Below are 143472 nucleotides of genomic sequence, written 5' to 3'. Positions count from 1 at the left end.
CACATGATGTTGAGTATCTTTTCATATACTTACTTGCAATCCATATATCTTCTTCTGTGGGGTGTCTGTTTAGATCTTTTGCCCACTTTTATTTTTATTTTTTTATTTAAATTTTTTTTAATGTTTATTTATTTTGAGAGAGAGTGAGCGAGTGAACAGGGGAGGGGCAGAGAGAGAGGGAGACACAGAATCTGAAACAGCCTCCAGGCTCTGAGCTGTCAGCACAGAGACAGACAGGACCCGAGATATCGACCTGAGCCGAAGTGGGACGCTTACCAGACTGAGCCACCCAGGCGCCCCTACCTTTTCTTTTAAAAAAAGAAATTATAAACATTTTAAATGTTTACACCCTTTTTTACATTTTATTTTTTAGTTTAATTAAAAAAATTTTTTGAGAGACAGTGTGAGCATAGGAGGGGCAGAGGGAGAGGCAGAGGGAGAGATTCTTAAGCAGGCTCCACGGCCAAGGTGGAGCCCAATACAGGGCTGGGTCTCATGACTATGAGACCATGACCTGAGCGGAAATCAAGAGTCCAAGGCTTAACTGACTGAACTATCCAGGCACCCCCAGATAATTCTTCTTTACCAGATGTGTCTTTTGCAATTTTTTTTCTTCCAGTCTACAGCTTGTCTTCTCATCCTCTTGAGTGACATGGTTTTGTTAAAAAAAAAAAAAAAAACAACTATTTTAAGTTTTAAAAGTGAATCCATTCAAAGAAAAATATTGGTAGGGATATAGCAAAAAATAAAGGTACATCCAAGGGACCCAGGTTTGGACAATCCTGACGACACTCCTAAAGTACGTAACACAGCCTGGCTCCCAGGCTCCTTTCCTGGCCATTACTATGCCTACGATTATGATTAGTGGCTATTACCGTTATCACTATAACAATACACAGCACTATCGTCATCTCTTACAACACTGCTTTGACGAGCCTCTACTCCCTCTATCTCCCTGGAAACTGGGGGCCGTGGGGCCCCCTTGCGAAGTTGTTGAGGTTATTACCTTTATCTTGGTTCCACTAGCTGTGCAAAGTTTGGATCGGACCAATGGGCGACGGGCATCAGCTCCTTGACAGGTGGGAGGTGGGTCTGGGGACGGGTCGGGCCCGTAGCCTCCGCCCCAAGACGGGGCGGGCCAGGTGGGGTCGGTCCCCGCCGGCGTCCGTGTTCGGTCCCCAGCCTGAGCCCGGCCCTGGCCTTGCGCAGCGCGACGCGGGTCCTGCCCCTGGCGCTCGCCCTGACGGTGGTGGCCCGGGTGTCCTGGGCCCGGGGGCCGTCGGGCGCGCTCTGGCCCGGGCAGGGCCGCGCCGCGCTGGGCCGCTGCTGTCCCGGCCGCGATCCGACCTGCGTCGCCCGCGGGCCCCCGCGCTGCTTCTGCGACCAGGCGTGCGGTGCGGTGCGGGACTGCCGCGCGGACTGCGCGCGGGTCCGCCCAGGTGCGCCAGGAGGGGCCCGCGGGGCCATGGGCGCGGAGGGGAGCAGGATTAAGGGGTGCGACGGCGGCAGGAAGGAGGCCGCCCACGGAGGGGCCCTGGGCACAGAGAAGCGCGCGAGCAAGGCGCGAGGGGGGCTCCCGCGCGCAGGACGCAGCAGGGAAGAGCGGGCTGTGCGGCTGCGGGCGGACCGAGATGCGTGCGGCGTGGACAGGGTTGCGCGAGTCTCGGGGGCCGAATGCAGAAGGACGCGTGGAGAGTTAAGGGCTGTTTGGGAGGTGGGGGCGCAAGGACCGCGCGCGGGTCCAGGGGGGCGGCACGAGGGTGGGGTGCCTCGTGGAAGAGGGGCGCTCGCCAGGCACGGGTGGGGGCGTAGAGCACCGAACGGAAATGGGCGGGTCGGGGCACACAGGGCTGCGAGAGAGGAGGGGGCGCGTGAGGTCAGACGGGCTCGAAAAGCATCGAGGGGTGCGAGGGGTGCGAGGGAGGGAAGGGCGCTTGGATTGGGGTAGGGTGGCCAGATCTGGCAAATTCAAATACAGGACGCCCATTTAGACTCAAATTTTAGATAAAGAATCGTTTTCAGTCTAAGTATATCCTAAATATTGCATGGGCCATATTGATGTTAAAAAGAGATTGTTTTTCTGAAATTCGAATCTAACTGGGCGTCCCGGATTTTATCTGGCAACGCTGGATGGGGCAAGGATAGAGGGTCACGGATGGGGTGCGGCCGGGGAGCGGACAGGGAGTTCACAAGGCACAGGGAGAAGGTGATGAGAACCGAGGGGGGCGCTGAAACCTGGAGGGAGCTGGGAGTGGAGGGACCCGGGGCTGGGTGGTCTGGGAAGGGCGGAGGAACTGCGGGTGTGGGGTGTGGCGGGGAGCAGGTTAAAATTTGGGTAGGCCGGCGGAGGCAGAGGGACCTGATCCATAAGTAGGTAACACAGGCCTGTGGCCGCCAGACCAAGATCCAAACACGCCCTCTAATAAAGACCCTGCCAGAGTGGTATCCACTAGGCTTGGAAATTAGGGGCTGCCTTTTTATTTTATTTTGTTTTTTAAAGTAAGCTCTAAGCCCAAAGTGGGGCTTGAACTCATAACCTGGAGATCAAGAGTCCCATGCTTCACTGACTGAACCAGCCACGTGCCCCAGGGTCTGCTTCTGAGATCGTAATGGGAGGACTCTGCCTTTTTCATATTCTGGAAGGAAATTTTTCACAGCCACTGGAGACAAAAATCTAAATTGTGGCACCCTGTAAAGTGATGCCATCCAACTTTCCTTTGTCAGGGAGAAAAGCTGGTGGACTCTTCCACCCTGAGACATCAGTGGGGCTTCTTTCAGGAAATTTACATTTAAAAGAGGGGACGATTTTTAAAAATTGAAAATTGAAGGGACCTGACTTTTATTATCACCTACCTACTCTGTGCCCATGGGCTGCACTGGGTGTCTCATCAAATCTGATTACTTTCTGCCAGCACTCTGGGGTTCTGGCCTACAATAATGTGCCTGTTCAGTAGGGGGGGAAAAGCTTAGCTTGGGGGAGAGGGTTTTGGCCAGCCAAGGCCATCCGGCGGGATTTGGGCCTGGATCCAATCCTGTCTTCTAGCCCTTAGTGCTAGCTTCCCACAAGTTTGAGTGGCTAATGGTGGACATTCGGGCAACAGTGAGAGGGAAAAGTAATTTGGGGCATGGTATATTCCTAAATCATAGCAAGTGAGCCTCCCCCCCAGATTAAATTTGCTGAAGGACTGTCTTGGGACTTTTGTACTCCTTTGCTTTCTGTGCAGAGAGAGCAGGCAGCCATGGGGTCATTTAGAGTGTGGGGCTGACATCTCTCCTTTCCCTGTAGCCACAGGGGCTCCCCTGCCACAGCCCAGGAATGGGGGCCTCGGGAAGAGGACCAGGCAGAGGGATCAGAGGGATCACTTTCCCACAGTCTGACCCACACCTACAGAACCACAGGATTTTATCAGCTCTCTAGCGTATTCCTTTGCATAAAGAGCTTGGGCTCATGGGCCCAGGAGACTCAAAGCTTTGCCGTCCTTTTTGTTTTGTTCTTTTGGGAAGGCAGCAAAAAAGCAGCAGGCCTAGGATCTGCCCCTGTGTCTGGGCTGGGCGGAGCCGAGGGCTTGAATGGAGCCGGGATAGGTTCACTTTCCCACCACCCGGGGGAGCAGGGCAGGAGGGGATGCAGGGACCAGTAGGGAGGCAAGAGATGGGGAGGAGAGAAGAGTGTGTTTTTTCATGAGATACATAGGAGTTCAAATTTACTGACTTCAGTAATCGATGGTAGTGGGCAGTGATGTTGAGGATGATTAAAAACCCCCTAACGTTTACTGAGTACATACCGAGTGCCAGGGAGGTACTGTTTTAAGTGCTTTAAATAAATTGTCTCTGGGGCGCCTGGGTGGCTCAGCCGGTTAAGCGGCCGACTTCGGCTCAGGTCATGATCTCGCAGTGTGTGAGTTCGAGCCCCGAGTCGGGCTCTGTGCTGACAGCTCAGGCCCTGGAGCCCGTTTCGGATTCTGTGTCTCCCTCTCTCTGACCCTCCCCTGTTCATGCTCTGTCTCTCACTGTCTCAAAAATAAATAAAAACGTTAAAAAAAATAAAAAAAATAAAAAAATTGTCTCTTTTAAGCCTCATAACGGCCTTACAGAATAGATGGGGTTGTTGTGTCCATTTTACAGATGAAGCACAGAGAGGTGGTGCCCTGCTCCAAGTTGCACAGGTATTAAGCAGCAGATACGGGATTTGGTCCCCGGCAGGCTGGCTCCAGACCACAGTATTATATGGTTGCTCGAGGGAGGGGGCGTCTGAGGCATGCTGGCGAGGGAGGCTTGACCCTCCAGGTGAAAGAGCGGCCCTTGACATTTCCCGCATCTTGTGCGGTACAGCAGGTGGCCATCTGCTGTGTGCCCAGGCCAGCGAGAAACAGTCGGGTCTAGGAAGATGAGGCTGTGGTTCGCCTCAGGCTTACAGTCCATATTCGGGTAGCTACGAAAGAAATAAACACTTTCAGTCAGAGCAAGATGCAGCTTAGCAATGGTTGGCGAGGATGGAGCGGGGGCAGGGAGAGGGTGGGGCTGGAGCCATTAGTTAGAAACCAGTTTCACGTTTTTCAAGCTCTTTACCGAGTGTTTTCACGTATTTTATACTCTTTTTTTTCAATGTTTATTTTTTTTTTGAGGGACAGAGACAGAGCATGAGTGGGGGAGGGGCAGAGAGAGAGGGAGACACAGAATCCGAAGCAGGCTCCAGGCTCTGAGCTGTCAGCACAGAGCCCGTCGCGGGGCTCGAACCCATGAACCGTGAGATCATGACCTGAGCGGAAGTCGGACGCTTAACCGACTGAGCCACCTGGGCGCCCTATATTCTCTTTAATTCCCACTTCAGGGGCGCCCGGGTGGCTCAGTGGGTTGAGCGTCCGACTTCCACTCAGGTCATGATCTCACAGTCCGTAAGGTCGAGCCCCGCGTCGGGCTCTGTGCTGACAGCTCAGAGCCTGGAGTCTGTTTCGGATTCTGTGTCTCCCTCTGTCTCCACCCCACCCCTGCTCATGCTCTGTCTCTGTCTCAAAAATAAAAAAACATTAAATAAATAAAAACATTAAAAAAAATTCCCACTTCAACCCTGTGAGGATCAATGTCCTCACTTATGCACTTGAGTCCTCATTGTACTAACCAATGCTCTTAGGGTTGTGGCATAATTCCTATTATGTATATGAACAAGGGAATTTATTGGCCCAGGTAACTGAAAACCAATCCACGGATTTTGGCTTCAGGCATGGCTGGATCCCAGGACTCCACGGATGTCGTCACGATTCTTTCCACCACTCAGCTCTGCTTGTGTTAGCTCGTTTTCAGGCATACTGTCACCAGGTGGTGGCACAGGGAGTACCCAACAGCTCCAGACTGTGTCCCTCGTGAAATGAGAGCATCCTTTTCCCAGCTGTTCCAATAAAAATCCTAGGGATGGTTCTGTTAGGCCCCACTGGGTCACAGGCTCATTCCAGATCCAGTCAATTGCTGAGCTTAGGGAGAAGGAATAAGCAATTGGCCCTGTCTGGGTCACATACTCCATCCTAGGAATGAGAGCGTGAGGTCAACTCTGTTCAAACCATGTGGGTGGAGAGTGGGGAGGGTTGGTTCCCCAAAAGAAAACTTGAGGTGGTGTTACCAGAAGATGAGGGTAAGGAGGCTGGGAGGGCAGAACTGACAGCTGCCCAAAGTTGAGCTGTGGGAGACCATGCGTTTCAGGAAACTCAAAGTGAAAACCGTGCTGAGATATTAAATGGGAGGAGTGAGTGAGTGACTGCCGTGTGTTGTAGGAACACTTATGAGTTTTAGTCACTAGGCTTGGGGATCTCTATGATCCACTATCAAAAAAGACCTTTGGTGAACACTGCAATGAATAGGAGACAGGAAACACAAAGGATTTCAGGTAACAGTCTAGAGCTAGAACTACATTCCGGAAAAATCCTTTTGGTAAGCAGTCAGGAGGATGGACAGTCAGGGGGCTGGGCAATGGGGTTCAGAGAAGAAGGTGGGGTTTTGATTATTCAGAAAGGATTTCCCCAGGAGCTTGGGCCTGTTGGAGTAGGGGCAGGGGTCCAAAGGGACTGTGGGAAGTTTGGTCTGGCTCCAGCAGGTTCAGATGGCACGATGTTATCTGAGTCTTCAGGGTTGGGTGAGCAACCTTAAACCACCCCCCAACCCCTCTTTTTTTGCTAGAATTTCTCCTTTGCTCAGAAAAAAGGGGCAAGGCCTTTTTTGAGAAACACTGCCATCTGGTGGTATCTTTTTGCAACGCCAACTTGTGGTCTTCTTTTGCTGTTGCTAAGGCAATATTTGCTCGTTTGTTATTCACGGACTCGGTACTTACTGGGTCCCTGTGTGCCAGGAACTGTGCTTGGCACTGGGATTCAGCAGGGAACAGGGGCCCTGCTTCCGGGGAGCTGACATTCTAGTGGAGGAGCCTGATGACATACGATTAATCACATGAATGTATTGAGGTCACGACCCCAGGCCCAGGTGAGACGTGATGACCGTTCCCTGGGAGTGTCACATGTGTATCCTCCTTGCTGACTTCACAGATGCCAGCAACATGGAAAGGAATCTGCAGAGTGGTGCTTGCCTAATTTTCTGCAAAATCTCTCACCTGCTTGGTAGGCAGGGTAGGGGATCATGGTGGGACTTTGCCAAGCCAGTGCCTGTGATCTGCAGTCTGCCTGCCAGGTGTCCAGCCACTCTGTGAGCACTTCCAGTGACATAGAACTCCTTTCTTCTAGAAGCTTCTTCTACTGTAGATTATCCGTTCTTGTCTGGACAACAGCAGTGGCAGTCTTCCTGGTCTCCCTCTTTCTGTTCTCACCCACATGCAACAGCCAGAGACATCCTGTTAAAACCTGAAATGTGGGGGCGGCTGGGTGGCTCCGTCAGTTAAGCGTCCAACTCTTGATTTTGGCTCAGGTCATGATCTCACGGTTTGCGAGTTTGAGCCCCGCGTCGGGCTCTGCACTGACCCTGTGGAGCCTGCTTGGGATTCTCTGTCTTTCCCTCTCTCTCTGCCCCTCCCCTGCTCATGCTCTCTCTCTCTCTTCCTTCTCTCTCTCTCTCCAAAAATAGATAAATAAACATTAAAAAAAACCAAACCCTGAAATGTGATCATGTCACTCCTCTGCTCAGAATTTGGCAATGGCTCTTTTTCATGCTTAGAATAAAATCCAAACTCCCTACAGTAGTCATCAGAGCCCTGGATGCTATCACTATTTCTCCCTCTCTGACCTCACTTCCTATCACTTTCCTTCTGCTTGTTCTGCTCCAGCCACTCTGTCCCTCCAGCATCCGACCTTGACCCTGCCTCAGGGCCTTTGCACCGCCTGGTCCCTCTGCCTGGAACACTTCCCCCCCCCAGATGCTTACACAGCCCCCTCCCTCACCTCCTCAGACATCCTTTGTCACAGGAGCCTTCTGTGACTCCTCCATCTGAAACAGTGTCTTATCACCCACCGCTGCCCCTCTTATTCTGCTTTGTTCGTTGCCAGAGCATCAGTCACTGAACTTGGATAATGTGCTGTTTGCTGTCTGTTTCCCGGATGGAATGTCAGCTGCTCGAGGGCACGGCTTTTTCTGCTTTGCTCGTCTGTGTTCCCAGAACCCAGACCAGTGCTTAGCACACAGTAGGCCCTAAATGCATCAAGACCCCTGTCGTATTGAGCATTTACAGTCTGCACAGTGCTTCTCATTTGTCATTGCGCCGATCCTGTGAGACTGCAGTTTAAATCCAACTTCGACGCCAACGCCTTGCCTCGGCTCAGATATTCCACCCCCTTAAGCCCCACCACTTGCCTCCCCTGCGAGATGGATTTGACAACAGTGCAAATACATTTGGAGCCGGGGTCCTGGCAGGCGACAGATGGTACACCCAGAACAGTTGAATGGAAGAGAATTTGATGAGGGCTCTATTCACAAAGGTGAGGGCAGGGGTGCAGGAGGAAATGGTGTTCTGGGAGCCTGGTGAGAGTGGGATCCGTGGCTGAGACTCCCCCCACCCAGGAGGGAGGGCTGGGCTCTCTTCCCTGCTGGTTCCTGCCCTCCCCACCCCCTCCCCCAAGTCACCTGGCAGCCAGCTGCCCAGGGAGCCTCTGTGATGCACAGGCTTCCTGAGGGCACAGGACAAAGAAGGATCCAGGAGAGCACAACATCCTAAGATTGTTGGCAGGATTGCATGAGGTCAGTATGTGACTTGCCTGGTCCAGCACCAGCGACATAATCAGTGTCGTTATTAGGCGGATGGTGAAGGCAGTCAATGATTTTGAGGTGGTCATACCTCATTCATGTTGCTGAATTGGGACATGTCTCATAGGTGATGAGTGCTTTGCATGAGGACAGACTTCATCTTCCTTGTTCACCCCTGGACAGTGCCTGGCTCATAGCAGACTCTTGGTAAATATTTGTGGAATGAGTGAATGAATTCTGACAGTTGTAGCTGCCTTGTGTGTGTGTGCGTGTGTGTGTGTGAGTGTGCTGACACATCTGTAGAAATTCTCTTCCCGGTGAAGTCCTCAGATCCTGTGTTTTGGCTTGATTCCCTTCTCTGTCTCGTTTGGTCCCGTTCTGATCCGGGACTATGGAATTGGATAAAGATGTTGAAGGTCCCAGGGGCTCCATCATCGCAAATACCTACCCAACACAGCCCCCAACCGTGGTAGGCACACAGAGCATCTCAAGGACCCCGACACCCAGCGCCTTCCCTCTTTCATTGTGATGAGCCATTTCAGACATACTCCACTACAACAAACCATCATGCGAAGCTAAGAAACAAGTCTTGAGGAATGCCACTGTGGCACTTCTGAGTTCCCCTCCCCTCCCCCCCACCCAGTGGCTCTCCTTCCTTCTCTCCTCAGAGGTAACTGCTATGCTGAATTTGGGATTTACAGTTCCCCTGCATATGTACGCCTGTGTTTACATACACAAATATATGCAATGAATACACATGTATGGTCTGTTCTCATGATTCACAGTAGTTATGTTCCATGAAATCACAGCAAACACTGACTTAATGAATACCGAACCATTGCTCCTAGGGAAATAAGCACACCTATATCTCACAGAGACTATGATCTTAAATCCTAAAGCTACTCATTTTGGTAGATTCTATTTCCTTTGGTTCACAAAAGAGGAAGCTGAGGTTCAGGGGTGTCAAGGGGTTGGCCCGAAGCCGCCTCCCTACCGGGTGCCAGAGCTGGGATTCAGACCGGGTAGACCTGGCCCCAGGGCTGAAGCTCCACCGGCGGCCTCCACCCAAGAAGGCACATCGGCCTGTTTGACCTCAGCCGAGAACGTGTGACTCAGAATTTTTACCGCTCTGCCCGTGTCGGTGAACGGCCGCTGAAGCACCTCAAAGTATTGATTTGGGGGTTACAAATAAATTTTAGCAGAAGGTGAATTGGCAAATACAGAATCTGGGAATAATGAGGATTGACCATATATATTCTCATGTATATGAGTCCTGTATGAATTAATTTCTTTGAGTTTTATTATTTATCTATTTAGAGAGAGAGAGTGCGAGCCAGGGGAGGGGCAGGGAGAGAGGGAGAGGGAGAGAATCCCAAGCAGGCTCCACACCAGCAGGACGGAGCCCGATGCAGGGTTCGAACCCACAAACCGTGAGATCAGGATCTGAGCCGAAACCCAGAGTCAGACACTCAACTGATTGAGCCACCCAGGTGCCCCTACCTGTACGAATTCTTAAACACCGTAGAGCACCGTCTTGCAGGTTCTAAAACTGTAAATACTATCACTCCAGAACTGGCTTCTGCAAGGGGTTTCCTTCCACCCCATGATGTTGCTAGTGCAGCTGTGGTTCGTTTCACTGCTGCAACAGAAAAGCTAGTGTTTATTGAGTCCTTGCTATGTGCCAGGAGCAAGCGCTTTATGTTCGTATCTGACTGAATCCTCAAGGCCCCCCTATCACATGAATATTGCTATTATTTCTGTTTGACAAAGGAAGAAACTGAGGGACGGGGAGGTGAAATCAGTTGCCATTAAGAGCTTAGGAAACATTTAATTGTTTAAAAAAATGTTTCTTTATTTTTGAGAGAGAGAGAGAGAGGGAGAGAGAGAGTAGGAGGGGGAGGGGCAGAAAAGAGGGGGAGAGAGGATTCAAAGCAGGCTCTGTGCTGACAGCGGAGAGCCCGATGTGGGGCTCGAATTCACAAATGCTGAGATCATGTCCTGAGCCGAAGTCAGATAGATGCTTAACCGACTGAACCGCCCAGGCGCCCCAGGAAACACTGATTGAAAGAATGAGTGATGAGACAGCCCAATGGTCACCGGCAGGATGATGGGTAAATAAAACATGAAATTCCAAGTTTCCTTGGACCTATAAACAGTGGTCATAGAGGAACTTTCAAGGAAGGCAGGGACTCAGGTTTGCACAAGTTCTAGGGGCCATGTGGTGTTTTGGGGGGTTTGTGTGGGGAAGGTGAAGACCTGGCCGCTGGCCAGCCACATTCCGCACAAGTTACCCTTGGAGACCCCGCCTTCTCTTCCAGGGGTCTCCTGTGTCGTGGCCGAGTGGAGTGGCTGGGGTCGCTGTCTCAAGCCCTGCCAGATCTCCCATCGCGTCCGCCAGAGGCATGTCCTGCGGGAGCCAAGGAACGGGGGTGCCCCCTGCCCCCCGCTGGAAGAGCGGGCCGGCTGTGTGGATGACCAGAGGCCCCAGGGAGCAGAGTGCCAGCAGTCTCTAAGTGAGTTGGAGCGGCTCCGGGGTGGTGGTGTGGGGCAGCTGTCGGGGGGAACCACCTGGCTGGACGTGGGGGCCTTCCACGAGTTCCTGGGTGGGGTCTGAGTTTAGGACTTTTGTCTTCCCTTACCCTGATTTGCCCTCCTCACCTTGTGAATGAGGTGAGGAGCTCTGGCTTCCTCTGGACATCTCGGTGCCAAGCACTTTGCCACATTATTGACTCTATGAGGCCAGTGTTACTGTTCCCATTTTACCGAAGGGAAACCGAGACTCAGAGAGGCGCAAAACTTGCCCAGGGTGCACGGCTCGTTCTGTAACATCTTATTCAGCTCTCACCATAACTCTATGAATAGGTACTAATATCATCCCCATTTTGCTGACGAGGAGATTGAGGCTCAGAGAGGAGTAGGAACTTGACCAACATCACTCAGCTGTAAGAGGGAGAGCTTCTCTGCACTCTCCTCAGGGCCGTAGGTTGCACCAAAAAAGGCACTACGGATGTTGGAAGAGAGGAGGAAAGGCCAATTGTTATTACACATGTTATGGCAAAGACCAAACCCAGTCCTAATGGCAGCAGCAGGGAGAGAGGCCTGGGATGTCCTGGTGCGGCCCTCGTCTAGGTCACAAGCATCATTTAGTTCAACGCCGAATCATTCAGGGAATGGGGCAAGGTAGGGAATGTCCTTTGGCTTTTTAATTTTCCTGAGGAATCTCCACTCTCTTATGGACCAACTCTCTGTTCACCTCCTCTTTGCTCTCTGTCTGCTCTAGGAAGAAAGAAACCTGGCAGTTGGCTCAACAAAATATTTTTATTGGTTCATTTATCCATTCCCCTGTACCTCCTTTCTTCCATCCTTCCATCTTCCTATCCACTCATTCGTCTGCTCATCCGTCTACCTTTCCGTCTATCGATTTCTTTTCTTCATTCATCTATCCATCCACCTGTCATCTCTCCATCCATCCTTCTTTCCATTCATCAGCTCTTCTACCAATCATCTATCCTCCCACTTCCGCATTTATTTATCCGTCAGCCATCCATTCTCCCTTTCTTTCTTCCATCATTTCAGCTAGCCAGCCATCCATTCACTCCGCTGGGAGGTTTTATCTACTCTGTTTTACTCATTCATTCATGGAAATCATTCATTTGAAACCCTTTTATTGAGACCCACTCCGCAGCCCACTGTGCTAGTCCCTGAGACACAGAGATCAATCTGACCCTGCCCCCAGCGTTGCTAAGTGGTACAAGTGGGGCTCACCTACCCAGTTACCAGATCCCACGTTCTCCTTTGGGTTGCCATAGAGATAGCTCAAACACCAGCAGTATCTGACCCTGCTTCCTGTGATGTCATAGTCTGGGGGGTGCTGGGCTACCTAACTCTGTTTTCTCCTTGGCCCACAGTCCCTGCTCTGATAGCCACAGATAGCTATGGGAAAGAGCGGAAAAAGCAAGGTGTCCCCAAGGAGCAGGAGACACTAGGGTAAGTGAATGCAAATAAACCCAAAGTCAAGGTAAAATTTGTGAACACTTTTCCTTGGATTAAATTTCCATCCTGTCCCTTTCTCTTACTTTGATAGCATCAGCACCTCCCCATTTCTTGTCCTGGTTCATTTGTAAGCTCATTAACATGGATTTTTGAAGTCCTTAATAATGGGTCTCCATTCAGCTTCGTCCGTTTGTTCATTCATTCACTCGGTGTTTATTAAACGCCCGTTATATGACAGGTACTTGGGGCTACAGCAAGGAACAAAAAAGGACAGAACTACTTGCAGGGTACTCACAGGATGAGGGCAAGAATCTTCCAAATAAACCACCAAAAGGGGAAGAGAAAGTGTACTGGGAAGACAAACGTTCCAATTTCCACAGGCTTTTGGTAAGAGACAGATTCTGGAGGGTTCTGGGGCAGCACAGAATGGAAGGGGCTGTGGACAGCTCTGGCTTGTCCTGGAAAACAGTCTATTCCTCAGGCCTCCCAGAGGCTGCAGCCACCAGGGGGCAGCAGCCCCACACAGAGTCTCCCCCAAGTGCTCCACAGGCTGTGTCTGTCTCTTCCCGGAGGACCGGGGCGGGGGGGGGGGGGGGGGGGGGGGGGAGAGGAGGGGCATTTCCTGCTAATTGTAGAAGAAGTTGGGTAGAAGTAAAATTGTAATTCGCTCATTATTTCAGATACTCCAGAATGGGGGACTGCCCTTTTAAATAATTCTCCCGAACTGCAGTAGCACCCTCAAGAGTGTCAGCTTGGGCTTTTTTGGGTTTAGGTGGTTCCATTTTAGGCACCGCCACTTAGTTGCTGTGTGACTCTAGGCACGTTATCTCTCTGATGCTCAGTTTCCTAATCTGTAAAGTGGGGCAACACTTCAATGATTCATTCAGCAAATTTTTATGGAGCTGGATACTATTCTAGGAGTTGGACACACCTGTGACCAGAATAAACAGGAGTTGTGCCCTTGCGGCACTGGCATTAGAGTGGGGACGCAGGTGAGAAATAAGCCACATAATCTTTTGGATGTGATGCTTGAAGAGGCTTGATACACAGAAATCCTCAGTGATGTTAGTTTTTTTTTTTAATGTTTATTCATTTTTGAAAGACAGAGCACAAGCAGGGGTGGGGCGGAGAGAGAGGAGGACACAGAATCCGAAGGAGGCCCCAGGGTCTGAGCTGTCAGCACCAGAGCCCGACATGGGGCTCGAACTCACGAACCGTGAGATCATGACCTGAGCCGAAGTCGGACGCTCAACCGACTGAGCCACCCAGGTGCACCCTCAGTGAGGTTAGTTTTAAAGAGTAGAGCCGGTCTTTTGTTTTATGCAACCATATTCAATTGATGAATATTGGGCTGCCGGGAAGGTTTCTATTCTCAGGGAGAGACTGTACCAACGTGGGTCTACATAAGGCTAGGTACCCAGCAGGTGCTCCATAAATGCTCACGGGTGTTTGGGGGTGGTGTCTCCCTGTGTGGCTGCAGGTACTGTGTTCGGTTCCAGCTGGGGCCCATTCCAGGGAGCTGCCGGCAGGTGAGGGCACTGCATGCCCGGTGGACGAGGTACCTGACCCGAGGCCACACGGTTTGTGTGAGGTGTGAGTGGCCTGCCCAGGACGCCAGGAGCCGGCGCTGCTATGGGGATGGCGGTGGGGCCGGAGGGTAAGCAGCGGAACTTGGGCTTGGGGAAGTATGATTGTAGAGCCTGCTGCCTGGGAGACAGAGGTGCTGTAGGAGTGAGATGCTGATTCCTGGCTGGGGCAGGGCCCGTGAGGGTCCTGGCCCCAGTGTCCTAGAAGGAGCAGCTCCTGCTTCTTCCAGCTGCATGACCTGGGGCAATCTCATAACCTCTCTGAACTCCCGTTTCTTCATCTGAAAATGCAGCTAATAAGAGGGCCTCCTCATGGGACAATGGTAAGGGTTAAACGAAATTTTGCAAATTGAAGAGAGAGTATAGTTGATGGCATCCAGAAAGCACTCAAGGAAAGGGTGCTGGTATTATTACTGAATCCTCACAATTCCCTTAAAAGCCAGCTTTGGCTACTCTCATTTTATAGATGGGGAAACCAAGGCTCAGAGAGGCAGTGTGACTTAGTCAAGATCACACAGCAGGATTTGACCCAGATTTGGTTTTTGACCCTCTTACACTGCCTCCTAGAAAGGTAGATGTCTCAGAAAACACTTAGTATATTAATTAAAATAGTAGCTAACACTTACTGAGTGCTTACTATGTGCTGAGCATTATTCTAAGGTCTTTTTTTTTTTAATTCATTAATTCATTCAGTAAATATTTGTTGAGCACTTACTATTGAGCCTGTGCCAGGCAATGTTTTGGGCACTGGGGAGACGCAATGAACAAAGCAGATGTGGTCCCTTCTCTTATGGAAACAACATTCTGCTGTGTGGAGACAGACATTAGGCAAGTAAATCTGTAATTTGTCAGATGCGAGATACGCGTTAGGGAAAGAAAGCAAAACCGGGCGAAATTTTGTTATTTTTCACGGAAAGCGATACTAAGGAGGTGACATTTGAACAGAAATCTGAAGGGAATGAGGACATGGCCATGTGACTATCTGGGGAAAGGGCATTCCGGGCAGAAGGAACAGCAAGTGCAAAGGCCCTGAGGTGGGAGTGTGCCTCCATTGTGACCAGAGTGGAGTGAAAACATGGGGGAGTGTGGAAGGAAGTGGGGACACATTAACACATATGATGCCATTGAAACATTCCAAGAACTCAAAGTGGACACTTTTAGGACTCTCTCTTTCCATCTGGGGAGATGGAGGTGTAGAGAGGTGCCTAGGGTCACACACCTAGCAAGTGGCAGAAACAGGATTTGAACCCGAACTGATCCGACCCCCGAGCTCTAGAGACTACACTGTTTCTCGCTGACAGTGCTTTCCTAATTCGGGGACTATTATATGAGAGCCTCTCTCTCCTGGGGTCTGACCGGGGAGTTATTCTCACACTTGCAAGGGTATTAATTTCCTTCTTTCCAAATTGAGCAGCCCCGGAGCAGGGAATGCCAATGCCAGATGGCGCGTCAGGGACGGATGTATCTGAACAAGAGGCATTGTCACTGCACAGATCTGGGTTCCAAACGCTGCCTTTGGCCCTTCCTAGCCGCGTGGCTCCGAGCAAGCCTTCCTCCTGACCCTGACGGTCTCCACCTCTCAGACCGGTAGAAGGATCCTGAGGCCTTTGCACAGCACCTGGCCCCTCGGAGATGCTTAGTGGTGGAAGCCGCTATCATCACACCTAACCTATAAAAATAGGTATAATAATATGTACTTTGTGAAAATGAGACGGAGTGGGCGTGGTGACCCTGGTGCGCAGTAGGTATCCAATAAACAAGTGGCAGTCATTACGATCACCCTCTAGGGAGGCCCTGTCTGCCCACCTGCCTCCAGCTTCTCTCCCACTTACTTGTCTTAGACTGGAGGCTTTGCCGTTACAGATTTGTTCTTTGGGTTAGATGCTCATTACTTAGAGCCTCGGTCTTCCCGTGCATTTTTGGATAAGCCTTTCTAGCCCCCAAACTCTGATTAGTCTTCAGTTTCTCTTTTGGATGCAAACGCTCCAGGATGAGGAACGTAGCACTTTGGTGAGGCTGAGATGGGGGTCACAGGAAGCCCTGCTCCCACTGGGGATGGGCAGCATGGAAAGCAGAGTCTGGGCCGTGCTGGGGACACATCTCTTCCCACCCCGCCCTACCGGGGGCCAGGCTCCCAGAACAGGTGATGGAAGGTCTGATTGGGACATGAGCTCACCAGGCAGGACTGGGCAGGAGGGCGATCAAAGCGGGGACGGAGACAAGCTGTCAGCCGGATTCTTTCCGCGGGCAGCTGGCGAGGGCGGGCATGCAAAGGGCATGGGCCTGGGGAGGGATTAGCCTGTCGGTTGGGGATTTCAGGAGGGTTTATTTAGGCTGAGAAGTGTCCGTGAGTTGGGGACAGGCGGGAGGAACACCTGCCGTAGCCATGCACCTACTGTGTGCCATGTGCCAAGTAGGTGCTTTACACGTGAGTGCTCATTCAGAGCTCACAAGCCCTTTTGAGGCAAGGGGCATTAACTTCATTTATGTAATGAGGTTGGCAACAATAATGGTACTTCATTCGTGAAGTTCCTGTTATGTGCCAAGCTTAGGACGGTGCCCGACATATAATAGGCACCCAATCAGTGTTGGCTGTCATTGTTACTTATTTTGCATTTTGTAAAGATTTGAATTATACCTACAGAGAATTGGTGGAAACATATACAAACAGCTTAACACATGTTTGGGGGCACCTGGGTGGCTCAGTGGGTTGAGCGACCGACTTCGGTTCAGGTCACGATCTCACGGTTTGTGAGTTTGAGCCCCGCGTCGGGCTCTGTGCCGACAGCTCAGAGCCTGGAGCCTGCTTCGGATTCTGTGTCTCCCTCTCTCTCTGCCCCTACCCCGTTCACGCTCTGTCTCTGTCTCTCTCTCTCAAGAATAAATAAATATTTTTAAAAAATGTTTTTAAATGCTAATGTTTGGAAAGGAGACACGCATGGATAGTCACCACCCAGGCAAGAAACAGAACCTGGGCAGCCCCCCTCCCCCCGCCCCTGCTAACCGCAACCCTTCCCTTCCCCATAAAGGACGGTACCATCCCGACTTTTATGGTAATCCATTATATAGTTTTCTTTTCTTGTTTTAAGTTTATTTATCTTTGAGAGAGAAAGAAAGCGTGCGTGCAAGTGAGGGAGGGGCAGAGACAGAGGGAGACAGAGAATCCGGGGCTCAAACTCACAAACCCATGGGCTCATGACCTGAGCCGATATCAAGAGTCAGATGCTTAACTGACTGAGCCACCCAGGTGCCCCCCCCTTTTAAAGTTTATTATAGCTTTCTTCTTTTTTTAATTTTTTAATGTCTATTTATCTTTGAGAGACAGAGAACAAGCAGGAGAGGGGCAGAGAGAGAGAGGGAGACACAGAATCCGAAGCAGGTTCCAGGCTCTGAGCTGTCGGCACAGAGCCTGATGTGGGGCTCGAACTCACAACCGTGAGATCGTGACCTGAGCCGAAGTCGGATGCTTAACCCACTGAGCCACCCAGGCGCCCCTACAGCGTTCATTCTGGTTGCCGAGATGGTTAGCTGATGTGTCCTGATCATTTTTATTTCCTCTGCACAAAGCATCTCTCAGAACCCCGCCAGCGCTTCAGAGGAATGAAGGTTATGGACAGGCGTGGGCAGTTCCAGGAGCTGGGTCGCACACACCATTGATTCCAGAGCCTGTGTTCTTCGTCGCTGCACTGTGTTGCCTTCCAGCAGGAGGGGGAGGGGAAACAGGGAAGTTAAGCAACTTGCCCAGTTTGCCCAGCAAGGATGTGACCGTGTCACCTGACCAGACCCTCCGAGCTGAGTCTGGATTGCTCCCTTGTGGCCTCTGGGGTCAGTGCTGTGCTGTCAGCTCGGAACTAACTTCTCTATCAGGCCGCAGTGCCCGCACGCTTTTAGGGCCCACGAAAATGCTTTGAGTTTAACTTCTTTTAAAATCAGAAGAAAAAAGATGAATAATAATAATGAAGATCTAAGTGTAAGTCCAGCTTGGATTATATTTGTCTTTACACGATACAGCCGCACGCTATGAACGTAAAACATTTTCTCGGGCCGAAGGGGCTCACAAAGGCAAGCGTCCCTGGAGCCCAGGAGAGTCCTAAGGCCACTGAGTCAGTCCCGTGTCTTGTAGGAACCAGCTGTTACAGTGGCAAGCAGCCGGCCACCCCCGGTGCCGAGGGACCTGGGAGAGGCTCGGGCAGCTCCGGGACTGTTCCTGCCCCGAGGTCCACGGCCTCGTCTTCATCTAGCGCCCGGAGCCCCCTCACTGCCTAGAGCCCCTCTTTCCCGAGCCTCCCAGGGCTTGGGCTCCCAAGGAGAAAGCAGTGGGGAGAAGTGTGCCAACGTGGGACTGGAGGAGCTGCCCTGTCCTTCTGCTGACACTGAAAATAGCTTTGTGCTTCCCTCCGTGCTGGCTGAGTCACAGCCTTGCTGACATCTCCTGCCAGTTCAGGGCGGCCCGAATTTCATCTCTGAAAAACACACTCGCGTGACTTTTACCCTATTCTCCTTGCCTGTAGACTTACCTTTTCATGTTTTGACTCTCCCCCTCTACTTTTTTTTTAAGATTTTATTTTGAAGCAATCTCTACATCCAACATGGGGCTCAAACTCACAACCCCGAGGCCAAGAGCCACATGCGCCTCTGAATGAGACAGCCAGCTGCCCTCACCCCTACCTCTTTTTTTTTTTTTTTACTTAAATAGATTTGTTTTAAAAGGAAGCTTACATTAAAATGCAGGTGTTTGAAGAGGGAGTGTTTTGTCCTCAGAAATAAGAACAACGGCAGCCAACTTTTTTCAAGTACTTACAGTGCGTCAAACACTGTCCTGACCCTTGAAACCTGTTGCCTCGCTGTATCCCCACTTTACATGTAAGGATCTTGAGGCACAGAGAGGTGAAGCCACTAGTCCGAGGTCACACAGGTAGTGGCAGAGTGAGGGATCTGAACCCAAGAGCGACATCTCCTGCTGAGATTCCCTGCTTTAGTAATGCATCAGCTCCGTGAGGGCAAGGTTTTTGTCTTGTTCCCTGCTGTGTCCCCTGTGTTTAGAACATGCAGTAATGCTCAGGACATATTTGTTGAATAAATAACTGAACAAGTGAGTAGATGAATGGTCAGTTGCCATACCTCGAAGGCAATCAGAAAAACAAATACAGTGGGAACCAAACAAACCTGCCCAGGGAGTTGAGCATGGAGTCTGCTCTCTTCTCCTTCAAACAGGAAATTAGCATGAGTCTAACGGAGACTTGTTCTTTGACAAATGGAAAGAATTATATAAGGGACTTGAAAGAGGGACTGATTTATCCCTTTGGGAGTCAACTGTCATCAATATACTTTTAAACACCTTTACTGAGATAAAATTCACATACTATACCATTCACTCATTTGAAGCGGACCATTCCGTCCATTCGTAAGGTATATTCTGTATATTCATAGGGGTTGTATAAACATCCCATGATCTAATTTTAGAACACTTTTTAAACTCTCCCCCCCCCCCCGCAAGAAGTCTCCTATCAAGAGTCCTTACCCCCGACTCATCAGATCCCTCCAGTCCTTAGCAACCACTAATCTACGTTTCAAAGAATTCGCCTGTTCTGGACATGTCGTATGAATAGAATCATACAAATGGTCTTTTGTGCCTGGTTTCTTTCACCTAGCATCATGGTTTCAAGGTTCACCCATCTTGGAGCAGGTAGCTGTCCAAGAATCAGTTCTTTCATGCCCCATGCTGGGTTTGTGTAAAATCATCTCAACGACCACTTTGGGAGGCATCGCTGCAACGGAGAGTTGTGGCTTGCTCCCTGCTCAGAGTGGTGCTGGCCCAGCTTTCCCTGCCTTTGGACCCAGGAGGTCCAAGGATGGAGCTGGGGGAGGGGTGTATCTTTCAGCTGTCCTTGGGCCTGGGCAGGAACTGGCCCGCAGGTTGCTTCTACCTAGCTCTCCTTCCTCAATCAGGACTCTGGGCACTCCTGGGAATCACTGTCTGTTCCCCTCTCTGGGAGTGTGAATGAGTCACTGGGCAAACCTTTGAGAAACACCTGTGTGTGCCAGTCTGGGGCAGGAGCTGGGGCAGTGGAGGGGAGAGAGGTGCACACGGGCCAGGAGGCGAGGGAGGGCACGGCTTGACTCACATCCAGGTCCCTGCCTTTGACCCCTACACTTGACTGCAGGAGGCGTGTGTGTGTGTGTGTGTGTGTGTGTGTAGATCCTTTTGTGTGCGTTTAGCTGCTGTCTTCCCAAGCCAACCATAAGTGCCTGAATTGCCCAAGCTCTGAAGTATGTACTTTTTGGAGCCCTTCATAGCTACCACTCTTACAGCCCCCAAGGAGTGATGCCTGTTCTAATCCCCTCAAGGACCCTGTAAGTTAGGTGATCTTTTCCCCATTTTCGGAAGAGGAAACTGAGGCTGAGGAAAGTCAGGTGACAAGGTCTCATCAGAACAAGGTCTCATGATTAGGAGATGCTGGAGCTGGGATTCAAACTGGACTCCAAAGCCTGTGCTCTTGACCAAACAGGAAGGCAGAGGCTGTAGAGATGGACAGCTGGGTAACGGGTGCCCAGAAGGCAGAGCCATCTCTCGGGTATCCCGAAATGGGGCATTTTCCTTGGGTACCCCCTCTGGAGAATGTTGCTGGAGCTTGTGCAGAGTTGGGGAATCTGCTGGGGAGGGGGAGGTATCTCCATGCAGCCAATACTTTAAAAAGATCAGAAATGTGTTGAAGACGGAGATGGGGAGTGAGCAGTGTGGTGTTCCTGGAACCTTGCCCCACACTACGGACTTCAAGTCAAAGGCCTTTGGGGATGAGTGACCGAACTCAACCAACTTTAGCAAAAATGGAAGACCACTGACTCATTCAACTAAAATATCCAGAATAGGTCGGCCTTCAGGTTTGGCTGGATCTAGCGTTTTAAAGTTTGAAGCTCATTGTATCCTTTTCCTTTGGCCATGCTCTCCTCTGTGTTGGCTTTATTCTTAGGCAGACATCTTGTGGTGGCATCGATGGCTGCCGGGAGCTGTAGACTTTCTTCCTCCCAGTCCAGCATCTCATTCCCAAAAGCCTTATCCTTAGCTAAAGTGCTGGGGTCGCTACTTGCTTGTGTGGCTCATCTCACTTGCTTATCTCTGAACCAATCAGGCAGTAAGTAGGGAATGGACTGCTCTGATTGACTGGGACTGCACCAAGCATGCGTCCCTGGAGATAGGGGAGGGGTCACTTCTTCTTGAACCATTTAGACCAAGAATGGGGAAGGGGTGGTACCCTCAAGGAAAATGCAAGGTGCTGGTAGCAGCAACAGCAGGAATGAGAGCTGGGCAGGTCCCAAGACCACAGATGTCTTCCTCCTGGCAAGTGGAGGGGCTGTTATCCAGCTGTTTGGCTTTGCCACCAACTTGCTGTGTGGCCTCGAGCAAGCCCTTTCATCTCCCTGAGCCTCAGTTTCCCCGTCTGTATAGTGATCATCTCCACGGATTCATCCAGCTCTGCGCTTCTGAGGCCAATAGGCTTCACTTAGCCAACGGCCCTGCCTCCTAGCTTAACAGATGCGAGCTGCGGCTTAGGAATGCATGGCCTTCACAAACCCTGAGCTTGAACTTGGGACGGGACACCCAGCCTCCCGTTCTGCCCATCCCGGCAGGGTACAGCCTGTGATGGTGGGAGGGTAGGGCTCCAAGGAGGTTTCTTTGCACATCTCCAGTGTTCTCCATCTATAATTGGCTCCGAATGAAATGATCTCATCCCTGAACACTGAGGAAGAAGGGCGGCTCGGTGGGGGGGGGGGGGGGGGGGACAGCTCACTGGCAGCATCTGACATAATTTGTGACTAACCCGTTTCTCTCCGGAAAGAGAGATGGTCTGCTCGCTCGAAGAAGACGTAAAAGTCTGAAAGAATGCCTTGGTAATCCATTGAGAAGCCTCTAGCTTTTTGGGCTTTTGAGAGGCCCGAGGTGTTTCTCCTCTCCGTCTAAACCAGGTATCTTCTGACTGTTGCTCCCAAGTCCACTTGACCGCCTGTCACGTCAGCCGCTGGTCAGAGAGGAGGGGAGCGTGGCCAGTCCATCAAGCAATTTATCTCGTATGGATTCTTGATGGGCTTTTGTGGCCAGCTGAAACTCGTTTAAATGCCCATACATTAATTTTGAAAGATGGGCTCCTAATCAACTTTGAAAAAGCTTGTCACAGCACCATCTGTTTGGCGTTTCTCACTATTGCATTACATAAGAGGAAAGACATTTTTAAAGAATGCGGCTGCATTTAGTAATTGGATCGCCGGAGAGGAGCCAAGCCGGGGCGGATGGCACCGTGATTCAGAAATGCCACAGGCCCTTCTCCCGGGTGCGGTGGCCTCCCCAGATTCCACTCAGTTTTGTCAGAGACCAGCTTGCGGGGGGGGGGGGGACAGGCCCGAGATGGCTTCTTTTCTTCTTATCTTTCTCTTCCTCTCTTATTCTCCCCTTCCTCCCATTTGTTCTCCCTCACCTGCCACCTCAGATCAGTTCCAGCAAATATTAGCAACAGCCAAATGACTTCACTTCCCTAAGCCCCGATTTCCTCATCTGGAAAATGGGAATAATAATATAGTGTTGCTGTGCAGGTTAAATGCAGTAATATATCCAGCTTCACACTTTGGGCCTACCCTCGTAGAGTTATAAACATCATTTTGAGGGAAAGAGCTTCTGTTCCTTAAATAGGCCAAGTCACCCCTGCCTCAGGGCCTTTGCACACGCTGCTCTTTCTTCCTGACATCCCTATATCTTTGCATGGCTGTCTTCTTATTTTGGTCTAGCTCAGGTGTCGTCTTCTCAGAGAGGCCTCCCCCAACCACCTTTAGTAAAGTAGTCACACACATTCACCTATGTTATTTTCTTCCCAGAACTTGTTTTCCGTCTCCCAGAGGACCTGGTCTGTTTTGGTCACTGCTGTGTCCTCAGCACCTAGACTGTTGCTTGGCACATGGTAGGTGCTCAATAATTATTTGCTGAATGAATGGCTGAACTCATTAACTCTTCATGACTGTCCTGTAAAGCAGGGGCAGGAGGGGAAGCGACTCTCAGGGTCACATGCCCAGGGAAGGGGCAGGAAGGGAGGTGGGGATCTAGGTGCCCTGCTTCCAAGCTTCCTGTGGCCCCCAGGTGGGAACAGCATAGACATGTGGACCTTTGGGCCCACCCTGCCTCCCTGGAGGGTTCAAGCGAGGAGTAAGGCCCAGGGAGCAGCCTCTGAGAGTGGCAGGAGGCAAGACTATTTACAGGAGCTGGGGCCATCTCCATGACAACTGGACAGCCCACAGCTTCCTGCATCCCTAGGGAGGAGGTCTACTCTTGGCTGGGATGCAGTCGGGACGGTGGGGACCCTAAACGCCCAGTATGGGGGAAGGAGGCCTTGTTTCTGAGAGTTGCCTAAAGGCTGGAAGGGCCTAATGAGGCTACGTAAGTCTGTGTGCGTGTGCATGTGTGTGTGCGTGCATGTGTGTGCACGCGCGTGTGTAGGGGAGAGTCTGGGCTGTGTGCAGCCAAGCTGCCTGATTTGAATCCTGGCTGTGCCACTTCTGCACCGTGACACCTTGTGCAAGTGAATTATCTTTCTGGTGCCTAAATTCCCTTCAATGTAAAGACAGCATAAACAGTAGTGTCTTATAGGGTCGTTGGGATGATTAAATGACAGAGTACTCTTATAGCCCTTAGAATGTGCCCGGCATGGTTACTGAGTTCCGGAAATCAGCTTACATCTGACTTCAGGTGGCCTTCCTGCAGCAGTAGTGGGGAATGTGTTCTCCGTCATTCTCTGGGATCTCCACTTCCCTGGCTTTTTGCATTCATTTAACAAATATTTATTGAGCAGCCACTATGTGCCAGGCAATGTTCTAGAAGCTGGGAACACAGCAGGGAACAAAGCAGACAAAAATCTCTGCTTGCGTAGAGCTGACGTTTTTGCAGGATAGATAGACATTAAATATGAGAAAAAGGAAACATGCCTATGTCAGATGATTTTAAGTGTTAAGAAGAAAAATAAAACAAGGTTGGGGGATGTGGACTGTGAAGCAGGGGTTATAGTTTCAGACAGTGGCAGGATGTGAGGGTGCCAGAGTTTCAATAAGAAAGGGACCTTTGGGCACAAGTTAAAGGAGGTGAAAGAGGTAGCTGTGTGGCTAACTGGGGCAAGAGCATCCTAGGCAAAGGGAACCGCAAGTGCAAAGGCCCTGGGGCAGGAAAGTGAGCATGTGTGGCATTGTATAGTGTAGTTATATCTCTTGGCATGTCTGCATGTGATGTTAGGTGACACACATTTAGTGGTATGTGGGTGGTTCTGGATGGAGATGTTTGTACATGTTTGTTCATGCACAGGCCTGCTGTGTCCAGCCGGAGGCTGTGCCTGAACAATTCAGGGGATGCCATCCATGTAGATTACAATGGAATGCGACATCCTAGAGGTGGCCCCATGCATATTTGTGAGTAAATATTATAAAAACATGTCTGTAAAAATGTCTACAAGTGCATGTGTCTGGACATTTGGATATAAATGATACGTAAATGTATATGGATATATCTTTATTTAAAATGTTAATATTTTGTTTATCATGCATTTCTGCATTCATGTTGATTTTTAAAAATGGGATTTATCTCAATTACTGAGTTTTTTTGGTGCCCTCTTACATTTTATGCCATGGCAAGTGCCCTACTCTCCTCACCTTAGTCCTGGCCCTACTCTGGCCCAGGGATGGAAAATGAATGTGGGGGAGGCTGGCTGAGGCAAGGGAAGCCTTTCCTTCCAGTTTCTTCCAGCGTCTGTGCTCAACCAGAATCCAAACCCAGTCTGAGCACTTCCTGTTCCTTGAAGATAAGATCTCCTGAGTGCCGACTACATACCAGGGACTTGCATACATTACTTCGTTTTATTCTTACAACCAGCTTCTGGTGTAGATATTTGTTCATTTGATTGAACATATATTTATTTAGGGCCTACTATGTGCCAGGAGTACCATTTGGTATTCCTGCTCATCCAGCATCTATGCCTTGTTTTTTCTGGTAACAGCACCCCAGTTTTTCTTTAGGGAACCTAGTCTCTTCCCCTCACAGTCCAAGTGGTTCAACCTGGGCTTTCTGTACCCCTCCCCCAGCTCCACAGGTAGGCATGCAACTTGAGCGGCCCAATCAGCATAGTCTATCCCTCCGGCTATAGAGATGGAGAGATTGATTATGGGATGAGCATATGACCCACATTGTTCCAGAGTGAATTCTGGCTCTTCTTGCTGCCTTTTTGGGGAAAAAAGAGCTCTCTTTCAACTAAGATTTGTAGCAATACGAATGGTATAACCCTGGAGCTCCTAGTGAAGGTCCGGTACACAGAGAGGGGTAAAAAACTGAGCCCTTATAACATTTTTAGAGCCCCTAGATCCAGCCATACCTGAAGCCATTACCCTAAGACTTTCCAGTTCTAAGGCTTTACTTAAAAAACTTTTTTTAATTAAGCCAGTTTGAGAGGGCATCTGAAATCCTGTGCTTGGCATCTTTATACATTATCTCCTTGAATTCAGAGATGAACTCTGTGAAAAAGGGGCTAGGATTACAAAGAAACTGAGCCTCAGGGGGGTAAGTGGCCTGTCCAGGGTCACACAGCAGGTCAGTAGCTGGAGCTTGGACTTGAACCCAGGTCGTTCTGACTCCTGAGACTTTCTTCCATTCCACATTGTCCGAGCTCTGGACAAGAGGGTCTGCGGGGGTAATAGACAAAAGAACTGAGTCTCAAATTAGCCACCATTTTGCTGTGTGACCTTGATCAAGTAATTTCTTCAATATGAGCCTCAGTCTCCCCATTTGTGAAATGGGGAAAGTGGTGGTGGCTATCCCACTAGGTTGTCGTGAGGGTTAAATGTGATAACCAATGTAAGTAAAGTGCTTAGAACAGGGCTGGGCTTGAAGCAGTGAGCATGAGCTGTTGTTACCATGGCTCTTTTTCTGAGGGAAGGAAGTGGGTCTGGGGGCTTCACCCCTTGCCCACAGCCAACGTGCTCCCTGCCTCCCTGCTGGTCACAGGCTCCCAGCAGCCCTCAGGTGGTGCCCTCGCCCATCTCCTGCCAGATGCGCAGACCTGGCTCATTGACCCGGGAAGTGGGCACTTAAGAGCCACTTCCCCAGTTTCTCTTTTAATTTTCGTTACATAAATTTCACATTTCCTGGAATAGAGATCTTGAACGGCTGGACTCATTTGGAAATCGAGTCTGCAAAGGACCTCATTTATATTAATGGGGCCTCGAGTCTGGCCTGTAGGGAGGCTGAGACGAGGATGGATGGTAGGGACTCCCGGGCTGAGCTGCTCCAGGCCGAGCCCAGACGCTGCCTTGGATAAGCAGATGCCTATAGATTTAGGCTGGGACCATTCCTGTTATGTGGGAGGCTCCTGGATGCAAGGACTGTGTTGCTATCTGGCTTACCTCCCCCAGTGGCTGCCCACTGCTCAAAGTAACCCTGCTTGACAAGGTGCTGTGTGATGGGCCCCAGCTGACCTCTCCCATGTCCCACCTACCCCTCTTCTCATACATCCCTCTCCAGCCAAGATGGCCTCCTGAGAGTATTCCTGCCTCAGGGCCTTTGCACTTGCTGTGCCCTCTGCCTAAAATGCCATTCTGCCAGCTCTTGGTGTGGATGGCTCTTTTCTGCCAATCAGGTCTCGTCTTATGATCACCACCTCTTGGGAGGCCTTCCCTGATTGCCCATCTAGAGTCCTCAGTCACCCTGTATCTTACAGCTTACAATCTGGTGCAGAGAGGGACAAGCCACAGTAACAAACACACATTACTGACTATGACAAGGACTTTACAAGACAGAACACAATCAGCCCTCACCAAAGCCCTTGGAACTAGCTGTTTCTAGTACTAGTTCAGGTAGCACAGAGAGGTGAAATAACTTGCCCAAGTTTACACAGCCAGAAACTAGAGGAGCCAGGATTTGAACGCAGGCCATCTTGCTCCCACATTGGCTGGGTTAACCAGCTCACTGAAATCACAGGAAGTTAGAGCCTCCTGCTATAAGGGCTGCACTGGTGTAAGCTCAGGAGGCCGTGGGAGGCCAGGGAAAAAACTGCCTGATCCTGCCTTTGAAGGATCAACAAAACTCCCTAAGAGATGTGGTGCCTTAGCTGTGTCTGGAATTTATTTATTTTTAAGTTTACATTACAGCTTAAGAATTTCTAACATCTCCACACTGTCCACAGCTAAATTTTTAAGTAATGCATATTATTCCAGGGAGAGACAGCGCTATTCATCATTCGGGGCAGGTGTGTGCTTGCAATTTTGATGTTCTCCCAAATGCTCCAAGGATCGACTCCCTAAGCTTAGTGAGGCAATGGAGGCCTTAAAAGCTTGGGCTCCAGACCTGGTTTCAAATCCCAGCTCCTCCCCTTGGCTCCAGGGGCGTCTCTAAAGTCACTAAGGTGGTTCAATCATCGATAACCAGAAGACCCTGCCCCCTGCCCCTCCACGGTCTATGCTGTGGTGCCAGGTGAGAGCCAGGCTCCCCAGACCCAGGAGAGGCTGAGTTGACCTCCTCTCCTGCTTGGCAGGTCCTCGGAAATTAGGCTGGTTTAAGAAAATAAAGAAATGTGGCATTTCAATGAGAACTTGTAAGAGTAGTTGGTTCTGCAGAGGGAAACTGGGTGGTGAGTGAACGGGGTGTGAGGGAGATTCTCCTTGCGTACCCTTTCATACCTTTCCAATTGGCATCTCTTGAAATTATTACCTGGTAAACAAGTAAACATTAAAAAAAAACTTGAAGGGAATGTATTATTTTCACATACCTCTATGGATTAAGCTTCATTTAGTGTGTTCGTTTTCTTTACTCACCTCAACAGCCTGGGAAGTAATTATTGCCCCTGCCTGACAGCTGAGGGAATTGTGGCCTGGAGGGGGGAGGCAGGGCCTTGCCTAGGGTCACATGGTAAGTGAATTAGTGCCTGACTTGACACTCCAACCCAGGCCTCCTGACCTTCTCTCCAGGCTGCCTCTACCCCACCAGGGACCATTTCCTTCATCAGTGGAAGCCACGTTGAGGTGTGGATGGAGGGGTGCTAATACCATAGAATGGGTATACCTCAACTCACCGTGATCTGGGTTCAAATCCAGGGTCTGTCACTTGCCTGTTGTGGGACCTTAGGTAAATCACCAAACCCCTGGGAACCCAGTTCTGCAGTGGCCAGCCTGCAAGATGGCGTCCAATGATTCCCGTCTCCTCCTTTTCACTCCTTTGGGTCATCTCCTTCCACAGTGAATAGGGCTGACCTGTGTGGCCTATAGGATATTGCAGAAGGGGCAGTGTGTGTGTGACTTCCAAGTCTGGATAATAAAAAGACAAGACAGTGGAGTATTATTGAGCCTTAAAAAGGAAGGGAATTTTGACACAGGTTACAACATGGATGAACCTTGAGGACATTATGGTGAGTGAAACAAGCCAGGCACAAAAGGACCCATACTGCGTGATTCCATTTATGTGAAGTACTGAGAGCTGTCAAAGTCATAGAGATGGAAAGTAGAGGTGTGTTGGGGCGCCTGGGTGGCTCAGTCGGTTAAGCATCGGAATCTTGATTTCAGCTCAGGTCATGATCTCACGGTTCGTGGGCTTGAGTCCTGTCAGTGGGAAGCCTGCTTGAGGTTCTCTCTCCCTCTCTCCCTGCCCCTTCCCTGCTCGCTTACTCTCTCTCTCTCTCTCTCTCTCAAAAATAAATAAATAAACTTAAAAAAAAAAGTCAAAGCATGGTTTCCAGGGGCTGCATGGGGGGAGAGAGTGGGGAGTTCTTGTTTAATGGGGACAGAGTTTCAGTTTTGCAAGATGAAAAACTCTGGGGATGGATGGTGGGGATGGTTGCACAACAGTGTGGGTATAATTAATGCCACTAAACTGCACATTTAAAAATGGTGGGGAGGGCTCCTGGCTGACTCAGCCGGTGGAGCATGTGACTCTTGGTCTTAGGGTTGTGAATTTGAGCCCCATGGTGGGTGTAGAGATGGCTTAAAAATAATCTTTGGGGAAAGAATGGCTGGGGATGGTAAAGTTTATATGATGTGTATTTTGTCACAAAAAAATAATTGGGAGGAAACACATTGTAGCTTCTGTCTTTCTCTTGGATCATTCACTCTGGGGAAGCCCCCACTGGTACATAAGGACGCTCAAGGACCCCTGTGGACCAGTTCACCTGGTGAAGCACAGAGGCTTCCTGCCATCAGCTCTACATCTCAGCCTGATAACCATGTGGAGACGCCATCTTAGAAGTCCGCCCTCCACCCGTCAAGGCTTCAGATCCGGCTGACATCTTCATTGTAACCTCATAAGTTCCAGAGTCACGCAGCTAAGCTACTCCCAAATTCCTGAGCCACAGACACTGTGTGAGATAATAAATACTTATTGTTGTTTTGAGCCACTAAGTGTTGGGATAATTTGTTACTCAGCAGTAGATAACTGACATGTTTCCTCATCTGTAAAATAAGGATGATGTTCAGTTCACAGGGTTGTTGGTAATGATAATCTTATGACGATACCCACGATGATACTTTGACAGGTTGTATTTCACAGAGTTGTTGCTAAGAATTAGCAAATGCATGTAAAGTGCTTGGAAAAGTGCCTGACATGCAGTAAACCTTCTGTAAATATTAACTGGTATGGTTTCATGTGCTCCGTGATTTCTGGCATTGGTAGGAGCTCAGCCTAGACAATAGATCTCTATGAAAGAATGGATCTAGGCTTTATGTTGTAGTGGCAATAAAAATTGTGGTAGCTATGAGAGCTACAGCTCTATTCCAAGACTTGGGCTAAGCAATTTACGTCTTTTCATTGAAGCCCTCCAGCAGCCCCTTGAAGTGCAGGCTATTATTTTCCTATTTTACAGACTAGAAAACCAAGGTCCAGAGAGGGAAAATGACTTGCCCTAGGTCACACAGCAAGGAAGTGCCATAGCCAGAATTTGAACTCAGATGTTTCGGACCCCAAGTTTTCTCTTCGGCACCACTAGCCCAAGCTGCAGATTGACGTACCCCCCCTCCCACCCCAAAGCCCATTGTTCTCCCTCAGCCATTTCCTGTTCATCAGCACAGCGGTAAAGTTGCCAACACATCTGACCAGCAAATAATTTGTTCCTGCGTCTCCCTTCTGCAAATGTCAAGCTCCTGTTCCCTCCGGAGACCAGAGAGCGGGTCCCTTAGAAATTTTCTTCTTCTGATTCCAGTGTCCTCTCCCAGACCCGCTCCTTCCATATCCAGGGTTGGGAACAAGAAGAACACACACATCCAGAAAAGCACAAAACTGCCTGCTCAGCCCTCATTCCCTGTGGTGTCTCCTCAGAGGCAGCTTAATTAGCCCCAAACCTTTGCAGCCAGGCACTTCCAGACACGCCGCCAGCTGGCTCCTCACAAAAGCGCTCCTAATATTTGCTGTGGGGACATGTGGCCATCAGGAGGGGCATGTCCCCAGACAGGCGATGAGCTCAGGACATGGGCATCACCACACCTGCTCCTCTCCCCGAGAAGGGGGGGGAACAGTTGGGTAACCCCTGATAACACAGCCTTTTCTGAGTCTGTGTGTGTACTTGTGTATGGGCAGGAGGGCAAATGGGGCCTCGAGGGAGGGACAAGTGTGCTTGCACCTGCAGTGTGCTAGGGGCTGTGCTGAGTCTGCTTTCTCCCATGTCACTGCTTCTCAGCTATTTCTGAATTGCAGGAAGAAGTACATTTTTTCGCCATGACCTGTAACACACACAATTGAAAGGGAAGTTTCATGAATCTGTACCCACATTATGAACAATGCATGTTCTGTTCTATTCTATTCTGTTCTATTCTGTTCTATTCTATTCTATTCTGTTCTGTTCTGTTCTATTCTATTCTATTCTATTCTGTTCTATTCTATTCTGTTCTAGTCTGTTTCACCATGACCTGTAACACACACAATTGAAAGGGAAGCTTCATGAATCTGTACCCACATTATGAGCAATGCATGTTCTGTTCTATTCTGTTCTATTCTATTCTATTCTATTCTGTGCTATTCTATTCTGTTCTGTTCTATTGTATTCTATTCTGTTCTAGTCTATTCTATGCTATGCTATTCTATTCTATTCTGTTCTATTCTGTTCTGTTCTGTTCTATTCTATTCTATTCTATTCTGTTCTAGTCTGTTTCACCATGACCTGTAACACACAAAATTGAAAGGGAAGCTTCATGAATCTGTACCCACATTATGAGCAATGCATGTTCTGTTCTATTCTGTTCTATTCTGTTCTGTTCTATTCTATTCTATTCTGTTCTATTCTATTCTGTGCTATTCTATTCTATTCTGTTCTATTCTGTTCTGTTCTATTCTGTTCTATTCTATTCTGTTCTATTCTATTCTGTGCTGTTCTATTCTATTCTATTCCAGCCTATACTATTCTTTCATTTAAAAAGTACTAGTCATGGGGCACCTGGGTGGCTCAGTTGGTTACGTATCCAAACCTTGATTTCAGTCCAGGTCATGATCTCACAGTTGGTGGGTTTGAGCCCTACATTGGGCTCTGCGCTGACCATGGGGAGCCTGCTTGGGATTCTCTCCCTCCTCTCTCTCTCTCTGTTCCTCCTCTGTTCTCTCTCTCTCTCAAAATAAATAAATAAACTTAAAAAAAGTACTAGTCATGACCCATGAAATAAATTTCAAAGTTCCCTAATACCAGGTTTGTAATGTGGGTCTGTGAACTTGCATGGGACAAAATTCTGTATCTTTATCTTCACTGACCTCTGGCTGAAATGCAACACTTCCTTCAGTTATGAATATGGGCAGCAAATCATAGTAGTATTAACAGTACTTGCGACATCGTCACTAATAGAAATCATAGATTTTTCTGTATTGCATTGTGGCTGTTGCAGATGACTCAAAGCAGCATTTACGCTCTGCATGACCTCAATGTTTTGGTAATTACTAGACCCACTGCTAGATCTTGTTATTTGTTAATAAGGAAGCACATGTATTACTATATCACAGTGTTAAAATATTTCAATAGGCTTCTTTTGTAAACCCGTGTATTTTTTTTTTTTCAACGTTTATTTATTTTTGGGACAGAGAGAGACAGAGCATGAACGGGGGAGGGGCAGAGAGAGAGGGAGACACAGAATCGGAAGCAGGCTCCAGGCTCTGGGCCATCATCAGCCCAGAGCCCGACGCGGGGCTCGAACCCACGGACCGCGAGATCGTGACCTGGCTGAAGTCGGACGCTTAACCGACTGCGCCACCCAGGCGCCCCCGTAAACCCGTGTATTTTAATTCATGCATTTAAAATTATTTTTCTGAGAAGGTGACCATGGGGTTCATCAGACTGCATGGGGGGACAGGGCATACAAAGTTGAAGAGCCCCTGCATGAGTGGGCCCCAGCTCATGGTTTATGAAACACTGTCCTAAGCTGTAAGCGTCAGGGGAGCAGTGCCCTGGGGTGTCTAACCCATGTGTGGTCCCTGAGCCAGCACTGAAACCACATTAATAGCCAACGTTTGTGCAACGCGTGTGTGACTATACAAGGTACTTAATGTAGATCATTCAGTTTAATCTTTACACCAACCTTATAAGGTGGGTGCTATTTTGTTGCCCCATTTCTCTTTACCCAATTTTATCTTGTCTTCTTTGCAGCCTCCCTCTCTAGGACCTGTTATTCTTTTCACATTTCTTGCAAGGCAGGTCTCCTGGCAACAAATTCCTTCAATTTTTGTCTAAGAAAGTCATTATTTCTCTTGCACGTTTGAAGGGTAATTTTGCAGGGTATAGAATTCTAGGTTGGTGGGTCCCCCTCCCCATCCCCCTGCCCACCCCCCTCCCCTGCCAACACTTGAAATCTTCAATTCCACTCACTTCCTGTTGCATGGTTTCTGAGAAGTCAGATGTGATTCTTATCTTGGGTCCTTTATAGGGTGTGGTGTTTTTTCCTTTGGATTCTCTCAGGATTTTTTCTTATCTTTGATTTTTCTGTAGTTTGAAAATGACATGCCTACTGTAGTTATTTTGGGAAAGTAATGCTTCTTGGTGCTTCCTGGATCTGTGGTTCCGTGTCTGATTTTAACTTTTGGAAATTCTCAGTCATTATCATTTCAAATATTTCTTCTGTTTCCCTCTTTCTTTCTTCTCTTTCTGGTATTCCCATTATGCAGATGTTATTCCTTTGGTAACTGTCCCACAGTCCTTGGATCTTCTGTTTCTTTTAGTCTTTATCCTCTTTGATTTTTAGTTTTTGAATTTATGCTCTACTGAAGGGAGGGATTTATGATCTATTGGAGGGAAGTGAAATATAGTGTGTCAGAGATAGTGTTATGGAGAAACAACAAATGCATAAGGGGATAGAGGTGACAGGTGCACGTGTGTGTGCAGGGGGGGAGGTTGCCATTATACCTAGGATTTTCAGATAAAGGGGATGCTGAGAAGGTGAACCTGAAGCTGGTGAGGGAATGAACCATGTGGCTAGCTTGGAAAAGATGTTCCAGGTAGAGGGGACAGCCAGTGCAAAGGCCTTGGGGTGGAAGTGTGCTTGGCGTATTCGAAAATTGAATGGTGGCCACTGTGTCTGAAGGGGAGTGAGGGAAGGGAAGAGTAATAAGCTAGGGGATCAAAGAGGATTGAAGAGTCTGGGAGGGAGGCTGGAAAGGGACAGCGTCACTGGGTGAGTCCACATTGGGCATGTCTGAGGAACAGTGAGGAGACCAGCAACAATGGAGCCCAGCACCCTCAGGGGACAGCAATGGGAAATGAAATCAAAGAGACAGGTGGGACCAGGGGATGTAAGGCCTTGCAGATAGTGCCAAGGACTTTGGAGTTTATTCAAAATGTGATGAGAAGCCTTTGGAACATTTTGATGACGAAGTGACATGATCAGACTGACAGTTTGACAGGATCCCTCTGGCCACTGTGCTGAGAAGAGCCTGAAAGGGATCGAGGGTGGAACCGGGGAATGTGGTCTGGAGGCTGCTGAAATCATTAGGCAGTAGACAATGACGGTGTGGCCCAGAGCTGTGGCAGTGCAGGGCCGAGGAGCACAGATTCCAAATCTATTTTGGAGGCAGAGCCCACAGGAACCGCTGACAGGCCATTCATTTTAGCACTGTTTGTTATCACAAAAGTTTGGAAGCAACCTTAATGGTCAGCTGCAGGAGACTAGCCATTACTGTGCATAATAGCACGCAGCACAGGAGAATGAGAAAGCTCTTCATGCATTAATACAGAAATACAGAATGATTTTCTTTTTTTTTTTTTTTTATGAAATTTATTGACAAATTGGTTTCCATACAACACCCAGTGCTCATCCCAAAAGGTGCCCTCCTCAATACCCCAGAATGATTTTCAAGATACATTAAATGACAAAAGCAATATGCAGAACAGTTTATGGTACGTTACTATTTGTGTGGGGCAAAAAAAGAAAAAAAAAGCAAAACACACAGATACACACGTGGTCCTTGGATGTTCTGTTTTGTTTTTGTTGTTGGTGCTGTTTTGTTTTTTCAGTCTTTATTCTCTCCGCTTTCCAGGTTTGGAATCTGTGTTCCTCGGCCCTGCACTGCCACAGCTCTGGGCCACACTGGAGGGAGGGATTTATGTTCTATTGAAGGGAGGTAAACAATAAACAAAATACACAAATAAAACACAGTGTGTCAGAGGTGGTGTTATGGAGAACAATGAAGCAGAGAAGGGGACAGATTGTAAAAGTTGTGTGTGTGTGTGTGTGTGTGTGTGTGTCCCCAAGGCCCCATGAGACACTTTGATGAGAGAGTGGTCGTAAGGCCGAGAATACCCAGGTACAGCTGACACGAGAGCCAAATAACCAGAATTTGGACTTTGGTCCACGAACACAGCATGGGGTGGGTTACCGCTGCTTGCCTACTGGGGTGACAAGCCAGTTACATTTTCGTACCCTCTTTCAGGTGAAGGCAATCAGTGCTGCCCCTCCACGTCCCCCAATTCAGCCTCTTGTGCAGATCTTCACCCGCCCCCCATCTCCCTGTGCCCTCCAGAAAATAAAACAAACTCCACCAAGCTTGTTTTCTCCATACCTTTTTATTGAACTGTGCATACTTCATTAAAGGACCATTTGCTTAGAAATTCTTAAACATTTGGACATATTTTACAAGACAGGACAGCAGCTGGAGGTCACAATTTCATCCCATCACATGCATAAAAAGACACGGGTTTTTCTGTTGTTTGGTTTCTTTGTGTGTGTGTGTGTGTGTGTGTGTGTGTGTGTGCCTGAGCACGCACACACAATGCTCATTGTCACCTTTACAGGAAGGACTAGAGACATCAACTGACCAGAGATGAACAGGACCCACAAATGCGACCCCGAGAGAAGAGCGGCTAAGGACATTGGTCACTTATGGCTAATGTGATTGGCTTGGCCCCCATCATGGGTGGGGTAATCAGAATGGCTTTGCTGGCAGAAAAGCCTCAACCTCACACCATAGTTCCTGGGCGAGACAGAGGGTCTTAGCTAATGGAGTTGGGGCACATGCTACCAAGGGAGACACTGGGGCTCAGAAAATAGGAAAACCCGTTGGCTCTCAAAGTTGGAGGGCAGGCTGGCCCTCTTTTCCAGCTGGACTCCCATGGCTCAGGGATTGCAATCCAGTTTCCAGATGTCAGCTCCCAAATTCCTGCCCCAGCAAGTCCCAGACCAGGAGAAATCCCTCCTTTGTGAGCTAAACTAGAACATGAGGCTGAAAATGCAGGATAGGAGAGTAGGAAGGAGGCTGGGGCTGCCCCATGGGGCCCCTGGAAGTGTTGCTCTGAGAAGACCAGGGCCCTGAGGGCAGACATGTGTCAAATTTGGACATCACCTTGGCCCCTAATTGAATCAAAGGCTAGATGGCATTGGTGGAGCTTACAGGTTTTAATGAGAGCCCCCTCTCCCCGCCCCGCCATTTCTCTTTCCTTCCCAGTTAGCAATACCTCAAGCTGGGTAAGAACTAATTAACTCCTGTATTCACTCACACATTCGCTCATTCAGAAGTCAATCATTTACACATTCATTCACTCAAAGGAACACGGTTGGGTGACCACTATGTGCCAAGGGCATACACTGGGGGATAACCCTGAGTTCCTGGTGCAGAAAATGGTGTTTCCAGCTCTTGCCTTTGGATCAAAGCCAGGAGGTCTGGAGAGCAAAGAGACCAACTTGCCCCCAGCTCAGCAGCTGCCGATTTTCCTTTTCTCCACCCATCAGGCACCCGGAGCTTAGATGTCAAGCCTACCAAAGAGAGAGCCCGAAACCCTAGTGAAGCCTTAGGGGGCCACGATCCAAAGCCATAGAGAAGTGTGAATCTCTTGGGCATCTTCTCTCGTGCTTCCTTCCTTGTTGTCCAAACCTGGATTAGCTCAGGAGGCAAGAAGCGTGGGACAATCCACATATGATCCTCGAGAGCATCTTAATGGAACAGAATTGGGAGCCTCCCTTCGTTTTCTAGAACCGACATGCCTTTGGAGCCGTTAACGTGAGCTATTTCTGCAGGACAGGGCCTCAAAGGGGGATCTTGGGAACTGGGTTTTGTTTCATTTTGTTTTGAAGGAAAGTAGCTGATCAGGCTATCCATGCAAACCTATTGTCCTGCCTCACTTCATAATAAAACCACCTATCACTGCCTGGACTGGGGGTCTTCCTGAGGAGGAAGGCCCACCTCCTCCAAACCCACCAGACACAGTTGTGGGGGGGGGTACTTTAAAACTTCTTCTGTCAAATGGTCTCCTTGGAGAATGCAGTATCCAGACCCGCTTGGGAAGGGGCTAGAGATGTGGGCGACCGGGCAGCTGAAGCCTAGTTTTGCTGTAAAAATGGATTACATCTGCTTCTCTCTTTTGGTCCTTCTGGATTTACTTCATTGGGTGGGGATTTTCAAACATCTTAAATGGGATTTTCTGTTTTATTTGCCGGTTGGGGGGGGGAGCCCTTTTGGAATGGTGCCATTTGCTGTTGCCTAGGCAGTTAGGCAGCTGGCTAATGGATAAAAGATCATTGCATCTCTTGTACAGAAAGCCTCAGGCTCATGAGGGCACAGGGTCTGGGCAGAAGAGCAGCACCGTGACATGGTCAGCCAGAGAGGGACTGTTCCTTGGCTGGTCTGGGGAGGGCAGCATAAGCCTCATTCCAGCCAGTGTGGCTCCTGTTAGGGCACTGGGGACAGGTTGGGTCATCCCTGGCACCCCTGCAGAAAACTCCAAATCCTAGAATTTGAATTCCTGCTAACTGTAATCCCTGCTTTTGCCTCAAGGCTTTGAGCCTGTGCCTAGACGTCCAAACCACACACACACACACGCACACACACACACACCCCAGAGAGAGAAGGAGAATTGCCCTGGTTGTTCAGTCCACTTGCCATGCAAAGCGAGGCTCTCTGCAACATCCATTTTGTGCATGATCTATAGCCTCTTTTCATCAGCTCATCCCCCAACACGGCACCGACTTCCATGGTGAGGCAGCCCCACCTGCGGGAAGCACTTTCTTAACTTGAGCTGAAACTGACCACCTTGTTCCTCTCACTCAAGAGAGAGGCTTCACTCAGAGGCTCGCTCGCAGCCATCCTGCAGGCAGATGACGTCTTCTTCAGGAGAACTGCCCCCCTCCCTCCCCATCCTGGCCAGCCCTTAGAAGATCTTTTCGGGATCTCCGCAGAGAAGAATGGAGAGTTAGAATCGGAGGGAAGAAAAAGATGAGGGACCGCTGGATTCACCAGAGCCCCTTCCAAATCCATTTCATCAGGTTGGCATTTGGGGAAGTCCAGGAGAAATTCCAGGTTAAGACAAAACCAGGGGCAGTGGAGGGAAGCCCAAATGACACAATCTCTCTCTAGATGAAAACAGCCACAGGCTAGACTGTTTGCTTATCTGGGCATCAAACCTAGCAAACTACTAGGAGACAATTTTGTTTTGTTCTTGTGCAAAAGTTTTTAAAAATCTCGTCTGTTTTATTTGGCTCTGGTCCAAACCAGATTACCAGGAACTTTTGGGGGTAGCAAAACTCCGATTAGGGTCATAGTCCAGAATAATACATTTGTCCTTCGATTGGTTTCCTCTTGGGGTTTATCCAAAGGGATGGTTCACTGCCATGGGGGTCCAGATTCGGCTCAAATCTCTGATCTGGCCAGAGGCCAGAGTCCTGAAGCCAACAGTGAGGCAGGTGGGGGTATGAACACCTAAATGAACGGAAGCTGAAGATTATCTGGGTTTTCTTCAATCTCCTGTAGGAGTTGAAGAGTGGAGAATCACTTTCTGCTGAAGATCCTGCTTCCTGAGATGTCCTCTGCCCACCTGAGGCTGGAAGCTGCTTGGGGGGGATTCATCAGGACACTCCAGAAACTCCCCGGGGGCCTGGATAGGTGGGAACTGGAGAAACACCACTGCCCTTGCCACACGTCTCAGGTGCTAGGGAGCCAGGCGGCTGGGAAGGGGAGGGCGGATGCGCTGGCAGGTTCTGGGGGACATGTCTTCTCAGGGTTCGGCTGCAGGCTTGTCTATTGCTTTTTGGTGAGGCTGTTGGAAATGGATTAAAATGAGGACCTGGTAACAAGTTCATGAGATCTGAGGCCCCAGCATGTTCTCCGAGGTTTGCAAGAACCTGAAAATGCTCTGGCCTTCGGATCCAACTGATGTTACAAGGGAGCAGGGGTGTTGCAACAGACCAGCTGAGAGGGGCTTAGGTGTATCCTGGACCCCAGCAGGAAGTTTGCTTGCAAGAGATTTTTGGTTCCAAGATCTCTGGGGATGAGAAAATTCAGTCTCTTCCAAGTGCCAGCAGGGTGGGGGAGAATGAGCTGAACCAGCCCACATTCTATCCCGATCTTGAGGGCCATCCACGGCCCTGCTTCTCCTGGTCTCACTCCTGCATCCAGGCCCAGGATTGTTAAGAACAGAAGAAACACACGGAACGAGGGAAGTAACAGTGTCCACAGACTCTAGGCCAAGTGTCAGGAAACGCCTGCGTGAGCAGGTCAGAACCCCAAGTCTTTCCCTATCCCCAGAAAGTCAGAATCAAAAGGAAGAAAAGAAAGCAAGCCCAAGGGGCAATGGGAGGAAATGAAAAAGACCAGAGAGTATCAGCTGTGGTGATGACCCAACAATAAAACTCCTAAGACATTATTCTGGATTACAAAAGTAGCCATGAGACGAAGCGGCCCTATTACAAATTGGCTAAAAACACCTATGTACCTATATACTTTTTATCTGAACAGAAAAAGAGGCTACTCTGAGACACATGGATATCCTACGATGTAGACCCGCGTCAGACACTTCCACAGAAAATGCAGAGGTAACTTTTTTATTTCTGGGCGTAGCCAGGCTGGTCTGGGTCCCCCTGGCTGAGCGAGAGCATTTGGATGCGGTCATGTGCGTGGTGACAAACGGGAAACTGTAACTCAGGGCTGGAGGCTCTCCACTGTCCGGGTGGGGGTGGCGGAGGGGACCTCTCCTTCCTCTCGCCACAGGAAGAGCCATTTCCCAAAAAGGATCATGCCCTCGAGGCGGTTTGCCTGGCTCTCCTCCGATTCCAAGTTACCTAACTGGAGGCTGAAGCCTGGGGTTATGTTACTTGGGGCTAGTTAGCAGAGAACTAAGAAGCGAGGGGGGGGGGGGAGGAGGAGAGAGACGGGGAGAGAGAGAGAGAGACCTGGCTCCAGTGACCCTTGTCCGCGATGCAGTTTGAATTTCCCCTTGTCCATAGACTAGACACTCCAGCCATGACTTGGAGCAAGACAGAAACGTACGATAGTTACAAACATGAATACGTCACAGTTTTACAGAAGAGAATACTGTTTCTTTTTCTCCTCAGAAAAGGGGATCTTATTAGGAGAGAGGGCAGGGCTGAAGCTAGTCACCAAGAGGCGGTGGAGGAGAGCTGGGAGTCAGTTTGGCCAAGTTTGTGGTCACCAGCACTTTGGGGGCGGGGGTGGGGGGGTGGGGTGGGGGTCAAGCCGGGTGAGTTGAAAGGAAGTGGTCTCCTCAGGATTTTGCCATTCTCCGTCTTCTTCTTTCTTCTTGATCCCCAGTGCTTTTAGAGAAAGGGCCTTCACGGGAACAAATGTCCTCTCCTCTTCTTTCTTTCCCCGTTAAGTGTGCTTAAGATAAAATTCCTAAAGAAGGCACTGAGAAATCTACTGCACCAAAGCCCTGTTTTTTTTCTTTTTTTTTACCCAAAGATAAAAAAAAAAAAAAAAAAGTGAAAAAACCGACTCCTCCAGAGCTGGCCCTCCTCCCTCTGCAGGTCGCAGACTCCCCTGTGTGATCGGGACACACAGCCGCCTGGTCCCTAGCCCTTACTGATAATGGCGGAAGTTGGAAGCCAAGTTCGGCTGGGTTCTCGGCGAATTTCACGGAGTTCGCCAAAGGGACCAGGCATCCACCCGCGCGAGCCCCTAGCTTGGTTTCTTTGGGTTGACTTGTTTTTTTCCTCCCCCCCCCCCACGCCCCATTTTTGTTGGTTCAGGAATGGGTGCAATATGGATCACCAAGGTAAAGTGGTATTTGCCTCCAGACCATGCCTTCCTCTCTTCCGTGAGGACCTGTCTGTCAAGGTCAGCTTCTCAGTGGAGACTCTTAGGTAGATTTCCCAGTGCATATACACAGGTACAGGTAGGGTGTACACGCATTAAAAATCGGGGTATGCTCCTTTTTGGCAGGTGGGGCCTGGGAAAACTTACAATACTCTATTTTGAATTGGGCACAGGGGAAGAGCTATATTCCCACAATACATACACAAGTAAAAGGAAAAAAAAAAAAAACAAAACATAATGCAATACTTTCTAAGCATAGTATATGCTGAGTTTCAATTATTCTGTTTCTATAAGAACTCTATAGGACTCTGGCTAGTAAGCCTGAAAAGGTAGGTTCTTAATGATACTTCTGAATTCGTCCTTCAAAAGTGACTCCATAAAATGCTACTTTAAGGTCAGACAAACTACACAGGGAAGGAAGGGCCAGGTCCTGTGTGACCACACAAGGCAGAAAGGGCCTTTGGTTACAAGGAGAGTTGCACCAATTGGTTATTAGTTAAAAAAAAAGAAAAAGAAAGAAAAAAAAATCACATCCAATCTGTACACTTCTCATCGGCTTCAACCAACAAATGAAATGCCTTGATTTGAAGAAGGGGTGGTAAGTTCCTTCTCGCTGTATATGGCTATATTTAAACATGTTCACTTTCCTGATATGTAAAATAGACTATATTACTATTGTTACTAATTTTTACAGATAGCATCAGCTCTAAAAATATCGGAATCGGAAATCACAACTATTTACTTTTATCAAAAAGCATTTGTTTTCCCTGAATTTTCACGTTTGTGCTGATGGCCGACGTAAATGGTCATGAAAACAAAGAAGAGGCAGGTGAGATGAGATGGGCCAGGGAGGACTGTCCGTCGGCCGCTCCTCAGTAGGCCCCCAGCCCGCGCTGTGTGCCCGGCAAAGCGCTTGGGGGCGTGGCTGCTTCCTCTCTCTCTGGTGCTACCAGCACAGGATGACCTCACACTTTCCCTGCCCCTTAAGTCCCTTTGCAGTGGCTGCGAGGATGCTCTGAAGATACCTCAGAGTGGCAAGATACTTCGGCATCGGCATCGTAGCCTTTGTTAACACAGCAAAGAACAGGACTGCACCCTCTTGGAAGGATCCACAGTCCCCGGAGACACTGAGAAGCAGTAGGAACCAGGTACATATTCAGCAGAGCACAGGTGTTTTTAAGGGCGGTGGGATGACTCCTGTGGACACCTGTGACAGGTGGTCCAACCGCATGCCATTGTGCAGAGGGCAGGCAGAATGACTGATTATTTGTGTACTGACAGGTGGCTCATGCCATCACACTCACAGGCAGACCAATGACACATTGTATGAGGAACAGGAGACCCACACCATGTTTGTTCCATCAGGAAGACGTGTGCCTGTCACCGTGTTGTGGACCGGCAGATCTACACTACTGTACTTGGGACATCGTCCATCCACGTTGTATTTAGGGAAACACATCGGTCCGTTGTACTAAAGACAGGCAGATACGTCATCTTGACTGACAGATGGGCCAACAGCAGGGCATCATGCTAACCGGTGGCTCAACCCAATGTGTCTGAACTGAGGAACGGCCAACACCACCGTCCTTACTGGACCCAAATCAGGCAGGCCAACGCCAGGTCGTCGAACTAGGACAGGGAGACCAACACCAAGAAATACACCGGAACCACTCACAACGCACACAAATACTTATTGCTTTTGTCTGTACTAGCTGCATTGATGGCTGCAGAAAGGAGAGCTGAGTTTTAGTACAGACAGTGACACTGAAAACATACCAACAGCTGGTTGACGAGAAAGAGAACAGAGTAAACACCCAGTGCCCACCGCCTACTGTGTTCTTCCGAGATGCGCGTGTCTCCTGCACACGGGACTCTGTGAGAGGCCCCACTCCAGGGCTCAAGTACCCTTCCTCGCAAGGGGGCCAACAGGAAGCTTCAGAGGGACAGGGAAGGAGCCCACAGACTTCAACATGGCGGACAGCAATACCCGCACATCACCCACCGTGGCCTGACACAGGCATGTAGTTAACAGCCCAACTGTAGTCCCAAAAAGTGGCCCACGGGAAATAGTGCTTGTTTTAAAGTGCAAGATGTTGACACTGTCCCTGGTAGAACCTATTTTTGAAAAACATAAAGTGCTTTTTATTTTAACTTTTTTTTTTTTTTTAAACTTGAATACCACAGGAAACAAAAAAGAATTTCTATCATAGTAGATGCTTTCCCTGCTGCCACAGGAAGTATTCAAAAGTCTGAACTGGGCATTTCAATTGGGGATTTTTTTTTTTTTTCCATTTTTGTAGGTAAAAAAAAAAAATCAGATTTTATTCTGTTCTTCGGTAACATACAGTCTCTTTGAATAAGCTATTTCTTTTGCATATTTGACTCTTGCATATCTTTTGAGTCTATGCTAGTGATGTACAGAGAGGGTTTTCCTTATACAACCCTAAAGCAATGTTCACAGTTCACACTGTTGGCTGAGTGCCTGCCGTCTGAACCCTTCCCACGTTGCCGGGGGGCAATTAGAATCGGGAACAAGTGGTGCAACTCACCCTGATGATATCTCAAAATAAAATCTCAGGTACTACGGAACACTGAAGTCGATGAAGACATCTGAGGAAGGGTTTTGCGCTGGGACCGTGGTTTATGGCGCAGAAATTTCCCCACGACACAAGCATCCTCTGCAGCCTTCTGACAGTGGGATCCATCCAGGAGGCGATGGACAGGAGTTCCTAGAGGTGGCTGGGCAATGCCCAAAACGAAATTGGTCAACCCGGCCACTTGTTGTTGTCCAGCGTCCGTCTCCAGCCGAAGCCCAAGGGATGGAGATGTTGCCCCCTGAGGCTGCGATGGAGAGCCGTGACAGAAAAGCGGGGACTAGGTAGTCTTGGTGAGGTCTAGCATGTGGTAGTGGTGGCTATGAGTTCTGCCCATGTCATCTCCCAAAGAGGGCAGCAGAGTTGTTACAAGGAGACGCCATAACCTGTGGCTTGGCCCACTTCATCCTGCTGTACCTGTCATGGCTCTCCAGGCCCTAGGGAGCCTCCTCTGGAGTCTCTCTTCTGCCTGGGGGCTCTGCAGAGCCTGTCTGTCTGAGTTCGTGCGGAAAAGCTCTGCGGCAGGTCAGCCGAACAGCACGCCTCTTGGGTCTTGCCACAAGTCTCTGCTGCAGGTAGGGTAGCTCAGAGGCTCTGATCCCGTGTGCTTCCGTGGGCTCCTCCCCCTGGCAACACGCGGACGTCGGGGGAGATGTGGTTCTCGAGTTTGCACTTTTCCTGACCACTGGGGCCTTTTCCAGTCAATGCTTCTGTCGAGTAAATACAGTTCTGCCTTAAGAACTTAGGGGAGGTGGGTAAGGGGGAGCTTTCAAAGTGGTTCTTCTCTGATCTTGTCCCGACGCTGAACTTGGGACTGGTGCTCACATGCACGCTCTTGGGAGGGCTGGAATCTACACTGTAGAGAACCTGCCCCTCATCGTCTGTGTCCGCATCAATGTACTGGTGGATACCTGCTTCGAAGTTGAATGCTATTGCTGTGTGTTTCTCAGGCGACCGGGGGGGTGTCCTAGCACTTGCTGTGGTATAGATGGAGGACTCTGGGCTCAGTACAGGCCTGTCCAAGAGTGTGGCACACTCTAGCCCAGCGACAGCAGCTGTACCCCCCCGGTTCCTAAGAGGGTCATGGTACATCCCCAGAACGGGGACTAGTGGACTGGGGTCACCCTCCATGAAGTTGACTTTAAGTGCTCGTAGCTTCAGGGGGTTATTCGTCTTCATAGAACTCTTGGGGCTCTCAATGAAGAAAGAAGAGCATTGGCTGGCATCAGGGGTGGGGTTGGCCTCCACAAATCTCCCACCACTGGCACCCAGAGCTCCCCGCCAGCCCACCTCTGGGGCCATGCTACCCCCAGTCTTGCTGGGGAGTGAGGCCAAAGGGCTGTGGGAGAATCTGGTGGCTTCGGGGAAGTCTGTGGCACAGCTAATGAAGCTATCGATGCTCGACATGCTTCGCATGTCGATGACCCCTTCTGTACGAGTGGGCAGAGGGGCTACAGGGCTGGGGATACTCTCCATTTCAAGTTCTTCCTTTGGTTTGCTCTGTGTTGTTGACTCCTTGGTATTGAGGATGGGTTGAGATTGGGTCTTGGCCATCTTATTGTACATGTCTTCCAACTGCTGGACGTTCAGGTGCTGAGGACTGGAAGATGATCTGGCCTTCTCAGGGGACCCCTGCTCCTTGGTTTCAAAGGACTTACTTGAGCTAGTTTCAGATAGTGTCCTCTTTGTCCATTTCCATTTGTTGGGAGACAAGTGATTATCTTGTACTTTGTCCTTCTTACTCATATTTTCTCCATTTTTCTCTACCACGATGTCCATCATCTCGATGCTCCGGGCGAAAGCATCTTTCATGTTCATGGAGACAATGCTGCCATTCCTCTTGGCTCTCTCCAGAGCCTCTCTCCGCTTGATTGCTTTCTCCTGCCTCTTCTGCTCCTTGTAGAACTCAGAGAAGTTATTGACAATGATCGGGATGGGAAGAGCAATCACCAGGACACCTGCAATGCAGCAGAGTCCTCCGACAATCTTCCCCAGGAGAGTCTTGGGGTAGATGTCTCCATACCCAACCGTCGTCATGGTGATGGTGGCCCACCAGAAAGAGGCCGGGATGCTTTTGAACTTGGTGTCATCCTCGTCCTTCTCGGCAAAGAAGACAAGGCTGGAGAAGATCATGATGCCCATGGCGAGGAAAAGGATGAGCAAGCCCAGCTCATTGTAGCTCCTTCGCAGGGTGAAGCCCAAGGACTGGAGGCCGGTGGAGTGGCGTGCGAGCTTGAGGATGCGGAGGATACGCATGATGCGGAAGATCTGGACCACGCGGCGGACATTCTGGAACTGCAGCACGCTCTTGTTGGATTCGGTGAGGAAGATGGTGACATAGTAGGGCAAGATGGCCAACAAGTCAATGGCGTTGAGTGGGCCCTTGAAGAACTTCCACTTCTTGGGTGAGGAGAGGAACCGCAGCAGGTACTCCATGGTGAACCACGCGATGCACACGGCCTCCACGTGAGCCAGCTGGGGGTTGTCTGTGGTCTGGCCAAACTCATCAAGGCTCTGCAGCTCGGGCAGCGTGTTGAGCGACAGGGCAATGGTGGAGAGGACAATGAACATGATGGAAATGATGGCAAGGATCTGCAAGGAGAAGAGAGCGGGATTTAGTTACCGACCTCCAGTAGGATGATCATCCTAACACCCTGACTCTGCGGGGTGCTCCTCAACAGTTCAAGGGCACTGTCACATCTCACTTGCCACTTAATGACTGGTTGTTTGAGCTAAAAAGATCATTTATTCAAATCCATTTTTGTTTTTTTGAATCCATTCAAAACCAAAGCCCGGAGACCGCAATGATTTCAAGCTAACTATTCTAGCCCGAGGGGTTAGCAGTGAGGACACAGCAAGTTTGAAAGACAGCGTGAGGAGCAACAATTTAAGAGCTTGGACTCTGGTGTCAGGTTGTTTTGGGTTTAAATCCCAGCTCTGCCACTTCCTTACCTGGAGCCAGGTGTTTATCCTAAGCCTCAGTTTCTTCATCTGCAAAATGGGAGGGCAAATACAGTGTCTATTTCAGAGAGCTGCTATGAAAAGTCAAGGCGTTAACGTGTGCAAAGTGCTTAGGACAGCTTCCAGCAGCACACGGGGAGTGTCTGATAAACACCCGCTATCTTCGTGGGGGCGACCTCTCAGCCCTCACCCCACAACATGCCGTCAGCTGAGACCACCCAGGCTCCGCGTGGCTCAGCTGGCCTTTGTTTCCTGCCCTGTCCCCAAATGTCCTGTTATATCCTGTGAGCAAATGCCACTGCTGCTTGCGTGTGAGAGTTTTCCATCCTTTGCAATCAGTCCTCACGCACAACACAAGGTGATCAAGCCTACATTTCTACTTCGACCCCTCTCTTTGGGTCTCTCCTGCCACAGGTTCCCAAACGTCACACTTCTCTGGCCACACGCCATTTTTGGCTGATCCCGCATGTCTGTGTCCCTTCTTCTCTGTTCAGTGAACTCCCATCCATCTTTAAAAACCCAGCCCACGTGACCCCTCTCTGTAGAGGTCATTCCTGGTGGGACTGGCCGCTCCGTCCTTCAGGGTCCCTCACCACTTCGCCTTCCCTTGCGTGCTTTTACAACACATCCCATTACAGAGGCGTGTGTGTTCATCACTGCCCAGAATCCGTGAGCTTCCGGGGGGACGAGGGATGGGTTCAGAGCTTTGTCTCTGCACCCCTCACACTCCTAGCACCTAGCCCAGGGCAGGGGCTAGTCCAAGTTCACAGAGTGACACGCGGAAGGAACAGGACCAGAATTCAGTTGTCAATCTGGCTACTATTTATTGATCATGTACAACATGTGAAGCACTTTGCTAGGCACTGGGGGCACCATGAGCAGCAAGAAAGCTCTTTCTCCACCAGCCCAGATGCCGAAAGGATGTGTTATGCATTTCTCCAACCTCAGGTGCTCTATCAACTTCCTGGTTTTTTTTTTTTTTTTTTGCTGTACTCATGTTCAACGTATTCTGTGTCTTTTATTTTTTATTTTATTTATTTTTAATGTTTTTTTTTAATCTTTGAGAGAGAGAGAGGGAGAGAGAGAGAGTATGAGCATGGGACAGGCAGAAAGAGGAGACAGAGGATCCCAAGCAGGCTGTATGCTGACAGCAGAGAACCCCATGCGGGGCACGAACTCATGAACTGTGAGATCATGACCTGAGCCGAAGTCGGACACTTAACCGACTGAGCCACGCCAGGTGTCCCCCCCAAGTACCCTGTGTCTTTTAAACAAAAGCTTTTGAGTGTTAATACCTTGATTTGCACTCACCGGAAAAGTAAAATTCTGTAATCACTTTATAAAAAGAAATATCCGATACACAAAAGTAGGTCAAGTTTATATATATTTCCGAACCATAATCAAAAGAACACCCACGAACCCACCACCCAGGCGAAGAAACAGGGTACACAACAGAAATGTTGACACTTCTCACAGGTCCTTCCCCACCCTGTGGGTAACCAGAAATTTTTCTCCTCCCTTGTCTTTTCTGTAGAGTTTTTTTTTAATTTTTTTTTTAACGTTTATTTATTTTTGAGACAGAGACACAGCATGAACAGGGGAGGAGCAGAGAGAGAGGGAGACACAGAATCGGAAACAGGCTCCAGGCTCCGAGCCATCAGCCCAGAGCCCGACGCGGGGCTTGAACTCGTGGACCGCGAGATGGTGACCTGAGCTGAAGTCGGACGCTTAACCGACTGAGCCACCCAGGCGCCCCAGAGTTTTTTGTTGTTTTTTTTTTTTTTAAGAGAGAGAACTTGAGCAGGGGAGGAGCAGAGGGAGAGGTAGAAAGAGAATTCCAAGCAGGCTCCACAGTGACAGTGCAGAACCAATGTGGGGCTCAAACCCACGAACCGTGAGATCACAACCTGAGCCGAAACCAAGAGTCGGATGCTTCAGCGACCAAGCCATGCAGGTGCCCCATCTGTAGTTTTTAATGCAGAGGTAGATGGCCCTCACAAATTGGTACTGTGTCTTGCTCAGGACTGACGTCCTACTGTATGTGTCCTTTTGCTGCCTGTACTCTTTACTCAGTAGTAAAACAACAACAACAACAACAAACACGGCTCACCTTCTCTGTTCTATTTTAGTCTCGTCCTGAGAAATGACATTTGCAAAGATGCTGAGTTTGGGTGCCAGGGAAAGGGATGTTAAACATTCATTAACACAAATATGTGCTTATTGGAATAAAGCATTTGGGCAGCAGACTTTGGCAACTCCTGCACTGAGTTAGGAGCGTGGGTCCTAGAGGTAGAACCCAGCTGGGTGGCCTTGGCATTGAAACTTTGCCTGCCTCAGTTTTCAAATGTGTAAAATGGGGATATTCTAGTCATTCATGACTGGGGATGATTTTGACCCCCCTCCCAGGGGATATTTGGCAAACTCCACAGAAATTTTTGGTTGTCGCAACTTGGGGGAGGAAGATGCCACTACTGAACATCCTACTTCGCACGGGACAGCCTCACAATGAAGAATTACCTGGCTCGAAATGTCGATAGTACCAAGGTTGAGAAACCCTGGGGAATACTGGTAGCCGGCCCCTTATAAATTGTAGAGTGGGGGACAAGGAGATTATGCACGTAGAGTTACCAGCACAGGTGGGCCTGACTCTGTGGGGACGGCCAGCCAGGGTCTTGGGCTGAGCCCGGCAGGCTGCGGTTCTAGGCGCTGACCCCCCAGCCAGGAGGGAGCCTGCAGGAAAGGAGCTGATTCCCGATTCCTGGGGAGCCTGTTCCTTTAACAGCTGGGAGGTCCCATTTCCCCCAGAGGCTGGCAAGGGAAGCCCGAGCCAGTTTCTAACCCCTAGACAACTCCAGGGAAGGCCCACATAATTGCTGTTCTGCTGACAGACGCATGAATTATGCACCCGGCATATTATGTACAGTCCTTAGGGCTTGTTATTTTAAGGCGGGCACCACCTTTGTACCTGAGAATGCGCCCTCCCCGTCCCTTCTCTCAGCCTCAGGATGCCTAGAAAAGAAGAAAAGGGGGCGGAGGCCTCACTGGGTCCTGCCTGCTGCTCAGGGCTGTGTTGGGAAGGTCAGAGCACCTCAAGCCTCCTTCCCCGAAGGCAGCATGCAGGGTCTTTCTCTGCACCCTCTCCTGGCCCTGCTCACAAGACAGTTTTCTTTCCTGAACCCACTGAAGCCTTTAGAGTCAGGGCCACACTTCCCCAGCCAGGAAGTGGCTGGGGAACTTCCAAATGGGTGTTGAACCTTCTGTGCCTCAGTTTCCTTATCTGTAAGACTGAGGGGTCGGAGAGGAGGTGTCCAGGGCAAGGCTGCAATGAGAATTCAGTGAATTCTCAGCTTTTGTTGCTATTATCCCCAGCCTTACACTTATTTATGAGCTGGTTGGACAAATCATTTCCCCTCTCGGAACCTCCATTTCCTTGTGTCTAGAATGGAGATGGAAGCAATTGAGCACTTACCACATAACAGCCACTTAATACACATTATGTTACTAAGTTATTATCTGGGTAGTTTATCATCGCCCCCACCCCCAGCCCCTGGACTGGTTGCTTAGGTCTGTGGACCCCAGTGCCCGGCTAAGGCAGCAGACATCCTACAAGCTTGGGCTCTGGTCTCAAACCCAGACAGTTTTGACCCAGTCTCCGGATGGACCCCAGGGATGGGGGGACCGGCCAACACCCAGAGCCCTCCCAGGTTTTGCTCAGAACTCTGTCTGGGCCTCTGCATCTCCAGCCCTGTTTGCCTGGGATCTGAGCCCAATCAGGTTTGGGCAGGACTCCAGGAACCCGGGGAGCAAAGGCAAAAGCCGGGACAAGGGACTTGGAGGCAGTCCTCAAATTCCCTCCCTGTGAGGAGATTCTGGATCCTGGAACCCACCTGTCTGCACCAAAATGGGGGAGGAGGCTTGGGCTCTCTCGGGGGAAGAGAGCAGCAGCGGGAGTCCTCAGGGTGGGACCCAGGGGGTGCTGGAGCCAAGCCCTCCTCCTAATTGTCGGCTCTGGTGGCTGATCACGGGGATGCCCACCTTTGGCTCAGCAGCTATAAATACAAACTGTTTATCATTTCCTGCACACATTCCCCTGCTCTTCCAGGAATGTGAACAAGGCACAGAATATCTGTGCATAAAAGGGCACAGGCTCCTGTCTGGAAAGATGGGGAGACTCAAGCAGAGAGGGAAGGGACCCTTTCATGGTCACACAGCCCACTGGGGTCAAATCCGTACAGTGACCAGAGGCTCTGCAAGCCGAGAGCTGTTCAGGGCTTGGAAGCTGCCCCACCCTTTTTTAAAAAACAAACGTCATAAACACTTCTTCTAATTTTAACTCCAGTATAGCTAACATACAACAGTTCTCTTAGTTTCAGTGTACAATACAGCGATTCAACGACTCGATACATTAATACATTACTCGGTGCTCATTGCGGTAAGCGCACTCTTATGCGGAAACTTCTTCATGCACAAGCATGTTCATAGCAACATTATCCGTAAATTAAAAAGTGGAGTGAACCCAATGTCCATCACCTGATGACTGGATAAGCCGTGGTCTATCCACACAGTGGAATAGTATTTATCCAGAAAAAGGGACGAGGTGCTGACACCTGCTACAAGGCAGATGAACCTTGACAACATGATGCTAAGTGAAAGCAGCTAGACACAAAAGGCCACATACTGATTGGTTCCATTTAAATAAATTATCCAGGGGCGCCTGGGTGGCTCAGTCGGTTAAGCGGCCGACTTCGGCTCAGGTCATGATCTCACGGTCCGTGAGTTCGGGCCCCGCGTCGGGCTCTGTGCGGACAGCTCAGAGCCTGGAGCCTGTTTCAGATTCTGTGTCTCCCTCTCTCTGCCCCTCCCCTGCTCATGCTCTCTCTCTCAGAAATAAACATTAAAAACAATTTAAATAAAGTCTCCAGAGAAGGCAAATCTATAGGGATACAAAGCAAATTAGTGGCTGCCAGGGTGGGACTATGGGTTAACCGTTGTCAATGGGCATGAGGGATGTCACTGGGTGATAAAAGTGCTCTAACACTGAGGTAAGGGCGATGGCTGCACAACTTGGCAAATTCACTAAAAAAAAATCACTGAGCTGCACAGCAGAAGTGGGGGAATCATATGATATGTAAAATAAGCCTTGGTAAAGTTATAAAATTTTTGCTTTCCATAAGGAGTATCCCATTGCCTTTTTTATTTTAAAAAATTTTTTACATTTATTTTTGAGAGAGAGAGCACAAGTGGGGGAGGGGCAGAGAGAGAGAGAGGGAGACACAGAATCTGAAGCAGGTTCCAGGCTCTGAGCTGACAGCACACAGCCCGATGCGGGGCTCGAACTCACAAACCGTGAGATCATGACCCGAGCCGAAGTTGGACGCTTAACCAACTGAGCCACCCGGGCACCCCTGTTTTTGTTTTTGTTTTTTTTAAAGTAGGCTTCACATCCAGTGTGGAGCCCAATGTGGGGCTCGAACTCATGACCCTGAGATCAAGACCTGAGCTAAGATCAAGAGTTGGATGCTCAGGGCACCTGGGTGGCTCAGTCGGTTAAGCATCTAACTTTGGCTCAGGTCATGATCTCACAGTTTGTGAGTCGGAGCCCCATTTTGGGTGAGCTTGAGCCCCACATCAGGTGGGCTCAAGCCCCATATCGGGTGAGCCCCGCTTCTCTCTCTCTCTCCCTCTCTCTTTGCCCCTTGCTAACTTGCGCCTTCTCTCTCAAAAAAAAAAAAAAAAAAAAAAGGCAGATGCTCCACTGAGCCACCCTATCCCATTGCTTTTGATGTTCACAGTCATATTGATAGATCACAGGAGAGAAGCAAAAATCCAAGCAAGCCATAGCCCTGCTGTCAACCCTGCAACGGCTCTCCAAGCTCTTGGATAATGTTCTAATTCTCTGCATATAGTTGGCATGCGTTTACTGAGCACTTACCAAATGCTATGCTAGTTGCTGGGGATGCAGCACGGGTAAGAAAGACCATTTTCTGTAGCCTCAAGGAGCCGCTAGGGAGAAGTGGACAAAATAACCCATAGGCCCAGAAAGAACAAGATGATGCCAGATAGTGTCACGTACTACACGTTACTGAGAAAAACAAACCAGGGGGAATCAGTGAAGAGGCAAGGAGGGCTGTCCACGTGAGGTTGGGTAGTCAGAGCAGACCTATTTTGGGAGGTATCCTGGTTGCTTAGACTTGAGGATGATCAGTGCGTCGTTCAAAGATCTGAGCATGCCAGGCAGAAGGCATAGCATGTGCAAAGGCCCTGAGGTGGGAATGAGTTTGGCCTGATCAAGCCATAGAAAGAAGCTCCGTGTAGGTGGGACTGAGTGAGTAGGAGGGAGAGTTGGAGGAGACGAGGTTGGAGAGGCAGGAGGAACTGACGAGGAATGATACAGAGATTTGGATTTTTATATTGACTACCTCTCTTCTCTCTCTCCAGATTTTTCTGAATTTCCCACATGGTTGCTCATACGTTGATATTCTCACCATGCTGTTCCCTCTGCCTTCAGTGCTCTTCCTCCCCCACTTCTCCTGGCTGATTCCTACTGCCCCATGAGGCCCCAACTCAGGGGCCACTGCTCTAGTGAGCCTGCTCTGACCCCCAGGCCTGGGTTGGGTGTGTCCATCCTCCAAAGCCCCACATAGCACTGACGTTGCTGAGCTGGAGTTTTCTCCTCTGTGCCCTGCAAAGAATGTCAGCTCCTGAGGACCCAGGCTGAGTCTGTCCTCCACTGCTGTGGCCTTGGTTCCTGAAACAGTGCCTGGCACAGCGTATGTGCTCCCTAAATAGTTGACGAATGAATGAACAAGCAGATGAATGAAACGGAGGCCCGGAAATGAAGTGACTTTTCCAGGGCCACACAACACGTGAGAGGTAGATCTGGTCCGTGGGTGTCCTGAAGATGTTTTCAAGGACACAGGAGGAGGCAGCTTCCGGACCATCAAACCTTTCGCTCCTTTTATGGCCCTTCCGCTTCCGCAGCTTTAAAGGGGGATTACAGCCGGGGAGTTTTAATTAGAAGGGTCACTGGTGCAGATCCGATTAAAGGGATTGGGAGCAGGCTGATGGTCTGTCCCCCCTCCCCGGCTGGTGGGGGCCGGCAGTGGGGGATAGGTAAGAAGTTGGAATCAGAAGCCTGCAGGTGGCGCTCCTGGGCACAAAGGGACGGGAATCCAGGGATCGTGTGCTTGGACAACAAAAGAGGAAGGCAGAGGCCTTGGGGTGAGCCAAGCGACAGCGGCCTTCGCCATCAGAGGGCAACCGAGTCACAAAGGTGGAAAAGGCAAGGTACAGTGGCTTGGCTGGGGGTATCCTAAGCATTATAAACCAGAGGCCTTGGGGCTAAGAAATTTATTTTTACTTATTTGCCTAAGTTTCAAAATTGCAAGATTTCACATAAAAATCTAGATTTTCGCATTCCCTTGGAAAATCAGATGATACCTACACTCACCCTGCATTCCCGACAGCAACCACTGCCAGGAGCTAAGGAGCAGCTGCCCCTTTAGACAGGGCATGGGCTCCCCAGTTTCCCTAGAGGCCCCTTGACTCCTTTTGTTATCTGTCAGGTCACTGTAGGGGTTGGGCTTGTAGTTCTAGACCCACTGACACAATATCGAAGATCGTAACCACTTAATGACTTGCTACTGTATATGAAGAACTTTCCAGACAAGATTTGCATCTAATTGCACAAGAAAGGAACCTAGGGGTCCCCCTTGTCCCCATATCCAATCCGCCACCAAGTTGTGTCAATTCTGGCTCACAAACGTCTTTGGGTCTGTTCCATTCCCTCTACCTGTGAGCCACCACCCTGCCCCAAGCCACCATCACCTCCCACTGGACCCCTGCAAACAGACATCTTCCTGGTTTCCCCAAAGACACTCTGGCTCACTGTGGCAAAGACCACTAGATGTCCTCAATCTCTGTTCTTCCCTTCTTCCATTGTCATAAAGTTTTAGCTAGACACAAGCTACCCAGAATGAAGACTACATTTCCCAGCTTCCCTTGCAGTTCAGTGTGGTCATGTGACTAAGTCTGGCCAATGGAACACGAGCAGAAATGAAGCCTGTCTTTGTGTCCTCTTTCTTGCTGGCTGGGAGGCAGATGTGACGGGCAGAGCTGAAGCAACTATCTTGGATCTGAGACGGAAGCTAATCCCAGCCCTAGACTGGCCCTTTAGTGAAAAAGTTTGCCAACTCCTGGTGTACCTTATAGTATCTATCTTGTTTAAGCCACTGTATTTTGAGGTCTCCCTGTTACAATCACTTAGTCTATACTCTGCTGAACTCTCCAGCCTCATGTTGTACCACGCTCCCCTTTGCTCTTTCACCTCAGGTGCATGAGTCTTCCTTTGGTCCCTCACGGTTCTCATGATCCTTCTTGCCACAGGGCCTTTGCCCATGCTGTTTCTTCTGTCTGGAATGCTTTTACCTCCGCTCTGTCTGGTCAGCTCCTAGTCATCCTTCTTAGCGCAGGCATCACCTCCTCCAGGAAGCCAACCCTGACCCTGATTTGCTCAGATCAGATCCCTGATTACAGGCTTTCTGAGTACACGTCCTTCTATTCATAATGCTGTCCAAGTTGCAATTTTACAATAATGTCCACCTCTATAGAGCGTAAACAATTTAAGGGCAGGGGTTTTGTCTGATTTTTCTGAATCTCGAATCCTCAGAGCACACCATACATTCCTGATCCGTATTTACGGAATGAAGAAGCATTTCATCCCAAAACCCACCTGCAGGTTGTGCTGTGCCCTTGCCACCATTTTATAATTGGGGAAACTGAGGCTTGGAAAGACAATATCCAAAGTGACAACGAGGGAAGTGGCTGAGGCAGCGTTTCATACCATATCTACTAGTCTCTAAAGCCCTTCTTTGTTTTAACACACGAGGACCTTTCTTACCCTAGAATCCTGGGGTTCAGGTTATAGTTTTTAACATGTCCTCACTTGAACCATCTCCCCCAGGTGACCTGACTCTTCTCTGGGTTGGGCATCCTTCGCCTAACCGGTCAGTTAAGCTCCCGTGAGCCCTGTCAAAGCAGGGATTCTGGGAGCTGGTGACGTTACAACCTCCTGCCCATCGAAGGACAATGTCTCTGGTGGTGGTGGTGGTGGTGGTGGTGGTGGTGGTGGTGGAGACCTGGCTCTGGTCCCTGCAGAGGAAGGGGGTGATAGTGAGAAGCGTGATCAGAGCAGTGTCCTTCCTGCCTGAGTGATCGCCAATTCCCTGTATGGGCTGAAGGCGAGCGGAACTGAGGAAGGGACCGTCGGTCTCAACAGTGATGAATGGTATCAGTCCATCCATGCTGCAGAGAGCAGTGTATTGAATAAAAACGAAGAGAACGGGAAATGTTAGGTAAGGATAGTGTCCACGGGTCCTGCTGAGCCACAAAGCTGTCCCCTTGCCCCCTGAATCTGGCAGGATGGGGAGCGGGGCGGGTAACGTTTGAGAGCCTGGCCAGGGCAGCTGGGGGTGTTAAGGGAAGCTAAATACATTAGTCTGGATGCTGGGATTGGACACCACTCTGGCTAATGTCAGAATGATGGTTCCATGAGTGGTCACTCTCAAAAATAGCCAGATTTGCTGGTTAATGTCCAATTTACATTTAGAAGGAGACAGTGGGGTGGCTTAACAAGAGATCTTTCTCATGTAGCATTTTTTTTAATGTTTAGTTTTGAGAGAGAGAGAGAGAGAGAGAAAGCACGGGGGAGAGAGAGAGGGAAACAGAGGATCAGAAGCGGGCTCCATGCTGACAGCAGAGAGAGCTCACGTGCTCACAAGCCGTGAGATCACGACCTGAGCGCAGTTGGACACATAACTGACTGAGCCACCAGGTGCTTCTTTCATGTAGTATTTTAGTCTCACTAGAGATTCACGCCGAGGTTAAATGGATGCGTACCTATCCTGGCGGGGCATCCTGAGGCAAGTGTCTTCGCATCTCTGGTCTTTCTCACCGAACAGCCACTCAGAGTCTGCTGGGTCTCCGGCATAGCTCCTTTCCAAGCGGCGGCTCAGGGAACCGGTGGCTCTATCCTCTCAATCTGCGGCCTCCATTCTTGCCAAGGCAGGGGAAGGGATAGCATGGAGAAGTCACACTTGCCCGTGGCCAGAAATGACACAGGTCATTCCCTCCCCTGACAGTGAGGTCTGAGATCTACACCCTGCCTCCCTCATGGGGAGGAAGTAAGTGCTCTGAGACCTATCAAATGCTTCACGAAGGCTAAGGAGATGGCCTCCAATGCAGGTGTGTGCAATGTGACGCACTGGGGAGGTGCGGGATGAAGTGGCTGGCACCTGGTGAGGAAGTCCTAGACGCCTGCCAGCCAGCATTGCACCCAGAGTCAACAACACCGCAAAGCACACTTACAAGAGGGCCGATGTCGCACTGAGTGTTCTCATAATAAAAATAACTGGGATAGATTTAATGAAAAATGATAACATTAGAGGCAGATTTAAAAAAAAAGGAAGAAAATAAGAAATCCAGTTTCACTGACATTGAGTCCACGTATCAACTCCGGCATCCTGGTCACTCTGTACATGAGACAGCAGTAGGGGAAACAGAAGTGCCCTGAAGGAGGCGAGGGAGACCTTGGCTCAGCGGGTTGGCAAAGAAACCCTCACATCTTTGACTGCAGCAATGCAGTGTATATATGCCTGCGGTGGAAGAACCTTCTAGCACTCACTCGTATCTGGCTCTCGTCTTCTTCCCGGGCACGTCGGAAGGCTCTGTTTTCTCTGTGCAGAAGGTGTGGCAGGCTGTGGCCCATGGGCTGTGTGCAGAGATGATGTAGGTCGCTTCTGGGCTGAGCGTGAGTGAATGTGGTTGTCTTCCTGTCCTCAGCAAGAATGGAGGTCTTGGGCACCTGGATGGCTCAGTCAGTCGAGTGTCTGACTCTTGATTTTGGCTCAGGTCATGATTCCAGGGGCACGGATGGAGCCCCACATTGGGCTGTATGCTGAGTGTGGAGCCTGCTTAAGATTCCCTCTCTTGTTCTGTCTCTCTCTCTCCCCCCTCTTCTGCTCCTCTCCCCCCCCCCCGCCCCGTTCCTTTCCCCTGCTTGTGCATGCACGCTCTAAAATTAAAAAAAAAGAATGGAGGTCTCATGTTGAGATGACAGCTATCGGATCCTGAGTCACCACTTGGAAGAGAGCTGTGCTGCATGGTTCCTGGATCCTTAGTGGCAATCACACAAGTGAGAAACAAAACTTCAAAGTGTCAAGTCATGAGATGGTGTGTTTCTTCATCACTGCAGCATAATCTAGCGTATTCTGGCTAATTCATCTAGTTGAGTTGGAGTGCAGATTCTGTTCTCCATTTTTAAGCAAACCAGTCCTTGCAGACAAAGACAAATGGCTTACAAAGATCCTTGTAAAGAAACAACAGCTTGGAGCAGGTATTAGAGATGTGAGCCCAGGTAAGCATCAAGATAAGAGCTAAACTGATACCCCTCCTGGTATGAGCCCATCGGGCACTGACAACATGAGGTTGAAGACAATGATGGTCTCATCAGATCAGACAAAAAGTTAACTAAAAGGGTCAAAATTACCAGGAAGACTCTGTAATCTGACTTTCTGAATTTCATCCTGTCTTTTACAGTGAACCCTGTCTTCATTCATCTATCGAACACAGAAAGAAGGCATGATAAATGAATAGAAAAACGAATGAATAAACTAAGTCCAGCAGGAGGGAGGCACTAGAATGTATCGGTGAAGCACTTGGACCTGCATTTTAATCCCAGCTTCCCAATTTTCCAGGTGTGCAACCTTGGAAAAGTTGCTTAACCTCTCTGAGCCTCAATTTCTTCATCTGTGCAATGGAGATCACCATAGTTCCTACTTCATTAAGGATTCAATGAGATGATGCATGCATGTGGTGCCTGCATGTAGCAAGGGTCCAGGGAATGTTTGCTGCTTACTTGTTTTAAACTGGAAGAAAGACGTGAGCTCAATGTAAGACCATTCTAATGCAGGCACTGTTACAATAAGCTATTATTACTATTCATTGGCAGGGCCACTGAAGAAAAGAGTGGAGTTGGTGAGGTCTGGGTTCAAGTCCTGCCCCTGGACAATCAATGTTCCCCATGGGCCCCTTACACAGCTGTATTAAGTTTACACAAGAAACTTCACCTCTCTGAGCTTCCATTCCCTTATCTATAAAAAGGGAATAATTATATGTACAAGGTCAGATTTTCATAAGGATTAAACTCGCTTGTTCATTGGTCCGTCCATCCATCCATCCATCCATCCATCCATCCATCCATCCATTCGTTCGTTCAGTGATGTGCCAGGTACCACCTGAAGTTCCAGATACAGCAGCGAACAAAGCAGGCAGAAATCCTAGCTTGTGTGGAGCTGACCATCTTATAAAGGGAAAGGATACACGGTGAACAGTAAAGGATCAACAGGACAATTCTGGGTGATGCCAACTGCTTCGAAAAAATTAAGCAGGTTGGTAGGAAGGGAAATGACTAGGAGATGTGTTTACTTTACCTGAGGTGGTCAGGTAGGGCCTCTCGGTGGAGGTGACATTTGAGCGGAGACTCGAATAAGGAGGAGCTGCGCATGTGACCATCAGCGGGAAAAGCATTCTAGGTGGAGGGAACAGCAAGTGCAAAGGCCCTGAGGTGGGAACATGCTGGGCCAGCGTGGTTCGAGTAGGGCAAGTGAAGAGAAGATGCATGAGGCAGGAGAGGGAACGGGGGCAGAACTTCAAGGGTCTTCAGGCCTCCCACGCACAGTGCAGAACACCGTATGGTTCTCATTAATATAGTTAGCAGTAGTCTTCCTCTGACTCCTTCTTAATGCCCCACTAAGGGCCTGCTTTGGACAATAAGGACAATCATTCTTGTGTCCAAGAAGAGTCCCTCAAATGTTCAGATACTCAGCCAGAATCCCCCCTCCCCCATTTAAAAAAAACTTTATTTTGAAAGAGTGTGAACAGGGGAGGGGCAGAGAGAGAGGATAAGACAGAAGTCCAAGCAGACTCCATGCTGTCAGCCTGGAGCCTGATGTGGGGCTCGATCCCATGACACGACCTGAGCCAAAATCCAGGGTCAGATGCTTAACTGACTGAGCCACCCAGGCGCCCCCAGAATCCCCCTTAATGTGCTGTTTTCTCTTAGTGATTTTCCAACCACTGAAGTCACCCTGCTCCTTGGCTGTAAATTCCCACTGGCCTGTGCTGTACTGGGAGTCGAGTCCAACCTCTCTCCCCGCGGTAAGATCCCATCGCGGTGGTCCCTATACGGAGCGCAATGTCCTGGATAAAGTCCGCCTTACCGTCTAGAGCAAGTGTCATTAAGTACCTTTTCTTTAACACCTTCCTTCTCTGGATCCTCTGTAGCCTCTCATTTTCCTGTTATAAAAGAGAAGTCAGCAGAGCCCTCAGCACGATTCCTTTGCTGTCCTTTGGGCCTGGAGAGCCCCTTTCCCGTCCCCTCTTGCACACCCAGTTGGCTCTGTCTTTCTTCCAGGACTTGGCAGAAACGTCATCTCAGAGAAGCCTTTCCAACTTTTCCCCAGACTGAATTACATCCCCTTCTAATGTGTCACTCAACCCTTTCATTGTCCTTGTCATAGCAGTCTTTAAGGGAGGAACTAGGTCTTGTCACTCTCTTTCTTAAAACCCTCCAGTGGCTTCCTCCTGCATTCAAAACAGGGTCCAAACTCTTACGGGGCTTACAAAGCACTGCCTGATCTGGCCCCCATGTTGACCTCTTAGATTTGCTCCTTCCCACTCTCCTCCAGCCACACTAGCCATCGATCTGCCCCTCAACATGCCAAGATCATCTCTGCCTCAGGACCTTTGCACTTGCTATCTTCTCTGCCTGTGATGCCCTCCTTCCAGATTTCTCTAAGGCCGGCTCCTTTGTATCCCTCATATTCCCTCCTTACAGGGGCTGTCCCTGACAACCTGATTCAAAATAAACACCCCCCTGGGGGCTCTTGGCTGTCTTAGTTGGGGGAGCAAGCGACTCAGGGTTATAGGTTCGAACCCCATGTTGGATGTACAGATTACTTAAAAATAAAGTCTTAAAAAAAAATAAACTCTTCCCATTACTCATTCTTCCCACATTGTTTTACCTCCTTGGTGATTTGTCACAATTTACAGTCATTGTGTTTATTTATTTGTTCACTCACTTATTTTCTGCTTTCCCACCGACCCAGATTAGCACTGTGACGGCAGGGACCGTATCTGTCTTGCAAAGCTGGATCCCCACTGGCCGGCACAGAGGTTTGGTACGGTGTTGGCACTCAACGAACACTGATACATTAAATGAAAAGTGGATGGATAGATCAATGGACGGTTGGAAGGATGGGTTTAGAAGGCATGGCCCAAGTTGGAGCACTCAAGATGCAATGTTTATTGAGTCCTCACCCTATATGAGGCACTATGATGAAATACGAGCTTCAATCAGCAGCTGAATGTCTAATAACAATGACATAATAATAACAGCCAAAGTGTATTGGTTCCTCCCCATGGCAGGCACTGTGTCCACTGCTCTACATAGCTCGTCTCATTTACTTCCTTTTTTAAAAAAATGTTTATTTATTTTTGAGAGCGAGACAGAGACAGAGACAGAGCACGAGTGGAGGAGAGGCAGAGAGAGAAGGAGACACAGAGTCCAAAAGAGGCCCCAGGCCCTGAGCTATCAGCACAGAGCCCGACGCGGGGCTCGAACTCATGAATGGTGAGATCACGACCCACGCAGAAGTCTGATGCCCAACCGACTGAGCCACCCCAGGCGCCCCTTGTCTCATTTCTTCTGATGTCAACCCCAAGAGGCAGTTACTCTCAGAATCCCAGGCTCACAGAAGTGAGGCTTCATGGAGGAGGAATCATTTGGGCTGGGCTTTGAAGGATGGATTCCAGCAGGCGGGACGGAAGGAGGACGAGTTTAGGTAGAGGTAACCACGGGTGCAAAGGCTTGGGAGTGGGGAATGACAGTCAACCCAGTACGGCTGGGACAGGAGTGCACAGAGAGAGAAGGCTGGTAAGAGTGGAAGCCACCACTTTGTGAGCGCCTACGGCATGCCATGTCCCAAGGCATTTGCTCATAACCCTCCCAGGAGGCAGGGCCTCTTTTCATTTCCACTTTTCAGAGGGGCAATCTGAGGCCTAGAGCAACTAAATAACTTGCCCAGAGTCACGCATCAGAATTAGGATTGAACTCAAGGTCGCCTAACTCTGGGGTGGACACGCTGGGTCAGAGAGGTATTCACGGGTCCAAGAGGGAGAAGACAAAGGCCACCTTTTAGCTGAGCACGTACTAAGAACCAAGCACAACATATTATCTTGTTCAATCCTTACAAGTACCCAGGAGGCATTACTGCAGTGGATATGATTTTGGGCTGCTTAGCATCATTTTTTGAGAATCACCCCACGTCCACTCTCATGTACTGAGACAAGTTGCCTTTACTCCCCAGTCCCAGTGGGTAAGAGTGAGACCCAAGTTTACCATTTAGGATAATCCATACCCCTAAACCACAGTATAGTAGTGTGGACATGACTCACACTGGCCAATCAAGTTTCATCCTGGGATTTTTTTTTTTTAATTTTTAATGTTTATTTTATTTTTGAGAGAGAGAGCACACGCGCGAGAGAGTGAGCGAGAGAGTGCATGAGCAGGGGAGGGGCAGAGAGAGAAGGAGACACAGGATCGGAAGCAGGCTCCAGGCTCTGAGCTGTCAGCACAGAGCCCGATGCGGGACTCAAACTCACAAACCGAGAGATCATGACCTGAGCCGAAGGTAGTGTTTAAATGACTGAGCTACCCAGGTGCCCCTCATCCTGGGATTTTTTTTCCTGGAATTATTGGGGAAGAAGTGCTCCCTTTCGTCAAGGGCTACTGACTTATCGGGATGTCAACCTGCAGAGGCCAGAGTCCTCATTGGCCCTCTGGAAAGAATCTCCCAAAGAATATAGCCAATGCTGAGGGACTTTGTGCCAAGGGACAAAGGCAGGTTGCTGATGACCCTACTTAAGCACCTGGATACAGCCATTCCTGAAGCCAGTGTCCCTGGATTTTTCCAATGACATGAACTGATCAACACCCTATTTTGATTAGGCCAGTTTGGGTTGGGTTTTTGACCCTTGCAAATAAAAAGTGACCTGGCCAACAAAATTCTCATCTTCATGTAGCAGGTGAGATAATATATTCATAGAAGTAAAGTGACTTGCCTAAGATCCCACAGCCAGGAAGTGGTTGAATCACACTGAGATATCACAGAAGGTAGCTGGCATCTAATAGGTCCTCAACAAATACCATGTTCTTTTCTTCCACTGACCAAGAAACGGTGGAGCAAAGGACTAGAAAAGATATACCATGTGGAACCCCGGAGCTCCAAGCTGTTGGGCAGATTCTGGGTTCCTTCTGGAATCCTCTACACTGCACTGGGGTCTGGCAGGAGCGGGAGTTGGCAAGTAAAGTGAACTAGCTGCCAGGATGTCTGCATGTGAACAAAGTTCCTGAGGTCCCCACTCCTCCAAAAAAGGCCGTTTGAGGGTCCTGGCTGTAACCCAGGGTTTCCAGGGAAAGACCTGAGGTCTTAGCACTTACTTACTTACTTACTTACTTACTTACTTACTTACTGATTTAAAGTACAGTTGACGTTCCTTCTTTTTTTTTCCCCTTTTAATTGACCTAGCACTTCTTAGAGACTGACACTTGGTAGGAGCTCGCACAGATAACAGACTCAGTACTGCCGAAGCCTCTGTGGTCATTCGCATTTTTCAAAGCTCCTTCACACTGGAGCTGACCAGCAAGTAAGGGGTTAGCCTGCACACTCTGATGCTGGACTTGGAATTGGCTCGTGGCAATCCTGGCTCGTGTGAGCTTGGTGACCTCCGATATGTTACTTAACCTCTCTGAGACTTGGTTTCCCCTTGAAATGGGGAAGGGGCAGATTAGGAAGAAAGAATAAGACAAAGCAACAGACGCTCTTAGGACAGACACTGGGACCTCTTCAGCTTTTGGGCCACGCAAGCGAGTGCCACACATGGCGTGGGTAATTAAGTCGACTCTCTGAGCCTCAGTTTTCTCATTTGTAGAATGGGTGCTTGGGAGGCAGCAATGAAAATCGTGGGTGGAAAATGCACCCAGGGCATGGCTCTTGGTGCCAGGGAAGGGTGAGTGGCCACGCCACGTGGGAATCGAGGCCGCCCTGCCAGCTGGAGGGCTCCACCTACCTGTGGGCAGGTTGTCTGGGCCCACACAGTGGATTATTTGCCAACACCAGCTTCTCAAAAAAAGAAAAAAACAAAGCTGTAGCTCTGGCTACGCTGGACGTGTCTTCCTCGGCGGCACCCGGGCAGGATCTGAGCGCCAGCTAATCCGGGCCTGTGCTTTTAAAGTCTTACACACGGCCCGCAGGAGTTGTTTATGAGGCCTGCTTGGCGTCTGCGAGGGATCTCGGTTTGTGAGCCTGGGAATAAATCATTACAAGTGTGGCCAGCGATGAGGGAAAGGATTGAACGGTGCCAGGGAAACAGTCACGGCTTCCTCAGAATGCTGGGCCTGCAGCGGGGTGCACGGTGTGCTCCGAATCAGGCATCTGTACTGTGGCCTGCCTGTCCTGGTCTGCTGGGAAGCCACGCTGCCGCTTCCTTGGAGTCCTTGGCTGCATGTTCTCCCCTGTCTCTCCTGTTTCCAGACTTCTTGAAGCCCCTTCCCATTCTCCACCACCTGCTCTGCTGGTAAAACAGAGTTATCACATAACAAACAGTAGAGTGCCCCAGGAGGGCCTCTCTGAGGAGGTGACATTGGAGTGGGGATCTGACTGACGGAACCACCCAGCTGCCCCTCATCCTGGGATTTGATCTGAGGACAGGGTGTTCCAGGAAGAGGTAGCAGCAAGTGCAAAGGCCCTGAGGCAGAGAAGAGACTGACATATAAGAACAGAAAGGAGAACAGTGTACCAGGGACATGGCCAAATGTGGGTTTATAGAGCTTCCAGCTGTGTTTGGTAACAGACTGTAGGTGGGTTGGAACAGATGCAGGAATCTAAGTGAGGAGGACTGGCAGGTGTCCAGGTGAGGGACTGTGGCTGTTGAGAAGAGAGAGGACAGATTCAAGGCATATTTTGGAGGTGGAACTAACCAATTTGCTGATGGCCCAGATGTGTGGGGTGAGGCAAAGAAAAGTCCAGGAAGAGCCCTGGGTGTTGTTCTAAGCAACCAGGAGGATGAGAGTGGCATTTCCCGAGATAGAAGGACGGGGAGGCTGGAGGGGTACCTGGGGTCAGATCAGGACAGGTAGTGAGCACAGGCTGAGGGGTCTGGATGAGACCCTGTAGGTAATGGGGAGCTATGGAAGGCTTCCTGATATGTTCCCTTTGATACTTCGGTTTCCCATTGTTTATGGTTTAGAAATACCTAAAAGGGTTCACTGTTAATAAAACAGTGTTACAAGAAAAAAAGAAAGAAAGGAAAATGGCAGAATACTCACTCAGTCTTTTAACACACGTTTATGGAGACAGGTGGTCCACTTTTGCTCTCTCGCAGACAGCAAAGCTCCCCCAACCAGCTATGGGTTTGGGAGTACAAACCACCTTCCTGGAACCAGGGTGTGGATCAAGGGATCTCACCTGCTGACCCATGGATTCCCTCCCTTTCCTTCTCCATCTCCTCATTAAGGAGCCAAAGTGCCTTCAAAAAATCTTTATTGGATTACCGACTGCCTGTCTTCCCCTCTAAAAGCTCCGTGAAGGTAGGGACCATCTTCAAGATTTCCGTGTCCCCCGTTGCCTGGACCTGTACCTGGCACACAGCTGGTGCTTGATAACCATTTACTGAGGAACTGAATTCAGAAGAAAAAGCCCCCGTCTGCCATCTCTAAGGATCAACTGAGATACTATGACGTGCCGGGCTCGGGGCCGGGTATCCGTTAGGCATTCAAGAAATGGAAATGAGAGTGCACAGAAAATAGTCACACTGTCTGCAGCCCTGGGCCAGTCTCTGGTGGGTCTGGAGGCTTCTCCAGGGGAGGACGGGCCTGAGGGGTGGGAGGGAGAGGCGGCCTGTGACCCATACTCCCGGGCCCCTGTCTTGGGCCTGGACAGGATAGGCGTGGTGTGTGGACTAATCCCGGCTAAGCAGCCGGATGTGCAAAGATGTGTAATCCAAGGCCTCAGCGTCCTGTCCAGCCGGCTTTAGCCTGACCTTGGCTGAGGATGACCCAAGTTAAGGTGGGTGCCCTGGCCTCCCAAGGCTCCCCAGAGCTGAGACCCTTTATATAGCCAAGGACAGAGACCAAAGGGAGGCCTTTTTGGAGCGCAGAAGGCGGCAGGCTCCCCCAGGGTTCCCCCACCCTCCACCCCTGCAAGTCTGGAAAGTGCATCTCTGCACTCCTCCCCTCTTCTTGTATCTCTGTCTTACAGCCCTGTTGGGGGAAATGCTGTACAAAGACTTTGTGTCGGGGAAGAAGAGAGGAATCCGTTCATTCATTTAGCAAACATTTACGAAGCCCAAACTATGTGCCAGACCCTGGTCTAGATTCCCGGGATACAGCAGTGACCAAAGCAGATCTTGTCTTCAGGGAACTGACATTTGGGTGGGGGCGAGCAGCTATGAAATGAGGAAACATGAATTAGCAAGGTCACTTTGGACACTACAAAGACAAGCAAATGGGCTACTGGGATAGAGAGTGAGTGGGTGTAGGGGGGGCATCATTAGCTATGGTGGTCAGGGAGGGCTTCTTTGAAGAGGTGACATCTGAGCTAAGACCTGAAGGAGAAAGATCCAGCTCTGTGAAGATCCAGGAGAGAGATTTCAATCCTCACAAATCGTGTTTGACATTATTACCTCCATTTATTGAGCACTTACTATGTGCCAGGCTCTCTTCTAAGAACTTTACACGCAATACATTGTTCAATACTCCCCAAATCCATGACTGTCATCCAATTTTACAGATGAGGAAACTGACTCACAGAGAAGTTAAGTACTTTGTTCAAGGCCACACCGTTAGCAAGTAGCAGAGCTGGGATTTGAACCCAGGTCTGCTCTATCTTCCGGCTTATATAGGTTGTTCCCTATCCTCAGAGCAAAGGGAGGAGAAAAATTAATTGTTGAGCACCTACCAAGCACCAGGCTCTTTGACTTCTATCATCTTTACCTGCTCTTACCTCCGAAGACTATCCATGGTCCCCTGCCACGCACCCCTGCCACGTACGTCTCTTTCCTCCTCTCTGTCGTCACCTGTATCTACTTCCAACTCCAAGAGTGGCCATGCAACCCATTCTGGTCCAACCCCCATAGTTCAACCCTTCTAGTCATAGTGATTGGCTGAAGGATGGGCATGTGACCAAGATGGGCCAATGAGAGCAAATCCTGGGACTTTGGCTGAACTGCCAGGGAGGACGAGTTCTTGTTTGAGGGGCACAGTCTAGCTGGGAGGCTGGGAGGCTGGCAAACCAGAGAGCTTGGCTGAGAGTGAAGCAGAGACAAAAGACAGGGAGAAACTGAGTTGCAATGACAAGTCCTGACAACATCGCTCGAGGGGCTGTGTGTCTGGAGCTAGAAGCCAGAGCTCCTTCTGGACTTGCCAGTTGCTTGAGCCAAAAACTCACCCTTCTCTTTCTTTTCTAGCTTAAGCCAATTTGAATTGGATTTCTGTCACTTGCCACTGAAATGCGAACATTTTTTTTTTCTCCTGGAATATCCTCCCTTCGCTTCTCCCCTGCCACCAAGTATTCTTCTTCCTACCATCAGGAGATAACCAGCACTGCCGTCACCTGTGTACCTTTACAACTTTCATTAACACCTGTGTTACCACCGCCAGCAATAACACCATCACTGTCACCATGAACCCAATTACCCCTGGGGCCATGATCGCTCCTACGACCGATGCCGGCACCTCTGCAAATGTCACATTCTCCCTCTGTAATTCTGTCCCCGGAATACAGGACACTTTCACAACCCAAGCCAGGTTCCACTGAGGTCCCATTGGAGGAGCAAGAAAACTGAAGTTTGCAAAGAGGATGGAATCTGCCTACAGCCACAGTCGCGGCTGCTCAGATTTTCACTCATTCATTCACTCATCTCCTCATTCGTTTCTTAAAGAAATGTCACCGACTGCCTTCTACGTGGAGATGGGCTCCCCTAGATGCTAGAATGCCTGGGTGAACGCAGGCCTGGTTCCTGCCCTCACTGAGCTGGGTCAGGTGGGCTCTAGGACATTCCAAGGAGACCCCCTTGCAGGCTGCACAGGAAGCCTGGCCAGGATTCTTCTCTCCTCCTTGGGGTTCTGAGACTATGATGGAAGAGCCCAGCTTGTAGGCAGAATTGAAGGGCTGCTGGGATTTTTTTTTTTTTTTTTACCTCTTACCTGAGCTGCCTTGTGCAATGGACAGCCTCTGATTCTTGCTCTCCAGCCAGCCAGAGAGCTCCCTGTGTAGGTGTGTTGGGGTGAGTAGGGATTCTTTACTGAGCTGACTTCTCTGTCTCTGCACAGTGCCAAGCTTGGGGCCGCGCACACAGTAAGCACTCAGTAAATGCTTACTAATGGATTGTTTCTCAGAGACAGAACTAGGGCTCCTTCCTTCCATGCACCCACGCACTCACACACCTCTCCACCTGCCCATCCTTTCTTCCCCTTCCCCTCGCTCCTCTCCCTGCCTTCATTCCGTCCTGTGTCTACTCATTCTCCATTTTTAAATTCACCCATCTTCCACCGACCTCACCAGCATCCAACGTCCTTTAGTTTTCTATCATCTATTTATTCACCCCTTCCTCTCTGTGTTCCCTTCCTGGATTTGTCTTTTAAATAATCCATTATTTAAATCAATTCTTTATTCATCCCTCCAACCTGTCAGGTCTTGCGTCAGCTCAAAGTGACCCACCATCACTTGATCCCTTCCTGGGGTGGGGAGTGGGGGTGGGGAGGGGAAGCATACTTGAACATCACCCCGTCCCTACAGTCTGTCTCCTGAGCTCTCTGAGGGACCCCAGCTCTCATCCAGGCACACGAAACTCTTCAGCCATTTTCCTTTCCTGCCTGTGTTTGGAATCCTCCCTAGAGTTCCAGCCTGCAGACCAGGCAGAGGTTATAAACACAACCACTCTCTTTGGCTGTTCGGGGAGCCGTTCTTAACCCCTGCCTTCAGAGAACACAGCCCTGGGCGGGGCCCAACTGCTGCACAACTCTGTGCAGCTGCATACAAAAACAATACAGTACTGCTTAAGCGCCTACTGTGTACTGGCATCACGGGGAGTGTAATGAGGACAGCCTTAAAAATTTCTGAGCCTAAAGGCCTCTTCCCAGATCAACCCTACCCTTTTCTTTCACCCATTCCCGGGTAGGAGGCCCAGAGAGGGGATGACTAACCGGGCCGGTCTGTGGCAGAACCTGGACTGGAGTCGGGGGCTCCCGACTTGGTGCTCTGTCCCCCACCTCACTGCCTCCCAGCCCCTACCCAGTCTCATTGGGTGATGAAGGATGATTCCAGCCTCCAGGTTTTCATTCCTGCTACGCCTCTTCCCAGCCTCCTTTCCTAGATTGTTAGCGTTTTCCCAGCTCTAAGCAATTTGCCAGGAGCAAGCAAGACTGAATAAACAAACAAAAACCCTGATTCTCTGAGCCACTTTCTGAAGCACTCTGAATTCCTACAGGACTTCTTATCTTTCCTGACAACCCAGCCCCAATCCCGTGCTTCCTTTCAAAAACCTTCCTTCCGGTTTCCTGAGTGGTGTTCTTCTCCCCCCCCACACCACCCCCAAGCCCTTGCAGGCAGCCTGGGGTCCAACACGCAGCCTTCAACAGGGGCCAGGCAGGAAGTGCGAACAACCAACGTCTGCTGGATGTAAAATGCCAGGAAGGGTGAGGGATGTTCAGGCCACCTCTGGCCAGCTCCAGGAGGGAACAGAGATGGCTCAAAGGTGGCCTCATTTTCCAGCTTCTCAAGAGAAACAAAAAAAATCGAGTTCTTCCTGCTGAAATCTTCCAAATTGTTAACGCTGGCAACTAATTAAAATACGCAAATGCAGTTCAGCTCAAACAATACACATTAAATGGCTAGATCTGCGCCTTTCCCCTTGACAAGTCGTCCGTGAGCCGCTCCCTCCTCCCCCACAAATTGCCACCAGAGAGCCTCTGCTCCAAGAAGAGTTTATCGCTTTGAATACAAACGACTTAATAACAACAGTAGCAGCTACCGCGACTTGGATATCCAAACACTTCAATCCCTCCTAGCAGATACTTTTATTGCCATTTTACCCAGGAGGGAAACAGGAGGCTCAGGGGGGTTAAGGAACCTGCCCAAGGTCACATAGGTAAGTGACAACTTGGATTTGAGCCCAGGTCTGCGTGACTCCAAGACTGAGACCTAGCTCAGCGGGCGGTGGCACTGACCCCTGGGAGGCACTTTAGAAAAGTGAGGGTGGGCAGGCATTTCTGAAGGTCGCGGTGATGGGGTGGGGGGTGCTGCTTGTCGGTGGGTGGGAACCAGGGACGGAAGACGCCCTGTGATGTGCAAACAGCCCTGCGTCCTGAGCTTCCATCCTGATCCCGTCCCCGTGCCAGTAGGGCCCCCAGCTCTCACTCTCCCTGGACAACGGCAGCCATTATTGAGTGCCAGCTGTATGCCAGAGATTTGAGATCCAGTACCCTGGACGTAGATAGTATTAGCATCCCAACTTCAAAGAAAGAAAAGCCGCGGTTTGGGGCTGGGGTGACTGAACAAAGGTTACACGAAGTAGCCCAGGGCCAAGACCAGGGTGAAGCAGTTTAAGGGAGTCCCCCAAACTCAGGAATCCAGATAAGTAAGCCCTTAATGCACTATTTTAGAAAGCCAAAAAAGTTCAAGATGAACACAGTATCTCAATCTTACGTAAAGGTAGCCTCTGCCATGTCGAGCCATCCCTGGAGTCTGAGACAAAAGGCAAATCAATCACGCGGACCCTGGGTTTTTGTGCCTGGGGTAAGGGCCTCACCTACCTCCCCCTAGTCCTGACCCTGAGCAAGAACCAGGGTTTGAACCCAAGGCCTTAGGTACTGATGGTACACCCTGGGGCCTCTCTATCACTAGCCTCAATAAGCCGGGGAGCAGGGCAACCAGTCCTCCCCCCTCAACTCGCCAGGCCTTGATTGTAACTGGTTAAATTACAGGCCCCTGAAAGCCATGATTTGTAAAGCAGAAGACAGACAGGCCTTTAATTAGAGCCAGGCGGGTGGGTGGCTGGTTAATACTAAGTTCCGTAATAAGTGCTGTATTTTTGAATTTGTTGGCTCGATCACGCACATTCTGGAGGCCTCTTTGGAAACCTGTTCACAGAAAATAGGGTAAACAGCTATTTCCACCCTGAGAGAAGGAAAGTGACTTTGCAGCAGGGTGAGCGGCACGAGAATGGGCGCTGGGGGCAGCGGATCTGGGACAAATCCCAGCCCTGCCGGGACAAGCCCTCTCTGAGCTCCTGCTTCCTCGTCCGCACCATGGGAACGGGGAGACCCTGCAGGTGGTGAGGAAGATGGGAAGTAACACCCAGGACATGCCCATCTCCCAGGGGTTTGCCCCAAGGGTGTCGTTTAGGAGGAACATTCTTCATTTACTCTTGAAAATCCCTTTCAATTGTGACAACCCGAACTCGAACTCGCAAGTCCAAAAGGCGAGACAAAACGAACTTTATTTCACATGCGGCAGGATGTACATGTCTGATGGGGTGGGGAGCGGTTAGGGAAAGAGGAAGAAATACAGGCGAGGGTAAAAAAATCTTTAGCGAGAGAGCGAGAGCAAGGAGAGAGGGAGGAGAGCGAGTGAGGGAGGGGCAGAGAGAGAGACACAGAATCGGAAGCAGGCTCCAGGCTCTGAGCTGTCAGCACAGAGCCCGACGCGGGGCTCGAACTCACGGACCGTGAGATCATCACCTGAGCTGAAGTCGGATGCCTAACCGACCGAGCCACCCAGGCGCCCCCACACCGAATATCTTCTGCCAGGGTTTTAATATGCCCTGAATTTTCCAGAAATGCAACCACTAGGTAAAGCAGAAGGACTGTACTCTTTTCTGTTCGGAACTTTCTCAAGAGTTAGTCACCCCATCGGAAAAATCACGTGGCCGGCTGACGGCAATGCCGCTTGTGGTGTGTGAGATGCCAACCTACCTGTAGCTGTTTCTGTCACTGTCACACTCACAGTGCTTCTGTGTATAGTGGAAGCACCTGACACTTTCATGGTCTTCTGGTGTCTCTGTCGTGATCAGGCATTTGCATACTGAACTGCATACTGGTTTAGTATAAATTACTTCCCTCGTCATTCTCCTTTCTGCTACAGGCAGCGTGTCCCCTGGAGAAGGGTTGTCACGCTGGGCTTGGAGTGGGGTGGGGGTGAGTGATGCCTAGTGGCGTCTAGAGGGCAGAGGTCAGGGAGGCTGCTAAACACCCTGCAGTGCACAGGACAGCCCCACAGCAAAGAATTTTCCTGCCCCCAACATCAGCAGTGAAGATGTCCGCATAAAAATCAAGTCCTGCTTCTGGGAAGGTCCCGTCGGATCTCACTGTCTTTCTACTTGGTGACTAATCACCAGCCTTTCTACCGCAGTCTGGAACTGGTCTGGAGAAACCATGCTTTCTCCCCACACGCCCGGGGATCCCCGCCAGCCCCCAGCTCTCCAGCTCACACTTTGATTTCTCTGGTTCAAACGTCAAAGCGCCCCGGACATAGGTGCCTGGATGTTAAGACCCCTCTTTTGCACACAGGCAGAGAGAAACAGAGAGAGAGTCACCAGCTTGACCAAAGTCACACAGAGAAGTGCGGGGGGCTGGGATTTGAACTCAGGCACTGGGACCCCCAGCACATTCTCTGAAGTCGCGTTTTGAGAAGTGACCTCCTCGGGGGTTCAGGTTTCTTGTGACCTCCCTGCTCGCCACTTTCCATGCCCTTCTGGTTAGAAATGAGCCCTCATTTCTAACAGAAACAGAAACAGAAGCTGGTTTTGAACCCTCCCCCTCCGTGATAGGCTGAGGCTCTGAGGTCGATCTTGGAAGGTCTTCCTAATGACGGCACGTTACGTACAGTGAAATGGAGGAGTGTGCCGTGAGCAGCACAACACGGGGGCTGAGGAAACAGACTCTGGCTCCAAACTGGGGTCTAGTGTCTGGCTTCCAGCCCAGACCCTGGAGAAATTCCTTCGGCTTCCTGAATCTCAGTCTCCCCATCTGGGAAATGGAGCAGTGATACTTCGTCAGTCATTGAGTTGTGAGGATTTGATGGGACTGTTCATGTGGAAGGCTGGCCCAGGGCTTGTTCAATGAGGGGAGCTGGGGTGGCTGTTAGCTCCAGGGTCTGTGGAGGCAGGGGGATGCTCTGGAGAATTCTAGAAGGTGGCAGTGCGTCCTCACCTCCAGAGAGTTGAGGAAGGAAAAGGAAAACAATGGTCTTGTTTTTTCTTTTAAGAATTCTCTCCAGCACCCCTCTTTGCCTATGTTCATGCCACAAAGTCATCATGCCGAACCCTTAACCAGCAGCCCCCCCGCCGGGCACTGAGTGTTTAACCAAGAGGGGACCCCAGAAGCTTGGCTCGGCCCTTCTCTGGCTCGGGCATGTTTTATATTTTATGTTCATTCAGTCACCGTATACTGAGTACTTTCTGTGTGCCAGGCACTCTGCTAGGCTCCGGGGGCAGAATAGGAATGAGGCAGCAGTCACTGTCCTAAGCAAGAGAAGGAGTCAACAAACACATGCATGGACAAATAGCAGAGAGGGAGTTCATGGGTGATGGGGAGAAGTGTCTGTGGGAGGTAGGCAGCTGGTCAGGAAAGGGCCCCCTGAGGACACCTGCTAAGCTGAGGTCTGAGGATGAACATAGAGTAAGATAGCCGGAACAGCAAGTGCAAAGGCCCTGAGGCAGGAACAAGGTGTGTTTAAGGGCCAGAAAGGCCAGTGTGGAAGAAGCAAGGGGAAGGGGGCTCAGAGATGATGACGGAGAGGCAGGCAGGAGCCAGATCATGCAGGGCTTTGAAGGCCAGAGTGGGGGAAAGGGGAGCTTCCAGTTTATTCTAAGAACCCAGAGGAAGAGAAGGCTCTGGGCCCTGAATGGAAGAGGTGCCTTATCTCTTGGGAGCACCAGGGCTCACGGGAGAACCTGTCACCCCTCCCCTGGAAATCTGGCTGGTTTGTGTATAGCCGGCCCCTGGGTACGATACCTCACTGCACATGCTGGCCTCATTCCTGCCTTCCCACCTTTTCTCAGGCAGGTTCCTCTGTCTGGAATGCCCTTTCCTTTCCCCTCAGCCCACCCTTCCTGAGGAGGCCCTCTCTGACAGCTACGGCCCATGGCGACTTCTTCCTCTCCTGAGCACCTCTCTGATATTGAAATCATTTTGCTGGCAATGTAGATTCCTGGTTCTCCCCAGAGAGACTGATTCGGGAGACTGCGGTAGGGCCCAGAAATCTGCATTTTAGACAAACTCTTCAAGGGGACTCCATGACACGGCCTTGGAGAGACCCAGGTGCTGACGTTTTCCCAGAGCCAGCTCAGGCAGTAGGGTGTGAGGGGGTGTATGGAGACGGAGGGGAGGGGAGGGGAGGGGAGGGGAGGAGAGGGGAGGGGGGCTAGTCAGTGGAACCAAAAGACTGCAGGCTCAAACCTCAGCTTTGCGCCTTATAACCAGCTGGGTGCCCTTTGGCAAGTGCCGTCACCTCTCTGAGCCTCAGTTTCTTCATCTATAAAATGGGGACAGCCACACCTAACTCGAAGTGTTGCGGAGATGACAAATAGATGCGGCTCCCCCAGGGGGTGGCCGGCTGGCTTAATAAACACAGTGTGGTCCCCACCCCACAGCTGCTTCCCAAGGAGCTGAATACAAAGAGCTATAGCACGGGGCGCCTGGGTGGCTCGGTCGGTTAGGCATCCGACTTCGGCTCAGGTCATGATCTCGCGGTCCGTGGGTTCGAGCCCCGCGTCGGGCTCTGTGCTGACAGCTCAGAGCCTGGAGCCTGTTTCGGATTCTGTGTCTCCCTCTCTCTCTCTCTGCCCCTCCCCCGTTCATGCTCTGTCTCTCTCTGTCTCAAAAATAGATAAACGTTAAAAAAAAATTAAAAAACAAACAAAGAGCTATAGCACACTGAGGCTTGCTGTGTACGGGCAATGCTCTCTAGCCCAGGGGTCAGCACACTTTTCCTGTAAAGGGTCAGGTGATGAGTATCTCAGGCCGCGGGCCATGTGCCTGTCACGACGACTGCACTTTGCACGGCAGCACAAAGGCAGCCAGAGACAACCCGAAACAAACTGGCATGGCTGCATTCCGAGGCACCTTTAGGGACGGACGCTGAAATTTCAATTTCGTGTCATTTTCACTTGTCGTGAATGGAACTCTTCTTTTGATACTTCTCAGTGCCTTGGGAATGTAAAAGCCACGGTTAGCTTGACACAAAAACAGGGCGTGGGCTCGATTTGGCTTGTGGGCCCAGGTTTGCTGACCCTGTTCCACACGCTTTGCAGGGATTCGTGCCTGGGACCCTTACGAGATAAGCGTGTGGTCACAACCTTGGTTTCAGATAGGGGAAACAGAGGCTCGGAGAGACTGAGATCCGCGTGCTAGGTCCATTCGGTCTCTGTTGAGAGCAGCAGCAGTAGGGTCTGAAGTCGTAGGAGACAGATTCAGGGCCCATGCTGTTCACCACTGTGCTCTCCTACCTCGCTGGGGCCACACCAGCCTCAGATGCAGACGCCGCATTTCCAGAACCGGTGACGTCTCTTTACTGAGAAAGAACTCTGATATTGTTCAAGTCACTGCTACTCGAGTCTCTATCGCAACAGCCAATCTGTGTCCTAAGTGATTCTGAAAATGCCCGGGAGTCATACTAAGTGGGGTGGCCAATAATGGCCTTTCTGAGACGAGATGCTTGAGCTAAGAGCTAACTGCGTGAAGGGGCTGCTTGTGAGAAGCACCTGAGGCAGAGAACCCCAGGCAGAGACCGGTAAGTGCAAATGCCCTAGGGTGGGAGGACCCCCTTCCCCAGGGCTTCTGTCGCTGCCACGGCACCTCCCACCAACAGGCTGTGTTATGATCATCCATGGGGTTCTAACTTCTGTGGCAGGTGGCTTGATTTCGTTGAGCCTTAGCGTTCTCAGCTAAGAAATGGGATAAACGGTACTCTTTTCATAGGGCTTTTGTGAGGATTGATTGAATTAATGCACATAAAGTTCTTAGGAAAGTGTCTGGTGCATAATACATGCTCAGTAAACGATGGGTTCCCTTCCCTGTCTTCTCTGAAAAGAGATGGTGTCCTAACTACATGCTTCCCAAGGTGAGAGGGGAGCCTGATGACTTAATGTGCAAGAACAGCTTTCTCAGATGGAAATTCTCTCTCACACCTCTCTTATTTCTTTTTCTACTTCATCCATCCATCCATCCATCCATCCATCCATCCGGGAAGCATTTATGGAGAACTGTGCTAGATTCTGGAGATGCAGAAACTAAATAAATTCAATCTATGCTCTTGAGGAGCCCAAAGGCCCTTATGCAGGATAAGTACCTAAGTTGCCTTATAGAAGAACATGACAGAGTGTTGGGTTTGCCACTTCTCCCAAATGGCCTCGAAGTAGTGATTTCGCCTGTCATCTCTAACTTCTTACCAGTAAACCAGAGGTGATAATCCCTACCCACAAAGATTAGATGAGATCAGAAAGTTAAGTTACTTTCTACAGAGCTTGGCACATAGTAGGCATTCAAAATATGGCTCCCGTTACGCTAGTGGATACCCCGGAAGGTTTCTTGGAGGCTTCCAGGCTCGCATAAAAGGATGGAAAGAATCTGGATATGGAGAGTGGCAGAGGGGAAGGGGAATCCCAGGCAGAGGGCACAGCAAGAACAAAGGCAAAGAGGCAGAGAAATTCAGGGTTCAGAGAGGGGCCAGAGGAAGAGGAGTGTTCTGGTTTCCCTCTTTCAGTGTTCTCAGGGCAGCGGGGTTCCCAGAACTGAAAAAGACGGCTGGGGTAGGATGGGCTCCGAGGGGTGAGGTCTTGCAGTCCGGGTGACCCAGATAGCCGGAGGCAGACGAAAATGGGTCATGGAATTAATCACTGCCACAGGGCGGGCTCCCCTCCACCCACCGTCTGGGCTGGTGGGGCCTGGCTGGGGAGGAGGAGATGTGTTTGGACACCTGGATGTCCCATGGGCTTGTCAAACTTAACGAGGTCGAGTGGAGGGGGTGCTGGGCTGGCTCAGTCGGTAGAGCATGCGACTCTTGATTCTGGGGTCGTGAGTTCGAGCCCCACATTGGGTGTGAGCCTACTCAAAAAAAAACGAAAACTGAAAACAGGGTCAGTGAAGTTCTTGATAACCTACCAACTGCTCCTTGCTGGGTTCTTCGTGCTTTGGCAAACGGCAGCTCCCTCCTCCCGGATCCTTAGGCCACAAACCCAAGAGGCCTCCTCGACTGTTCTCTGTCTGCCAGCAAAAGCTGTGTGGGCTCCACCCTCAAAACAGACCCAGAGTCTGACCACTTCTCACCTCACCATCACCTGGTCCAGGCCACTGACATGTCCCACGAGGACTATTCCACCTGCCTCCTCACTGGTGTCCCTGCGTCCTCCCCCACCCCTACCATCCATTCGCTACAGTTCGTTTTGAGAGAGACAGAAAGAGAGAGAGAGAGAGAGAGAGAGAGAGAGAGAACACAAGCGAGAACAGGGGAGGGGCGGAGAGGGAGGGAGAGAGAGACTCCCAGGCAGACTCCACAGGGTCAGCACAGAGCCCGCTTCAGAGCCTCTGTCCGCCCCCCGCCCCTCCCCCACTTGCGCTCTCCCAAAAATAAACATTAAAAAAGAAACCACTTGGGGGCACAGGGCTGGACCCGGCTGGCAACACCCTCTTCCTGAGCTACTGACTAAAAGGCCAGAGCAGGGATTGGCACCCGTGGAAAAGCAGGCGGCTAACCCTCCTGAGCTCTCTGTGCCAGGCCTTGTTCAGGACGCGTTGTGTGCTTTACCGGTTACGTTTTGCTCCAGCCCCAAAAGGCAGGTGCTGTTCACCCCATGAGCCCCTTCACCCCTTCACCCCTACGAGCAGTGAAGCGGGCTGCCCACAGCTTACCAGGGGCAGAACTGAGTTCCCTTGGGGCAGACCGGCTTTGGCCTCAGACCAGGCTCCTTGGCGGGGTGGGCAGGTGGGTAAGGGTGAAGAGGGGCCTGAGAAGGGGATCTTTGAGCTAAGACAGACAGGGGCTGACCACCAAATGATGGAACAAAGAGTGTTGTAGGGTGGCTAGAGGGGTGTATATGCCCAGCCCTACTGCAGTCCCCCCTCAGGTTCCCATCCTTCCTAAAATGTGCTTGGCCCAGGCCAGTGTGGGCACTGGGATGGGCCAGAGGCAAATCTGCAGAGCTGTGGCAAGGCACTGGGCTCTTTCCTTTCTGGGGGTGACCTTGGGGAATGCTCTAAGAGGGGAGGGACCACCAGTCTCTCCAGGAACCAGAGGTCAGGAGAGGGCCATGTCTGTCTCTTGCAACATAATGTCTTTTCGGTTGTCATAGATGTGGCTTCATTTACTCACTTAATCCCACCTCACCATGGCCCACTCGTGCCCCTCCGCCCCCCACGGCCTCTTTAACCTCATCTTGTGCTACTCACCCCCTCACATGCTCCAGCCACAATGGCTTTCTCGGTGTTCTCCTACTGTGTTGAGCTCATTTCTGCCCCAGGGCCTTTGCACTGAAGTCCCCTCTGTCGGGAACGTTCTTCTCCCATTTTGTGACATTATCGTCAAACCCTAGCTTCCAGGAAAGGGTTGGGAGTGTGCAAAGGAGAGGCCATTCCTCCCAGACCTCACAACCCCTAAAGGGCTTAAACAAGAATTTTCATGATAGAGACTTAAGATTACTCACTGCACCATAGCTTATTAGATCAGAAAGTTTGGAAACAACCTCAGTGTCCATCAACAGGGGAAAAGTTAATCAACAGTGGGCCATCCACACAATGAAATACGATGCAGCTATAAAAGAATGAGGTGGCCCAATATGCATACATAGGAAACAATTCCTATTAGCAACAAACAAAGATGAGAACATCATGTACAACCAGCTCCCATTTCAATAAAGCAAAGAAAAAAGAAGGTACACATATGGATTTGGATTTACTTATATATGGATACACTATTTCTGGAACGGATCAGAAGAAATTGGTAACAGTGGCTGCCTCTGGTGGGGGGGTGGGCAGCGGGACTGGGGACAGGGGCAGAGGGAAGGACTTTTCACCGTGTGCCCTTTTGAACACTTTGACTTTTATACTGAGAAAATATATTACCTATCCACAGAACTGGCATTCCAACATTTTTAGGATTTTGACCTTATCTCTAAATGGGTTACGCACACAAACAGAGACAGAGAGGGGGTGAGCAAAGGCTAGGTTCATTGAGCCACGTCACCCTTACATTCTGTCACCAGCTCACTCGGAGAAAACACCGTGAATTTCAGATATAAATGTATAGATAAAGAAAACAAATCCCGCGGTTATCTTGTGAGCCTCACACTTCTATGTTGCATGGTAATTTCATGCACGTGGGTCAAAAGCACGAGTTTGGTCAATTGAATATTTTAAGTGAACCGTAACTTTAGGGATGTCTTCTTTTTTTTTTTTTGTTTTGTTTTGTTTTTAGATAAATTAATATTCTGGGAGTCTCAAAAAATAGAAGTCTTAGAAGTCTCCCAGGCTTCTGTTGGCCCGAGGGGACCCTGTCCCAGTTCTCTTCAGGGAGAGACCGGGGAGGCTCGGAGGACAGGAACAGTAAATCCACAGTTCCACATTTAGCTGCCCCTGGGGGACAATGACCAGAAGCAGGGCCAGCCCTGCCACTGGGAATGTGGCTCCTGATAAATAAATGTGGGCACAAGCGAATCCCCAGCTTCGAAGGCCGGTCCTGCTATAAACTGGGGGGACTACCTGTTGTTTCTTAGCTGCCTCTTCTGGAAACAGCCCCTCACAGTATGGAGCTAGAAGCTCTCCTCAGTTCTGTCCAAATCCAGGGCCTTTTAGCCCATGGCTGTGGCCTGACCTGAGCCAAGGTCAAAGTTTCCTGAAATGCTCAAACAGCCCTCCTAAGGATACCTAAGACTTTGACCCGTTCGTGAGTGCCGTCCTTTGCTGCCTCCGAAGCTCATGTCCAACCTGCATCTCACTGGATTGTCACGACTCCTCTAGGAGGTAGCCGGGCTGGCTTCGTAGCTCCCATTGTACAGACAGGAAAGCTGAGATTCAGAGGGGGAAGGGACTCGTCTAAGGTCACACAGCTGGGGAATGTCACACATGGTTAGGTTTTCTAGTCCAGAGCTCTCTCTGAGACACTCCCTGGAGGACACCAGGGGAGGTCTAGCTCGGTGCCTGGGTCCCAGGGCATGGATGTGCGAGGCCCCTTCTCGCCAGGCGGGCAGAAGCCAGATGGGTCCAGCCACCTGTCCTGCTGAGCCTGGTAATGAGGGACTCCTGTGGAGCCACCAACAGGGCATCATAGAATATCTACAGGCTCAGCAAGCTCTGCCAGATACGTGCCCACCTCTCACCTCGGACGGCCCCTGGGCCAGGTCACCATCCTTTTCTTCCTGGAGGAATGCAGTCACCTCCTGTCTTCCTTCTGTCCCCCACGGTAAAAACACACTCCGTTTTGCACTTTCCTGTTTTGGGGTCCTGCGAGAACCTAACCCACATCTCATAATTCTTCTTTGTTCAAAACACCCCCATGTCTTCCATGCACTCAGAGCAAAAGCCGAAGTCCTAACAATGGCCCGCAAGGCCCTGTATGGCCTGGCCACTCCTTACCTCTGCCCCACCTCTTGCCACTCCTTTCTCTCACTGCATCCTAGCCACCCCGGCCTTTTGGCTGCTCCTGAAACGTACCCAGCACTCTCCTGTCTCAGGGCCTTTGCACTTGCTATCTCTCACCCACGTGGACGTTGGTCTCCTTTCTTTACCTCTTTTATGTTTCTGCTCAAGTGTCACATCCCCAGAAAGGCTTTCCCTGACCTCTGTATTTCAAACGGCACCCACCCCAGTTAATACTTGCGCCCTTACTTCTGACATATTACATCTTTGGATAGATATATTTTAAATTTTTTTTTCAACGTTTTTTATTTATTTTTGGAACAGAGAGAGACAGAGCATGAACGGGGGAGGGGCAGAGAGAGAGGGAGACACAGAATCGGAAACAGGCTCCAGGCTCTGAGCCATCAGCCCAGAGCCTGACGCGGGGCTCGAACTCACGGACCGCGAGATGGTGACCTGGCTGAAGTCAGACGTTTAACCGACTGCGCCACCCAGGCGCCCCTGGATAGATATATTTAATCGTATCTTATTGCTTATTGTTCTTCTCTCCCTTCTGGAATAAACTGTGGAGTCTTGGTCCTTTTCTTGACTGCTGGAACCTCACGGCCTGGCAAGGGGCTGGTATACAGTAGATAACAAGGATTTGTTGGAAGGACAAACGTGAGAATTCTAGGTCTCCAGATGAACTTCACTGGGCTCTGACTGAGCCTTCCCACTGAGGCTGGGCAGTTTACCTGCTGGCCACATGTCTGAGACCACAGTGACAGCACCCAGTGAGTACGTTTTTCTGATTGGAGGAGACAAAACACACTCTGTTTCCTCAAGGTAGTCAAACAAACGCAATGAGAACTTTCTGGAGCTCAAGGTAAAATGTATACAGTGACATCTAGTTCCAAATGTGTGGTTTACGAGGGACCAAAGAGGACCCAGGGATTATTTCTTTGAAAATAGCAAATGAGATCTTATGTAAAGTTGGCTTCCCTTGGGGTGGCTCCCATTTCCAAAAACCACATTATTATGCAGAAAATAATCATTCATGATAGTTACCATTAACTGAGCAGCTATTATGGGGTGAGGCACCGTGGACTGCTTTGGGTATACTGTCTACTCAATCCTCAAGATACCTTTGAATAGTATCGCTGCCTGAGAGAAAAAGGAAACCAAGGCCCAGGGAAGTGAAATGCTTTGCGGGCTGTCCTACAGCCACAAAGAGAAGTCAGCACTCAAACCCTGGTCTTCTCACCCTGAATCCTAGAAAAGGTCCATAAAGGACCCTGGCCCTGGCAATCTGCTGCTAAGACAGCCCATGCAGATGAGCACAGGCCTGCTGACCAGGGCCTGAAAAAAAAAAAAATTCTAGGTCGTCCAAACAACAAAGCCAGTCAGTCATGCAGCACTGGGTTTGGGGTGGGGTTATGACTCACTGTGTGTTCCTAGAAGGTATCCAGAGAGCTCTGGCCATTTTCTCCTAAAAGCTTTGGTGAAAGGTGAGGGAAATTGTGTTTGGGAAGCCTTCTTTGGATTCCATTAAAGCAGGTGCTAGGGACCTAGAGCAGCAACAGGTGCTTTGTCCCCACCAAATCACCTGTGGGTCTTTCTAGTTCTCAGACTGGGCAAGAAAGCCTGGATTTTCAAGGACACAGTCCCTTGGGGGTGGGGGTGGGGGTGGGGGTGGGGTAGGGGCACTGCCCTGGGGGCATAGAACAGACAGGGTGGGGACTTGCTTCAGGCTTGCCCCACAAGGCAAAATGGAATTTGGCCCAAACCAACTTTGGCCAACATGAAGTGGTAAGGAATGTCTTATTCTGAGACGGGCCCATATGGTTTAACAGTCCTGTGGAGCATTTTCCTCCCAAACCTCTCGACCTACTGACATCACTTTCCAGCCACGTGGGTCTTCAAACATCACCCCCACTTTGCCTGCCACTCCTCTATCAAAAGGCAAGGGTTATGCCCCTTCCTCTTGAATTTGGGCTCTGCAATTGCTTATTCAGCGGACTGTGGCCGAAATGACGTGGAACCCAAACCTTGAGAAACTGGCATCTTTCCCTTCCTGTTTTTTGGTCTGATCACTCTTGGAACCCAGTCGCCCTGCTGTGGAGAGAGAAGCTACTCCATGGAGAGAAGATGCCAGCCAGGAACAACCCCATGTTGTGGGTGAGCCCCAGGTAAGCCACCCCCGCGGACACATGTGTGGGGCAGAAATGAACCGGCCCCACACAGCCCTGCACCTGCTGCAGACCCGTAATAAGTGACTGATTCTGTTCCAAGCCACTAAATTTTGGGGGTGGCTGTATGTTACACCCCAATAGGTAACCAGAACACCTTCCCAAATTAGAAGGAATTCCTGGGTCTCGCAGCACCCCCAAATCCAGATGGAGGACTTTAATAATAACAGAGAGGTCTGGTCGTTTGAAGGAAGGCTAGCAAATCAGGTCGGAAAACTTCATCTCATCGGTTGGAATAGCTAAGAATAGTCTTGGGCTCTTCCCTATTGCAGATAGAATCCTCAGTCAACCAAACACACCCCTAGATGCTCTGTGGTCGGGGGTTAGGGTGACAAAGGCAGATTTCCCTTAATTCAGGATTTTAGATATTTTTCACGGAATTACCTGGTAGTTACCATCCTATTTGGAATATCAAAGGAAATAAGGCACTGTATAGGAAAGCACCAGAAACCTTTCCTTCTGCTCTTTTAATGATTGTGTGGGGCTGCCATGGAGATAAAACTGGGAAGAGGTGGAGGAAGGCAGCCTATAAAATCACTGTGCATGCCTCTTTTTCTGGGGCTTGGCCTGGCTCCATGGAAGTGGGTTTGTCATGTGATTCAAAAAGGCTCCAAAACTCTGTCTGCCAAACTGTCCCTCTCTCTTAAGTTAGCTAGAACTCCTAAAAGGACCATGACAACGGGACAATGCCCAGGAAGCACAAAGACAGGGATCTGAGGGCTAGCAGTCAGTGCTTGCTCCCTAACGGACAGAGCCCCCAAAAGCTTCCATCAACAGTATGCTGGAAAAGACAGTGAAGCGAAGGTGACTGGATACAAACCGTGGTCCATCCGAATGTAAGACTACTCAGCACTAAAAAGGAAGGAAGTACTGCCAAGTGCTACGTAATGGACAAGTCTCCAAAACACGACGCAGAGTGAAAGAAGCCAGACCCAAAGTGCCACATATTGTAGGATTCCATTTCCACGAAATGCCCAGAAGCGGCAAATCCACAGAGACAGAACACAGATCGGTGGTGGCCTGGGGCGTGGGAACGGGGAGGGAATGCACGTAGGCACACGGTGTCTTTTGGAAATGTTCTGAGATTGGATTATAGCGATGGCTGCACAATTCTGTAGGTTTGCTAAAGAATATACTGAATTATACCCTTAAAATGAATGAATTTCATGGTATATAAATCAGTCCTCAATAAAGCGGTTTAAAAACGAGAAGCCAGGGAAGTCAGAGGGAGGAGACGGAGGTGAACGCTGGGGGTTTTTAAGGCATCGCGGAACATAGGCGATAAGTGGTTACGTACTGCTCAGAAGGGATAGAAACTGTGATTGTCTCGTCACTAGCTGGGGAAATCACACAGCAGAAGACCTCTGACTTCCTACTAGTCAGGAAGAGGTTATACCACGAGCAGGATAAATGCTGAGAATCATAATGATAACGGCTAACACTTATTAAAGTTCTGATTCTATGCCAGGCTGTGTAAAGCATTTTATACGTATGGACTCTTTTTTCCCCCCACCAGCCCTACACAGAGATGTTGGGAGACAATTCTCCACGGGCCTCTCAAAGTCTGCATGTTTTCTGAGCAAGAGACACAGAGAGCTTTGCCCTGGACTGTCTTCTCAAGATTGTCGTATAGCAAACAGCCTTGGAAGAGAAAAACTGTATCTCCCTCTGGGGTAGAGGGCAGAGGGCAGAGTCGTTTCCTAACCAGTATAATAAAGAACATCTCTCTCCTGGGCAAAGTCTGGGCAGGTCTGCCAGGAGCCCCCCTTATAAGACTGGGGATTTCCTAAGCTTTAGGATCCCCAGTTGTGGCAAACGCAGGTGGTGTGGGATCTATGTGGGGTGCTTTGCAATGCTCCCGTGGAACTTAGGGGCAAAGAGAACTGATGTGAACGTGAACTCATTCCACCTGCTGGACTGTGAGTAATAAAGCCCTTTGTCTCTGACCCAAGAGTCTCGTGTTTTCGGCCAGCACTTATGAAACCGGCAGGCTCACCTGTTAGCTTACAAACAAAGTAAAATCTCAGACCCTCTGCATTTCTTTTTCTTTCTTTTTTTAAAGTAGGCTTCACATCCAGTGCAGAGCCCAACGCGGGGCTGGAACTCACGACTCTGAGCTCAAACCCTGAACCGAGATCCAGAGTCGGATGCTTAACCGACTGAGCTACCCAGACGCCCCTGAGACCCTCTGCGTTTGTTGACAGTCAGCACTCACATCACCCCATTCTACAGATGAGGACTCTGAGGCCCAGAGAACTGAATGTTCTTGCTCAAGGTCACGCAGTTAGCAAGTGACGGAGCTGGGACTGAAACCCAGACTGACTGGGAAAGGCAGGAGACCTGAGGAGGGGGGTTTGGTGAAGGCACCAGCTGATACTGATGAGAGCTGAAAGCTCCAGAGATACACAGAAGGTCGTACCTCAGCCTCCTCACCCCGCACACCCCCAGATGCTGCCTGTCCCCACATCCGGCTGCTGGGGCTGAGCAGCCAATTCGGGACGGCCGCGATATATTTAACGGTGAGTCACGCTCTCCCCCAGCAGTCAGCAGTGGCAGGCTTGGAGGATGCAGGGAGCATCTCTGGGAATCCATGCTTGAGGGTTGCCATGGCAACCCACCCGCCCCGCTTGCCAGCAGCTGGGATGCCAGCGCCTGAATCGAAGCAAAAAACAGTCTCACGGCCGAGTGTGGCCAAGGACAGCAGCAGGCCCGCCACACGCCATCAGCAGCGGGGTCACCAGGGGTTGCTGTGGGGGTCGTGGGGACTGGTGGGAAGGAGGTCTCGTAGGCATGCGTGTGAGCTCAGAGCCAGCCCATGGAGGCCCAGCGTCCCTGGCTGGCTGGGATGAGGGTACTTGACTGAGGGTTATTTTGCTGAGTGCCACCTCTTTTTGCCTCGGTTTCTCTTGGTTTCTCTCTCTCATACACACCCACCCTGACAAAGACCCCTCTCCATCTGAGCCTTCTAACCAAGCACAATTACAACAGACTGACGGCAACTTGGAGTGTTGACCACAGATCCGTCTTCCAGGGTCCTTCTGAAGACTTGAGAACGTATGACCCATCGGCCACCCCCACACTGGTATGAATATTCCACTGAAAGCAGTTTGGAATCCATCCATCCATCCATCCTCTTAATTGTTCCTTCTGAATTACATTCAGGGTCCTAAGGGCCCTACATAGAGCTGGGTTTGGTTATCTCTCTCTATCTCCTTCCACTCTCCCCCCCCCCCCGCCCCCTTACTCCTCTCTAGCTCACTACCTTTGCTGCTGTTCCTTGAACATACCAGGCACTTCCTGCCTCAGGGCTTTTGCACTTGTCCTACTCCTGAACCATTCTGCCCTCAGATAGCCACAGCCTGACTGCCTTACCCCCTTTAAGTCTCTGCACAAATCTCAGAGAGATACCATTAAGTCCACCCTAGGAGAAAGCACCCAATCTGGCCCCAGGGAGAAGGCCAAATATACACACAATATAACACAAATTATGACTTGGTTTCCTCTGTTTATGGTAAGGAGAGGGAAGTGGAAAGTTAGTGACTTACAGATTGAATATGGTCCACAGATAGGTTTTGTTTTGTCTGAATGGTGTTTTAAAAAAGTTGAACTAGTTGCTGACATTTACAGAATGTGGGAGGTTTCGTTTTTAAATCCCACTTTTCAACTTCTCTTGAAAAACCGGAGGATCAAGGTGCACATTCGTGCGTTTGTAATGGGCAACTGGCTGGGGCTGAGTAGAGGTCACCCCTTTGGACGAGGCGTGAGCACTCTGGTCTGCCAGGGGCCCCACTTGGCCCTCGTCATTCATTTATGTGGCCGCAGACACCTCTGTCACTCTGTGCTTACAATCTGGGCCTCCAGTCGGAGCTCTCTAAGGGTCTTTGGTTTGGGATGGAAGGAGTAGACAGCATTTTTGCTTCCATCAGAAGAACTGAGTTTCTGGACTCATCCAGGCATCCCAGGTGAAGGCACTGGGTAAACCAAAGCTCAGAGGTGTGAGAATGTAGGGCAACCAGAAGGATGGCCAATAAGTAGTCTGGCGTGGGAAGAAGCCAGCAAAGTCATTTGGGACCAGAACCTTGAAGGGCCTCGAGTATCTTGATAAATCACTTCAATTTCTGAGGATAATGGGGAGCCACAGAAGATTCTGGAGCACGAAGAGAGACACGATCAGAGTTAGCAGTAAGATGGGGAGGGGGGATGAGAATCACCCTTGATATCAAGTCTGGCTCAGGGTTCTCTTGGGGCCAAACCCCAGTGTGGAGCGTATACAGGGGTGAGAGGGCTGTGTCTCCCACCTCCGCGTGCGGCCCCCCGGCTCCCTCCTGGCTGTCTTATAATAACAGTGTTTTCAATCTGGACATTCTGGGTCCCCTGCGGCGGATCTCTCAGACATCCTTCTAGAGAGAAAACAAAAAACACTGTTTTTCCGTGTCTATTTTAGGCTGCTGCCTACATCTTTGTTCTTCGTGAGGAACACGCACTCCTGGGGGGCCCCGTTCTCAGCTGTGGCCCGGCAGCCAGGTCTGGACCACCAGGCCGGGTTCCGTTATGGGAAAGAACCAGCAGATGTAATGGAATCATGCCAATTAGGCCGGGAGCGGCACGGGGACGATGGTAGTCATGAAGTCCCCGAGACGTGGGGGTGAGGGGGAAGGCAGCTCGTTCCGGTGCACGTGCCCCTCCTAGACAGACGCCCTTTGACTGTTCTGAGCAACTAGCACGAGTCCACTCTCCTCGTCCCCCGAAGATGCTGCCTGGAGCTTGCAAAGTCCGTATCGTGTCGTACACTCATGCCCGTCTTACCGAGAGGAGAAGCAGAGATCCACCTGTACCTGGATGGATCCAGCTGACTCATTTTACAGATGGTAAACTGAGGCCCGAGAAAGGAGCACGGGCTGCTCAAGACTGTGGAGCAGTTGGCCACAACTTGTGACTGAAGAGATCAGACTATACAGTCTCACAGGGCCTGGACCTTGTCTGCCTTGGTCACAACTCCATCCCCGTAACACCTGGCAGATGGCAGGTGCTTGATAAACACATGTTGGAAGAATAAATCACATCTCTGCAGCTGCTCTCAGCCTTTACGAATAAGTCTCTCACACATTCCCACGATTATCTTTCCAGGCAGGAACGACATTTCTCTTCATTTTGCAGGTTCAGAGAGGTTTGGCCGCCTACCTGAGATCACACAGCCATCCACAGCATCTTCCCGTAAAGCTGGTCATCCCTTGAATCTCCAAGTAGAGGAAGAGACCCTGGAGCCCCCAGCTACGAGGTAAAAAGCCTGATCCCTGAGGACAGCTCTGGTCTGAATTCCACTAGACAATCTCCGGGGGGGGGGGGGGGGAAGAGGGAGACTAAGAGAGCAGTTTCCCAAAATGCTAAACAGAGTCGCCCTCTGACCCACTCCTGGGTAGCTACCCAAGATAGCCACACAAAATTGTCTGCCCACACAAAACCTTGGACACGAATGTTCACGACAGCATCGCTCATAATAGCCGGAAAGTGGAAACAATCCAAATGCCCGTCAGCCGACGAAGAGCGAACACAATGTGGTCTATCCGTACGATGGGACAGGATTGCGCCACGAAGAGGGAGGGAGTACTGACACCTGCTACAACACGGACGAGATGTGAAAACACGAAGCTGAGTCAGAGAAGCCAGACACAAAAGGCCACAGAGTGTATGATTCCATTGATATGAAACGTCCAGAAAAGGCAAATCTCCGGAGACGGGAAGTGGGCTCGTGGTTGCCAGGGGCTGAGGGAATGTGGGATTGGGGAGCGACTGTTAACGGGCACAGGGCTTCTTTTTGGGGTGGTCAAGATGTCCTCAAATTAGGTCGTGGTGATGGCTGCACAACCCCGTGACTGCACTAAAAACTACTGAATTACACATTTTAAATTGCCATGTGAATCGTGTTCCGACCAAACCATTTTTTAAGGAGACCCAGAGACGCATTTCCATGACAAGGGAGTTTCAGAAGGGGGAACACACAAATGAGACAATGTTCCCGGCATGGGCAGTCCCGTCCTGTCTTCCTGGGTGTCTCAGGAAGGATTTCGACCCCAGGCCCCGAGGACTCGCCTGAGGGCTTGTTCCTAGAGAATTGAGAACGTGCAGTGCACCTCTTCCAGGCAGCCCTCCCAGATATCCCACTCAGGGTCAAGAAAAGGAACCCAGTATGATGACTGGGCATTGCTCGGGGTCCAGGGGCTCTGTTGGTGATAGGTCACGGAAGCCATGCGACAGACAGCCCTGCTGTGTGCAAGGCAGCATCATCACCCCATTATCCAGGCAAAGGAACAGAGGCTCAGAAAGAGGAAATGACTTCCCCAAGGTCACACGTGCTGTGACCTTCACCGTCCGGGTAGAGGCTTCATTCGGTCAGAGCATCCCCATCTGCCACTGATACAATGGTGCTCCACATTTCATCAGATTTCATTTAAACAAAGCCAAACATCTTTCCCAGGGCCCCACCTGCCACGGATTCCAGGCTTGATTGTGCTGTTTTTCTCGACTCTATCCTGCTAATGTCTGGCATGCTGTTGTGGGCCGTGGACTCTGTCACCACGTCTCAAATAACCCTGATGTGGGGTTCAAGAAAGGAGACAAAGTTGCTGCCTTGTGAAGCATTTGCATGATGCAATTTTTATGTGTTCTCTCCTCTCAGCACTAAATGAAATGAAAGGCTCTCCCTTCTTCTGATGCTTTAGGTGCAGCTCTGGAGTTTAGAGGTCTGAGAGCTGGCCACCAAAGTGCACACGCAGAGCTGGAAACACACACCCTTTCACGTCTCCATCCATCCATCCATCCATCCATCCATCCGTCTGTCCGTCCGCCGTCTATCTGTCCATCCGTCTATCCATCCATTTCCCCATTTACTTCATTCCTTCATTAATTCAACATTTATTGAGGGCCTACTATGTGCCCGGCACTGGGTTAGTCTCTGGGTACAGTAAAAGAAAAGATAATACAAGCTTTGTCCTCATGGAGCTCACAGTCTAGTGGAGGAAAACAAGCCTCAGTAGACACACAAAATGTTAACACACATTGGGATGAATGTCACTGAAGAAAAGTTCAGAAAATAAGGGGGACCTAATTTCATTTGCGGAATAGGAGAGGACTCTCTGGGGAAGTTGATAATGTGGGATAAGGAGGATTTATGACTTATCAGTGAGGAGTGTGCTTGGTTTAAAGAAGTAGAAAATGTTGGCTAACAGGGGTTGAAGGAACCAGGAGATTTATCATCCCACATATTCAAAAAGTCCTGAAACAAGGATCCAAGTTCTCTACCACCTGCTCTACTGTCCTCTAAGGACTGGTTCCATTCCCAGGCTGGCTCACCTCATGGACCCAATGTGGCTGCCATTGCTCTAACCATCACATGAAGACATGACCACACCCAAGAGCGGGGAAAAAAGATCCTCTCATTCTCCTATTATTTCCCGAGATAGAGGAAAACCTTCTCAGAAACTTCCCGGCAGACTTGGTGGGTGGCCACCCATCACATATCCATGTGTAAACCATCACTGGTAAAAGGAATGGGGTCACCATGATTGTCCCAAACAAGCAGTTCTTATCCAGTGGTAATTTTTCCCTCCAGGGAACATTAGGAGACATTTTGGGTTGTAATAGTTATCATGCATGTGTGTATGTGTGTAGGGTGGTTGCTATTGGTATCTAATAGGTAGAGGCCAGGGATGCTGCTAAATATCTTACAGTACCCAAGACAGCTCCCACAACACAGAATGTTCCAGATGTCAACGGCGCCAAGGTTGAGAAACCCTGCCTTGGGCCAATCAGAATCAAATCCTGAGTCACGGGGGCACCAAGTGGAAGCAGGTGGGAGAACTGGTTGGCAAGGGTTTCCTAGAGGGTACAATAGCTCAGCAGAGTCTAGAAAGATGAGCTTTGGCTAAAGCGATCCAGGTAATGAGTCAAGCCTCCCACCTGGCCATGTGATGAGCAGAAACGCAGATGACCTCCTCTGTCTTTGCTGTCTTCCAGTGGGAGGTGAGTCCACATGGGCAGGGAGTCTCCTGTCCCGCCTGCTTGTTTATCCCCATTCCCAGTTCAGGACCCGCCACAGTAGTTGCTCAACATACCATTGTTAAAGAATAAGCAAATCAGATGGTGGAGACCCGCTCTTGACCGAGAAACCTCAGCTCAGGAAGCTCCTGGGTGTCACACAGAGTAGATGCTGTGGACACATTCCGGAACAAGCAGAGGAGGGGCGGTCCGTCGGCACCAGCAAGACTCCATCATTGTACAGATGGGGCGACAAGCCGGAGGAGAGGAGACCGTAGTCTGAGATTACTCAGCAAGTTGGGGACAGAGGCAGGCCAGGATCTAGGTGCCCTTTCCTAAACCTGGATCGACACCAATCGGTAGGTCCGGAATGACTGCTCAGAGACACATGATCTGGCCGATCAGTTTCTGGTTGATAAATCTAAGTCTCTTTGGGGTCCCATCTCCTTACAAGGCTGTCTTTCTAGATTCCCTTCCCTCATGACCCCAAAAGCACGCTGAGTGGGTGGCGATTTTGTCAGTGAGATGCTCTGCTCAGTTGCAAAATGGCAGCGAAAATGACTGGCCCATGAACCCACTCAGTTCAAAAAATTTTATTGTTTGCCTTCTTTGCCAACAACATAAATAACTGGGACAGTGTGCCTATAATCCAAATTTCCCACTTCTCTTGGGCAATCAGAAGGTTTGGCAACACTGTACCCATTTTTCTGCATGGCAGCCATTTCTTGGAGGTGGATGGTGGGCGCCCCTTCAGTAGGGATACCAACGCTCCATTCCACCCCAGGGCCCCCCTAGCCCTCGCCCATGTACAGGCCTGCCTAGTCCCAGGGGTATCCTGAGATGGCAACCCAGCCTCAGCTGATGGGCCCAACGTGAGGGGCCAAGGCCACGAAGGGACCCCAGGCAGGACACTCTCCCCCCCTCTCAGAAGGAAGCCCTCGGTGGCCATGGCAACACATTGCCACTGGTAAACACACCTTCCACCTGAATGCAAAGATGACGAGTACATCTCCCTTCTCAGCTCAGGCAACATCAGCTCCTGGCACCCCAAAAATCTAAGGCAAGAAGGGGGAGGAGTGAGATCTGCCTTCTCCAATCTGGCCCCCAAATGCAGATGCCCCAAACACCCCCACGTGTTCAACCAAACGAGAGACGGGGCGTTGGGGGAAGGGGGTTGTTTGAGATTCCATCTTATGTAAAACAACCAGAAAATGTTTGATTAGAGACAGAGGAAGGCGTGGGTGTCTGAGCCGGGGCTCTGATTCTGGGCAAACGTACACATTCCCCGTCGACGCCCTCCCCTTCACTTCCTCTGGGCAAAAGCAGACTCTCCTTGCAGCTCACGGCAGCCAGCTTCCCCTTAGCCGTGACCCAGCCCTTTGTGGCATCCTGGAGTCCCCAGCGCATCGGTATGTTTCTAGGCTGCTTACACAATCAGGAGGAAATAAGGGAATGCCATGAGAATCCGTCCGAAATAAGGAAATGCCCCCACGCAATAGTTCCCTGTGAATCGGAGAGGCTGAGACCCAGCACAGCAGCAGAAACTGGAAGCCTCGTTGAGAAAAGGCGCACAGAGAGGAGTGCCAATTAGCACCCAGGTCCCCTTCTGAGAGTGTCAACCATAAATATTAACGGCCATAATCATCTGGTATTAGTCGTAATGCCGTGTAAATTAAGGTCATTTTACTGGGGGTAAATAGCCACATTAATGGCAGCACAAGGGAACGGTGCCGCTGGCCGCTAGCCAGGTGTGGCCCTCCGAGGCAATGGCATAAATCAGAAGTGGGACAAGGCATTTAGGGCAGGCGGGGTGAGGGGGCGGGAGGCGTGGTGGACCCTCTCTGTGTCTGCTGCCTCCAAGCAGGGCCCTGGGGGCAGATCTGATCTGCGAGGCTGAAGCTTCAGGCGAATGATGTCTGGAGATTCGAGAGGAGGAGCTTCCAGGGAGGGGTGAGGCCTGGTGGGCAGCGAGAGGGGTTCTCAAGGGAGCCAGCCCCAAGGAAGCAAAGGCTCGGGCTAAGGACAGAGGGAGGGAGTTCAAGTCGCTGCCCGTAATTTTTCATTTTGCAGCTCCTTGCTCCTCTCCCTTCTTCCCTCCTCCTCATCGTCCCTCCCCGCCTCTCCCCTGCCAGGGCCCAAGTCTCCATTAGGCACAGGAGATACAGAGCCTAGAACTCACAGACACCTGGGGCCCCTCCCCAATGTTTTCATTTCTTTTATAATTAGAAGGGGAAAAATGAACTTTTAGACTGCAGAAAATACTTTGATTTGTAGTATTAATACATTTACCTTTATACCAATGCAGCTATAAAATATAAGCTTTTATGGAGAAAAGGCACAAGGGCCCCAGGGCCCAGGCAACTCATCACATGCTCCTGCTTTCTGCTGTCCCCTCCTCTCCCATGCCTCCATTCCTTCTCTCCTTCTCTATCTCCTCCCCCTCCTCCCCGAACCATGGGATCTTAGGCAATCAGCCTTGCTTTATGGAGTCTCCGTTTCATCCTGTGCAAAACAGGCTAATAATAATTAATACAGTGACGATTGAGTGAAATAACATCAGTGGAAGCTTTTGACACAAAGTGGTATTCAGAGGAATTACTTCCCTTCCTTTCCAGAAGGTTCTGGGATCCTGGGAGTCAGAAGCATGAATTATTTGAAAATCTCAGGGGAGACAGAGTCTCCAGTAACGTGGTCCCTCACCTCCCCCTGCTAAGTGCACCATCAGGGCCTCTCCCCTCTCTCTCCCTACCCTCCTTTCCTCTAAAGGGTAAATGCTTTTCTTGACCTTCTGAGAAAACTCACAAGGCACTTGATTGGGCTAGATACATCAAATAATGCCCCTAAATTCCATCAGAAAGAGAGCACCCATTATGGCTGGCTCAGGCAAGGGAGGGGGGCTGCCCAGCTTCTGTCCGCCAGGACTGTATTGTGGATACACGATTGGCAGCGCCCCATACAAAATGAACCACTGCCGATCGCAAACATCACAGACCAGAACAGTCAAAATAATAGAACCCCAAATTTCTCAAGCACTCGATATATCCTGGCCTATTTGAATGCTTACACCAACCTTCTGAGGGGGGGCCCAGGATTATCTCCTTTGGACAGAGGAAGAGACTGAGGCCTAGAGAGGTAAAGTCGCTTGCTTAAGGCCACACAGTCAGGAGGCAGCAGAGCGGGGCTTTAACGAAGGCTGATGTTGGACCAGAGCAGGGAAGGGAAAGGGGGGTCCTGTTTCTTCCTTTGAGGCAGGGACCCACAGACCCGTAGGGGATGCTTCATCCTGGGAATGGAGTAGAGAGCGTGGGTGACAGAAGTGAAGAGTATGGCCCCTGATTGAGTGCTAAGGCTGAGTCCTGAGGTCTATTGTAAGCCCTATGTTAAAACCTGGGTTCTACCAGTACATCGACCCGGAAGGTCATGCACCCTGATCTGTGCCTCCTCCCGACTTTGCTGACTTCACCTCCTGCACCCTCCCTTCCCTCACTCCATGCCAACACACTGGCCTCCCTAGTGTTCCCAGAATCTACCAAAGGCATTCCCACCTCAGGACCTTTGCACTTGCTGCTTCCACTTCCAGAGCACCGTCATGCACCTATTTGCAAGGCCACTTGTTTTTCTGGTTTAAATTCAAGGGCCACAAAGCATGTGTGCGTTGGGGGAGCGTGATAGGTCTTCTCTGACTGCCTCACCTGGTAATATATGTAAAGTGCTTCCACAGCACCCAACACTCAGTAAACACCACAGAAGTGACCAGAACTGTTTCTATCATCTAAATTTGCAGCCCCTCCACCTGTCACTCAGTTCCCCTTTCCTTCTCTGTTTTTCTTCATTGCACTCACCCCTTCCTGAAATTATCTTACATGCTTGTCTACTTTGTGCCACCTGTCTCTCCCACTAGAGGGTGGGCTCCATTGGGCTGGCACTTTGTCGCAGTCACTTTGGACCCCCAGAGTCAGCACAGGGCTCTGGTGTGCTGGGGCCAGGAAATCAGCTCCCTGAGCCTTGCGTTCTTCACCTGTACAAAGGAGGTACGGCAGCCCCCACAAAAGCTGAGGAGCAGAAGGAAGGGGGGGAGGCCCTGGCAGGGTCCTGTGATGCCGGTGAGGGAGCCACAGCTATGTCCCAGTTCCTAGAGCTTAGCTCTGAAAAGCTGGCCATAAGTGCCGGTCAGTGGCCCAGACTCGCCCAGGATGTCAGGACTTGCTGCCCACCAAGCCTCTTCCCACCCAGCTGGCCATCGGCTGCCTGAGTCAGCACGGAGGGCCGGCCTGGCCTGACCCGGGAGGCTGTCCAGCCTCGAACAACATCCTGGGGGTCACCCGGGCTCCAGGCTTCAGCCCTGCCGTGGCCCAGAGGGCAGCTGAGGGGGCTGGGCCACGCAGACCCCGGTATGGACCCTCACCTCACAGCACGTCATTTGATGCACAGGGAAACGCAAGTCAAAAACACTAGGAACAGGGGCACCTGGGTGGCTCGGTCAGTTAAGTGTCCATCTTCGGCTCAGGCCATGATCTCACAGTTTGTAAGTTCGAGCCCCGAATCGGGCTCTGTGCTGACAGCTCAGACCCTGGAGCCTGCTTCGGATTCTGTGTGTGTGTGTGTGTGTGTGTGTGTGTGTGTGTGTGTCCCCCACTCTCTCTCTCTCTGCCCCTCCCCTACTCGTGCTCTCTCTCAAAAATAAATATTAAAAAATTTTTGAAAAAAGGCTACGTCTACACAAAAACTTGTATACAAATGTTTACAGAAACATTATTTATAATAACCAAAAGTGGAAACAATCCAAATATCTGTCAATGATGAAGGATAATCCAAAAGTGTGATATCCATACAATGGACTATTATTCAGCTATAAAAAATAGCAAAGTACCGATCTATGCTACGTGGATGAACCTTGAAAACATCATGCAAAGTGAAAGGCTGCATATTACATGACCCATTTATATGAAATGTCCAGAAGAGGCAAATTGAAGAGACAGACAACAGATTAGTGGTTGCCTAGTCCTGGGATGGCGGTGGGGAAATGGGGAGTAATTGCTAATAGGCATGGGGTTCCTCTTGGGGGTGGTCAAAATCTAAAGTCGATTATGGTGATGGGCACACAAGTCTCTATATACTAAAAAGCATTGAATCGTATACTTCAGATGGTTGAATTCTATATCCCCACCCAGTAACATCTCAACAAAGCTGTTGTATATATGCAGAGAGATAATATGTTTACGAAGTGTCTACTGAGTCAAGTGAGCCACACAGAAGAAAATCCCTGCCTTGTCAGGAAGTTAACAAGGAGGAGACAAGAGTACATCTAAAAGTGTAATTTTTGGAGCTACTTTAGATGGTGGAGGAGAGGAATCAAGGTCTAGGAAGGCCACTCGGTGGAGGGGACATGTGGACAGAGATCTGAGTAAAGAGATAGAGGGAGCCACAGATAGCCAGTGAAAGAGCACCAGTAGACGCAGCAAGTGCAAAGGCCCTGAGGTGGGAGCAATAGGCCAGTGGGAAGGTGGTAGGAGATGAGATGAGAGAATTGTCAGGGGCTGGATCATGGAAGGTCTCATAGGAACCCTTATTTTATTCTGTAGGAGCCACAGGAGGTTTTAAGCAGAAGAGGGATGTGTTCTCACTAAAGTGTGCACGGAATCCCTCTGGCTGCAAATGGAGAATGGACAGGGGGGAGGAGGTGGGCAGGGTGCAAGGCAGGAGACCAGTGAGGAGGCCACAACAGACCGGGTGAGAGACGATGGGGGCTCGGCCCGGGGGGTGGAGGCAGAGAGGAAAGTGTGGAGAAGTGGTCGGCAGACAATCCCATCCGTGGCCTCGCCCAACCGCCCCACAGCCCCGATGTCTGCAGGCGACACTGGCTGCCATTCAACATGAAACCAGCGGTCAGCTGGGAGCAGGGCTTCCTTTAACAGTCCGAACTCCTCCCACCCTCCAAGGTCCATCCCACATCCACAGCCCCTGCCCAGAACTCTGAAAAATCCCACAGATCCGTAGACTCCAGATCCTTGCTGCTTCAGCCCCTGCCTCCAAGTGTCCTGACCCCATCCGGGCCCTGGTTCAGCCCCCCCACTATCAATTTCCATGAGACACTTAACCCCACCCGACTCTTGATCATTCTGGAAACAAAAGACTCAGCTTCTAGATCTATAAAATGGGGAGAATAACAGTAGACGCCTCCGGTGACTGTTGCCAGGGTTAAATGAATGAATGTACATCAAAGCACTTAGAACAGTGCCTGGCCCTCAATAAACGTTGGCTGTTATTATTATTGTGCGGCTGTATTCCCATCAGTGGCGAGGGGTATTTGGTAGGTGGCCAGGCGAGGGGGGGCATGTTGTCAAGGACGCCCGCCCGGAGCACATTACCCTAGTTCCACCAACAGATTCCTCTCTTTGTCACCTGTGGCACGATCTCACCCCCTTTCTGGGCAGCACTGGCCCCACCCATCCACACCCCAGAGGGGCTCACTCATTTCAGGAGGTCTTGAGAAGCCATCCAGAGCAGCACTGGGCCCCTGGGAGGAATTCTCCTGCCAGCCGCGAAAAGGATAGATCTATCTGTATCTTGTTCACGGAGACGGAAGCACAGAAAGAGGGGGGAACAGGCCCAAAGTCACAAAACTTAGATTGGAATCCGCAGCTGATGCTAAGTGGCCAAAGACGGAAAGCTGCTTTTGTCGAAAGCTTATTATGTTCCAGCTGCCTCTTTAAAGACTAATTTTACACGTTATTTTTTTTTGAAAAGGTGCATACAGTTGGAAAAATCAAACAGGTAGAAAGGAATACACAGTTAAAAGCGTGTCTCTCTTCTGTCCCCAACCTTTGTCATTCAGCTTCCCTCCCCCCCACCGCAGGCAACGACTCTTCCCACTTTCTTATGGATCCTCCCAGTGATGGACTACCCGATGTCCTACCCAATATCCATCCTCCGCCTAAGAGAACCCCGATTTTGTTCAGGCGACAATGTGTCCAAATTAAAAATACTCAGGTTCCTAGACTCCCTTGCCACTAGGAGCAGCCATGTGACCCAGCTCTGTGCCCTAAAATGTAGGTGACAGTCCCTAGGCAGGGCATTCCTTTCTACCCCCCTCTCCCCTCCCCATAAGACAAGGCAACTGAAAGAGAAGACTTTTGTCTTTTTCTTTTTCCTTTTGCCCTTCCTTTTTCTTCCTGCCTGGAATGTGGACATGATGCCTGGAGCCAGAGCAGCCATTTGGAGGACATGAAGATCAAAGTCTCATGCTCAGAATGGTGGAGTGGGAAAGAGGAGGACGCCCCAGTCCTCGAGCAGCTGGGCCAGCACCGGTCCACCTGGCTCTGGACTTCTTGTTGTGTTTGTTCAGGCCATCACTTGTGGAATTTTCTGTTCCTCGCGGCTGCATGCTTTCCTAACGTGTGCTTGCCTGTGTGCATGCCTTCCCCGTGTGCTGTGCATGCATAACCACTTATGTTTATCTACATTCTTTCTTCCCCACAAAAATGGTAGCATACCCTATGCTCACCCTTCGGGATCTTATTTCTTCACTTAACGACGTCTGTTAGAGTTTGTTACAAATCGGTAGGCACAGAGCTGCCCAAGCTTTTTAATTAATGTGTCAAAGGCTTTGTACAGATGCCCCAGAGAGCCTTCAACCAGTCCGCTCTTGGGCCACATTTGGATTGTTCTCAAATTCGCAAAGATTATCCAGGTACATATTTCATTCCCCACGTGCAAGGGTTTATCTAAAGGAGTAGAACTGCTGAATGAAAGAGGTTTGGCCGATTTGCATTCCACCGGCTACGTGTTAGCCTACCTACACGAGGTGTCTAACCCCTTCAGCAACAAAATCGAGTAACGCCTGGGGAATTGTCCGTGGCCTTCCCGAGGGCATTGCAGGCAACAGGTGGGATTTGTGCTTAGAAACACTTGCACGGCATTGCTTTCCACTTAGGGTGGATTTCAGGGCTTCTCAGCAAAGCGGGAAGAGTGAATACGACCGGGTCCTGGTCCTCACCTGGGAAGGACCATTAGATCCGCGTGTGTCCTAGGCTGGCTTCCAGCTCAGGTGTGCCACTGCCTTGCCGTGTGAGCAAGTCCTGCCTCCTCACTAGGCCACAGTCTCCCCATCTGTGAAACGGACCACTTGGAGCTGTTGATCTCCAAGACCCTTTAGTGCTCAGCTTCTGGAAAATCCCCACGTCTGAGGGTCTCCCGGGAGCTGCTTTTCAGCCCCGAAAATGGAAACAGTCTTCTGAGCAATTTTTCCTCCATTCCCGACCGATCAGAGGTCAAGCGCATCCAGGGGCTTCTATTTCTATCTGTGGACTATGGCCACAATCCCTGGGGGAGGCCACGCTGCGGGAGCAGGGAACAGCCTGGCCGCCCTGCTTTCTCCATGGATCACATCTTCCTCCAGCTCTCTGACACCCAGACTCTCAGGGCAACGATTCCAATTATGGTTTCATATACTGAGAGTTCGCGTTGGTTAGGCCCTTGCCAAAATTCTTTACAAATATAATCTATACAAACCTGGAGGAGAGGGACCATTCTTATCCCCATTTTACAGATAAGGCCAAAGAGGCACAGAGAGGTTAAACAAGTTGCCTAAGCTCACTCAGTCAGCAAGTGGCAGGCCGGGGTTTGGACCCCAGAAAGTCCGGTGCCCTTAACACAGGATCTCTTCACCGTGGCACTGGTGACGTTTGGGGCTGGATCCTTCTTCGTTGTGGGGAGCAGGATGTCTAGCAGCACTCCTGGCCTCCACCCACTAGATGCCAGTAATACCCATTCTCCTGGCATGACGACCAAAAATGTCCCCGACACTGCGAAGTCTCCCCCGGGGGGGTCCAAATCGCCCTTGGCAGAGAACCTCTATCGTAACCACAGCTCTGGAGGAATGGATTCTGTGTCCTTTTGGGGACTCCTAGCCTCCTGAGCCCAGCTTTGGCTCTTGGGAGGCACGGCCAAAGGCTGCGAGGACCTTGCCCGAGGACCACGCCCTGCCAGGCCATGCAAGTGTCACAGGGCAGCCTTCTCTGAGACGAATGAGGGGAAAACTCAGTGAGGGGCACCGGCGTGCAGGTGGTAGGGTGGGTTTTGGAGGTCAGCTGCGTGACCCACATGAGCGTCTTAACCTCTCTGAGATACAGTCTTCTCAGCCGAAATCAGAGATAACTGCTCGCAGAGTTGAAACGTGAAAAGCTGAAGTAACGTGTCATCATTACGGGTGAGGAAAAACGAAAGCCAGAAACTGCCTCCATGCAGGGTCTAGTTACATAAATTATGGTACATCTATAACACGGAAGATTATGGAGCCATCAAAACAAATGAGACTAATGTGTTTTTGCTGATGTGGAAAGATCTCTAAGATTTATTAGCTTATGTGTAGTTACAAAGCAAGGTACGGAGCAGTGTCTATGAGACAATCCCATTGGTATTAGGAAAAAAAAACCCTGAACTTTCAACATATCCTGATCGGAAACTACTCCTGGCCACACACTGTTCTAAGCAGTGGGAACACAGCATGGACAAGAACAGACACAAACCCCTATTTCCACGGAGCTGGTAGACTGTGGCTATAAAAAGGCAACACGTGAAGATGTTATAAGGGCGCACAAGCGAGGCTCCTCTTTGAACCTGTTGAAGCGGGGGTGAGATTTCTCTCTCTCCCTGGCAGACCCCTGGGTATTGTTTAAGCCAGTCTTCACTACTTGTAGGCACCCACGTTAATTTTCAGTTTTTAAAAGACTGCATCAGAACATAATTAGAGGGAGGGCCCAGTGCAGCCCCTGGTCCATTGGAAATGGTTGATTTTAGTACGATCACATATTCCGTAAGTGTTCCTTGAGCACCTTCTATGTGCAGGTACTGTGCTGCGTGCTGAGGACACAGCAGGAAGCAAGAAAGATAAGCCACCGCCCTCAGGGAGTGGACAGTCTAGTTGGTGGGGGAACACGGCCATTAGGGAAGCAACTTACAAGAACCAGTACTTTCACAATGGAGGCGATTAGGGAGGCGTCAGAACCTCACAGAGGGGTGGCCTACCGATCTGGGGAGGAGGAGCTTGGGCCCTCTCTCGCCGATGTGACTTCTACCCTGCACTGTTCACAGGGTGTGGCCCGTATGTTTGTGCAGCTAATAAGACAGCTAAAACTGATGGAGAAATGGCAACCAACCAGGCACTCTGTAGGCACCTTGCACGTATCAGCTTATTTAATCTTTACTAGAACCCCAGGAAGTAAACACTATTTTTGTCCCCATTCTGCAGATAAGAAAGCTAAGGCACAGAAGGGATGAGTAACTTGCTCAGGGTCACACAGCTAGTGAGTGGCAGACCAGAACTGAAACTGGGTTGTGTGCTTCACACTGTAACCACTTCTTTCCTGACTCTCTTCGAGTTTTCCTTCTCTTCCCTGCTCACCAGGAGCAGTCCCCTGCCTCCACACCTTCCCCCAGACATGAGGCTGGCCTTCTGGTCTCACCTCGGCAGAACATGCAAGGATTGGAGAACAACCGTCCACACCCTCACCTGCCCCAGGGGCTCACGAGGCATCTTAGTGGTGTCGTCAGAGCCCAGGTGGCTTCCACCTGTCCTTTAGGGTTAAGCTATCTCGGTTGACTCTTACAGCCAAGGATCCAGACTGAATGTAACTCCAGCCCCTGAATGAGTCCTGACTGGAGACTTCACTCTGGTCATACTGAATCTGGACTCTAGCCACGGATTCCTTCATGACTCTGGTCCTAGCCTAAACCCCGACCCTGGCCAAAACAGAGCCCTGACTTTGGTCACAGACCTGATCCTAGGCTGAGTCATGACCCAGGTCACACATTAATCCTGACCCTTCTCATTGGTTGAGACCTGACTCTGGTCACATATTGAGTTTACTTTGACCTCAGATACACAGCCGTCTCCAAATGCTGCTGTCCACTGTCCAGGGGTCTGCACAACTCCCAGAATGCCCCCTTCCCACCTCCCCCAGAACTTGGACCAGTCATCCCCTCTACCTGGGCAAGGACTGTCCAGCCTGCTGTCTCCAAGGGCCAATCTGGGGGGCCTGGGGAGCCAGCCCTAAAGGAAGGCATGATTTAGACAGAGCTAAGTTTTGGGGAGGTCCCTTTTTCTGTCCAGAGGCTCTCACACTCCAATTTCTCCCTGCCCATCTCCTGCCACGTTCATGCTTGTGTTTATCCCAAAATAAAATTCATCAGCGGAGTTCTGTCTTTAAGGAAGCGGGGGTCAGACGGCAACCCGCCCAGCAGCTGGGCAGGATCCTATCATCAGGAGGCAGTGTCACCAGCAGGAAAAGACTGTGCCTTCTCCCTCCCAGCAAAGCATCACTCACTCTGCCCTGGTTCATTCTGAGGGACTGTGGAGTTCCTGGTGCTGGAGGTGTGCTGACCCAGCGAGCCTGTCCTCCCAGCATGGCTGTCTGCCCCCCACCCCCGTCCTGGGAATCAGCCCCAGTGTCTGAACAAGTGTGTCGAGATTTGTGCTTCCAAGGATGACGTCGGGAAAATGTCCTTGTGGCATCTTGGAGGAGTGAAGTTGCCTCCAGGCCCCGGGTGTTCTTAAAATGGGGCTGGGGAATGGGGTGGGGAACACACATTCATCGTGCCTTCCTTACCCACACAGAGTGCAGGCATTTGAAATCGAGGAAACTGAGCAGGTGCTCAACTTTCTGCCCCGTTCCCCTCTCGTCTCTGGAAGGGAAAAGACTTTAGCTCCTCTGGGTTGAGAGTGGGGAGAGCCACGGAAGGAAGGAGAGAAGCGTGGGGGTGTTCCAGATGTGCATCATCCAAGCCCTACCACTACCTAGGACAGCCCCTCGGTAGTGTCCTCCTGGGGGAGTCAGGAGTCATAGCCAGTGAGCCAGTCAGGTACACAGAGAGGTGGAAAAACAGCCGGTCAGCCATCTTGCCAGTCAGATACCGAGAGAGGTGATGGTCAATCACTCATCCATTTGATCAGACAAATGGTCAGTCAGTCAGCCAGACAAGGAGATGGACAGACTTTCTGTCCTCATCTGTTAGATACAACGGACACCTAGCAGACAGACAGACAGACAATCAGGCTGTCTGCAGGCATCCTGTCAGTCAGACATGGAGACGGCTAGCAGGTAGGCCAGGAGATGGAGAGATAGGCCCAGGTCATTCACCTAAGTACAGACAGCCAAACAGACGGTCAGCAAGTTGGACAGACATGGAGACAGGCAGATCATCCGTCAGCCGCTCAGTCACTGGGTCAGACACTCAGAGGCAGACAGATACGTGGCCAATTAGACATTAAGAAAGGCATTTAAACGAGGAAATGGGCAGAGAGGAGATCTGTTATGCATCTAATTAGATACAACAGCCAGTCAGACAGGCAGACGGACGGTCCACCAGCCATCCGTTTGGTCAGAGCTCTGACAACACAGTCAGACAGGGAGACAAACAGCCAATCACCCATTCAGGTGGACACATGGCAGTCAGCCAGATACCTATGTGGACAGAAAGACAGTCAGACGGCCACCCATCCAGTAAACCATCCGGCCAACCAAACACCCAGGAAGGGGGCCAGACAGACTGACCGTGATCCAGGCATGTAATCAGTTTGTCGGTTGGACAGATCATCAGGCAGGCGGACAGCCAGTCATTCAGACACTCTGTCTGTCAGCCAGTGGTGTGGTGGACAAATCAGATGTCAGACACTGTCAAACAGACCCAGCCTGCCCCCTGGCCAGTCACCCAGCTGGTTGTTACGAGGACATTCAGGCTGAGCAGAGTTGTAGCTGGACACTGTGAGGGATGTTGGGAAATACGAGCTCACAGAATGACTGGGGTCAGAACACGCCTCTCAAGACTCTGACACAGCCCTGGAAGCAGTCAAGGAAGGCTTCCTGGAAGAGGAGGTAGGAGGACCAGGGTCAGCCGGCAAGAACAAAGCATTCTGGGTAGGCTAGCTGCCTGTTCCCTGGCCAGGATTTGAGGCATTTTTCCTGTTTGTACCCTCTTTTCCTTAACCCCAGTGTTTTTTTAGCCAAGGGGATGGGGTCCACACACATTCCCCCACCTCTTTATCCACAGCATGCCCCCCCACTCTCCCCAGCAGCCACCGCTTCTCCCTCTGAACCACAGGAACACATTGCCAGGGCCTGGGAACACCCCAAGGCTTACTATTTTTACAGGCCACAGGACTGGAGAAGGGGCTGCAGTGAGTGTGTGTGTGTGTGTGTGTGTGTGTGTCTGTGTCCGTTGGGGGGTGTGTGTAGAGTCTTGTTGGGCCCCCTCCTTTCTCCCAGCTCTGCCAAGTTCTCGCTTCCTCCCTCCTCCACTGGAGCTGGGGGTGGGGAGGCCCTCCCAGGCCTCTTCCCATTTTGGGAATTGGGCTGAGAACTATGCAAGGAGACAGAAATAATTCCTTTTTCGAGCCTGGCCAGGGCCATAGCAGCCCAAACACTGGCACAAAACCAGTGAGGGCGGGGGTGGGGGGGGATAGGGGGTGCTGTCCAGGAGGGGGAGGGGCTCAGCCCCAGGGGCCCCAGGAGACAAAGGCCCGGTGTCTGCAGAAAAACTTCCTCACCCAGCCCCAGGGCTGGATACCAGGAACCTGGAAAGCTCAGCAGCTCCCAGTGGGGAGCTCAGCTGCCAGGGCTGAAAAAGGTTAGAGGGGTGGGGAGCTGGAGACAGAAAGAAAGAGCAGAAAAGGAGTCACAAGCCCCAGGAGGGGCAAAGACGACTTGAAAAATAGACCATTTCTGGGAACCAGGAAGGGATCTCTGATTATCTCCTGAGAACACGGGGGCATCTGCAAAATGGGGCAGACCCACTGACTACTCAAGGAAAAAGATGGTCGGGGGTCGGGGAGCGGGGAGCACGGAGCACAGAGTAGATGCACACTTAAAGCGAGTGTCCTGATCAGAAATCGAACACAGCCAGCTTCGCGCCCCTGCTGCGTTGCCTCCCGGTCTGTGACCCTGCATAAGCCACTTTCGCCTGCTTGGTCTCCTGTCTCAAGTCTGCAAACCCGGAGCAAGGACAGAAGCTTCTCTCCAGGGTGGCTACAGGTTTAAGTCACATGAGGATGTGGGAAACCTAGCACGGGGGTAAGGTGTGCAATGCATTCTAGTCTTTCCTTCTTCCTCCTCCTTCTCACAGCGTTGTTATTATTTCAGTGGGGTCTTACAGCAACTCAGCCCAAGGCAGATCTCCGTCTACGTTTCAACGGTGACACCCACCTGGAACCAGCCTCTTCTCTCTGAGCCTCAGTTTCCTCCTTGCACTAAATGCCCGTGAAGGACAAGAGGAGACATGGTGAAGACATCCCTCCCCCACCTGGATCAAACCTCACCGGGCCTTTTCAGTTATTCCATCCAATAAATGCCCTTTATTGTTTACGTCCGCTTGATTTGACTTTCTGTTTCTTGCATCCAAATTCACCCTTGCAGACATATTTCCTTTACCAAAGTTATTTTTCCCCCCAGTGTTAACCCTCATCATCACCCTTCTGAAAAGATGTTATTGTTCTTCTCAGCTGAGAGATGAGGAAGCTGAGGCTCAGAGAAGTGAAGTGACTTGCCCCAAATTTGAACCTGGAAATGTCTTATGCTCCTTTCAAGACCTCCCATTTCTCATCTACCTCTGAGCAAGAGAGAGGGAGAAACACACTAACAGACACTACCAAACTTCAGTGATAAGTGTCCCAAAGAAGACAAATCCCATAATGTTGAAGCCTGGAAGAAGCTTAGAGATCCTCAACATTCCCATTTCAGAGATGAGGAGACTGAGGCCCATAGAGAGGAAGTGTTATAGGGAGCAGGAGGCAGAAGGGAAGCCAGGGCCTGTGAGGGCCGAGGGGTCCTCGGCTGTGTCACGCCTGTCGGGGGGCTTCCTTGTGGTAAAAAAATTCCTCTCAAGCTTTTGGGAAACCGTCCCTCCACTCTGGAGCGACATGCCCCTCCTGAGGCTAACCCCGGGCTCTAGCTCCAGGCCTGGCCAATCAGAACTGCACATTCCCCCGGCGATGCCAGTTGGCTGGGTCTGGGCACTGACTCAAGCCAATCAGAGTGAGTCTGCCTGCCAGCCTAACCAAGCTCTGTTCTTAGCACAGAAAATGGGCTCTAGGTTCAGAACCTGTGGCAGGCCACGGGGGCCAGTTACGGCTTGACGATCTAGTTCATTTTCACGGTATTCATTTTTTAAAAATGTTTATTTATTTATTTTTGAGAGAGAGAGAGAGAGAGAGAGAGAGAGCGCGAGCAAGCACAAGCCAGGGAGGGACAGAGAGAGAGAGAGAGAGAGAGAAAGGGAGACACAGAATTTATAGCAGGCTCCAGGCTCTGAGCTGTCAGGACAGAGCCCTACTCGGGCCTCAAGCTCACAAACTATGAGATCATGACCTGAGCCGAAATCTGACACTTAACCGACTGAGCCACCCAGGCACCCATCGTAGTATTTATTTTTAAACGTCTTCCATTTAGGTTGACCTACTCAACCTGGTTTGCCAGGATTTTAAAACCCTGATTTTTAAATGGAAAAGTTCCATGTCCCGAGAACCGCCTCAGTTTCCAGGCAAATGGTGGTCACTCTACTTCAATGTATGGGTAACACATCCCAGCTCCCATTAATGGCAGGTTCCTTTTACAATAAACTTACTTAAATTTAAAAACAGAGCTGGCTAAGGGAAAAAATACTAACAAAATAGTATACCTTTAGTGAAAGGAAATGGCAGAAAAATCACGAAAGCCGCTCGTGGGTGTGAATTGTCGTTGGGAGATACTCAATGCCTGCAAGGTTGGAAACCCACGCTCAGTCCCTGGGTCAGTGGCCTACTGGCTGTTTGACCCTGGATAACTTGCTCATCCCCTCTGAGCCTTCGGGTCCTCCCCAGAGGCAGGAAGGGCGTGGGCAGGAAGGCTCTGTTAACTCGCTAAGCATATAGGTTCTTCTCAGGGCAAGACCTGTAGCCAACAGCAGCTCACAAATCCTTGGGAGGCCTGTCACCTCCCTACTGTGCTTGCCTGATGGAGCCATGTCTGCCTGAAACAGTGCCTGGCATGTGGTTAGTCAGCTCTCAATGAATGAGATCTCATGTGGATCATTTTTCCCCCAATACTCTCTTATTAAGGTACGATTCACACATCATAAAATGTCCAAGTTTTAAGCGTTCAGCGCTTAACCATTGATAAGTGGTTACACCTGTGTAACCACCACCCCGACTAAGTGTAGAACATTTCCACCACCCAGAAAGTTCCCTCGGGCCCCCTTCCAGTCAATATCCCCAAAGGCAACCACGGGTCTGATTTCTCGCACCATAACTTAGTCTTGCCTACTCTTGGAGTCCACATAAATGGAATCACACTGTATGTTCTTCTTGATGATAACTATTACGCGTGCTCAAATGTGGGCACGCGAGTGCACACAGACACATACACCTGCACATGTGTGCCGGGAACTCACGGACGCACCCACGCACACAGTATTTCCAAGCTGTAAATCTCTCGGCTTCAGTCTGCAGCTCGGCTTGGCCCCCCCAGGCTTTCTGGTGGCTCAGGGAGGTAATGGGGCTCCCATCCCTGGGTCCAGACCCTGGGAAGGCTCCTCCAACATCTCCTTCAGCAACTTCTTACTGGATGACCTCAAGCAAACACTTAAAATCTGTTTTCTCCTTTGTAAAATGAGATGATTAACACCCACTTCATAATAAACAACTTCCCCGGACTGACCACTTACTATCCTGCCAGGCATTGTTTTAAGGGATGCACCAGTCCCAACCCAAGTCCATCCTTCCAGCAACCTTAGGGTCTAGATATAGTTATGTACGACCCCTCTCTTATAGGTAAGGAACCCAAGGCACAAAGAGGTCCAGCAGCTTGGATTCTCCCCTTGCCACCATTTCAGTATCACGGCTCACGGGGAGACTATCAGGGTATTATCGTCTTTGTCCGTGGGCCCCGGCACATGGCAGGCGCTTAATCAATGTCTGATGTGGCTACTACCAAGAACATTTGTATCTGCCATCTCGGTAATGCCTCAGAACAACCCCATTTTGCAGAGGAGGAAACTGAGGTTCAAAGAAGTCAATTGCAAAAATTCCAGATCTTCTAATTCTGAATCCCACATTCTTGCTATTTTCCCCACTGGTGGTGATGTTCTCCCCACCAGGGAGGGATTTTGCCTGTTTTGTTTACTGCTATGTTCCCGGCACCTATAAGAGTGCCTGGCATACACTCAGTACTCAATAAATGTTCTTCCAATGAATGCATACAGCAGGGAGCCCAGCGCCCTTCTTTACAGCAGGAGGACCTAAGACCTGGGGAGGGGTGTGACTTGTCCAAGGTCACACCGTGCCTTAGCACCACTGAATCTATCATTTTCTCCCTGCCTGGCTCACCCTCTCTACTTCCTGACCTGAGCAGGCCAAAAGATTTGGGAGCCCCCGACGCACTCGCAAAGGCCCACATTAATGGGAAGCTGGCACGGAGCCTCCCCAACTTCATTACACCGTCCAAGGTCGGTGCAGAAGCCTGCCAGGCTAACACTCAGGAAATGCCGGTCAAAGGGAAACAAGGCCCTGGCTTGCCAGAGCTTCTCCATTGGAGAGGGGGAGCATTCCTGGCAGAGAGGGTGGGGAGGGAAGGCCAGGCCAGCCTTTAAAAGCACTCTGCAAACACATGCTTGGACTGCAGCCCACTCTGGCCATGGTCCCCACCAAGTCAGCAGAAGAAGCAAAACTCTTGGGCCCTGCAGGACACTGCACAGGGTGCGGCCTGGGGGGGGGGGGGCTGTGTTCGTGAGGACTGAGCCAATAAGAGCCCACCCTAAAGATCGAGGGGAGACGGCGATGCTGGGGGAGGGGACAGACTGCCCTAGGCGGAGGGTCACTCTCAATTGTCAATCCCCAGCACTTGCACATGGATGGAAGTCTTAAACACACTGATCACTTCCTCTCAGGATTCAGGTGGGTGCTTCCAGACGCAGAGCCTGAGGCGAGGATTGTTAGGCAGCAGATGCATTGAGGAAGTACCTTTGGGAGAAGGGAGAGTGAGGGCAGGACCTGCATTGGAAAGTGGTCTCAGCAGGCAGCTCGCTCAGCTTGAGCCCACGGGGAGCTCAGGAGTGTGGACAGCACCCGGAGCTGGTCTCACCTTAAAGTAAGAAGGCCTCCGCACCCTTGATTCGGTGAGTCACTGGCTGCAGGCCGCCCGCAGCGGGGTGGGAGCTATTGTGGGCTGCAGACCCCAGGCAGGCCACTCCCACTGGCCGAGGGTACTATGAGCTATTAACAGTCGGTGGGCCGCACCAGCCTGGAAAGGGGATGTGGGTGAGGCCCCATTGCGTCCACCACTCATTGCAATGACTGCCCCCCTCATTGCATTAATTCATCGGTACCTACACCTCCCCACCTTAGGGCCAACCCTCACGAGAAAGGAGGAAAAAACTGAAAAGATATGATGTTTTCTTCTACCCCCCTCCAGGGCAGGCCATTGCATCCGGTGTTTGAAGAACAACAACAAAAAAATCAAACCAAATTAAAGAAATAAAAGCACTTCACATGTCCAGGCTAACAGGATTCCAGAGTCTGCAAGGCACCGAGGGTAGCACATGGGAAGCGTGGCCTCCAGGCTCTCTGAGCTGATATGTCCGCTGCAGAGGCCTGACCCAGGACAGGATGGGGCCCGGCTCCAGGACCAGGCAGGGCAGATGAAGTTACAAGGTCAAGAAAGACGAAGCGGCCTGGCTGGGCCTCAGGGGAGGCTCCGGGACCGTCCAAGGCGGGGAGGGGGGTGGGAGTGGGGTGGCAGACCCGACCCTGTGGGGAGGTGGCATGCCCTGGGAAGGTGACAGCCTGGCCTGCAGCCCCCATCCCAGCTGTGAGCCCTGAGCAGCGCTGAGCAGGGCCACTCCTCACCTTTACCTCTGCCAGGTTGAACCCTCCCTCCCCTGGGCACAGCGCTCTACAGTGAGCAAAACACCTGCAGCTCAGCATGTTGAGGTGGGCGAGCCAAGGGCTCAATGCTACACATGGGGAAACTGAGGCTTAGAGAGGTGCACAGTGACCCCCTTGGTTAACAAATGTTGATTAAGCACCTACTGCTGGGGAGACTGTAGTGAACAGAAACCCCGTTCGCGTGGAGCATATATGCAAGGGGTTCAGGGGTGTGGAGAGCAAGACGGTAACAGTTGCTCTGGAAAAGTAACAATAAAGCGGGGAAGGGAGAAAGAGTGACGCGGTAGAGGTGGCCGTTTAACAATGGACGGTGAGAAACGGGAGAACACCAGCTCTCGAGTTTGGCAGGTTCAGTGTTGAGATCCCAGCCCTGCCAGAGTCTTGGGCAAATGACTGGGTCTCTCTGAGCCTCCGTTTCCTCACCTGCAAAAAGGAGGCTGTTGTGAGGAGGACGGGGCTCGTATGGGCTGCACCTCTGGATAAGGGGCTCTCATGATGAACCCTAAGGCACAGGCAATACGCTTTTAAAGCACACTTTGAGGGCCGCTTCGGTCAGCAGCAACGGAGATCCTTGTGAGAATGTATTTCCACTAGAGACCTCCATTCTGTGATCTGGGGGGAGAGACCTGGGAGTCTGAATTCTGCTCGGGTTTGGGAACCCCTGACCTCTCAGGTTTGGGTGTGGGGTTGGCCCATGGCTGCCTCCCTGATGGAAACTCACAGGGGCCCAAAGGGGAAAGGCACTTAAGGATCCCAGGGCTCAGCCGTGTGCTCCAATGATGCAGATGGGGAACCTGAAGGAAGACCAGAGAAGCTGGGTGACTTGTTCAAGGCCACACAGCTAACGAGCAGCAGAGCTGGGTCTGAGGCGGTTGACGGATGGAGAGAGTTACCAGCTGGTTCAGGTACCGAGCAGTGGGTCCCAGATAGTGGGGGTGGGATCAGTGTGAGGGCTGAACTTCACCCCAGGAACCTGCACTTCCTTCCCATTTGAGAGTGTTAAATGGCCCTCACCGGACGAGAAACAGGATCCTACTCTCCGTTGCACTCTGACCGGCCCAGGGCAGCCCAGTCTCCCAGTGAGCCCCTTCCTGCAGCCCGGTGGACCCTGCCCATGCCAAAGTGGGACACATACCAGCAGCGCTAGAGGCACTGAGATCTGGATTTCTCAGCCTCGCCGTTAGTGGAATCACCTTGGGAGCTTTGAAAAATACCAGACCGTGGGGCCCACCCTAGAGATTCTGATTTAATTGGTCGGGGGGGGGGGGGGGGGACTTGGCATTGGGACTTTCAAAGGTCCTCAGATGGTTCTCATGTGCAGCCGAGACTGGTTTAGCCACACGGGGACAAGACATCAACTCACACTGAGCCAGAGTGAGCAGTGCTAGCTTTTCCGATTCTCCTTCAAACCTTTGGACTCCCTTAAGGGGAAAGTCCACTTTTAAGCTAACGGGATTTTAACACCTGTCTAACACATGTACATCTCCCCTTTTAACCCGAAGAAAGCAGGTGTCAGCCTTCAGCATCGGGCTAGAATTTCACAACATGATTTATAACTAATGGTACCAACTCTTCATGATACCAAATTTCCCCGCAAAACAACTTCATTTCAGTAAAATAAGTGAATTAATGTAGAGAAGAATATTAAGCAAATTCTATTTCGGGTATTTCCCTTGGACCCAGTAGTCTATGACTCAAACTGGTCTCACTTACGTTCTCCTCTGGCCACAAGAATTGGTTCAGAGGTGAGCACGTGACTAAAATGTACCCAGTCAGAACCAATTCTGGAACTTTTGCCGGAATAGCCAGGAAAAAAGGCCTCTCTTTCTGCTGGCCTTGGTGCTTGTAGGATGGAGTCTGGAGAAAAAGTCACTTCAGAGAGGGGAGTAACCTCCTAAGGCCACAGGCACTAGGGCTGGAACTGAGATGTGAACCATGTGCCCAAAGGTAGTACAACTTCCAAATAAACCACATTTCTGGGGGAATTCACTGGGATCCCTCAGAACTTCTGTTACCTGGGTTTAGAGTCTTTATATGCAGCATTTGTTTAAGAAAAATTCAATAGCACCCAAGCAGGTACCTTTAAAAGCTGATAAAAGACACTGTCATTATCTTCAGCACATTCTGAGCACCAGAGAAGATGTGGCTATGTGTAAAGATTTGGGCACCCTTGTTCCTTTCAGGGTTGGATGGTAAGAAACTTCTGGTTGGAGTCTCAGCTAGACATTTCAGACTATCTCACCCACACCCCCCCGAAAGGAGTGTGATGTCTGCCTTCTGCCTACTGTGATAACCTCTGAATCCATCCATCCATCCATCCCTCCCTCCATTTTTCTGTCTGTCCATCCATCTATCCAACACGATTTTACAGAATACTCCTAAGGAGGGAGGCACCGTGCCAGGTGCAGGAGAGACGGGTGAATACATAAACAAGTCAAGCCATCAGGGAGCCCACAGTCCACTCCAAGTGGGGGAGGGCAGGCAGTAATCAGATAATTGCATGCATGAATGTGACATTACAGTGGGAACAAGGCCAAACCAAGGGAGACAGGTAGAACTTTGAAAACCATAACTGGGGATTTGGCCTATTCAGAGATCAGAGAGGGCTTCCTGGATGAAGAAGGCACATTCGATCTGAAAGCTTCAGGATGAGCAGGCAATAACTGGGTGAAGTAGAGAGGAAAAGCATTTCAGGCAGAGGGAACAGAATGTGCAAAGGCCTTTAGTAAGTATGTGATCAGTGTGGCTGCACACAGGAAGCCAGGAGATGAAGTCGGGGGTGAGCGGAGCCTTTTGGACCCCTGGGAGAAGATGTGCCCCCTTTCCTCGCCCCATTTTCCTTCCAGTCAAATGGAAAACTCCCACCTTTCCCCTCCTCCCTCCCTTACATGATAAAGATGTGAAGAAACCAAACACAACGCTGCCCTTATGATTTCTGGGCTTGAGCAGTACAGCAAAGCATACGCGCAACGAGAGGGAGTTTGGGCTGCTTGCGGAGAAAAGGGAGAAGGGAAGAAAGAGAAAGACAAGCAGTCTAGGAGTAAAGCGAAGAAGGGAGGGAAGCTCCAGGAGGAGCGGAGGGCGTGCAGTGGCTCAGTGCCCGGGCTCATATCTGCACCTTTAGCTACATTCTCGCATGTGTCACTCGACCTCTCTGGGCTCAGTTTCCTCATCTGTAAAATGGGGGATAATAACAGTACTTTCCTCATAGGGTGCAGTGAGGGCTGGATGAATTAACGAGTTCACCAGTCTGTCCGTAAAGAGGGACGTAGGAGTGACACGTGGGTGTGATGCGGGTCTTGTCAGAACCCAGTCTGTCTCTAAACTCCTCAGAGTCCCCAGGACAGCTGGAGGGGGACAAGTAGCTGAGGGGACAGAGGGCCCGTGGTGATGAGCTGTATGGGACAAGCTTTGGAAGGCAGCTAAGAAATCTCCTGGGGAGACCAGAACTCCTCCCTTGAGTGAGAGCATCTCATATATGGGGGAAGGGCCAGGTTCTACAGTTTTCTGAGTAAAAAGGAAGGGGCTCTTGCCACCTCCCTCGTAAGAAACCTCTAGTTCAAGGAAGATTATCCCCCACTGTTGAACTTTGGAATCCAAAAGCACTGACCGAGGGGGCTAATGGCAAATTCTTAGAAAAAAATGCCAGGGCCCATCATGAGGGAAATGACATTCAGTTTGGGAAGTCAGGAGGAAGATATTTAAGTGGAGTCATAAAAGATGAGTTAAGGAGACCAAGGGGGCCAGGGTGGGGGGGCTGCAAGATTGTTCTAGTTAGCACAGCATGTGCAAAGGTCCTGAGGTAAGACCCAGAATGGAGTCCTGAGGATCTGAGAAAAGAGATAGGGAGTCATTTAAAGTGTATAATATGAAGGTAGGGGTAGTTCTTATAAGCTCTTAGTGGCCAAATAAGGGCTTTGGAAATTATCCTGAGAGCAATGAGAAATCATGGAGGGGTGAATGCCCCTCCCTCTTGCCACTTCCCCCCATCCCCATCCAAAACCTCTGTACAGATAGAGTGGATGAGACAGGAGGCAGACTGCATGAAATAATATGAGGCTTGAAAAACTCTCTTAAGTATCTGAAGTGGCAACGTTCATTCGGTCAGTCAACAAATATTTATTTAGTGGCTACTATATGCTAGGCACAGTTTTTTTTTTTTAATTTTTTTTTCAACGTTTATTTATTTTTGGGACAAAGAGAGACAGAGCATGAACGGGGGAGGGGCAGAGAGAGAGGGAGACACAGAACCGGAAGCAGGCTCCAGCCTCTGAGCCATCAGCCCAGAGCCCGACGCGGGGGGCTCGAACTCCCGGACCGCGAGATTGTGACCTGGCTGAAGTCGGATGCTTAACCGACTGCGCCACCCAGGCGCCCCTTTTTTTTTTAATATATGAAATTTATTGTCAAATTGGTTTCCATACAACACCCAGTGCTCATCCCAAAAGGTGCCCTCCTCAATACCCATCCCCCACCCTCCCCTCCCTCCCACCCCCCATCAACCCTCAGTTTGTTCTCAGTTTTTAAGAGTCTCTTATGCTTTGGCTCTCTCCCACTCTAACCTCTTTTTTTTTTTTCCTTCCCCTCCCCCATGGGTTTCTGTTAAGTTTCTCAGGATCCACATAAGAGTGAAACCATATGGTATCTGTCTTTCTCTGTATGGCTTATTTCACTTAGCATAACACTCTCCAGTTCCATCTACGTTGCTACAAAGGGCCATATTTCATTCTTTCTCATTGTCAAGTAGTATTCCATTATGTATGTAAACCACAATTTCTTTATCCATTCATCAGTTGATGGACATTTAGGCTCTTTCCACAATTTGGCTATTGTTGAGAGTGCTGCTATGAACATTGGGGTACAAGTGCCCCTATGCATCAGTACTCCTGTATCCCTTGGGTAAATTCCTAGCAGTGCTATTGCTGGGTCATAGGGTAGGTCTATTTTTAATTTTCTGAGGAACCTCCACACTGCTTTCCAGAGCGGCTGCACCAATTTGCATTCCCACCAACAGTGCAAGAGGGTTCCCGTTTCTCCACATCCTCTCCAGCATCTATAGTCTCCTGATTTGTTCATTTTGGCCACTCTGACTGGCGTGAGGTGATATCTGAGTGTGGTTTTGATTTGTATTTCCCTGATAAGGAGCGACGTTGAACATCTTTTCATGTGCCTGTTGGCCATCCGGATGTCTTCTTTAGAGAAGTGTCTATTCATGTTTTCTGCCCATTTCTTCACTGGGTTATTTGTTTTTCGGGTGTGGAGTTTGGTGAGCTCTTTATAGATTTTGGATGCTAGCCCTTTGTCCGATATGTCATTTGCAAATATCTTTCCCCATTCTGTTGGTTGCCTTTTATAGGCACAGTTTTAACACCGAGAAGACGAGAAGACACAAGCAAAACCTGACCGACTCTCTCTCTGATGGAGCTTATAATGTAGCGAGATGAGTCAGATAAACCTAGAATATACCAGGTGGTGAGAGGGGCTTGAAAAAAACTAAGGGATGATAAAGGAATGGAGTGTGAAGGTCGGGGAGGGAGGAGGTGAAGGTCAGAGAGCAGGGCGCGTGAAGGTCGGGGAGGGGTTGTCTAGCATTTACTACGGGATGAGACCTAGCGAGCGACCTGTCCCTGCCAAGCGCCACTGAGTGCCCATCATGTGCACATGCGCACGTGAGTAGGATGTAAAGATGGTTCCCTAGCACCTGTCCACTCCACCGTCAATGAAGCTCCCCGCCCAGGTGGCACTCACAGTGCATTTGTGGGGACCACAGTGACCAGCACACTATTCCACTTCTCCACAGGCTGCCGCCAGCCACGCCTCTCAAGAGCCAGGAAGCCACACGCCCCTGGCATCCTTTCGGACCCTTGCCTGACACCGTTTGCCTTTCTCTGGATCATGGGACAGTGAGATCATCCGGGTTGCCCGCTGCCCCCCACCCCCCACTCCCTTGGGGTTGGTAGGGCTGCTTCCCTGGGCCCGCTCCAGGTCAACCGGCAAGAAAAAGAAGATTAAATGGAGTTGACAACAGGTCAAGGGTCTCTGGCTGGGGAGTCACTGTGCAGCCGCTTTCCTGGGGATCGTGTCACTTCTCACAGTGCCGCCTGAGGGGACGGGCATCAGAAACAGGAAGAGAAAGAGGCGTAAGTAACAAAATCTCACTGGCGAGATGGAGGTTTGGGGACTTTCTGTGGTTTGCATTTCCTCAGGAACTGCTCCCTGGAGGGTGGATGATGAAGCATTAATGACACACGTAAGGGATGAAACCCACAAAATAACGAGTCAGGAACAAGAGTTCTGACTCCAAACATCAGTGTTCTCAGGGCGCCTGCCGGAACGCCAATCATGAGCGCCACTGAGGTGACCTGACCTCGACCTTCAAAATTCAGGCTCTGAACATCAGTTCCAACTTGGAACATCAGCGTTCCGACCTTGCCCGCTAGAGTTTCGATCACGAGTGGCGACACCCTGGCCGTGTACCCCTTGGGTCCAATTACAGATTGAGGATTCTGACAATGGATGGCAGCCTTCCCGCCTTGAATCCCAGAACTGCGACCCTGAATAGCGGTGTTCCAACAACGAACATCACTGCTGTGATCTTGAACATCAGAATTCCAACCCTGGGCACCCCCGTCTCTACCAAGAATTCCCGAATGTTCAAGCTTCCCAGCCTGAATTTGTAAAGCTGACATTACTTTGCAAGGATATAAAGTTTAATTCTACACAATAAACTCTTCCATGGGCCCACAGTCCCTAGAAATAAGCCAAATGCTTGCATAAGGAAGAAAGATGAAAATAACAGTAAGAATAGCACCAGCTCGTGTTGGTTGCACATCAGGCACTTTGCTGAGCACTTTCCATGCTTTTTCTCATTCAGTTCTCTAGACAACCCCATTTTACCGATGACGAAACTGAGGCTAAGATCCAATCCAGTTTGCTGACTTAATATTCAGTGCCTTTTACAGCAACTGCAGTAGCTTTTTCTTCCTGCTCTGGTTGGAGGTTGGGTAGGGGGATGTTGGATCCTATTAGCTAATTAGTTAAGGATTCACCTGTGAATTTCCCTGACTTGGGTTAACATCCACCGGGGGTGACTTGGGTTTTGAAGCCAAGTCCCAGCTGGGTGGGACAGTCATTCATTCAACAAACACTTGCCACCCTGTCTTGTGCTGGACACCAGAGAGTAAGAAACAACACCCGTTGCTTCTGTCCCCCGAGCCCCACCCTCCCCTCTCCCTTCTAGGCGAGAAATGATTCCTCCTTCTCCTTCTAGCCATCAGAAGGCTCAATGCTTCACGGATCAAACGTGGAGCCCTAATGGCTGAAAGTGGTCCACAAGACCACTCTGTCTGGCCCACTCAAATCTTTTAATTTTTAAAAAACTACTTGCCAGCATTAGTAACTTGGGATGTCTCATATGAAAAATAAAATCACTGGGTGGGCCCAGAACCCAGCCCGGAGCTGAACAGCAACTGCCTCTCTTGATGGGCGCATATGCCCCAGTCCCCACCACTCCCTGCTGCCTCCTTGACACTGAGGCTGAGTGTTAACTGTCTTGCTCATTGAACTTGCCCTATTACAGTTCTTCCATCCACCTGCTTCACTTGTTATCACTACCCACCTGGCCCCTGTGGCCATCTGAGTCCGAGGTCCCAGCTCTGGCCTCCGTGTCCCAAGGCAGGGAGCTTGGGGAGGTACTTTTTCCTTGATAGAGTCACCGGGACTGAAGGACTTTCCACACTCCTCACCCCCAGGACTTCGGAGTCTTTCTTCCTAGCAGGCAGGGCCGGCTTCACGGGGGGTGCAGCCTGCATGGTCCCACGGGGCCCTGCGACCAGAAGGGCCCCGAGTTTGGCTGCGTGCTCTGCTGTCGCTGTCTTGAAATGCTTAGGGGTTTTTGCACAAGGGGGACTGCATTTCATCTCGCAGCGCACCCCTCCCGCCACCCTCAGATTCTGCAACCAGCCGGGTCAGCATATCACTCAGTCATTAGGGGCATCCGGTACGCGCGCGCGTGCACGCACACGCGCACGCGCACGCGCACGCACGCGCACTTCTCTAATCTGTCTGGAAAACCACCTCTTTGGATTGGTCTGTTCTCTTAATCACGAGGCCGGCAAGGGTCTCAGACTTTTATGTAGAGGTGGGGGGCATGGGGGCAGCAACCTGGATGGAGAGGGAGGGGGACTAGGGGACTTGCCTTGGGTTGCATTTACACAGAGCTTTATGTAAGATAAAGCTGCCTACCCTCCAGCCACTCCCTGGCACAGGCGTCGTGCGAAGAATTCGGGCAGGCAAGGTGTCATCAGAGGCTTCGTTAGGGCAAGGTTTGGGGTCGACTATCTTTCTTCTCTCCCTCTTGAGAGAAGGAGGCGAAGATGAAAAACAACATCATGAACACAGCACGTGCGCTTGGCCCGGCTCAGTGCTGGCCGCTCCGGCGCGCAGATCTTTCCTGCTTGACGATGCCATACCCATTTCCCAGCTGAGAAAGCTGAGGCCAGAGATGAAGGGTCTGTCTGCCCAGGTTTTCGTAGCTCATATGGGGCAGTGTTGGGATTATGAACCCAAGCGTCCAGAGTTCTTTCCACTTATGTACCAGGGAGGTGGCACAGGTGATGAGGGAAAACACCAGTGAGGAGAAGGGTGTCCGCGCCCAGGTGGCCCTAACTTCAAAATAAAGCAGAGAGACATCCTATCGCGGGAAGAGTGTAAGGGCCATCAGATCCAAACTGGTCATTCAAGGTCAGGGAGGGCCTTTCTGAACAGGTGACATAGGAGCCGAGATCTGAAGGATGAGAAAAGGCAGCTGGTGTTGCAAGATCCGGAGTCAGAGGACCAGAGAGGTTAAGTAATTTGCTCAAGGTCACACAGGTAGCTTGTACCTTCATTCCCTCTGGCCATCCTCCAAAGCCCTCCTGACAAAGCCCCTACTCTGCATCAGGCCCCGAGGCGACTTTAGAATACAGGCCGGCAAACTTTTCCTGTAAATGCTATTGTAACTAAAAGCAGGTTCAGATAATAGGTAAGTGAATGCGGCAGGCGTTCCAGTAGAATTTTATTAATAAAACAAGCAACCCACCTACCCGGCTTCAGAACACAGAAATGAATACAAAACAGTCCTAGATTTTGAGAACTTCCTGCCTTACTCATGGAGATAAGACAAGGTCAGAAGAAAATAGAATAGAATCCAAGAGGAAGGATGCTAAATGGCGCAACAGAGAAAGAACTTGAAGAAAGATTGCTTCTGCAATTCGGGAAGGAAGGAGGTCAAGTACAGGTTCTCAGAAAGGACCATCTGCCCTGTGAGGCCCTCTCTGACCACACCCTCTTGTTCTCTGTCAAAATGCCTTACTTCAGGGGCACCTGGGCGGCTCAGTCGATTAAGTGTCTGACTCCTGGTTTCGGCTCAGGTCATGATCTCACGGTTTGTGAGTTCGAGCCCCGCGTCGGGCTCTGTGCTGACAGCTCGGAGCCTGGAGCCTGCTTTGGATTCCGTGCCTCCCTCTCTCTCTGCCCTTCCCCTGCTAGCGTGCGCGCTCTCTCTCTCTCTCAAAATAAATAAACGTTAAAAAAATTAAAAAAAAAAAAACAGCCCACCTTGCTTCTGTCCTTCGCAGTTGTACACATTATGCTCTGTGATTATTTTCATTTACTTTTTTTTTAATGCATCTCTCTCTCCAGTAGGCTGTAAACTCCATGGCGGCTGTAGATTTGCCAGCTTACGTTTATTTCCCGTCTTGGTAGCAGCACTTAATCTCTCCTTGGGGTGCCATCTCCTTTACTTCCATCTCGGGGTCCCCTCCCAGCTCTAAGATGTGATCCACACTTGGCGAAGTGATTGGCTTAGGGACAGGCCAATGAAAACAGCCCTGGGGTTTTGCTGGATCTATTTGGAAAGAAACTTGCTTCCCACCCCCTCCCCACCCACCATGGAAGCCTGCAGTTGCTGGAGATTATCTTTCCGGCCATGTTACAGCCTGCTGAGAAGCCAGAGCTTAGGGATATCGGAGACTAAGTATTGATGGCATATTTAAGCCCCTGGATCCAGCCCTGCCTGAGGCCATCCCTAACCCAGGACTTTTCAGTTACATTTTTTGCTTAGGTCCGTCTGAGCAGTATACTTGTTACTTGCAACCAAGAGAATCTTAACCAACGGATACACAAGTGCTTCCCAAGCACCCAGCATGGTGCCTAGCACACAGTAACAAGCCCGTGGATGTTTGTCACACAAACAACATTGTGGCATAAAGTTACAAGAGCCAGAGGAGACCAGAATGGAAGCTAACTTTGAATCCAGGAATGGGAGAGGATGACTGAAATTGTGGTCACTATTGGAAACAATAATAAATGATGTGTACGCATATGCACGGCACAGGAGATGGAGGGAAGTCGATCCCTCCAAAGAGACTCTGGGAATTCCAGGCATGAAGAGAAGACGGAAGACAGGGCCAATATCATCGTCCCAGCTCTACCTTCTTTTTGCTCCTCACGTGCCCCTGGCAGGGGAGTCGTGGGCTGCCTCACTGGGGCCCTTGGGTCCACGAGGACTCTACGAGGCAGAGCTGGCCAAGGTGAAGGGCCCCGTGGATCACACAGGCCTTGAACGACTCCAGGATGGGCCCTGGGTAGCAATAAGTGAAACATGATGACCTATTTTTAGAAGCTGTTTGATTCCAGGTCCATTACCTGGTGGATGTGAGTGATGGTGTGGAACTGGCAAACGTAACATTATTCTCGTAGACGGCGTCCGCCTGCCAGGCCACAGCGGGCAATTATGGTGGAGACCAGCCTTGTTGCAGAGCAAAAATGGAACAGTCAGGGCATGAGGAAAACACCTCAAGTGTCTAATTTGATTGTGTCTCCTTGTTGTGAATGAAGGCCAGAGGCCACTTCTTCCTGGCCCAGGAAACATGGGCCTGAGAGTGGGCAGGTAGAGACCAGGAAGGTGGGAGGATACGGAGGAGGTACACCTGAGAGACCCTTGTTTGTAGGGGAGATCCCTCTGACCAATCATCACATGATCACGCAAGTTTCCACACTCATTCACTCAACAAACATTTACTAACACTTAACTTAAGCAAAAATAATAACAACAACCATAGTTAACTTGTACTGAACACTTGCTGAGTGCCCACGACTGCTCTGAGTGCTTCAGATAGAACTGTCAGGGTGCCTGGGGGGCTCAGTCGGTTAAGCGTCCGACTTCGGCTCAGATCATGATCTTAGGGTTCATGGGTTCGAGCCCCGCATCGGACTCTGTGCTGACAGCTCAGAGCCTAGAGCCTGCCTCAGATTCTGTGTCTCCCTCTCTCTCTCTGTCCCTCTCCCACTCATGCTCGGTCTCTCAAAAATAAATAAACATTAAATTTTTTTTTTTTTTTTTTTTTTTTTTTGATAGAACTGTTGTGAGACTCCTCAAATTATGGATCAGGAAGTCAAAGCCCAGAAAAGTTAAGTCATCCTCCCAAGGACACACAGCTTGAATCGTCACTGAGCTGGGATTTGAGTCCGGCCAGTCAGGCTGCAGAGCCTGCTTTTTTAAGCATTCCTGTCTCTCTGTGGGCCAGGCCTGGCATCACATAACAACCCAGAAGCTAACACTTAACAGTGTTTTGTGCGAGGAAGGTATGAACATCAGGTTTTTGGAGAAGGAAGAGAAGCTGTGGGTAGATGAGAGGAAGAAAGGGGACAAGGCAGAAGAATCAGTCTGGCCCAGAGTATGGAGCAGGACTTTTGCATTCTGGGAATGCAAAAAGCTGAGTGCGGTGTGAGTAGAGGGGTCGTGGACAGGGTGTGGGCAGAGTGAATGTGGAGCGGTTGGCTGGAGCCTTGAAGGCCAGGCTAAGGAATTTGGGCTTTATCCTGGGAGTAGTGAGAACCATGGAGGGGTTTTTGGAACGGGGGATGTGAGCAGATTCTATCTGAGAAAGATGCCTCAGGTTCTCTGCAGAGGATGAATTGGAGGAGGAAGGCTGGAGACAGGGAGGCCAGTGTGGAAGTTCAGTGGAAAGGTCAAGTTCCAACAGTGACAGGTCACCCTCTGATCTTATCTCCCCACCTCGCGGGCTGGCTCACTCTGCTTCAGCCACACTGGCCACCTGGCTGTTCCTTGACTGACCCAGACATGCTCCTGCCCCAGGGCCTTAGCACATGCTGTTTTCTCCATCAGGAACACTCTTTCCCCAAAAGTCCACATACCTCCTCCTCTCCTCTTCTGATAGTCTTTATTTAGTTGACATCTTCTTGGTAAGCCCTTTCCTATGCCCCCCCCCCACCCCGGTCAAATACACTCTCTCCTTCCTGCTGACCTTTCTTCATGGCATTTGTTATCAACCAAAATACTACATTATTTGATCTTGTACTCTCATGCAAAATACTCCAGTTTGTATCTCTAAAAGATGAATATTTAAAAAATTTTTTTAACGTTTATTTATTTTTGAGAGAGAGAGAAAGATTCAGAGCACAAGCAGGGGAGGCGCAGGGAGAGAGGGAGGCACAGAATCTGAAGCAGGCTCCAGGCTCTGAGCTGTCAGCACAGAGCATGATGCGGGGCTCGAACCCACTGACTGTGAGATTATGACCTGAAGTCAGACGCTTAACTGACTGAGCCACCCAGGCGCCCCTAAAAGATGAGTATTTTAAAACACAACCACAATAACATGATCATACCTAAAAAATGGCATTAAGTCCTCAATAGCACCAAATATCCAGCCAGTGTTCATCTTTCCCAGTCATTTCATGACTCCTTTTTCACAGTTGCTTTGCTCTGGTCAGTTTCCGTATTTGTTAATGCTTTGAATGGTTTCACTCTCTCCCCTACTAGAATATTAGTGCCATTAGAGCTGGGATCTTTATTTTGTTCTCTGCTGTGTCCCCAGTACCTGGCACAGGGCCCGGCACACAGTAGGTGTTCAACAAATCTTGCTGAATGAACACAGCCAATCATAATCATACAGCTGATACTGATCTTGTGGGCATTACATGTTTCTTACCGTTATTTACCATATTACCTTATCTAATCCTCATAACGTCTTTGTGCAGCAGGGGCTATGATTGGACCCATTTTACAGAAGGGGAAACTGAGCCACGTGGCTCAAGGACTCACAGCTAGAAAATGGCCAGGGCATAAGACCTGAGACACAGACTGGGCGTCCGTGGTTGTTGATGGAGGCTGAGGGTTTATGGCTGCCCAGAAACTGCCCCCACATCCCACATAGTCTTCACAGATTCCTCTGCCCCCACCCTCCCCCACCCAGGCCGCCATCTTCTCTTGCTTGGAACATTGCAACATCCTCCTGGCAGCTGGTCATCCTTTATTTCTGTAAAATGCCCACTTTCCAGGCAACATCCAGGGGGTGGACGTCCACGATGCACAGGACAGCCCCTCACAACAAAGAATTATCCATCTTCAAAGGTCCAAAGTGCTGAGGTTGAGAAACTATGCTCTGGTTGAGAAACCAGAAGTATCCTGCATCCACGCGAGTCAGACTTCCAAAGATGTGTTAGTGATAGCAACGAAAGTCCCAAAGTTGGTACGCCAAATTGCTTTTTTCATCAATTAGTGTGTATTCTCAGTTACCTTTAGGATAACACCTTTCATTCCTTTGACAGACATTTACTGAGTGCCTGCTCTATGGCAGGCACTGTTCTAGGCACTGGGGACACAACAGTGAACAAAACAGACAAAGCTCTGCCCTTTGAAGCTGGTATCCAAGTGGGGAACAGAAAAAGTAATTGCATAATTTAATTAAGTAATTATATGCTATGTCAGGTGGAGAAACATAAAGCAGGAGAGGGGAATGGAGAGTGTTGGGGATACTGTTTTATAGGGTGGTTGGGAATGCCTCGCTAAGATGACATTCGAACTGAGATCTGAAGAGTGTGGGCAGTGAGTCTTACGGCTATCTGCAGGAAGACTACCAGGCAGAAGAAACAGCAAATGCAAAGGCCCTGAGGTGGGAGAGTGGTATGCCTGAGGAATAGCAAAGAGGCCACTGTGGGTAGACTGCAGTGATGGAGAGAGGGAGGGTGGTAGAGAAGGAGGCCAGAAGGACACTGGAAGAGAGAGGAAAGACGCCAGACAAGGGCCCTGGATGATAGGACTTGAGCTTTCTCTCCGAGGGAGATGGGAGCCATGGGAGGATTCTGAGCAGGGGGGTGAGCAGGTCTGACTCAGAAGTTCCTCTGGCTCCATGTGGAGGACAGACTGCGGGGGTGTGGGGAGGTGGGAGCACAGACAGGAAGAGGCTCCTTCAGTGGTTCGGCTAAGAGAGGAGGGGGACCTGAGTCAGGAATGCAGCAGTGGGGCAGTGAGAAGTGGCCGCATTCTGGACAGGTGTCGCTAACACGTGTGTGTGTGTGCGTGCGTGTGTGTGTGTGTGTGTGTGTGTGTGTGTGTGATTGGCATTCCACAAAGCTTTCTTCAGTGGAAAAGGAGAATGGGGGGGCCATGCTGAATGTGTCAGGGACCGTCCCTTATCTCTGTCAACAATTACCCAGACGGCACCTCTCTACATCCCCAGCACGGTGTGCAGAACTCTACATCTGTCAGGACTTCTGACTCTCCTTACCCCAGGGCTCTTCCCGGGAGTCCAAGTCATCTGGAGCCACAAATGGTGCTGGGAAAACTGGACGCTCACGTGCAAAAGGATAAAGTTGGTCCCTTACCTTACACCACACACAAAAATTAACTCAAAGTGTTTCAAAGACCTAAACGTAAGACCTAAAAGTATAAAACTCTTAGAAGAAAAGATAGGTGGAGGACATTGGATTAGGCAAGGACTTCTTCGCTTCGACACCAAAAGCACAGACAACCAGAGAAAAAAATAGACACATAGGACTTCATCAAAATTAAAAACTTAGGTGCATTAAAGGACACAATCACTCAAGGGAAAAGGCAACCTACAGAATGGTAAAAAATATTTGCAGGTAGGGGCGCCTGGGTGGCTTGGTCGGTTAAGCGTCCGACTTCAGCTCAGGTCATGATCTCACGGTCTGTGAGTTCGAGCCCCGCGTCAGGCTCTGTGCTGACAGCTCAGAGCCTGGAGCCTGTTTCAGATTCTGTGTCTCCCTCTCTCTCTGCCCCTCCCCTGTTCATGCTCTGTCTCTCTCTGTCTCAAAAATAAATAAAACGTTAAAAAAAATTAAAAAAAATATTTGCAGATCACACATCTGATAAGGGGTATTATAATACCCAGAATATATGAAGAACTCTACAACTCAACCACCAAACACAAACCACTTGATTAGAAAATAAGGAAATTAGTTGAATAGACATCTCTCCAAAGAACGTGTACAATGGCCAGCAAAGCACACGAAAAGATGCTCCACATCACTCATCGTTAGTGAAATGCAAATCAAAACCACAACGAGATACCACGTCACACCCAAAAGAGTGGCTGTTATCAAAAGAACAGAAAATACCAAGTGTTGGTGAGGACTGGAGAAATTGGAACCCTTGTGCACTGTTGGTGGAAATGCACCATGATGCGACAATATGGCGGTTCCATGGAGGTGATCGAATTACCACACGATCCAGCAATTTCGCTACCGGCTATGTACCCAAAAGAATTAAAAGCAGGGTCTTGAGGAGGTATTTGTACCCCCATGTTCATGGCGGCATTGTTCACGGTAGCCGAAAGGTGGAAGCAAGCCAACCATCCACTGATGGATGAAGGGCTAAACAAAGTATGGCCCGCACATACAATGGAGTATTATTCAGCCCTAAAAGAGGAAGGAAATCCTGACACAGGCTATAACATGGATGAACTGTGAAGACGCTGACCTAAGTGAAATAAACCAGTCATAAAAAGACAAATACAGTATGATTCCATTTATATGAAGTACTTAGAGCAATCACCTTCATAGAGACGGGATGATGATTGCCAGGGGCTGAGGGGTAGGGAATGAATTTAACAGATACAGAGTTTCAGGTTTGCAAGATGAAAAGGTTCTGGAGCCTGGTTGCACAGCAATGTGAATACACTCAACCCTATTCAACTACACACCTAAAAATGGTTAAGAGGGTGAATTTTATGTTATATGTATTTTGCCATAAATAAAGCAAGAAATCATCTGGGGGTTATATTCCTGCTGTGGGGCCCAGGCAGAAGTGATTCTCAAAGCTCAAGGGACGTGGACTTGATCGGTGAAATTACCTACGAAAATAACGCTTAATGCTAACCCTGTGTCTCCAGTGGTCCCATCCAGAAGCCAGGAACACCCCCAAGTCAGGTGGGAGACACCAAATACACCTCTCCCCTCACAGCGTTCTCCCTACGGTGAGAAGGCAAAGCTGGGGGTGGCATCCCTGGGCTCGCTTCTTACTTCCGGAAGGCTATCCACACGGCACAGAGGCCAGACCACGGGCTCCCAGTCAGGGAGTCCCCCTATTCCCTGTGTGACCGTGGGCCAGCCACTTTGCCTCCCGGGGTCTCAGTTTCCATGGCGGCAAGACGAGGGTAATTTTCCCTCCCTCACCGGGTGATGTGGGAATCGGATCTGGTGGGCATGTAATGTTCCTTGCACTGTGCTTGGCTCTCCTCACTGGAAGCCGTGAGTGGTAGCTACGGCTGCCATTGTTTCTCATTTCATCGGGGAGGGACGGGGAAGGGGCCGACACAGCCCGCTGGCCCTGGGTTTTCTTCTTTTAAGACCATCTCCGGTGGGGGTGTTGTCGTAAGAGGCCTTTCTGGCCCGCAAGACAATACTAGGACACTGATGAAGAAACATTTCCCACAGATCTTTGGCTCGCTCCCCCAGGACCAGATCCGAAGTCAGGGATCCAAGCACAAGCAGCTTATGTGGGAAGGGATCCCAGAAAACCCTGGTAGGGGAGAGGGGACGTGAGACGGGGAAGGGAAAGAAGCAAACTGGGTGTATTGTCAAGCAAGGAACTACTTACTGTAGGCACCTGGAGCTTAATTCTTCTCAGGAACTCTGGGGCCCAGTGTAGACCATCCAGTGCTGAGTTATACCCCCCTCCAGGGTGAGGGAACTGGAGTGTTTGCAACCTTCCCCCATCAGGCAGCAGTTGAGGGCTGCTCTGGGTGGGGCATCAGGTCCCTGTCTTTACTGGACTCCACCGGCCAGAGGGAGCCTCTAAGGCAAAGAACAGTAGGTGCTGGTGGCTGGGAGTTGGGCTAGTGGCCCCGAAATGCTAAGAGCTAAAAGGATCTGGGTAAGACCCGCATGGCCTCTATCAGGGCTGAGTCCCGACGGCCCCTCTTGCTGTTGAGCAAGTTATAGAACTTCACCTTACCATGAGCATGTACCATTTTAAAGGAAGAACAACTCTTTGAAAAGGAGCTTATTTATCCGGCAGGATCGTCAGGAGGATGAAATGAGACAATGACAATTAAAAGCAAAACAAAACGAAACCCCCCGACAGTTACTGAATGCTTTCTCTGTGCCAGACCCTATTCGAAGTGCTTTGCGCGCAGTAACCCATTTAATTTGGTAGCAATTCAAGGAGACAGGCACTGTTACTGCCCTCATTTTATGAGCGAAGGACCCAGGGCACAGAGAAGCACAGCGTTTCGTCCCAAGTCACACGGTTAGTGAGTGAAGGAACCAAACTTTGAACCTGGGCAATCCAGCTCTAAAATCAGGGCTCCCATCCATGATACTATTAAGTCTAGGAAGTACACAACATGCTGGGTATGGAGTTGGTGTTTATTATTCTCTTTCAGTTAATGAAGCTTCGGCCAAACGTTCATTTGGCCAACACTTTCCTTCCTAAGCATTTTCACATTTTCACATCTTGTAGCCTTTCAAAACCCCCGGGACACCCACTGCCAAGGTGCGAATGGAAAGATCTTTGAGCCTTGATGAGGGTACCAGTGAGGTCAGAAAGGCCTGGAAACGGTCCCTGACCTTTCACCAGCTCGAGGCAGGACCCAGGCTAGTTGAAGCATCCTCCGTGTTTCCTTGTATCAAAAGGGGGTACGGCATTTCTGAAGCCCGACTTCAATGCCTTACATCCACTATCTTACTTAATCCCTCGGGCAACCCCATGAGGTGGGTTTTATTATCATCCTCATCTACCGATTAGAAAACGGAAGCTACGGTTGCTGGGGATTCTGGATCTCTGCAATTTCGTCTCCAAGGAATAAATACAGACATCTAGAACCTCAGCCGGACGACTTAATGATAATACATGAAGCCCCCTGGCTCAGGTCAAGAAAGCAGAAGCATCATCACATTAGAGGCATGAAGTCCCAAAGGGGCAGGCAGTGACCCGGCAATTAACAACACTGTAATAGGAGAGGTTGCCAACCAGGGGTGTAGCAGGTATAGAGGAATTCCGTGATAACGTTAATAATAATCACTGTTGTCATTTATCGAATGCTGACCACGTGCCAGGCACTTTATGCAGCTTATCTCCTCACGGCCCTCTGAGGTGGGCTCCCTTATAATTCCCATTTCCTAGATGAGGAAACTGAGTCACAGAAGGAAAGGAACTTCCAAGGTCATATTACTGGCAAGCCATGGAGTTGAGACAGAATCACATCTGCTGGACCCCAGAGATGATTCTTTTTCTTCTTTTTTTTTTAGATTTTATTTTTATGTAATCTCTACACCCGAAGTGGGGCTCGAACCTACAACCCTGAGATCAAGAGCTGCACGCTCCCCGGACAGAGCCAGCCAGGTCCCGCCCCCACCCTTTCACCTGAGATGATTCTTAAGCAAATCTGTGGTGGGCAAAATACTGATCACTGCCATTACATAAAGACCATTCCTGCTTTTGAATATAATAATATATAATGATGATTATTCACACATATAAAGTACTTTCCACTTGCAAATTATATTCACATCTGAAATCTCACTGAGTCATCAAAACAGCCCAAGAGGTGGGCATGGCTATAACTACCGTTTGGCCGATGAGCTTACTGAAGCTCTGACAGCTTGAAAGGTCTACCCAAGATTCCAGGATTAAGAAACGCAGGCTGGGGTCCAGACCAAGCTGGGTTCAAACCCTGGTCCAAACCCCATTTTCATTCCTTCAACAAATATTCGCTGAGCATTTGCTTATGTGAGTTCTAGCAAATGACTTCACCTCTCAGAGCCTCCATTTACTCTCTGTGAAAGAATCTGTTTAAAAAAATTTTTTTAATATTTATTTTTGAGAGAGAGAGAGTGTGAGTGGGAGAAGAGCAGAGAGAGCCAGAGACACAGAATTCGAGGCAGGCTCCAGGCTGTGAGCTGTCAGCACAGAGCCCAACACAGGGCTCGAACTCACAGACCGCAAAAACGTGATCTGAGCTGAAGTCAGACACCCAACTGACTGAGCCACCCAGGTGCCCCTGAGTCTTAATACCCCTCATCAAAGCCATTCTTTCCCGCATCTGAAAATGCCACACTTGCTTCCCCCAGGCTTCCTTGCAGTGAGAACATGAGCGTGTGACCAGATCGTGGCCAATAGGATGTGAAAAGAAGTCTCATAGAGCCTCCTGGGAAAGGTTTGCCTCTCAGAGAAAAGGTGGTACACGGGAGGAAATATCCCTCTTCACTGGGTGGATCTCATGGGCCTACATTAGCCCTCTTGTGACATGAGGCATCCAGCCTGAGGACCAAGCCAGCTGGAGGACTCTAGATTCTAGAATCCTGATGGCATCATGGAGCCATTAACCAGAAACCAGCTACCTTGGAGCTTTCTGTTATGTGAGAACCTTCCCTCTTGTAGAGGCCACTTTGAGTCTTCTATTTTATTACTTGCAGTCCAAATTGGCAGATTATCTGATAGGATTGTTGAAGGGATTTCAATGAGATAGGACATATAAAGTACCTCTAATCAGTAGCCAATCTGGAAATCAGGAAATTATCTCAGACTGAGATATATGCCGTGAGACTATTCCAGGGAGGGCAGACACTCCTGGCCTCGCAAATTATTTCCCTCTTGCTCTCCTGCTAAGAAAAGCCTGTAGAGTTTTCCGAGAAAGCAGAAACCCAGTGGTGGCCCAGGACCACAGCCCTGTCGCTCCAACGGGGCTGACCCCAGCTTCCCAACAAGAATCAATCACGTTGCCTTTTGCCTAATGGATTTTGATTCCCACGCCCCTGACGGTGAAGGCTAGGGCCTGTGCTTTGGCTTGCCTCCCATTGCCGAACATGCCATCAATTATTAACAGCGTCAGCTCTGTCTTCCAGTACTGCTATCAGAAGGAAATAGTTTGTCGCAACTCAGCCCACCTGGTCATAGAGAAGGGACTGCACTCATTATTTATAGCAAAAAAGCCCCACCTACTCCTACGCGCCCTGTGCTAAATCTTGACAAACATGATTTCTTGATGACCCTGCAAGGTGGGCCTTTTAGCTCCAATTTATAGGTGGAAGGCTAGGGTTTACGGAGGCGAAGAACCCACGTGAGGCCCGAAACTGGGGAGGTGATGCGGCTGGGCCCAGACCCCTGGTCTGTCCTTGCTCTAAACACATGAGGTAAGGTTGTTTCTGTATCTCACAACCACCTGGGAATGATCCTTCATTTGACCATCTCCTTCTGTGGTCTCCAAGAAATTTCCATAGGCTTTACTGTTCTGACAAGCAAGACAACCAAGTGGGGGGATGGACGGGGTGGGATGGGCAAAGTGCAGACAACTGAAGGAGGCCAGAGGCCCGGGAAGCTGGGCCGCAGGCAGGCAGTGAGGGAGGAGAGACAGAGCCCCCAAACCTGAGACACCCTGACTGACGGATTGCTTGATTCATTCATTCACTCATTCCACATGTAGTTATTTGGAGCTCCTCTGCACCAGGTACCTTGATGGGTGCCGGGAACAGAGCAGCAAATACAACTCGTGGCACTCACACTCGAGGGGGAGAAAGGAAAGGAAGCAAATGCAATTTCAGATGGTGCTTAAAGCCTATGCAGGAAAGACCCCGAGTGAGGTCGCAGAGAGTAAGGAGGAGGAGGCTGTTTTGGACTGGAGTTAGGAAAAGTCTCTCTGCGGAGGGGTTATTTGGACAGGGACCTGCTCAAATGAGGAATGAGGAGAAGCAGCTGGCCACGGGACAAGTTGGGGAAGAGCACTGTAGGCAGCAGGAATAGCAAATGCAAAAGTCCTGAGGAAGGCTAAAGCCTGCCCTGTTTCAGGAATAGCAAGGAAGCCAGTGGGTCTGGAGCCCAGTGAATGACAGGAGATTGAACAGGTGAATTCAGAGAGGACGTGGGGACCGATTCAGTAGCGTCTGGTACGCCATGGTGGAGGGAGTGGATTTTATTCAGAGTGTTGTGGGAAATCTCTGGAGGATTTCAAGCAGATGAATAATGTGATCCAATTTATATGTTGAAAAGCTCACTCTGGCTGCTGTGTGGGCAACGGATCGCAGGGGGCAAAAGTGGAAGCGGGGAGACTAGGGAGGAGTCTGTGGCATTAAATCATTATGGAAAGAACAAGGTCTTCAAAATCACACTTGGGTTTGAACTTCTGGCTACTCCTGTTTGCTTGCTGTGTGACCTCAGGCAAGTTATCCAACCTCTCTGAACCTATTTGTGAAAGCTGGGATAACAACAGAGAGCTGGTGTAAGGATTAATTGTGTTGTTACATTTCGTACACAGTAAAATATTTGATCAATGGTGGTCAGGATTTCTGCTGAGGATCAGTGAGCCTGCCTGCCTCCCCATCTCAGTTCTGCCTGAAGAATATCCTAGACTGTCCATCTGCCAGGAATGTGAGCTGACAGCCTGAGCCTGGGATCACGGAGAGGTCATGAAGCTCGTCCCTGCGAGCGGATTAACCCGAGGGCAAGATGAGGCTGTTTATTGCCAGACGGCGTCTTTTGCAAGCCTGAGCTCCCCTATCTTGCTGCCAGACTCCAACCCAAACACGGTCCTTTGCCTGCTTCTTCTGTGGGAGGGCGACTCGACCCCCGTGGCCCCTCAGTCTCATGTCTTAGGGACAGGACAGGGAGGGGGAAGAGTCATGTTTGGACCTAAATAGGGTGTGTGTAGGAAGAACCCATGTCAGGCCTGGAAATAGCAAAGTAACTCTGCTGATCCTAAGCCGGTTAAGGGTGAGTGACGGTCTTAAGAGGGAGGTTTTTTGGACACGAAACCTAGGGCAGGATTATGGTCAGAGGCAGCCCACAGAAGAAGAAACCAGGCCTAGAAATCTCTACTTAGGGTTGCCAGGGAAGAGAGAAAACCTTCAGGCCTCCCTCCACGACCCTACCAGCCACCTCCTCTTGCATTCCTTCTCAGAGGCCTCTTCCTGGGCAGCCAGATCTAGTAAAAGGACCCAGCCTTGCAGGTGGATCTTCAGCAATGGGCTACCTAAGCCAGGGGAATCCCACAGGGAGAGGCCAGGCCGGGCAGGAGGCAACCTGAGCAAATACGCAAATACGTGATGCTGATATATATGCTTCCTCCTGCCTTTTTCTTTTTGCCACGAATACATTTACCTACCTGCTCACCTCCACCCCCACCCTCCTCTTGGCCCCACTCTTCGAAAGTGAGTTACGTCCAACATATCTTTCCCAAAGTGGTCTTCCTGGATTTCAACATCAACACTTCTCTTTTCTGGCTCCCTCCGGGCCTCCCGCAACCTCTTTCAGAGTGCTGAGCACACTGTGTTGTCATTCGTTCCCGACGCCCTGCCTGTTGGCCACCTGAAGACAGGCCCCATCTCTCCGAGCCATTCCCAGAAGCCAGCACAACACAAAGAAGCCGCTCATCAACCAGTGACCCCCTTCCCTGGCCTGTCCCCCCACCCCAAGTCTTCCTCAGTCTGTTACAGCCTCTGCCTTTACCCAACAGCACACTGGTCCGCTCAGTGTGACTGAAGCCTGTCTGTCTCCTTCTGCTTCATTTTCCACATTGCCTCATTTTTCTCTCTCATTTCAAAATTTACATCCTCTTCCGACAGCCCAAGCATCTTTACAAGCTGCACCAAATCATTCTTGGAATAAGCTCACCAAACAAACAAACAAAGAAAGAACAAACCAGGGGTGACCCTTCGCCCACAAGCATCCACAGCCAGCTGCATTCGTCATGCAGGCACGCACCCACCCCTGAGACTCTTTGCCTCATTTTCCTTACTTATGTTAAAACTGCCTGACAGTATTCCAGTGTCCTCCACGCATGTGTAAGCTGCTTTCATTCCTTCCTTGGGGCAAAGTGGGGTCATGAATACAGGAATAAGTATTAGAATCGCAGGTGACCACCCCCCCCTCCAGTCTGGGTCTAGGACTCCACAAGGGAGCACTGTGTATACAGACCACACTCTGCTCCATCCCAGCAAGGCTTTCGCGCCGCTCTGTGCTTTCTTATTTACAGCGCCCACCCCTTTGCTGTGGATTTTTTAATGCCTCCACAAATCCTTGTCTCCCACCAAGTCGAGGTATTGAATAATGAAGGGATGAGGTCACCAATGCAAATAGGAACAGTCCGAAGGGGCTGGTCCTCATCTCCGAGGCCTGGGCCATAGCCCCTCCCCTTTCTGGTCTCATTTGGGAACTAAACCAGAGGACCCTCCCCCCCCCCCCCCCCAACACACACACCAGGCCGTGGTCCTCGATCTGGAGACACAAGCAGAGCCACCGATGCGATCTCCCGCAGATCCCAGACTCACCTTGGCAGCCACGGAAGAATTGGGCTTCTCCAGGAGGTCCCAGAGCTTTTTCCTCTTCTCTGCACAGCACGTGTTATCGAACTCCTCCCCCTCTCGCTCCCTCAGGGTCTCTGCCTCCCGCTTGAGCTCCTCGTTCATCTGCTCCTTTTTCTGGTGGTAGCGCGCCTGGCAGCAGGACTCCAGGTAGATTTCATCGATGCCCCAGTAGTCGAGTTCTTGGCTGAAGCTCAGCGCGCACATCTCCTCCATCATGTGCAGCCGCCCGGTGCGGTAGAAGTTGAGGATGGAGGTGAAGGCGCCTGGATGGCGGTCGAAGAAGTATTCGTTGTCGTCGAGGCTGTAGTCGTCGCATACCTCGAGCAGCGAGTCGTGCGTGTTGCAGTCGCGCAGCTTGCCCAGCCGCGTGCGGGGCAGGCGGTCCAGGGTGCGCCAGAGCACCTCGTGCGCCAGACCCCCGACGTTGAGGCGGACGCGCCGTGAGCACGCCTTGCTGCGCACGATCTCCATGGGCTCGGGCGGCAGCGAGCTGGCGGAGCGGGAGCCATGCTTCGTCATGCCCGCCGGCATCGCTGGTCCGGCTGCCCCCGCCCCCCCTGCCCCCCCAGGCCGCTGTCACTGGACGGCAAGGCCGGCCGCCGCGGGGGAGGGGGGCAGGGAGCGCTGTGGGCTGCTGGGGGTGCAGGGGGCCGCGCGGGCGCGCGTCACGGCCGTCTTCTCACCTCCATCCCGACCGCTGCAAGGCAGGAAGCGGACGCGGGTCAGCAAACAGAGAGCTGGGCGCGGCCCCTCCCCACCCCTCCACCGGGACCCCAAGCGGCCTTGACCTTCCCGGTGCTTAAGCGGCTCAGGGGGTGGGGTGGGGGTGGGGGGGTGCAGAAAGGCTTGGCGCTGTCCCTCCCGCCGGTGCTGAAGTCCGCCCCACCCCATGGGTGGAGGGAGGGGCCGCTCTTCGGGGCGGGGAGAGGGCCCCCAAGAGACGCTCAGGGGACCCGGGAGGCCCCACCCCGGGGTTCTGCGGCCCAGGCCCGACCCAGCCGCCCGGGGCGCTGTCCTCCCCTTCGAGTGCTGAAACTCTCTTCTTTCCGGGTCTCCCCGTCGAGTCCCGAACCAGGCCCCGCAATGGGCAGAGAGGGGCGCTGCATGAAAAACTTTTTTTTTTTTTTTTAGATTTCTCATCTATTCCTTCCCCCCGCTCCGAAATAATTAGAATTTGAGCTCTGGGGTGGGGGTGGGGGGTGGCAGCGGGTTTGCTTTTTCTAAACCTTGAAAGCTTTGGGGGAATTTTTTGGTGGGGGTCCAGTTGCCCACCTGTCGGGGGTCATCACAACAGATGGGGTGGTCAAGACCGCGTCGCTGTTCCGGAGCGACCCCGCTCCCTAAACCACGGGAGCGTCTCTTGAGGTCGCTCTGAAGATGCCAAACCGAGATCTGCAAAGGAGTCCCGCCCCTCCCTCTGTGCCCCCTACCCCACCGCAGGAGGGCTCCATTCTTCCTTTCCTCCTTCCCCCCACCCCTCCTCCTCCTCGCTCCTCTCCAGCGATGGCTTTTTATAACTCCGGGTTCTGCGCCTTTCCCGGGGCTTGGAAGGGAAGGGGTGGGGGAGGTGGGAGGCGGGGAAAGGAGCTGAATTTTCTGGCCTTTTCAAAACGTGCCCTCCTCCCGCCGCGCGCTAGTGATTTCGGGGGCAGTCCTGAGCCCCCCCAGCATATGAGCCTGACGCCCTCTCCCCTTGCGTCTCCCCAGGCCCCAACCCTTGCCCGAGGACCCCTCCCCCCCGACACACACACACACACACACACACAACCCCCCCTCCCCGGTCTGAAGCCGCGGAGCCCGGGTAGACCAACAGGCCGAGCCGCGGCAGGCGAGCCCCCTTTCGATGTCCCCCCCCCCCCGTGTCCCCGCCGCTGGCCTCGAGCCTCAACACTCACCCCCAGGGCGGCCGCTTCCCGGGGCCAGGGACCGCGCATCGCCCCGGCCGCCCGGGCGCCCCCGCCCGCGGGCAGCGGCGGACCCGGGGCCGGGCCGGGCCCGGCCTACGCCGGCCGGGCAGGCAACGCGCTAGGGCTGCAGGCGCCGCGGGGCCGGGCGCCCTCTCCGAGGTTGGGGGCGCGGGCGAACGCTGGGTGCGCGGGTGGCAGGTCCGCGGTCGGGCGGCGCCTCGCTCCTGCTTCTGCTCCGGCGGCGGCGGCGGCGGCGGCTGCTTGAGCGAGATCAACAAGTCGGGGCTGAGCTTCGGCTCCGCGCTGATTCTGTCCCGCACTTCGGAGCGCCCGGAGTCTGGCACAGAGGCGGGACGGCGCCACCTGCGGGTCGGAAGCGTGAGCACCGCTTAACTCCTGCCTGCCCGGCCCAGCCTCCAGGTGAAGCTGGGGGCGGGCTGGGGCTTTGGGCGAAGCAGATGCACCTGGCGGTCCGGCCCTTCCCACCTGGGCTGCCTTCCCTGGCTGAGTCGCAATCCCTCCATCCTTTGTCAGGTCAACAACGTGGGGGTGCGTGCCTTCTATGTGCTAGGCACTAGGATCAACGTCTGAGAAACAGCTGTGAACCAAACACAAACGTTCGGCCCTGGTAGAACTGGCTGGAGACAGATGAAAAACAAGAAAGTCAAGTAGCAATATGTCAGGCAGTGATAAGCGCTGAGAGGGTAAGGAAGCAGAGGAGAGGGATAGAGGCAGGGGTGGGGTGGGGGCAGACTGCAATTTTAAATAGCCCTTGCTTTCACGAGCTTCCATGCTAGTTGCTAAAATCTAATTCCAGAATGGAATTCTGGGTCCTAGTGGAGGAAGACGGACAATGAAATACATCAACAAATAAATATGCAATGTGGCAGCTGGTGATAATCACTAAGGTGAAAAGTAAAGTAGGGTGAGAGGAAGAGAGAGTGAGGGGTCAGCTGATTTACATAGCCTGGTGATTCATTCATTTATTCATGTTACCTTGGGCATCTGGTTTTTGAGAACGTCCTGTGTGCCTGGCCCTGTGCCAGGCTCAGCAAAGGAAGCATCCTCCCTTGGATCTCCCGTCCAGTGGAGGAGACAGAATCCATCAAATAATCTCCAGAAATGAATGTAGAACCAAAGGATTTACCTGAAGAGATGAGCAAAGCTTCCCTAAAAGACAAAAACTGACTAAAGCCATAGGGCCCCTTCCCCTCTCTGGCTCTTCCCTTCATTTCTTAAACGAAGGGATTCGTTTCCATAGTGTTGTGCATAATATTACTATATTTTTAAAATTTGTTTACTTCTCATCACCTCCATCATCATGAGCCTTGTCCAAGGTGTCATCATTTTGTGGGTAGAGGCCCAGGTGCACAGGATGGACGGACAGCCACACAGATAATTTTCTAGCTCTACATGTCAATAGTGGCAAGGCTGAGAAACCCTAGATTAATTTAGCAGAAGGCAAAGGTATTCGCTGGTCTGGAAACGCTATTCTCTCAACCAATAATTAGTGAGCATCTACTATATGCCAAACGCTACTCGAGACACTGGAGATACAGTGAGAAGAATAAAACGGGCAGACCCTGTGTTCATGGACTTATATTCTGGTGGGGAATACAGTTAATAAACAAGCTAAATAAAGAAACCAGATCACTTGGATTGTAATAAATACCATGAAGAAAAGTACACAAGTGGAAGTCATAGAGCATGTCTGAGAGAGGTGCCAGCAACTTTAGATAGAGTGGTTGGACAGTCAAGGAAGACTTCCCAGAGGAGGTGATATATCTAAGGTGAGAACCTGAGGTCAGGGACAAGACAACCATGTGAAGTTCCAAGGAAGGGGGGACAGGCAGGGGAGCCAAGGAGAGCAAAGGCCCTAAGGAGGAAATGACCTTGGGAAGGGAGGTTAGAGAGGTGGACGGGACTAGGTCATGCAGAGCCTTGTTGGGATTTTACTCTCAAGTTCAAGGAATGAGTTTGAGTTTTTCCTAATCCTGACGGGAAGCCATGATAAGAGTTTTAAGCAGGGAAGTCCCATGTGCTGATATATTTTTTGAACTGATTCTTCCAGCTGCATTATGAAGGGTTGGGGGACAAAGGTAGCAGGAAGACTCCTTGTGAGACATCTGCAATTGTCCAGGCCAGAGGTGATGGGCTTGGGCTGGGATGATGGTGGTGAAGGTGGCTAGGTAATTTCACAGCCACAGGGTTCTGCCGGGGGAGATTCTTCCCCAAGCCCAAGGCTACTTCTAGATGTTCCTTGTCATTCAGATTCTTCCCTCTGGGTGGCCCAATTCCTGCAAAGTTTGGTTCCGGATTTAGATAAAGAACATCTAGACCCACGCCTGGATCTTGGAAGTGCAGACGGTGGAATAGGTCTAGTCTCTCTCTGTTTCCCCAGGCTCTGCACTGTACCCAGTTTAGCATTTTTATTTTCTTTTTTTATTTAAAAAAAAAAATTTTTTTTTTCAACGTTTATTTATTTTTCTTGGGACAGAGAGAGACAGAGCATGAACAGGGGAGGGGCAGAGAGAGAGAGGGAGACACAGAATTGGAAACAGGCTCCAGGCTCTGAGCCATCAGCCCAGAGCCCGACGCGGGGCTCGAACTCACGGACCGCGAGATCGTGACCTGGATGAAGTCGGATGCTTAACCGACTGCGCCACCCAGGCGCCCCTAGCATTTTTATTTTCTGAATGAAGACTGTAACTATTTGGAAACATCTGGCCTTCATTTCCTAGAATTTTCTGCCATCATAAGAAGAGAGACTACCTAGAAATAAAGCCAATTCAGGGGAAAGTAGACCCAGAGATTGAGATACTAGTCCTGACAATAGCATTACCCCTGGATTTTTCCAGCTGTGTGAGCTAGTAAATACTCCCTTTTTTTCCTAAGCCAGATTAAGTTATGATATTTTCCTTTATGTCCCAAAGAGCCAACTGATACAATTCTTTCTCCACAAACCAAAAGTTTACCATCTCCTTAGAATGTACTTATAAGAAACAGGAGAAAAGAAAATGAACTCACAGGACCCAGGGCAAAAAGAACAATAAAATTAAAAATGTTTTATAGAGGGGCGCCTGGGTGGCGCAGTCGGTTAAGCGTCCGACTTCAGCCAGGTCACGATCTCGCGGTCCGTGAGTTCGAGCCCCGCGTCGGGCTCTGGGCTGATGGCTCGGAGCCTGGAGCCTGTTTCCGATTCTGTGTCTCCCTCTCTCTCTGCCCCTCCCCTGTTCATGCTCTGTCTCTCTCTGTCCCAAAAAAAATAAACAAACGTTGGAAAAAAAAAATTAAAAAAAAAATGTTTTATAGAGAAGGGGTCCCCCCGTAAGAGTTCAGGTCATTTTACAGATGGGAAAGAGACATGTCATTTTACAGACGGGAAAGAGACAAAGCTCACAAGGGGAACAGCATCCCAAAGGTCAAACCAGAGAGTGGACAGCTCAGTACCAGCAGCAAGGCACAAACCCTATCTGCTCATGGCCTCTTGGCAGACTTCCTGCTAAAATGTGTTGAGATTTTTACCTGAGGCTGAACGACATCAAATCAGCCCAATTCGTCACTGTAAATGCAGGTGAACCCCCTCTAAACTGTGGTAGCAAGTGATCTATCCACTCGAAGCCAGTTTTTCCTTCTTAAACTCCATAATAACAGCCATCACTTATTTATAACCCCACGGAGTGTCCTCAGTTTTCTTGGCACTTCTGGGCACTGAGCATGACTAATTAATCCCCTTTCCCCTCTCCCCCACAGACCCCTGGGAAGGAATAATTACTCTATGAGGGTAGTTATGGGGGCACCCAAAGGCTCAAGGGAAATCATTGACATCTCTGAGTAGATGTCACTCAAGACAACTGCTCTTTGCTGTGGCTTGCCCAAACTCCCAGCAGCCCCAGGGAATTTTCCACCAGCTTGGACTCCAGTCTTCTTGCCTGTTTCTCTTTTGTCACACCCAATAATAATAATCATAATCATGAGTAAAATGGGGCTAATGATAGCATCTACCTCTCGGAGTTGCTGGGGGGACAAATGAGATAATGCACATGAAGTGCTTAGCACCACGATTAACACTAAGAAGTACACATTAATGTAACAGTAGTACCAACAACTGTAGAATAGCAGCTAACATTGAGCTGTTACTATGTACCAGGCATTGTACTAAATGCTTTGCATGTATCCAACCTCACTTAAGAGTCTTTCTAGCTCTCTCGCCCTTTGGCTGAATATTCTAATATAAATACCTATTAGCTGTTGGATGACCCTTGAGCGACCAGATGTCTGATTCTAGCGCCCATTCTATGCTAGCCTGATAGCCTTTATCAAGCCCTGGGGTTCCTGGCCCAGGTTCCTGGTAAATGGGTGAGTCTGGATTTCTTACCAACCCAAACATTTACCCATTCTCCTTCCATCTTTTGTCTACCACCTACCCATCATTCAGCCATTCAACCATCCATATACTATCCAACCATACAGCCACCAGACTATCCAACTACACACTGAACCATTTATCTACCCACTCATCTATCAATCCATGTACTCATACTCTCACACATCCATCTTTGTTTCTATTCATTCACATGTTCCATTCACTACCCATCTTTCCACCCATTCATTCACCCACCGACCATTTATCCAACCATCTAACTGTTCATTTATTTACCCATTCACCCACCCCCCCACCCACCCATCTACCCATATACCCAAGTACTTACCCACCTACTCACACATCCACCTATCCATACACCCACTCATGCACCTATCTACCTACTCATTCACTCATTCATCCCCCCAACATGATCATCCAGTCCAAATATCCATCCGTCCTCCATCCACCCACCCACCCACTCACTCGGCCATCCCCACTCGTCTACTACCTAACATTTTAAAGTGTTTATTACATGTAATGCTCTCTGCTAAGCCCTGGCTCCCTCTCTGGGAGGAAGTATGGGTACCCCCAGAGGACCACACAGAGGGAGATAGGCAAAGCTGCACATAGTCCATTGAACCCCTTTGTGGCCCGGACTTTGCCAAAGCCAGTCTCCCAGGGTCTGTGGCCAAACAATGATGAAATACAGGGCATGGATGGACTGAGGCACGGGCTTCCAGCAAAGCAATTAAAGGTAAACTAATATCTCTTTCCCGCAGATAGCCTGGGAACTCCAAGATGTGATAGAAAAGGAGCAAGTCAGCAAAAGGAGGAAATCAAAGCTACAGAGATCAAGAGCTAATGAACTGATTCTTGTAAGATAACGTTTCTTTGACATCCAGATCCCCTGCCCTTGGGGACTGAGGTCTCTTACCTGCTTTCCACTGCCCTTGCCCCCCCCCCTTCCCAGTCTTGTCTGCCTCCTCTCTGATTTTCCTCCCCTAGGTGCACCCCTCTTCTAACCCAACCCCTCCCCAGCTACCAGGGTGGACCTTTAAAGGCAGAAGTCTGACCATGTCACTCCCCTGTTTATAAACCTTCATGACTCTTCACTGTCCAAGGTAAAGGACAAACTCTCCCACAATGAGGAAAAGGCCATTTGTTCACTTAGTGCATATTTTCCGAGCACCTACTATGTGTTGAGCTTATGTTGCATGCTGGAAATGCAGGAGCAGTGAAGCCAACCCACCCTCCTGGAGCTCACATTCAAATGGGAGACATAAACAGAGACATTTAAAAATAATCTAACACTGATAATTGCTGAGCAGGAAATGCAAAAAGTATGAAAATGGGAAGGAGGGGGTGGTGATGTTGCAGATGGGTGGTAAATCAGAGTAATCAGTAAGCCATAAAAAAGCAGGGGGAAGGGCATTCCAAGCTAAAGGTAGAAGGGAGAGCAGATACAAAGGCCCTGGGGCAGGAGGGAGGGTTGAAGGAGATGTGAGATGGTGGATGTGGTCAGAGCAGAGTTGGTGAGGGCAACAGTGGTCCAAGATGAAGTAGGAGAGAAAAACAGAATGAGAAAAATCATGTAGGCGAGGGCTGTGGGGAGGTATTTGGATTTTATGTCACGAGTGTTAAAAAGTTTTAAGCAGGGAGTAGCTGATTTGATTTTTACCTTTAGGATGTAAAAGACTGTTTTTTTTTTTTTTTAAAGACTTTTTAAAGAAATTGAGATCTCAATTTCTGCTGTGGCAGAGGGAGGGAGAGTGCTGGCCCCTCTGACACACGGTGGGTCCTAGATGGCCCCTAACCATCATCCCCCTCCATGGAGATGGGGAGACAACTGATGGCATTTTGGGTTTGGGGAGACAGTTGCCAGAATTGTGGTATTTCTTTCTCACAAAGATGGGGTGCTTCTCTCCCCCCGCCCCCCACCAACTTGGGATTGCAGGGCATGGAAACTTGCATTTGACCCTTGCCCTGTCTGCTTTTCCAGCTTCATCACCCACCACTACATCCCCACGTTGCAGGCAAAGACTTTCCAACTTCTGGCCCAGTAGTAGCTGCTTCCCAAAGATGGCCCCCCATGAGCCTGCCTCTTGGTAGGCACACCTTGCCCAGTTGCAATCCACATTGACTATGGGCTTGGCCTTGTGATTCGTATTTACCAGCAGAACATGACAGAAGTGATGCCATTTCCAAACTTAAGCCCTAAAGAAGGTCTGACAGCACGTACTTCTGTGCCTTTGAGAGCTCTGATACATAAGCCCCGATTCCCTGCTGGAGAGGCCACGTGGAGAGTGAGAAGCCCTGAAACTACATGAGAAGAGACAGTGACTCAGCTACCTCAACATCTCAGCTGAGCACAGCCTGTCAAGTGTCCCTGCCAAGTCACCATCTGAGATGTTACAGATGTTACCTGCATCTGACTACAGTTACTTGTGAGATCCCAAGTGAGACCAGCAGAAGAACCATCCAGCTAAGCCCCACTCAGCCCATAAAACCATGAGAAATAATAAAACAATTTCATTTTTTAAAGTTTATTTATTGTGTATGTTTTATTTAATTTCTTTGGTAATCTCTACACCAGATGTGGGGCTCGAACGCATAACCCTGAGATCGAGAGTCACATGTTCTTCCGACTGAGCCAGCCAGGTGGCCCTACAACAGTTTCATTTTAAATCGCTACATTTTGGGGTTGTTAAACAGCAACAGAAAACTGATATACACAGGGCCTTTGTTACACTGTTTCTGTTGCTTGGAATGGTTCCCCAACTCCAACCATCATTTTTCCCACGTGGCGGGCTCCTAGTCACCTTCCAAAGTCCAGATCCAGTGTCCGTTCCCTGCCTCCTCATGATCCGGATTAGTTTCTTTCCTCTGGGAAACTCTATTGTGAGGCTAACTTAGGATACTCCTTTTTCCTGTCTCTTCCACGGGCTGTGAATGACAATATTACCTCATCTAATGCTCACAAAACCCTACGTCATTGTCCTTCATCCCTATTTGACAGGTGAAGAAACTGGACCACAGAGACATGACCCAAATCACCCTGATATGAGGTGGCTCAGCAGAGATTCCCACCCAGGCAGAGCCTGTGCTCTTAACCACTATGGTATGTGGTCCCTAAGTAGAACCTGAACAATGATGACCTTGATTATTCCATTGAACACAAAATCCAGGAGTAGGTGATGTGAGGGTCTGTCACAGCAGCAGCTGAGAGACCTCAGGATTCTTGGTTTTCTCCGAGATTCTCTTATCTTCATGATCACACAATGGCTGCCATGGCCATGGCATGACAACCCCGAGAGGAGGAGGAAGGAGGAACTTCTCCCACACTTCTGAAGCTCTCCACAGACTTTCCTGATCATCTCATTGGCCTGTACTGGGTCACATGACAACTGCTAGCCCAATCACTGACTAGAGGGGCCTGATACCTGTATTTGGCTCAGCTCCAGATCTTGATTTGGAGGTTGGACCTATCTTCTCTGAGCACATGGCTCCCTGATATGTGAAGGAAACCAGGGTTCTTTCACAGGGATATTTGGGGTTTGCCCCTTGGCCAACCCATCAGTACTTCTCCACCAGTGGTCAGCCCGCAGAACCCCTGAAATAAAGTCATACAGACAGCCCATTCTTCACAAGGATCCAGATGCCCCAAGGGCTCCCTTCTCAGGTTTGCCTAATGTAGGAACATCTGCCTTGTCTTTCCCAGGCCACGCAGGCCACACTGGGGTCCTCGGGGAGGTCCCAGGGCAAGCGGATAGCCCCCCACCTTCTCCCCCCACTTGGCACCCTCTTCCCCACACACGCAGATGACGGAGTGACCAGAAGGGCCTGGTGATGGCGTAGCTGCGCCTCCACCGCTGGGGTCCCATATCTGCGTGCGAGGGAGAGAAACGTCTGTGTTGAATGTAAACATTTTATGTGCAAAGTGTTGCTGTCTTACTTGAGAGGTCTATCCGAGCCAAGTTCAATCCCACCGAGCCTGCCTCCATTCCCCCTCGAGGATGAGGAACCCGATGTGAGGGACATTTGCCTGCAGAAATTATTGTTTACTCAAAGATTTGAGAGGGAAAAAAAACAATCTTCTCTTTTTTATCTTTCCCAGATCTAATTCATTTCCCCTCTTCTTTATTATATTAAGACAAGTGCATAGATTATGGTGAAGGAGAGAGAACCTCCAGTGAACTTTTAAGAGATTTTTTTCTGCTTGTCTTACTTTGGGTTGTGAGCCCCCATTTCCTGCCATCGGGAGGACTGCTGATAGAGGGATCCTGAACACGGTCTCAGGAGGCAGAGAGGCCTATGCTCAACTCTTGCGGCTACTAATTAGCCATGTGGCAAGCCCCTTCACCTCTCCAACAGCCATTTTCTTCATCTACAAAAACGGAGATAATAATATATGCAGGGCAGCTGGAAGTACGGCTGGTTCTAAAGGCCCTGTCCCAAAGCTGGCACCCAGTAGGTGCTCTGTTGTCTCTTCCCAGAAACCAACCTTGCCATTCCGGACACGGCCGACGCTCCACCTAAATCACACTGAGGCAGTTCGACAAACAAGGATGATTTAATACATTTCAGCACATTTCTGTTCAACAATATTATATGAAAATAGAACTCTTTATTACAACAGCAAGGCATAATAATCACGGCTACTCCCGAAACACGGTGTTTATCAAAAAACAAAAACAAACGGGTGGGACGTCCCCAGCTCACTGCGAGCAGGGCTGGCTGGTGGCAGGAGAAGACCCTGGGCTCAGACACACACCCTCTGCCCCCTTCACCTGTGACTGTCAAGGAGAAAGCCTCGGGTGATGCTGGCCTGGCTGTAACACCCCTGGACCGCCTCCTTGTCTC

General features: G+C 50.4%; 1 protein-coding gene across 1 annotated transcript; it reads right to left on the bottom strand.

Moving 5' to 3' along the window:
* Positions 1 to 41643: 41643 nt before the first annotated feature.
* On the bottom strand, positions 41644 to 132870 carry KCNB1 (potassium voltage-gated channel subfamily B member 1). Its single transcript, XM_030309433.1, has 2 exons — positions 132304 to 132870; positions 41644 to 45449 (listed from the first exon to the last, which is right to left on the bottom strand). The coding sequence occupies exons 1-2, from the start codon at positions 132868 to 132870 to the stop codon at positions 43443 to 43445; spliced, it is 2574 nt and encodes an 857-aa protein (XP_030165293.1). The 3' UTR covers positions 41644 to 43442.
* Positions 132871 to 143472: the final 10602 nt, after the last annotated feature.

This window comes from Lynx canadensis, chromosome A3 (assembly GCF_007474595.2).
Source record: "Lynx canadensis isolate LIC74 chromosome A3, mLynCan4.pri.v2, whole genome shotgun sequence".
NCBI lineage: Eukaryota > Metazoa > Chordata > Mammalia > Carnivora > Felidae > Lynx > Lynx canadensis.
Note: the sequence above shows the minus strand (reverse complement) of the source record. Positions and strands in the feature narration are given on the sequence as shown.

Excerpts from the sequence above, each read along its gene's own strand:
- KCNB1 (XM_030309433.1), bottom strand. The coding sequence starts at position 132,870 with ATGCCGGCGGGCATGACGAAGCATGGCTCCCGCTCCGCCAGCTCGCTG. Across the intron at positions 45,450-132,303 it reads ATTCTTCCGTGGCTGCCAAG|ATCCTTGCCATCATTTCCAT; the intron begins GTGAGTCTGGGA and ends TTCTCCTTGCAG.